The sequence below is a fragment of the Coffea arabica genome, chromosome 5e (assembly GCF_036785885.1).
Source record: "Coffea arabica cultivar ET-39 chromosome 5e, Coffea Arabica ET-39 HiFi, whole genome shotgun sequence".
Taxonomy (NCBI): domain Eukaryota; kingdom Viridiplantae; phylum Streptophyta; class Magnoliopsida; order Gentianales; family Rubiaceae; genus Coffea; species Coffea arabica.
The window spans coordinates 43,268,692-43,406,348 of record NC_092318.1 but is presented as its reverse complement, the minus strand read 5'-3'; the positions used below and the strand labels follow the sequence as shown (position 1 = coordinate 43,406,348).

The window sequence follows — 137,657 nt, the reverse complement described above, 5'->3', positions numbered from 1 at the left end:
CGCCGCACTCCAGCTCTGCTTACACCGCCGCACTCCAGCTCCAGCCTCGTCCGCTGCCCAAGTCGCACGCGACCCCTTCTCCCTCGCGCGCGACCCTTCAGACCTCCACCTGCGTCAGCTCCGTCCGCAGCCGGCTCGCCGCCTGCTCGCGGCCAAGGCTCGCCGTGCCCCTCTCCCGCCGCCGCTTGAAGCTGCTCCCTCGCGTGCCGCCAGCTTGCAGCCCCCGCGGCCATCAGCAGCCCCTGCTTTTCACACTCCAGCCCTCGCGCGCCGCCAGGCCGTGCGCCGCCTCTTTCCTCAGCCCACGTTCACGCGCATCTCCTCCATTGCCGCTGCTGTCCAGCTCCACCACAGCCCGCTGCGACATCTCCTCCTCCTTGCAGACAGCCGCGCGTCACCACCTGTCCAAATTGACAGGTGGAGGTATTGTACACCCTTCTCCTGTTAGCATTAATTACTGAAATTTGTGGTTGGATAGATGGAGGTGTTGATTTGGGTACTTTCTTGGGTAATTTTAGACAGAGAATTTTAGATGGAGGTGTTAATATCAACTGCTGTTGCTGGAATTGCTAGCTCTTTGGGTTAATTACTGATTTTAGTAACCTGTTTTGGGTTCTTGACTGTCCATTTAGAGACAGTGACTCCGGTTATAGATCCACGTGTGTCTGATTCATATATTTGGTGTCCAATTGTGGGTGACTTGCTTATTTGCTATTTGGGGGTGCCCGTGACGCTTATATTTGCTTATTGGGGGCCCCCATGACGCTTATCATTGCTACTCAGTGGAATATTCATTTTCTAGTTCTATGCCACTTTTGAGTTCACCATTACTACCGGTTATTCTGTGTCTACCCCCGATGTCATTCACTTTCGATTGATGGGTCAGGAGTTCCACCAGTCGATTACTGATTTTAATTTAGCTTTTGGCTTTATTGATCCGGCCTATGCCGCCTCTCGGGAGTATGCCGAGAGTGCGTGCGACTACATAGAGCATTTCTTCTCTCGTTATCGAAGTATGTGGGAGGCGTTGTCCGTCGACCCTGCCCCTTATGATCCTCGCCAGACCAAGAGCTCTTACATCAAGGACCCGACTTCTCGCTACATCCAGCGCTTCCTAGCATATAGTTTCTCGGGTAGGCGAGATAGCTCCGGTATATTGTCTAAGCCAGAGTTCTTTTTCATATGGTGCATGCATAATAATATTAAAGTTAACTTGGGGTGCTGGCTCGCTTCTCAATTTAAGTCTGTTTTGACAAAGAAGAAGCGCCCCTTGATTCTTGGGTCGTATATTACCCATTTGGCTGTTAACTTGCAGTTGCTTGATCTCTCTAACCATGATTTACATGTTGCTTGTCAAATGGAGGCCTTGGACATCCCGTGCTTGGAGCGAATGGGTTGGTACGGGAGGGTGACAACGGGTGGGAGATTGTTCCCCCGGGACCGATTAGACCTCCTCCTCGTTCATCCTTTGCCAGTGCCTCCAAGGCAGGCGGTGACCCCGGTCCTTCTTCTTCCGCTCCCCCCCTTTCCGCCCCTACGGCCGAGGAATGACACCATCTCCGCAACACAGTCGAGCGGCTTGAGACGCGGCAGAAACACATGGACGTTAACATTCATAATATGGCGCAGAATCTAGCGATATTTATGCAGCAAGCCGGGTTCCCTCCTCAGTTTCCGCCTAACCCTCCCATGTTCTGACGACTCTGGGGAAGTACCATCGCCCTTCTCTTTACTTTTGTTGCTGGTATATCACATTGAGGGCAATGTGTCATTTAGGTGTGGGGGGTCTCAGTTTGGGTGCTAGATATTTCCAGTTCTCGTTTCTTTATTATTTTTCCTCTTGTTTTTTGTTTAGGTGTTGTCCCTTTATCCCTTTTGGGTGTTTTTCCCTTGCTTCTATCTTGGTGAACATTTTTGGCAGCTCGTTTTTTTTATTGTTAGTTGTGGTTTATACTATGAGTTGAGTTTCGGTGGCAAGTAAGAGCATGCTGTCTTGGTGAATATTTTGAGTTTAAGACTTGGTGCAATTTATGGCTGACTTGTTTAGGTGAAGTGAATATTTTGCTGGCATTGTTGTGTAGATTGGTCTCCTGTTTACCTTAGTTCTCCATATTTAGAACATGACGCAGGCTATGATCTGTAATTACTTGGTATTTTGGTGCTTATTGGTGAATAACATATGGCTATACTCCGCTAGTGTCGCCACCTAGTAACCGGGAGCCTTCACCACAAGTGTCGGCTCTCGCGTCAAAAAGTGGCGATATCTATAAGTAAGTGGTCCTGGCGCTGTGAAAAGTTGAGTAACTGGACTCTTTCATCTAAAAATGTCAGAGTTCGCGTCAAAAGACTTGAATAGTTTGGGACTAAGCATTATTCGTGCAATCTAAGAAAAAAAAGAGGAAAAAGAAGAAAACGGAAAAAAAAAATCAGATGTGGAAAATATGTGAGTTTATGATCATATTGGCCTGCCGATCCTTGGTTCGTAATGTTGAGATTTTGGTTGCCAGTTGACTTAATTACTGACTGTTGCTAGTTAATATTTGGATTTCCTAAGCGAATTAGCCATGAATTGGACAGGTCTATGAACTTAGGAGCTAACCGGGAGAGATATGTCTTGACACTTAGCCACTAAATCTTGATTTTGGTATAAGCACAACTGGCAATGATAATGTGAAAGCTAGCCATTGTTGAGTTGAATTGTCCCCATGCTTGAGGGCAAGCATGATTCAGGTGTGAGGGGAATTGATAGGGTATAATTTGTTAGTAATTTTATTATTAATTTTCCCTTCTACCCCTGACAAATATTGTGTTAATTGCTGATATTTACTCATATTTGGTATTTGGAATCAATTTCAGGAGTGAAACAGAAAATTACCAAATGGAGGGACTTTCTAGAGCATATTACTAAGAGTCAATTCGACAGGGCCCAGCCTTGGTAATTCATCTTCTCAACTTCGGTGGGGGCCCATGGAATAAGGAGCACTAGTTATTTGGCCAAAAGAAGGAAACGTACAAAGCCTATTACTAAGAAGAAATTCAGCAGACTTGTGCCAATTAGTGGGACCGCAGACTAGGGAGCTTGAGTCAACTTCCTTTTGTTTCTCTATAAGTAGAGAACGGACAGAAGCAGTCGGCTGGCCAGTTTTACCTTTTAGTTTAGTTTTTAGCCTAGTCTTTAGTTTTCTTGCTTTCTTTTCCTTGGAGTGGCCTCTGACACACGTCAGGTGTTCGACAATATTCCCTAACTGGAAAAACATCATTTATTCCTTATTTTCTAGTAAAAAAAAAACAATGCCTTCGCAATTTATTAACTCGTGTGGTGATTTAATTATGTGGCGTGACTAAGTCTTCCATCTAGTTAAGGGTCAACTCGACGGCGCAGTCCCGAAAATCTGTGAGATCTAATTAATTTTCATGCGTTTATTAATTTATTAATATTTGCATGTTGCCTGCTTGTATTTTCATGGGATTATTTTATTAATTGGATGTCAAGGGCCCGATATTCAATGTGATTTATTAATCTCGTGCCAATTTAGTCAATTAAATCCGTAATTGTTTGATTGATTAATATTAGTGGCAACTGGTGTGTTTACACATTAGGGGAACGTGCAATCTAATTTAAATAACCCTCGTAGCGTGTTACTGATTAGGGCTAGGTTTTTCTAGCTATTAATGTAATTGAAAAATTAATTCCTACGATCGTACCTTGGAGTACTTTTCTGGTTAGGGGTGATTAATGGTCGTACCTTGATCATCTATAAATTAAGAAAAAATTGGTCATTAGAGTTCATCGATGGCTATAACTAGCCTATTAATAAATTAAGTGAACCTCTCTTGCATCAATGATCGGATAAATGGACTGTGCCGAATAGTTGCATCCTTGGTTAGAATTTATTTATTCTTGATTTAATTCCTGCTATATTCGTGCTAATTAATTATTCAGTTTTAGTTGAATTGTTTAATTGCTTTTAGCTTCATTCTGGTGAAATCCCCCCTTACCAATTGGAATTTAAAAGAGACAAATATCCCCAGTCCCTGAAGAGACGACCCTACTTGCCACTGTCTACTATTTAGTAATTTTTGTCAACTAATTAATTCTAGTATATCGGATTAAGCAAACTCTTCGGGAACAGGGTGAATCAAGTAACCCATTGCACACCTAGAGTTCCTGCTCCAGTACCTAGGATTAATTATTGACTGCTTTTAGTGGTAGTTAGGTTCTATTTTTATTATTGCACAGGCTGACGACCTGTCACTAAGCAAAATAGGAAATTTCTTGGTCACTACTTCGAATAACTAAAACCAATTAGGAAACTAATTACTTCCACACAAGACAAGAAACCTGCCTAAAAGAAATTAAGCCAATTTCCTAATAAATCTCCACCTTGACGAAAATTTCTTTTAGCAAACATTTACCTTTAACTACCAAATAATATGGTATTGAACTACACACACGAATCAATACAGTCCTGACATCAAATTGATTCAATCGGCAAATGAACATGTGTAGTTATCCCGATTTCAACCTCCAGTTGACTCATAAGAAGGTACCTCAATTCACCGTCTCCCTTTGTAGGATTTCTTCTCACTACCACTTGCAACACGGGATCCCCTTTTGTGAGTTCTAACTCTAATTATTAAGACAACCAAATGGTAAAATCACCATATTTCTTCCCATCTTCAAAACTATTTCGCCACGTGTGATTTTCAAGACTCCACTTAAAACGAAAAACTCATAACTGTCAGAGTCTTCTGGTGCATAGAAATTAGATCTCTTTGTTTCTTTGGTACACGTGCCACACCACCCAAAGAACATAACCGAAATCTAAAAGCCACCGGATGAAGCATCAACCGCTGGAGGTGTGAGAAAGTCTCTACCGATTACATCCAAAATCAACATTGGGCTCCACTTTTTCCTTGACTCTTGAATCACCTGTTTAGATTCACCGTCAAATATCTCCATGCTTTTTAACTTCCATCCTTCACCGTCAATGCTTCTTGCCAAGCGATTGAAACAAGGATATCATTCATTAAATTATTCAATTTGTAACAGCTACCAATTCATTTGATCTCAATAGTTAATTAGGATCCAACCTTAAATTTGATCCAGCCATTTGGTTTGTTGGGATCCAAGTACTTGTGAGCAGCCCAACCTCGCAACCAATCTCTGATACCACTTGTTAGGATCCAAATGCGGAATAAACAACTATTGAAATATCAATTACACAACAATTTAATGACAAACAAGCCACAAACATGAAAGATAAACGACACACTATATTTAATGTGGTTCGACTCCACCATTGAACCTACGTCCATGGAGAGAAATCCGTTCTTTATTATGAGAGGAAACCCCCTATACAAGAATACAATTTGAATCCAAATCCAACCCTTGTATACTATCTCTCATCTTTAAAAATCCCTCTCTCACAACCCATGTATAAGGCTACATGTTGCCTCTTGTGTGTCCCTTATGTGTCTCTTTGTAGTATGCCAACCCACCTATTTATAGAAAATATTATTTGATCAAAAAACCAAATAACAACAGGGAACCAATTCTAATTCCTAGATTTATATAGAATAGGAAATAACTTCTAATTCTAAACAAAATAGAAAATTTCTTGGCTACTACTTCAAATAACTAAAACCAATTAGGAAACTAGTTACTTCCATACAAGATAAGAAACTTGTCTAAAAGAAATTAAATCAATTTTCTAACAGTGTCAGTGATCAATTGTCACAAGATGTTAAAATTGGTGGTTTATAAATTTAGGATTGTGGCTAGTTAAAAAGTTTCATTGCTTACGTTGAAGTTACAAATCTTGAACTTCAGTACAAAGCAACATAGTTGAAGATTGAAATCTGAATTTCAATCTAAGGGTCCATTTGACAAAATTGAAGTTTGAAATCTGAATTTCTAATTATAAAAATTAAGGGCTAGTAGCTTTATGCTCAAATGATCAAATAAGTTTTCTAAAATTTTTTTTAAGCCTCATTCATGCTAGCTCACCAGATTGAGAAATCCAATTCTGTGTAATTTGAATAGAGTTAAAGTGCAATTGGACAAATGCAGCAACATATCTTGTCTTGGGATACCAAAGGATAGGAGGCGAAAAGAACTTCAGAATAGGCAGCTAAACAAATTTTGTTCCACTCATTTCAATTGAAATCTTTCAATTTCCATTTTATGCAGTTAAACTTTTTCGAACAGTTGTATTTTGGCATATTGTTGTTAATTAAGCATTTTATCCCGTTTCTTGATATTTAACTAATAAGTTACTTGCTTTTCCGTTTTTCAATTTCTGTGGTTGGATGAGGGGATAATTTAATTTATAGAAGAGTTCACTCACTGCATTAAACTGATATATTCTTTTCTTGCTATGATCCCTAGCCTATGGTAAACCAAAACGAAAGAAATTCGACTTAGCCCTTGAGTCGAGTTTGGGCTGCATCACCGTCCCGAATTATTGAATTTGGTTTCTTATGTTGGTTAGGTAACAAAGACATCTAGAAAAGACTGCAAAAATCGCAAACAAAGGTGTTGCTTGGAAGGTTGAAGAGATTGTGACTTCATAATTCAAAATAATTCAAATTGCCATAAACAATATAATTAAGCAGCAAGAATATTGTTCTTCTACATGGTGATGTTGGGACTTCTTATAGAGATTTTCTTCAAACTTAATATATTTGTTTACATACTGGAATCATCTAATAAGCCTTGTATCTCTGTCAATTTGTATGGCAAGCAAATGAATGTTTTAAAGTTTAATACCCGGTAGGAAAAATAACTTAAAATGCATATTCATTGTAAAAGAAAAGAACAAAAGGTTAGATGTCCCGGCAAATTTACTACTTGAAATCTTTCAAAGCTAAATTTCTGACGATTGTTACAACAAGAGCAATCTAATTGACAGGGTGTCGAAGCCTGCACAATAATAAAATTAAACCTAATTGCCAGTTAAAATGACCAAAACCCAATTCCAAGTACTGGAGCAGGGACTCTAGGTGTGCAATGGGTTACTTGATTCACCCTGTTCCCGAAGAGTTTGCTTGATCCGATATACCCGAATGGGATGGTAATTTTTTTTGACAATTAATTACGAATTTGTAGACAGGGCAAGTAGGGTCGTATCCACAGGGATTGGATATATTTGTTTCTTAAGAAATCCAAAGTAACACGGGGGGTGATTTTGTAGGAACGATGACAATCCAATGAATTCAAATAAAAAAATAAAAATAAATAACTAACTAGAAATTAGACAATAATTCACTGAACTCAGAGTAACAATAATTAAAAACCCGAATCAATTAAAGCAAGAAAACACTTAAAAATAAAATAAAGTAGGCAACTAAAAATCAAATGGCAATTCACTAAAATTAAGGTAATATTAATTAAAAGTCTAGCCAAGAAATAATTTCAGCAATGGTTCACCTAATTGATCATCGAAGCAAAGGCAATCCCAATTGTTTATCAATAAATAGGTTATAACTACCAAACAAGCGATGGCAGTCAACCCCTCCTTACTGTGTCGATGATTAAGGTACGCCCGTTAATCACTGCTCTAATTAAGGAACAATCCTAGGTACGCCCGTAAGATTTAATTCCCCAATTGCCTTACATATTAGAGGAGCCCTATTCTAACCAAATAACGCACTACCAGGGTTATTTTAGATTAGCCCGCGTATCCCCCTAACACGAATCTAATCGTGCCAGTTGTCACTATTTCAGGACAATTAAACAATTATGGATTTAATGCCCTAATTGACAGTAGATTACCAAATCAATTAATTATCCGGATCCAAGACAATCAATTAATTAAATAACCATAAGTATAGCAAACAAGGAATAAGCGAATACCAATAAATAAAAGGGAAAGATTAAGTTAAAACGATCTTACAATTTTTAGGTAACCAAAAGCATCCATCGTCTCTTGACTAGAATGAGAAAATTAGTTCATATTTGATGAACTAAGCCCGCGGAAAATTTCAGCAAAAGTCACGGCCATTGCCTGCATTTCAGGAGCCGCAATTCGTCGAACAATAAAAAAGGTGAATGAAAGTTACAGGTAACAATTGAGTCTCTTAATTGTTTCTAGCATCCACAGGGCAAAGCCGTTTAACAGGTACAAGAGGAAAAGTCAAAGAAGCTAGTCTCTAATTCTCCTGCCATGCGTGATGACAAGCGAAAGGAATTCTCTTGGAAAAAGTTAATGGAATGCTAAGCTAGTACTCATTGTTTCTCCCAACCGTGGAGATTGCCTATAAAGGCTAAAGAGAAAAGTCAAAAGTGAGTCCAAGCTATGGGATGAAAAACTCAAAGAAAAAGTGTCCCCTTCCAATCCTCTGTAGTTCCCTTTTGTATCCGATGATCTCCCCCCTTTTCGCATTGTGCGGCGGATCCAGCGAAAAGAGCACTTCAGCCAAAATGACCGAAAAGGGGCTTGTGTGCCTTGTTTTTCAAAAATGCCCTTCCAAACCTTCTATTTTAATTTCTCCCCCGATGACTGCAAAATGGTATTGGTTGTGGTATTTTTGATCTATTCCCTGAAATGAATATAAATTACGAAAAGTGAGTAGAATCTACTAATTAATCCACATCAGGTCAAGTAATAAGGAAAATTAATAATAAAATAAATAGATAAATTGCAACTTATCACTAATTTTCTATTAGACATAACTTTGTCACACGGGCCAATGGATGATTCCTTAAACAGAAAACTTGCTTATTTCGTTGTTTGGCATCAATATCCATAACCCTTTCTTCATACTTCCCTGGAAGTTTCCCTAAGTCGGTTCTTAGTTGCTGTTAAATGTTAATTAATGATAATGACGTAAACCTAAACCATATTATAGCATACAATTTCTCCACTTGAAATTATAAATGTGATTCCCCAACACCAACCCTATGTTTAAGTTCAAAGTTCATAAAGGAAATATTTAAATAGCTGTAAATGTCCATCAACATGTTCATAAGTAAATCTTTATAAAGACAGTACATAAAATTTTGAGAATATAATATCACAGCATTGTTTTCTTGGTAGGGAATGGTGGGATTTAGAAGTAAGAAGGGGAATTTGAATGCAAAACTTCTAAATTCTAAAATTTCAATATTAGCTACTAGATCAAAATATTTTCAACTATTATTAAAACATTTATTATGAAGTTAAATATTAAAAAACTAACTACCTAAATAGTAATAAAGAACATTAAAAACTAAGGCTAATATTTTTCATGAGAGAATAGTTACGTGAAAAGGGACAATCACATTTTTCTAGAATTGTAGAGGGGAGGGGGCCAAAGAGTGCTTCTAAATGAAAATTAGTAAAATTTTTCAGAGGTCACGAAAGATTTTGGCAGAACTTGGCGTGTGGCTCCGCCCTGGTATAGTTCCTTGTGAGGGCAAATCGAATAAATTAAATGACAAAAACGCAATAATTTCGGGCTTAATCATACATTATGAATCTCCACGCAATAGCCTGTTCACTCAAAAACAAATCGAATTAATTTGATGACAAAGTTGCAATAATTGCAGGCTTAATTATACAAAATTTGTCCTCATCTCAATAATAGAGGATTAGGTTAGAAATTAGGGAAGATCCTTCGTGTCAACAACTATGTTATTATTTTAATTTGAACAAGTGTAAAATTTATAGTATTTTCTTCACCATGCACTTTGAATCGGTCCCTGATTACGTAATTTGTGGTCTAAACTCAGAAGATTGATTAAATACAACTGTTCTGTGCCATGGCCTTAATTTCCATTGCATCCAAGTGTAGTTGGCAGAGAAGGCGTGGATAAGATGCCCTTTCTCCAGTCACGCCTTTTCTGAGCTCCTGTAGCTAAAACTTGACAGCAATTTGTCAGCAAGTCATGAATGATAATGTAACCATATGGCTCCTTCTAAGAAGCTACACTATTAACAGGCCTAAACTTATAAATCTGTTTATAAAACTCCTACTTGCACGTATTTTGACTGTTATTTTCCTCCTACGTCCACATCTCTGTGACTTTGGGGCCTCGATACACTACTCATCTTCAACCTTTCCCATTGATTTTGATAGCATTCTGTCATTCATTCATCTCTCTACTTGAAAACTTACTGAAGACTAGGCCATACTGCAGAAGCCGTAATTCAAAAGGAAAAAAGAAATCATTACGTTTGCAGCTTTGGAAGCTTATCATCTTTCTCAACTGCATCCAATCAAAGCATACAACTGCGGCCTCAGGATTTTTTATAGTTTCCCAACATTTCAAGGTAACCAGAACTAGTTAACTCCTTTTCTTTTTTTTTTTATTGTCTAAATTTTTCTGTCGTTGAAGATTTGTGCTGCTTTTGCTTCATGATTCTTTAATCCAGAAACGCAATACTACTCTAGTGTTGTTGCCCCTAACCTTTCTTCTCTCCCTCGACCACATTAATCCCATGTCTGTTGTTGCATAATTATGCATAAACACTGCATCAGCACACGAATTTTGTCTGGCACAATTATTTGAGCAATTTGGTAGAACAAGACTCTACGTCTGGCTGGAACTGATCCGCGACAGAGAGGGCACTTTTGGATCCGCACCTTTCTAGCTCGATCTATGAGCGGATCTTCCGGGCAGACCAACGAAGTTTTTACCCGTTTTTTTAATTATTTCTTAATTGAATGTTTTTGGAGATTCCTATTAGTGAAGTAATTTGCTTATAAACAGGCTAAAGTCTGGACTATTTTAATCAATTAACTCATTTGACAATTATATGAAATAAGAAATTTTGTGTTGTTTGGGTTTTATATCTTATTCTCGAGTTGGGTCCTAAGTTTGAATTCTTGTTGAATCTTAACTTTGGGAATTTGATCATGTATTGCTCTTGGTTTCTTTTCCATGAGATTAGTTCATGTAAATTTTTGTTGAATCCACTTCTGCTGCCGCATCAGCTCAAAAAACGAAAAAACAATTATGCTTCTTTATTATCGTGTCCAACAAGCTCAAGATGTTTTGTTTCCGTCTCTTGTCCAATTAAAGACTTTATACTAAGAATTGACTTCCTCTAAGATTAATCCAGAAACAAAGTTCCTTTAATTCTTTATTTTTTTTTTTTGATAAAACAAAAGTTCCTTTAATTCTAGAATTCCACAATTGTTCAATTAGCCACAAATTTTAAAATAATTTCAGCTATCCTATATCAAGGAAAGACGGGGCATATATTCAGAATAGACAGCCAGCCAAATACATATATTCATTCTGTCTAACTGACTAATGCAATAGGTTTTCGTACACAGAGAGGGCCATTTTTTTTTCTCTACAAAAAATTGGTGTGATGATTTTGTTTGCTACAAATGGGACTCTTATCTTTACAAGAATGAAGGGAGAGAACTTGAGCATGAGATCTCATGATTACTTGATTAATGTGTCTACCAGTTGAACTGGGTCTTTGGGGATGGCAGATGATATGTTAAAGTATAGGTAAAATTTCTGAAATTCCATTCACTGTGGTAATATATTAAAGTGGCAAGTAAATTTTCTGAAATTCCATTCACTGTGGGTTTGTCTCTGTGATCATTTCAATACTTTAAACTGGGTTCTTTCTTTTAAGTCTTAAGAAAAACGTTTTTTTTTTTATCAATTTATAGAAAAGATAATGTTTAAAATAGCTTCATAAGTTCCACAGTTTACTAGGGTGCTATATTTTATGGGTTTGGTTAACGCATGCCCAATGGGGATTCATCGAGAGAGTTTATTTTCTACAAAAGTGATTAATTTGCAAAAATAAATTTATGAAATTCCATTCACTGTTTGTTTTTTTCTATGATCATTTCAATACTTTAAAAGTTCAATTTCTTTCTTTTAAGATTTAAGAAAACCCTTTTTATCAATTTGTAGAAAAGATAATGTTTAAAATAGCTTGATAAGTTCCACACCTACTGTGGTGCTATATTTTATGGGTTTGGTCAATGCATGCTCTAAGAGGACTCGTTAAGAGTGTTTTTTTTTTTTTTTTCCCCAAAATTGGTTAATTTAGAAAAGTGTATAAATACAAGAAGCAAAATAAATGTGAATCTCTGTATTTAGAGTTGGGTGGTCCGTGGGGTAGGGGGAGAATGTAAGTAAAAGGTTTCGGGTTCGATCCCTTTCACTTACATTAAAAAAAAAATAATGTATATATTCACATTGTAAGCTAAGTGTAATCTTAGTGTATTAATGAGAGCATCCATTTAAAAAGATTTGCATATTAATTTTATTAACATTATTATTATCATTTTGTCTAACATAACAATCAACTCTATTCCAATGCTGCGTGGGGACTTGGGGGGGGGGGGGGGGGGGGGGGCGGGGGAGCCCAAGATTTTTTGACCAAAGAAAGCACCATACTTCCCCTTACTATACCAATGTGCAATGGCTTTTTATTATGACCTTTATTATTATGTGCTCTAGGGGCATTGGATAAGTACAAAAAAAAAAAAAAAGTTTATGCATTTGAGCACACTATCCCCTTATTTGCCTATTCGGTACATAGAGATCGGTTAGAAAGGAAAGACCTTTCCAATTTATTCACTCCATTCCAATATTTGATACGGTTCATTTAAGTGGAAAAGTTCTTTCCCCCAGAATGCTAATTTCAACTCTGTTTTTTTGGAATCTCATTCCTCAAAAAAAAAAAAAAGTTTTGGTAAAGCTTCTCCACTATCATCCTAGAATGCTTAAATAGTAAGATATCAAATGTATCCTTATAAATCTTTATCCTAGAATGCATTATGATATCTTATGAACTCAATTAATATTTGAATGTAATTTTTTATAATAATTAATTTTACTTGTATTTAGAATAAGTTTTTTTCTTTTATACTAGAAAACTAATGTTTTAAGATACATTCTTCCTTGACTTTCAAACAATTGTGCAAGAATTTTTTTTCCAATCTCACATCAAAATTGAAAATAGATTAAAAATAAATTATAATTGCTTAACTTCATGTAATTTTTATTTTATGTTGATAATTATATTGCTAGTGAATGCAAACTTAAAAATCTAATATTAGAATGAATCGAGTATTACAATTGAAGAATTTTTTATATCAATTCTCATTTATTTTTAAAGTAAAAATAACAAAATTTCATGTAAATAGACAAACACTATTATAGATAAATAAAATAAAAGCAATAACACATATTATATCCTACCAACTAATTTAGGGCAATTAAATCAAATTTGTATTTAGTATATTCCGTTTTGACATCTAAATCCCGAAAAATACTTATTCAGTAGAGGTGGCAATTTGTCCCAAGTCCCAATGGGTTACCCATGCCCATGGGGACTTTGGGCGAGATGGGTACTTGAATTTGATATTGGGTTTAAAATGGGACAAATCCCAATTGTACCCATTAATTGATGGGAAATTTTGGAAAATACTTGGGTACCCATTGGACTCAAATAGCAAGGGCTGCGATTGGATTAGCTGTTTTTGGGGGGTGTTGTTGAAATATTTTATTGTAGCAGTGTATATGAAAAATTTTTACTATAAAATTTTTTGAAATATTTGATATCCTAATATGGATGGGATGTTTTTTGAGTTATTGTATATTACCGTAACATTGTATTTGAAAAACTTATTTTTTGAAAAAATAGCCAATCCAAACAGAGTCTTAGATTCAAAAATTATCTTTAACAATTTTTATAGTCATACCAGCGAATATAATCTAATAGTCTTCCTAGTCATTATCCACAAGAATTTCCAGCATTTCAGTCAGTTTAGACCTGTCATCCTTGGACAATGATGAGGATAAATATTCAACACTCTAAGTACCTTGACCATCTTGATATATGTTGGAATATGGCTGTATATCTATCTTTTCATTTATTTGTTAATCCAATTTTTGGTGGGAATCTTGAGTATAAAGCACTTGCATGTTTATTTAATAAAACTAAAAGAAATTTAATAAATAAAAAATATTAAAATTATATAAAAAATAAAAAATGAATTAAAGGGAAAAATATGTAGAAAATATATTTGGGTATTGGGCGGGATCAATCTAAACCTATCACAAAGTGATCCTGCCCAAGTTAGTCCCAAAATACATATGGGTAAGGTTATATGACTCCGATTGCATCTCAAATCCAAGTAAATCCCGCTCATCCCGCCCATTTTGTCACCTCTATTATTCACGAATAAATCGATTCCCCCTACTCAAGAAAGGTAGCTGAAGCGAGTTTAAAGGCCAAAGAGTCATTTTTGAACAATACTTGTCTACATTCAAAACTTGTCTACCAAGCTCCAGAACAATAATTTTTTCCCTAATATTTGGGTAGAAATGTATTCTGGGCGGAAAGGCTTTTAACCCGCAAAATTATTTTACTTCAAGGTGTGTACGGGCATATTTACAAAAGAAAAAAAATTCACATTTTTTACCATAATTGCAATGCACAATGCCATTGAATCAGAGAAGAACAATTTCAAACTTTTTCACTCTTTCCAAGCTCTTGTGAGCTCTAGATGATAGCTCACGACAACTTAAGGAGATATCTAAATTTCATCTTTATGTTACATATATAACAATCAAAAAAAGTAGACCTTCAAGCACCTAAATTGGCGCCAAATATGTAGTCTCAGTTTTGTTAATTGTGATGCTATAAGTTTTCTTTTTTGTGTTTAGAATGTAAAAAAAGGGTCTAAGTTATTTTTTGTCAAAACACATAATTATGCCTAGATTGGCGCTAAATTTGTGATGTCCCATGTTTTGCTAATAATAATGCTTAAATTGTATATTTTTTTGGATTCTAAAAATGAAGGCCAAATATCATAGTTGCAAAATTGTTTGTTATCAATTCTTCCAAGAAGATTAATGTTTGGAATAGCTTGATAAGTTCCACAGCTTACCATGGTGTTATATTCTATTAATTCATATATACAGATCCCTAAAAAGAGCAAAATATTGAGTTTAAAAACTTTTTTGAGGGCAAAATGAAATGGAGATATATTAATAAGAAAAGTTGATTTGTCAAATTAGCTAGAATTTGTTTGACATACTGGTGAGACAGTGGCAAGAGGCTTGATATTTCTCCAGACCTTGTAGTAACTATTTTACTTTTGCTTACAGTTGCATAAACATTGGATTGAACGAAGAAGATTTTTCTTTTCCTACTTACCTATTGTGTTTTGAACTTTATTAAGCAACGTGCAGATGAAGTTTGATATATTCTTGAATTCAATGATGTCTTTAATTGGACTATTTTGTCGTTTGGACTGTTGCTGTTTGTCGAATGAGACGCAATGAGTGGTGAGTAATTCGACATACATTTATTTATCAAAATAAAAAAAAGATATCATTTGCGTCAAATAAGAAAAAGAAAAATCGTTTTAGTGAGAAGAGATACTTGTATCCAAAAAATGTACTGTTTGCAGGAATATTTCTGCTTAGTAACATCATGTATACTTCATGAACATTTCATTCAGCGCAAGAAAGCCATGACATGATAGAACTTGTATTTGATAAATAGTTGAATATGACAAAAAAAAATCTAACATTATGTAGAATCTAACATTAAACGGCTACTTGTTTAGTTTACTAATCGGGTTCAATTCAAATTAAGTTTGGAAATGACCTGTTTTAAAATTTGCCTGAGGAACATCACGATTCTTATGCTGCCTTTGTTGAACAACGTTATTGGTTGATAACTATACTTTTTAGATATTCTCTTGTCACTTCATAGGTAAGGGATTTCACTCGAAATTGGCAATGGAGGCACTTGGGAATTTGGCATTAGATAGGGGAAGGAGGTATGTCAATTTGGATGATAATCTAAGGTCGCTCGAAAGGAAGTTGCAAAGATTAGGCGGCAGAAAATCTGACTTCGAGTTGCAGGTGACAAATGCAGAAAGGTCAGGTACCAAGAAAAGGAAAAGGGAGGTTGAGATTTGGTTTGAGGAGGTAGCAACAGTAGAAAATGAATTTGGAGCATTGAAAAAGAGCATACAAGAGGGTGGATTCCTAGAAAATGCAATTAGCAGTGGGGATAGAGTGGCGAAAATGGATGCAATTGTAGAAGAACTTATTGAGCAAAGTAAGCATTTTGATGGGCTTTTGCTTGAGGCTTCTGAGAGCAGAGGTGAGCCACGAGTGACAACGAAATTATTTGGAGAAATATTTGACAGAGGTTTGAAAGAAATCTGGGCGTGGTTGGTCATCGATAGCATCTCAAACATTGGGATTTATGGGATGGGTGGTGTGGGTAAGACTACGTTGGCGAAACACATCCATAATCACCTCCTTGAGAGAACTCAATTCAAGGTTTATTGGATTACCGTCTCTCAAGAATTCAGCATCAAAAGGCTGCAAGATGACATTGCTAAACGCCTAAGGCTTGATCTCTCATACGAGGATGATGAGGATAGCAGGGCAGCCATTTTGTCCAGGGCATTGGTGAAGCAATCTGTCCTCATACTCGATGATGTTTGGCAAGAATTTTCTTTTGAAAAGATTGGAATTCCTCTTGGCGCAAACAAATGCAAAGTGATCTTGACCACTCGGTCACTAGAATTATGCAACAGGATTAGCTGTCAAAGGGTGTTTGAAGCTAAAACTTTGGCTATAGATGAAGCTTGGGATTTGTTCCAACATACACTTGATACTAAGACAGTGCTTCATGGAAATGCGGAAGATATTGCTAAGTCCATCGTGAAAAGGTGTGCTGGCTTGCCGCTTGGTATTATCACAGTGGCCGGGAGCATGAAAGGTGTGACAGACATCTGTGAGTGGAGAAATGCATTGGAACAATTGAAAGCATGTTCGGTAGGGTATGATGCGATGGAAGAAAAGGTGTTTCCCATCTTGGAATGGAGTTTCAAACGCCTGAATGAATATGAAAGTCATTGCTTCTTGTATTGCTCTCTTTATCCGGAAGATAGTAAATTAAAAATAAAGGCACTAATAGACCTCTTCATTTGGGCAGAGCTGATGCAAGAACGGAACTCATGGTCACAAGAATTTGATCAAGGTCACGCGATATTAAACAAACTGATTAAAGTATGCTTGCTAGAAGAAACTAGAGATTATGAAGGGGATGACTGTGTGAAGATGCATGATTTGGTCAGAGATATGGCATTAAGAATCACAGACGGAAAATCCAACCTACAGATGAACGGGGATGTACCACGGTTCTTGGTGAAAAGCATAGGAAAGGGAAATTCTAAAGTAACACTGGAACCAAAAAAATGGACAGAAGATCTCCATGCAGCCTCCTTTCATTCATTTTCATATGGACAAACAGAAATAAAAGTTCCACCAGCCTGGCCACCAAATTGTCCTAAGCTCTCAACCTTGCTTCTTTCTCAGGTTTTCATAAGAGAAATCCCAGATTCATTCTTTCATCACATGTGTGGACTTAAAGTTTTGAATCTATCTTGGTGCCAAGGTATAACAGAGTTGCCTAATTCTGTTTCAAACTTGGTGCATCTCACTGCCTTGATTTTGAGGGGTTGTCAAGGCCTCCGATCTGTGCCACCGCTGGGAAAGCTCAAGCAGTTAAGGATAGTGGACCTATCCTCCACTCAGATTCAGGATTTACCTCAAGGGTTGGAGTCATTGGTTGATCTCGAAAGGCTCAACTTGGAGGATTGTATACGCCTCCGATCTGTGCCACCACTAGGAAAGCTCAAGCAATTGAGGGATTTGGACCTATCCAGAACTAAGATTGAGGATTTACCTCAAGGTTGGGAGTCACTGGTCAATCTCGAAAGGCTTAACTTGAGCAAGTGTTGGGCTTTTAGACGAAAGATAATACCAAAAGGGACATTTTCCCAATTTCACTGTCTTCAACTGCTAGTATTAACACCCAATGGTAGGGTACAAGTTAATGATCCAGAAGTGTTGAACCAATTAGAAAGTTTTGAAGGATGTTTGTCTTTTATGGACTTCTATAAAATTACTCGGTGGCCAAAATACTATCATGTTTATATCAATGATATCTTAACCAAGAATCCGAGTTTTATTATGTATTATGGGGGCCAGAAAGTACTGTATTTTCATCAGTGTAAGCTTGGTAAAGGCTCGAACTATTTGCCAGATGATATGAAAAGTCTGATAATCGAGGATTGTGAGGGCATGGGCATTAGGTGCTTGTCAGATGTTTTTAAGAATTTTATAAATTTAAGTCACTTATCCAGATTGTATATTAAGGATTCGGTTGGAATAGAGTTCCTCAGGCAATTGTCCTCTGCTTTTCCACATCATCAGTTGGAGGTCTCGTCTTTTAGTTCCCTCCGTGATCTCAAAGAGCTACGCCTCCACAGGTTGCCAAATCTGGTTGGTCTTTTTTACGGAGAATCAGAACCATATGTGCTTCTGCCTAGCACATTTTCTTCCCTTAGCCAATTGAGGATTTATGGATGTCACAACATGAAGCAAATATTCACAGTGCAGTTGCTGCAGAGCCTTCAAAATCTCAAAGAGTTAATACTTGAAGATTGTGAAGGATTGAAGGAGATAGCAGCAGATGGCAATCGAGCAGGACAAGGAAGAGGAGAAGGCTTCCAATTGACTTCAAGTGGAGCCACCGCCACTGTCATCGTCCTTCCAAAATTAAAGTTGCTGCATCTTTATAGGCTGCCACAACTGAAGAACATTTGCAAGGCAGCCATGATCTGCGATTCAATCAAGGAGATTATAATATTTCATTGTCCAAAGGTAAAGAGGCTGCCTTTGTTTCTTGCTACCATCAACGGACTACCATCTCTTCCCAGCACTCTTAGTAAAATCAGGGGAGACAGAGAATGGTGGGAATCGTTAGAGTGGGACTATCCTAGTGCCAAAAATGCCCTTGACCCATTTTTTACCACACTGTGGTGGGATGATAGAAGACCACCTGTTTGATCAAAATCCTGATAGGTTTTCATGTACGTGTTTTCTCCCTTTCTTTGAGCTTTTTCCCCAAAATGGATTTAAGTACTTTATTTTCTCTCTTTCTTTCTTTTTAGGATTATTATTACTTTACTCCCTTTAACTATATCACTACTATCAGTTTATCCCCTAATATTATCTTTTAGTCATTTCACCCCCATAAGTAATTCAACTCAATATGTTAAGAAATTTTAGACAAAAATACCCTTTTATTTTATAGCATTACTATATTGTTATTATTACTTTATTTCTTTAAATTATAGTGATATAATCAGTTTAATTCCTAACATTATTTTCTAGGCATTTTACTTCATCGTTAATCTAATTAGTATGGTCAAAAAGTTTTAAATATATTGACCCTTTTATATATATAATTAAAAATAAAAAAGTTGGAATGATTATTCTTTTTTTCACTTTAAGTGATCCAACAGTATAAAAATAAAAGGATTTTCTCAAATTTCTTTTTTCACACTTATTAATACGAGAAAAAGAAAAAGAGATAGGAAAGAAGGAAACAAAAAGTTAGATTTTGCAAAGAAAATAATAAAGAAAAGTTTAACATTATTGTATTAATTTAAGGTTGTTGGGATTAGGATTGAAATCTAATAGTAAACAGTAAAGTAGAATAGTTTTAAAATAATAAAAGTATTCAATTCTTTCTCATTTGCATTTAAAAAAAAAATAATTGAGCTCTCTCTCTCTCTATCTCTCTCTCCCCTCTCCTTCCCCCTCCCCCTTCCAATCTTTCTATTTGTTTTAATATTAATAAGATTGCTAAGAAGAAAGAGATTCATACTTTGACTTTTCTTCTTCATACTAAAGATGAAAAGAGCCATTTTAAATTTTTTATTATTTTTATTATACAAAGAGGAGGGCACTTTCTTTAAAGTCTTTTAACTTGCTAAGTTGGTTTAATTGTGAGATAAATTACCTAAAAAATAATTCTATGGGGAAAATTGATAGTGACGCTATAATTTATTGGGTTAAGTGATAATAACTTTGAGGGCTAAACTTGTCTTTTTATTTTAATTAACAAACTCCGTTAAGTTTGACCATTTGTCTTAGGGGTAAAGTAACTGATAAATAACGTTAAAAGGAAAATTAATAGTAGTACCAAACGTCAAGAGGGTAAATTATTTATTTTTGAGTTTAATGTCATCATCAATTGTTCCGTGAATGCCCTGATCTCTAAATTCTTTTCTTTTTTCATTTATTTTATACTGTTGAATGTTCTCTGTCTTTACCCTTTTTCTGGAGCGACTCAAGTTTTCCTCCACCAACTGCCTGCCGAACTACTAATTTCATCCTTTTATTATAGTCATTGATATGATCTACTGCACACAGATTTTTAATACTTTTTCATTTTTCTTATTTCTATAAATTTAAATATTTTATTTTCTATCTCTTTCTTTCTTCTTGTTCATTTCTGAATTCAGTGTCTGTATTAATTTATTCTATGAATGAGCTAATCTCTATGTTCTTTTTCTTTTTTCATTTCCTGCTCTTGAAGGTTGTCTTGCTTTTCCCCGTATCTAAAGAGGCTTTCGACATCAAGCTACAGGGTATATATGTTTGCAAATGTTTAAATTCCAAATTTCATACTGAAAGCCACAATAAGTTGGAAGGACGTAGAATTGCAAAGTAATTTAGATGATTGTACTCGCATTAGTGTCATGGATGAATTTGCTTTGTGTTTCTGGGTATACTGATCAAGTGTTGTTTGTCAATATTTCTCACGTTAAGCCAGCTATTCTAGGTAGCCACAAAATTGCTGTTGCAAGAGAGGTCATGTTGCAAGTGTTAAGTGAAGCCTTGTATACCAGTGCCAAATTTCCTTCCAATTCCTGCTTCTTCCTTAGCTGCATTACAGTTGCCGCTTCTCGTCATGTTTAGCTTTCTATTCCTACCTTGATGTTTTTCGTGTACTTGACTGTAACTGGAGCAGTGCTAAAGTTTTTTTTTTTTTTTTTTCATGACTATTCCTTGAATATCAACAAAACTGTTTTGGGGTATTATGCCAAAATTTTTAGTCACATTGTGCTCCAAGAATGCGATTTCTCTCTATCAATTTAAACCTTTCTGTGCATGTTCTTTTTCCTGATTTCCACTTCAAGCAATTATATCTCGAGTTCCCCTGATAATTCTTTAGCTAAATCCTTTTGATTAGGGTTAGAATTGTAAATGCATGTTTAAGAAGTATCAGAATAACATACGAATCCCTTCTAGAGTTAAGCATAACATTTAGAATAAATGAACAAAAATGCTGTTACATCACTTTTCTGCATGACTTGAGCCTCTTATGTCTGACTTCTTTGGGAGCAATTATCTATGAACAGATCAAACTTGTTTGGAATGATTTTTTTTTTTTTGCAGAAAAAATGTAATAAAAAAAAAAAGAAATGGACTTTTGTCTTGCAAGAGCCATGCACTTGTATATGTCATCTGATATGGTATCGTCTTTTATTGTGTATGTTTGAGATGGCCAGAAAAGTCAGAGTATGTTTGTGAAAAAGTCTAATATCTTATAGATCAAAACATAAAGAGAAAGATAAATGTTATCTGTAACATCGGACCATCAATTCAAACTTTTACCTTTCGAGTCAACTGGTGAAGGAAATTAGTTCTCAGCTTTATGGGAGGAAGAAAATCCCATAAGTAATGTTCGGAAAAGTGACCTAAATTCATATATTTGAAGAGATATAAAGGAATGCGGACCTTGAGATGAGAAATCCTTCAGCTTTGCTGCTGGAAATAAGGTAACGTGTACAGAGGTTGTACACGGTGCTGGATATGTTAGCATTCTGCATCTTCATACCAAGCAAGTTAGTAATAAAGCTTTGCTCTTGCGAGACATATAACTCTCCGTGGCATTGGAGCAAGATGTTTCATTATTCACTTGATCACCACATTCTTCAGGAATTTCAGTAATATCCAGAAATACCAGTGGGCAGGCTAATAATAGAGTTGGATGACAATAAGATGAAGACACTCTTACTTTAGGTGAATTATCATAGTTTATCATGCAAATCATATAGATGCAAGGTGCATTTCTTATTGTTTTTCCTAGTTGCCTTTGTTTAAGCGACAGCTAGAAAGTCCTCTGAGTATTCTATTTGCAAAACACGGATTAAGCTTACTGGCAAGCCATCGAAGCACGATATTGGAAGTCCTTTATAATGCCTGATTCATCAGGCAAGATAAGATTGTTACTCAATGTTTTCATACTAAAATTGCTGAAAGATAGTTTTTTAACTGCAGCTGATATGGAGTTCTGGCAAATTCTGTTGCAGCGCTCTGTAGTGGTATCGACATCATCGCATGTATCTAGAAGTTTTGATGAAGCCAGAATGCTATCAACCTTATGAACATGTACAATAAGGCAGAGATTGCTTGGACCTGTTGAGCATATCAATCATGCTATGATTCTTATTGGTACCTTAACTTTCCAGGATCTTTTCAACATCTGAAATGCAATGACTAGCATGTGTTTCATTTAATGCAAGCATTCCAGTATAGTTGCTTGACTGTCCCAGGAGAACTATACGGCTGGCCTCATATTGAGGACAATAAACCACATTTGCAAGATATGGAGCTAGGGAAGACCAGCAATCAGTGCTATCACACTCAATGTAATTTCAGCCGAGGAAAAGTTCAACATACAATGCCTTGAAAAATCAAACACACAATCAATCAGCAATTAATAACATCCTCTTACCTAGGTGAACATGGAGACTAAAGCAACTTGAAGACTAGAAAGATTTTTTTGGATGAATGAATGTCATTGAAACTCAGCTATTCTTCTGCTATTCCATCAAATTTTCGTCAATCACAAGACTTGATACAATCAGTTCAGATGCCACTCTGTTACAGAAATCTAATGTTTTATGTAACAGTGCGCAAGCCCTATGATATTGCTAAGAAATGGTAAAACCTCACCTTCATGAAAGACCACTTATTCTTAGTTTGAATTTTATTTCAGGTTTCTAACGTGCCACAGATATGTTGAACTGAAATTCCATAAGTGGTGGGCTATCTTGGTCAAAAAGAGGGCCTTGTTAACTGAGAACTGGAGTCGCCGGCCATTTTTCTTACTAACTACTTTTATTGTGTAGTAAGAGTTAAAATACATGACCAATACATTCAAGAACTAAAATCCTTGTATTGAAGTAGAGAACTATAAACCATGTAAAGAAAAAGTGAACATTTTTGTGCCTGAAAACATATTTATATACATATACAGCTCCAGGGGCGGGCTATGCCTCACCAGTGAATTTGGAAATTTGTGCAATTTTCCCTGAATAAGTTGACATTTTGAGTTATTCACATAGTGCTTCTGTTATAATATTTCGTTCCTCTAGTTCCAATGAAAAGCACAAAGTTGCTTACCTCCCAGAATCATATTTGAGGCAAAATAATTACCCGCTCTAATTGTTTAGAGCAATATAGAATGTATTTTAATAATGAGAAAACGCCTCACAATTTCTGCATCACAGACATGTTGAGATAAATGGTAAAAGTCAAAAATAAAATAAAATGAGTCGGTAAATGTCAAATTTTAAAAAGAATAAATTGTTTATGTATTATTATTATATATATGAGCTGATGTAGATGCATGACACTTAATCTAGTTTCAAATTTGAAATTCAATTTTTGTATACATGACCTACAACTACATTTGCTAGTGTAAAAAATTCTCTATAGTACATCAAAACTTAACTTAAAAAAAAAATAATTCAAACAATCATTATCTCTACACCAACCCCACAAAATCTATATATTCTAGTCCCCCAAGTCCATAAGTTTCTCAAGAAATAGAGAACTTTGTCAAGTCCATAACTGTGTCATACTAAAATTTGTCAAGAAATAGAGAACTTATCGGGCAAGAAGAATGATAGTTATTTTATACGCGATTGTATGTGATAGAAACAAAGCAAAAGATAGTCTATCTCTTGTTTTTTTTTAATATATATTCCCACATTATGTATACTTTATCATATGGACTCTAGTATTTTTTTCAATCACTTTTTGTATTGAACCGTTCTAGCAATGAGATTTCCCGTCCTCCGCAATTAAACACAACTCACAAAAAGTGGCAAATGGCAATTATAAGCATGTGTGATCACTTTACTGCGAAGTATGGTCACACGATATTCACGTGCTGATTAACTCGGATTTGTCGATTGCACTAGTAGGCATTAGAGGAAATTGAACTGTATGACACAGCAGGAAATGCAAACAACCTTTAAATTAAACAAAAACCTTTCCTTTTTCCTTTTTTTTTTCTCTTTTTAATGTTTAACATTTATCTTCATGTTTAGGATGCATAAAATTAGATGGTTGCTTGTAATTTCGACCCAGCCCTCAAAAGGAAAGAAGGTTTGCTTGTGTTTTAGTTATTCCACATACTTTTTTTTTTTTTTTTTTTATTCTTAAAGATTTGATGACTTGATCAAAAAACAAAAGTCAACAACAATTTCTCTACCGATAGACATAAAAATTACCGAAACCCAACTTATCAAGTAAAATGACGTGTCAAAATGGCACAAATTGGAATCATACTTAATTAAGTGAAATATTCAAGCTTGGTAGATTTTAGGGAAATCCCAAGTACTGAAGGCGTGGTCTTAGCCTCTGGGTTCTTATGTTCTAAGGATACGCCTTTGGTGGGACAGCATTACTAAGCCTCTCACTTAATGGCTTTTCTTTCAGTCCGGAGCTCAGAAAATTGAGGTAATTTGGAATGATTGTTGTGTTACATGTAAAATTACATGATAAAAGAGTAAGAAAAAGATGCCAATTTACAGACTATAAATCTTTAATCCTACTTTTTATGTAAATGTTTATTTTACTCTATTTTTCCACGTAACATATGAATATATGACATGCTTTATTCACAAATTAAGCATGATGTGTCGCATGTAAAATTATACAACAAAATAATTAGATGATATTGATAGGATATAATTTGTTAGTATTTTCATTATTAATTTCCCCTTCTATCCCTGACAAATATTGTGTTTACTGCTGATATTTACTCATATTTGGTATTTGGAATCATTTTCAGGAGTGAAGCAGGAAACTACCAAAAAAGAGGGACTTTGTGAAAAATATGGAGACTTCCAAGGGCTTTAATTCTTGGGCCCTTGAATTGGTGGGGGACCACAAGCTAGTGGAAGGCATCTAGTCATTTGGGCTCTTAAAAGAAAGCTACGGAAGGAGGCTTGGGGCAAGAAGTACTTTGAAGGCTTTGTCCACATGTGTGGGGACCACGTAGAGAGCCTTTAGTCATCTTTCTTTTGTTGCTTTAAGAGGGACAACGTAGGGTAGCAAGGACATCTCTAGTTTTAGTCTTTTAGTTTAGTTTTAGTTCTTCTTTCCTCCTGACTGGCCTCTGAGACACGCCAGGTGTTCGACAATATTTCCCAACGGGAAAAACACCTTTTATTCCTTGCTTCTTAATAGAAAACGCAATGCCTTTGCAATCTATTAATTCGTGTGGTGATTTAATTATGCGGCGTGGTTAAGTCTTCCATCTAGTCAAGGGTCAACTCGACGGCGCAGTCCCGAGAACCTGTGAGATCTAATTAGTTTTCACGCGTTCCTTAATTTATTAATATTTGCACGTTGCCTGCTTGTATTTTCATGGGATTATTTTATTAATTAGATGTCAAGGGCCCGATGTTCAATGTGATTTATTAATCTCGTGCCAATTTAGTCAATTAAATCCGTAATTGTTTGATTGATTAATATTAGTGGCAACTGGTGTGTTTACACATTAGGGGAACGTGCAATCTAATTTAAATAACCCTCGTAGCGTGTTATTGGTTAGGGCTAGGTTTTTCTAATATTAATGCAATTGGGAAATTAATTCCTACGGTCGTACCTAGGAGTATTTTCTGGTTAGGGGTGATCAATGGTCGTACCTTGGTTATCAATAATTTAAGGAAAAATTGGTCGTCAGACTATAACTAGTCTATTAATAAATTAAGTGAACCTCACTTGCATCAATGATCAGATAGATGGACTGTGCCTGAGTAGTTGCATCCTTGGCTAGAATTTATTTATTCCTGATTAAATTCCTGCTATATTTGTGCTAGTGATTTATTCATTTTTAATTAAATTGTCTAATTATTTTTAGTTTCATTCCGGTGAAATTTCCCCCCTTTGTCAATTGGACTTTAAAAAGAGACAGATATCTCCAGTCCCTGAGGAGACGACCCTACTTGCCACTGTCTACTATTTAGTAATTTTTGTCAATTAATTAATTCTGGTATATCGGATTAAGCAAACTCTTCGGGAACAGGGTGAATCAAGTAACCCATTGCACACTTAGAGTCCCTGCTCCAGTACCTAGGATTAATTATTGACTGCTCTTAGTGGTAGCTAGATTCTATATTATTATTATTATTATTGCACAGGTTGACGCCCTGTCAATTTTTGGCGCCGTTGCCGGGGACTGGCGTTATTATTTGTTTCTTCATTAAGTTCATTTTTGCTATAATTTTCTGGTATTTTTCTAGTGTATGCCTAGGTCTTCTCGTACAGGTGAATTGATTTTTGAAGCTGAAGTAGAGAAAATCGCGCGTAGAACTAGAAAGGAAACCAGACAGCTCAGAGAGGAGCACTCCAGTGCTGCATCTCAGAGATCTGAGCCCGAAGTTGAACCATCAGATTCGTTTGGTGACACTTCAAGTGATTCGTACCAAGAGAACGTCACCATGGCAAACACACAAACATTAAGGGAGTTGGCTGCTCCAAACTTGACCCAACAACCTCTTTGCATAACTTTTCCTCGCCTGAGTGAGAATGCAGCTTTTGAATTAAAACCTGGTTTAATACATTTGTTGCTTGTTTTTCATGGTCTGCCAGGAGAGGAACCCCACAAACACATGCAGGAATTTGATGTGGTGTGTTCGAGTATGAAACCTTCGGGAGTAACTGATGAACAAATTAAATTAAGAGCCTTCCCTTTCTCTCTCAAGGATTCGGCAAAGGACTGGTTATACTGTCTACCTGCAGGCATTATCACCACGTGGCCAGAGATGCAGAAAAAATTTTTTGAAAAATATTTCCCTGCATCCAGAGCTGCTAGTTTGCGAAAGGAAATATGTGGCATCAAGCAATTTCACGGGGAATCCTTGTATGAATATTGGGAGAGGTTCACCAGGCTACGTACCCGATGCCCGCATCACCAAATAAGTGATCAACTGCTGATTCAGTACTTCTACGAGGGACTACTAATGAACGATAGAAATATCATTGATGCAGCAAGTGGTGGTGCACTGGTGAATAAGACTACCCAGGAGGCATGGGACTTAATTGAGCGAATGGCAGAGAATTGCCAGCAGTTTGGTACGAGAGCAGATGTTCCTACGAGAAAGGTCAACGAGGTAAGTTCATCTTCCATTGAACAGCAGTTATCTGAATTAACCTCATTTGTTCGACAGATAGCTGTAGGAAATGCACAGCAGGCCAAAGTGTGTGGGATTTGTACGAATATTGGTCATACCACTGACTCGTGCCCACAGTTACATGAAGAGGGAATTGAGCAAGCAAACATGGCTGGTAACATGCCCATGCCACGTAGACAGTATGACCCCTATTCCAACTCATACAATCCGGGTTGGAGGGATCATCCAAATCTAAGCTATGGGAGAAATAAGCAACAAAATTTCATCCCCAATAGACAGCAGGGCTTCCAGCAACAATATCAAACAAGGAATCAACCCTCCTCTGCCTCAGGTATGTTCCTAGAAGACATGGTTAAAACCATAGCCTCTAATACTATGAAATTTCAACAGGACACTGAGGCCAGCAATCAAGAGATGAAAGCACGTATGCAAAACTTGGAAAATCAGATGAGTCAATTAGCCTCAATTGTCAACCGACTAGACTCCCAAGGAAAGGGAAAACTTCCATCCCAACCTGAGGTGAATCCCAAGAATGTAAGTGCAATGACCCTCAGGAGTGGGAAAGAGGTTGAAGGACCAGCGCCAGTGGCTCCAAAGGACAAGAATGAGGACTGCATTGAGAAGGAGCTTGAGGAAGAAGGAACGCCCGGCACAAATAAAGAGGTAATACGTAACCCAGCGGTTCCAATTAAGCCTAACCCACCACCTTTTCCTAGCAGGTTAGAAAGGCCGAAAAAGCAAGACAAGGAAAAGGAAATTTTGGAGATGTTTAGGAAGGTGGAGATAAATATCCCCTTACTTGACGCAATTAAGCAAGTACCCCGGTATGCCAAATTTTTGAAGAACCTATGCATCAATAGGAAGAAACTGAGGGGAGATGAAAGGATAATTGTGGGAGAGAACGTATCTGCAGTGCTTAAAAGAAAACTTCCACCCAAGTGCGGAGACCCAGGTATGTTTACTATTCCTTGTAAAATAGGGGACACTAGCATTAGGAATGCCATGTTAGATTTAGGAGCCTCCATAAATGTGATGCCCAAGGCTATTTATGCTTCTCTGAATTTGGGCCCCTTAAAGGAAACTGGCATTATAATTCAATTGGCTGATAGGACTAATGCTTATCCTGATGGGGTGATAGAAGATGTGTTAGTACAAGTGAACAATTTAGTGTTCCCTGCTGATTTTTATATTCTTGATATGGGTGATGAACGTTCTCCAAATCCATCACCAATTTTGTTGGGGAGGCCCTTCTTGAGCACGGCTCGTACAAGAATTGATGTTATGAGGGCACCCTAACGATGGAATTTGATGGAGAAATAGTTCATTTCAATATATTTGAGGCCATGAAATATCCGTGTCATTCTAATGCTGTTTTTGCTGTGAGTGTAATTGACCCTTTGGTGCAAGAAGTATTTGAGATTAATGGCAGGGATGAATTGGAGGTAGCAATCACCAAACATTTGGATCTGGAAGCAGCCTGCGAAATGGAGTTAGACATCAATTTGCAAAGAATGGTCGGAGCCTTGCATTCACTGGGCCAAAGTCCTCTAAGGTATGATGTTGCTCCTATATTTGTGCCTGAACCACACCTAAAGCTATTACCTTCTATCGTGCAGGCACCTGAAGTGGAGTTGAAACCCCTGCCCGAGCATTTAAAGTATGCCTTTCTAGGTGAAAAAGAGACGTTACCAGTGATAATCTCATCCAAATTATCACCCACGGAGGAGGACAAGCTGCTGCGGGTTTTAAGGGAGCATAAGGAAGCTATAGGGTGGACAATTGCAGATATCAAGGGTATAAGCCCGTCTGTGTGCATGCATCGAATTCGCCTGGAAGAGGATGCTAGGCCGATAAGACAACCACAAAGGAGATTGAACCCCATCATGATGGAAGTGGTCAAGAAAGAGGTAATCAAGCTTCTGGACGTAGGAATTATTTTCTCTATCTCAGATAGCCCATGGGTGAGTCCGGTCCAAGTAGTGCCAAAGAAAGCAGGGGTAACTGCGGAAGAAAATCATGAAGGGGACCTTGTTCCAATCCGAAAGCCTACGGGTTGGCGCCAGTGTATCGATTACCGTAAATTGAACGCGGTGACCAAGAAGGATCATTTTCCCCTTCCATTCATCGATCAAATGGTTGAAAGGTTAGCTTGTCGTGCCTATTATTGCTTTTTAGATGGTTTCTCTGGTTATTTTCAGATAGCAATTGCGCCAGAGGATCAAGAGAAAACAACTTTCACTTGCCCCTTTGGCACTTTTGCCTATCGAAGGATGCCCTTTGGATTGTGCAATGCCCCTGCAACATTCCAGAGGTGCATGATTAGCATTTTTTCTGAGTATGTGGAGAGAATAATTGAGGTATTCATGGATGACTTCAGTGTCTATGGTGATAGTTTTGAAGATTGCTTAGATAACCTGACATTGATTTTAAAAAGATGCATTGAGACTAACCTAGTTCTCAATTGGGAAAAATGTCATTTCATGGTTGAGCACGGGATAGTTCTAGGACATGTAGTGTCATCTAGAGGAATTGAAGTTGATAAAGCTAAAATAGATGTGATATCTGCTTTACGTTACCCCGTAACTGTACGGGAAGTTCGTTCTTTTCTAGGACATGCAGGTTTCTATCGCAGATTTATCAAGGATTTCTCAAAGATCGGGGCACCACTTTTCAGGCTTTTGCAAAAGGATGTCAGTTTTGAATTCAATGAGGAGTGCAAAGAAGCGTTTGAGAAGTTAAAAAATTTGCTCACTTCTCCACCTGTCATCCAACCCCCTGACTGGAATCTTCCGTTTGAAATTATGTGTGATGCCAGCGACCACTCCGTGGGTGCAGTTTTGGGGCAAAGGGTGGAAAAAGCGGCGCACGCAATATATTATGCCTCTAGAGCTTTAAATGGCGCCAAACTCAATTACTCTACTACGGAAAAAGAACTCTTAGCTGTTATTTTTGCTTTAGAAAAGTTTAGACCTTATTTGTTAGGTGCTAAAGTAATTGTGTATTCTGACCATGCAGCTTTGAGGTACCTGCTGACCAAAAAGGATGCTAAACCCCACTTGATAAGATGGATATTGCTCCTGCAGGAATTTGACTTGGAAATTAGAGATAAAAAAGGAGCGGAGAATCTAGTAGCTGACCACCTAAGCCGACTACTGGTAGCGGAGGAAGAATTGCCATTAAGGGAGTCTTTTCCTGAAGAGCATTTACTTTCTATTAATTCATCCCCTCCTTGGTTTGCAGATATTGTGAATTATTTGGTTACTGACAAATTGCCCGCAGGTTGGCTCAAGGCAAAAAGGGACAAACTAAAAAGCGATGCGAAGTACTATGTCTGGGATGATCCCTATCTGTGAAAACAAGGTACTGGCCAAATAATGAGGCGATGTGTAAGTGAAAGTGAATTCCAATCTATATTGACTTTCTGTCACTCTTTTGCATGTGGGGGTCATTTTGATCCTAAACGGACTGCTAGAAAAGTGTTGGAAAGTGGATTTTATTGGCCTACCTTATTTAAGGATGCTTACTTGTTTTGTAAGACATGTGATAAATGTCAGAGGGTAGGCAATTTATCCCGAAGGGATCAACTGCCACAGGTGCCTATGCTTTTCATTGAAATTTTTGATACTTGGGGTATAGATTTCATGGGTCCCTTTCCAAACTCTTGTGGATTTTTATACATTTTACTAGCAGTGGATTATGTCTCGAAGTGGGTGGAAGCAAAAGCCACCCGCACTAATGATTCTAAGGTGGTTGCAGATTTCATAAAGTCTAACATTTTTGTGCGATTTGGAATGCCACGGGCAGTTGTGAGTGATAGGGGGACGCATTTTTGCAACAAGACAATTGCTGCTCTGTTCAGGAGATATGGTGTACTTCATAAGGTTTCCACTTCTTACCATCCACAGACCAATGGCCAGGCTGAAGTCTCGAATAGGGAAATAAAGTCTATTTTGGAAAAGATGGTCCGCCCTGATAGGAAGGACTGGAGTTCTAAGTTGGAAGATGCTTTGTGGGCATACAGGACTGCCTACAAGACGCCTATAGGGATGTCTCCCTATAGGTTGGTATTTGGTAAGCCTTGCCATCTTCCAGTGGAGTTCGAGCATAGAGCATTTTGGGCGGTAAAACAATGCAATATGGATATTGAGGAGAGCGGAATTCAAAGGAAGTTACAGTTACAGGAGTTGGAGGAGATTCGCAATGAAGCCTACGAGAATGCGGTAATTTATAAGGAGAAAAATAAGATTTTTCATGACCAACAGATCTCAAGGAAGACATTCGAGTGTGGGCAAAAAGTTCTACTGTACCACTCCAAATTGAAGTTATTTCCAGGTAAGTTACGTTCTCGGTGGATTGGTCCTTTTGTTGTGACTAATGTCTTTCATTATGGTGCAGTAGAGATCCAAAGTTTGAAAACTGAGAAGAAATTTGTAGTGAATGGTCATCGTCTCAAGCCGTATTATGAAGGGGTTCCAATTGAACGGGTGGAGATGGTGCACTTGGAACACTCGATTTGCTTAGTTTAAGCAAAGTTTTGGACGACGTCTAGCCAAAGACGTTAAAGAAAAGCGCTCATTGGGAGGCAACCCAATTGTTTCTTTTAATTGTTTGTTTGATTTCGTGTGACAGTTTAAATATACTTCCCTTGAATTCGACTGATTTTGGGTTTCAGTTTTCGTTTTTGCTGATATGTAGGTGGCATTTCCTCCTGACGCGCCCGCGTGATGAAGTGCAGGAAGGGGTCAAGATTCAAAAACACAATTCGAAGTCACGTTTACCTGCACAGTCGCGTTTCCATTTCTGCAAGTTTTGTGCAGGAAACGCGACTCAGAAAACGCGAGTTGGAGGCGCGTTTTCAATCGCGTTTCCATTTCTGCAAGTTTTGTTCCTGCGAGATTTGTGAAGGAAACGCGACTCAGAAAACGCGGATTGAAGGCGCGTTTTCAATCGCGTTTTCTGTGTCCCAATAAAGGCTTCAGAGACGCAGGCTTTGGGGCTCGGATAGTCAATGTTGACACCAATATCGCCGGCATGGCACAGAATATAGCGGCATTTATGCAGCAAGCCGAATTCCCTCCGCCGTTTCTGCCTAACCCTCCCTTGTCTTGACGACTTCAGGGAAGTACCGTTGCCCCTTTCTTTTTTTTTTTCTGCTATTATCTTTTCGCATTGAGGGCAATGCGTCATTTTAGGTGTGGGGGGGGGTCAGTTTGGGTGCTAGTTCTCGTTTCTTTATTATTTTTCCTCTTGTTTTCTGTTTAGGTGTTGCTCCTTTACCCCTTTTGAGTGTTTTTCCCTTGCTCCTATCTTGGTGAATATTTTTGGCAGCTCACTTTTTCTTGTTAGTTGTGGTTTGTACTATGAGTTGAGTTACAGTGGCAAGTAAAAGCATGCTTTCTTGGTGAATACTTTAAGTTTAACGACATGGTGCAATTTATGGCTAACTTGTTTAGGCGATATAAATATTTTGCTGGCACTGTTGTGTAGTTTGGTCTCCTGTTTGCCTTAGTTTTCCATATTTAGGACATGACACAGGCTATGATCTGTAATTATTTGGTATCTTGGTGTTTTATGGTGAATAACGTATGGCTATACTCCGCTAGTGTCGCCACCAAGTAACCGGGAGTCTTCACCACAAGTGTCGGCTCTCGCGTCAAAAAGTGGCGATATCTATGAGTAGATAGTCCTGGAGCTATGAAAGGTCGAGTAACTGGGCTCTTTCATCTAAAAATGTCAGAGTTCACGTCAAAAGACTTGAATAGCTCGGGACTAAGCATTATTCGTGCAAATAAAAGAAAAAAAAAGAGAAAAAAAAGAAAAGAAAAAAGAAATAAAAAGTGAGTTTATGATCATGTTAGCCCGCCGATCTTTGGTTCGTATTGTTGAGATTTTGGTTGCCAGTTGACTTAATTACGAACTGTTGCTAGTTAATATTTGGATTTCTTAAGCGAATTAGCCATGAATTGGACAGGTCTATAAACTTAGAAGCTAACCGAATGAGATATGATTTGACACTTAGCCGCTAAATCTTGATTTTTGGTATAAGCACAGCCGGCAATGAAAGTGTGAAAGCTAGCCTGTGTTGAGTTGAATTGTCCCCATGCTTGAGGGCAAGCATGACTTAGGTGTGGGGGGAATTGATAGGATATAATTTGTTAGTATTTTTATTATTAATTTCCCCTTCTATCCCTGACAAATATTGTGTTAACTGCTGATATTTACTCATATTTGGTATTTGGAATCATTTTCAGGAGTGAAGCAGGAAACTACCAAAAAGGAGGGACTTTGTGAAAATATGGAGACTTCCAAGGGCTTTAATTCTTGGGCCCTTGAATTGGTGGGGGACCACAAGCTAGTGGAAGGCATCTAGTCATTTGGGCTCTTAAAAGAAAGCTACGGAAGGAGGCTTGGGGCAAGAAGTACTTTGAAGGCTTTGTCCACATGTGTGGGGACCACGTAGAGAGCCTTTAGTCATCTTTCTTTTGTTGCTTTAAGAGGGACAACGTAGGGTAGCAAGGACATCTCTAGTTTTAGTCTTTTAGTTTAGTTTTAGTTCTTCTTTTCTCCTGACTGGCATCTGAGACACGCCAGGTGTTCGACAATATTCCCCAACGGGAAAAACACCTTTTATTCCTTGCTTCTTAATAGAAAACGCAATGCCTTTGCAATCTATTAATTCGTGTGGTGATTTAATTATGCGGCGTAGTTAAGTCTTCCATCTAGTCAAGGGTCAACTCGACGGCGCAGTCCCGAAAACCTGTGAGATCTAATTAGTTTTCACGCATTCCTTAATTTATTAATATTTGCACGTTGCCTGCTTGTATTTTCATGGGATTATTTTATTAATTGGATGTCAAGGGCCCGATGTTCAATGTGATTTATTAATCTCGTGCCAATTTAGTCAATTAAATCCGTAATTGTTTGATTGATTAATATTAGTGGCAACTGGTGTGTTTACACATTAGGGGAACGTGCAATCTAATTTAAATAACCCTCGTAGCGTGTTATTGGTTAGGGCTAGGTTTTTCTAATATTAATGCAATTGGGAAATTAATTCCTACGGTCGTACCTAGGAGTATTTTCTGGTTAGGGGTGATCAATGGTCGTACCTTGGTTATCAATAATTTAAGGAAAAATTGGTCGTCAGACTATAACTAGCCTATTAATAAATTAAGTGAACCTCACTTGCATCAATGATCAGATAGATGGACTGTGCCTGAGTAGTTGCATCCTTGGCTAGAATTTATTTATTCCTGATTAAATTCCTGCTATATTTGTGCTAGTGATTTATTCATTTTTAATTAAATTGTCTAATTATTTTTAGTTTCATTCCGGTGAAATTCCCCCCCTTTGTCAATTGGACTTTAAAAAGAAACAGATATCTCCAGTCCCTGAGGAGACGACCCTACTTGCCACTGTCTACTATTTAGTAATTTTTGTCAATTAATTAATTCTGGTATATCGGATTAAGCAAACTCTTCGGGAACAGGGTGAATCAAGTAACCCATTGCACACCTAGAGTCCCTGCTCCAGTACCTAGGATTAATTATTGACTGCTCTTAGTGGTAGTTAGGTTCTATATTATTATTATTATTATTGCACAGGTTGACGCCCTGTCAGATATTGTGATAGAAAGTGAGATGTAAGTCTAGAATCCAACTACTCTCTAAGTCCTAAAGAGAAAAACTAAGAATGCAAATAAGTAAAACATCATCATATTTTTTGTCTTATATTGCCAAACAAGACAAAGGGGTCATGAACTAAAAACTTGAATTACATGTTCCCAAATACTAATTGGATGACAAATTTTGTGACAATGTGAGCCTCTATTGCACAATTAATATTTCAAAATTACACATAAAACTTTTCTTTTCTTTGTTTTTTTCATCTTAGTTAACAGTATGTTGGATCATCACCCTCTTTATGGAGTAATGATGTGGCAATATTTTATATGGATAAATACTAACTTCTCTTTAATGTAACTTTTAATGCTCGAATTTTACTTTAAATACTTCGTACAAAACTCAGTATGATAGAATGTCAATCTCAATCAACTAATTGATGATAGCCAACGAAACACATCGAGAAGAATATTATTTTTCATAAATTTTTCAGAAGTCCTCCGAGACGGCCACTAGTGGCCAAAAAATTGCCAAAATTACTTACTATGTTTTTCTGCATCATGTGCTCCAAGTTTAAATTACAAAACTTTAGTTTCTCTGTCTCTGTAAACTAATCTAAATTAGACGAATTGTTGCATTGAACTATAAATTAAATTGCACACACTTCTTCTGCTGTCTGTGGAATTACACTGACCTCCTTAAATTTTCATGCCATAATATAAATGCATTCCTTAATAGGATCGAACTATGGATCACATCAGGAATACTCTATTCTCGTTATGCAACATTGATAGGCATAAATTGCTATCATTAATTTTCATTTATTAGTAAAAAAAATGTCAGAACTTGCACAATTATTTAATAAAATTGTCATTGGAGTCCACTAGAATTCACTCAAGAAGGTGGAGCAGATTGAGAGGATTGAAGGGATAGACATCAAGAAAGAAAATCAATTAGAGTTGAATTTTTCCTTTACAAAGAATTTTCATGTGTGTACAAGGAAACTTAATCAAACTGTAAAATTTTCCTAAATTCAACTTTTCCAAAATCAAAACTTACATAATTCAGATTTGTGAAAAAAAATGATGTGGTATTGGACTTCCACATAGGAGTTGGTACACCAGTAATGAAAATAAGGGTGAGATATATTGTTTCTCCCATACTTTCTTTGCCTTCCTAATTCCATGCTTTGCAAGAAAGAACCAAAATTTGAATAGATTAAAAAAAAAAGACAAATGAAGAATAAAAAGAACCAGAAATTGATTAGATTAAAAAAAAGGAGGAAGAAGAAAGAACCAAAAATTTAATAGATAAAACAAAGAAGAAAAAGAAGAAGAAGAAGGAGAAAGAGACACATTATTGTACATATCCATGACATAGCCTCCTTACCAAATCTGTTGTCGTCTTCCCTAATATTAAAAGAAAGGAAAATTTGGCCCGGCATTAGAGCGGAAAAACTCTGCAAGCATGGGGTTGAAGAAAGATTCTTCAAGTCAACAAATGCTAAACTTTGTTTTATGGCTTAAAAATCTACAGTTCCCACGGCTTCTCCTATCCTAATCCAACTGCATGTTATATCCTAAGCCTTCCCAGTAATGTCTTCTTTTTTTATTACAATGTACACATCTATGTCAACAATTGAACACCAATCAATATCTTCTCTCTTTAGTGTTAATTGCGTTCTCAATCATTCATCTCTCTACATGACAATTTATTATCTCATTAGTTTTGGGGGCCTTCCTTATCATCTTTCTCAACTTCCAATCCATGCAAACAAATTTGGGCTAAGATTTTTGGTTTTCTAGCATTTCAAAATATTTAGTTAAATGAGGAACGCTGACTCAAGTATTAATATAACTCATCTCTAGGCGTTTCTTGCAACTCCCCTAGAAGTTTCCCCATGGCCTTCAGTGGCAACTTTGGTCTTAGCTGCTTATCAATCATAAGCATGTAGAAACTTTAATTAGAAAAAAAAAACTCTTCTCCTCAATTCCCAAAAGAATTTGAAGAATCAACTTTGTTAATCTCCTCAATTCTCATATGCTTCTGGGCAAACAAATATAACAAGATGACAAAGTTGCAATAATTGATGGCTTAAATTATATATTATCAATCTCCATGCTATAGCCCATTCACCATAAAAGGAGTGACTAAATACAACTATTCTGTGTCAACTGTTAAGGCCTTCATTCCCATTGCCTCCCCGTAGTTGTAGAGTAGGCGTGGATAAAAAAATGCATGCCTCTAGGCTTCCTGTAGGTAAAATAAAACTTTGCCAGAGCTTTTCAGCAAGTCATGAAAGATGGTGCCATAAATGACAAATCCAACCATTTGCCTCCTTCTAAGAAGCTACATGATGAAATGGACAACATAAATAAATATGTTAATAAATTTCCACCAACTTCTCCACTTGCAATGATAAATTAATGTAATTTCTCAAATCTTTCACGTAACCCTTTGTTATTTTCCTTGTATGTGAACAATTGGTTAGTTATTCATGAAGACTTTTAATAACTTAAAAAAATTACCAATTACCATTGTCCAATATGAAGAAAGGGGACCCATGTCCATGATAAACGCTTGCCAAGTACTCCTTCATTTTTATACATGGTAATTTTTTTTTAAATTTTATGATTATACATGTCATATGACAGGTTGTCAACCTGTGCAATAATAAAAATCTGTTCAATTAAAGTTAATTTTGGTAAATAGTGGTAAGTAGGATCGAATTCACAGGGATTGGGTGTAACTGTTTCTTTTCAAATTCACAGTAACAAAGGGGGTTTTTTGTGCAGAAGGTGACAATCAAAGAAATTCAAATAAAATCTAAGAAATTACTAAAAAATTAAATAACAAATTACTAAAATCAAATGGGTGATAATTAAGGATCTAGCGAAGAAATAACTTCAGCGATGGTGCATCTAATCGATCATCGAAACAAAGGCAATTCCAATTATTTATCAATAAATAGGTTATAATTACCAAACAAACGATGACAGTCAACCCCTCCTTACTGTGTCGGTAATTAAGGTACGCCTGTTAATCACTACTCTAATTGAAAAATAATCTTAGGTACGCCCATAAGATTTAATTCTTCAATTGCCTTTCATATTAGAAGAGTCCTATTCTAACCAAATAACGTACTATCAGGGTTATTTCAGATTAGCCCGCGTATCTCCCTGACACAAACCTAATCATGCCAGTTGTCACTAAATCAAGACAATTAAACAATTACGGATTTAATACCCTAATTGACAATAGATTATCAACTTAACTAATTATCTGGATCCAAGACAATCAATTAATTAAATAATTATAAGTACTGCAATCGAAAAATATGCGAATACCAATAAATAAAAGAAAAAGATAAAATTAAATCAATCTCATAATTTTAGACGAATCAAAACCTCCGTTGTTCCTTGATTAGAAAAGAAAATTTAGCTCATCCCCAATCCGAAAGACCCACACGAAATTGTAAAGAAAGCAGCGGCCATGGTCTCCGATTTAGAGGATCCAATTCGTTCGAATCATGAAATGAAAAGCTAAACTACAAAAGTGATTGCTTGGTTCTAATGGTCCCTGACATCCGCAGGAGCAACTACTCAAAGACGGCAATGGAAAAGTCAAAGTGAAAAGCTAAAGGTAGTGCTTGTTCTCTGCAGTCTAATATCTATCTAGGTCCTACTCTAATGCGTATCTCCTGTGCGGCGGCTCCAGGGATAGAAGTCTCTCCCGCATCTTCGGTTCAGCCGTTGCCAAAAGAAAGGGCCAAAGTTTTCTTCTTTTCCAAAATTGTCCCTCGGATAAGCACTGCTACTTGCATTTCTTTTCTGTCAAATTTGGCACTTATTATCATATTTTTATTTTATTCCCTGAAATAATTACAAATTATGAAAAGTGAGTAAAATCTAATAATTAATCCACATCGGGTCAGGTAATAGGGAAAATTAATAATAAAATAAATGATAAAATTGCAACCTATCATTATATGGACTTGGACCATTTACAAATTTCCTAAAACTTACCACCTATTTATGAATTTTCACTCTTCTCATTCCCTTTTTCCAAAATTTCCCATAAAATTAAATGGAAATAATTGGCTTAATTAATTTAGACAATCTAAATCCTGCGTTATAATAGTATAGCAAAGACAACAGTCCATATAAAAAATTAGTCATACCAACACTAGCAAAACTTGTCCAAATCCTCTGCTCTAAAAGCATAGCAAAAAAAAATCTAGAAAAACAATCAATTATACCAACATTGTACCAAAAATATTAATCTTTTAACTTTTTGCATATGAACTGAGAAGGAAGACCTTGACTTAGATATTGTAATGCTCAACTTTTTAAATCATTCATGATCTCCTATTAGTTCGACTTTTATCATTGATTCCTCAATACTCAACAATCATACTCGTAGAAAATCAAAAGAAAAACAGAAAAAAAAAGTACATACCTTTGGAAGTCTCAAGATTTTCAGCCTCCTCAAGCTTGCTTGTAAAAATTTCAGGTACAATGAGATCATATCCATCACAATTTTGTAATTTTCAGAGTTGTTTCTTATTTCACCAAGTACATAATTTCTTTACTTGGCACAGAAATCTGAGTACAATTGTTGGAGTCTTAATTCGATATTTTTGGAGTTGCTTCTTAGTAGTGAAAACTGACGAAAGTATTATACACTATACTGTGTATTGGCAGGGTCTCAGCGTCTTCAAGATAACTTGGCCTAAAAATATTGGCAAGGTAAAAGGATATCATACTCCATCTTAATTTTGTACTATTGAAGTTTTTTCTCACTGCGTTCATGTTATTTATAGCTTTTCGAGGCACAAAAATCATAGATTTCTTCCTTTTCTTTCAACATGGATTGCTCTCTTCATTCTTCTCGCATCCTTGGCATTTTTGGGCAAGAAAATTGTTGCAAACTTTTATCAACTTTTGAAGATAAAATGTGAACAGAGGGTGTGTATAGGCTGGATCTGAGCCATAATTAGCATATATGTGTGTAGATATGTATACGTGTGTGCGTCTATATATATAGACAGACACACATATATATGTATGTATATGTATGTATGTATGTATTTATTTATTTATATATATTAGTTCAGCCATATTCTTATACATAATCTTGGCTCTGCTCTGCTGTTAGTTCAACTTTTACCGTCCTTTCCACAACACTCAACAATCATTATACATAATCTTGGCAGAGTCTCGAGGTTTTCAGCTTCCTCAAGTTTTCGAGTCAGTTTCGGGTATAATGAGATCATATGCATCTGAATTTTGTAACTTTTGCAGCTGTCTCTTATTTCACCATGTTATAATAGCTTTGCTTGGCACAAACATCTTGATTCAATTATAATTCATTCATCAAAACTCAACGATCCAGATCTTGGTGTTAGTCTTACAACAGAAGAAATGTTTGCATAAAATTGTTAAAATTTTTATAATAGTCTTCTTGATGCACAACAGTTTATGTGCTCTTCTTCCGTATCAAATGGGAAGGTATTAATATCCTTCCTTTCAAGTTTTGAGACACTTTTTATCTTATTCTTCTTCCTCTTTCTTCTTTTTAAAAATAATATATTTGACACATTATTATCCTGACACTTTATTAGGGTACAATTCCAGTTATCTATTTCATTTAAATTTTTTTAATTTGATACACTCAAAATTTAAAAATAGGCAGAAATGAAAAAAATTTGCCTCAGTAATCTATCTGAGAGACTAAAGAAGTGGGATTTCATGCATATTCTGTAATTTTTTTGAGATTCATTTTATTGATGAGATTTGAAATTTACATGGTTCTTCGTATCAGGGTTCTCCAGATATTGTAGTAAATATTTTATTTTTTGCCAATGGGAAGAATCATAGATGAGCTTACATTGCATAAATATTGATTGACTGAGGAAGATTTTTCTTTTCCTACTTACCTATTGTGCTATGACTTTATTAAGCAACGTGCAGACCAAGTTTGATATATTCTTGAATTCTGTGAGGCCTTTAATTGGACAATTTTGTCGAACGAGACGCAATGAGTGTTGAATTCTTATGCTGTCTTTGTTGAACAACGTATTTGGTTGATAACTATACTTTTTAGAGATTCTCGTCACTTGATAGGTAAGGGAGCTCACTGGAAAATTTACAATGGAGGCACTTGGGAATTTGGCACTCGACACCGGAAGGAAGTATGTCAATCTGGGTGATAATCTAAGGTCGCTCGAAACGAAGTTGCAAAGATTAAGCAACAGGAAAATTGACTTCCAGTCGAAAGTAAAAGTTGCAGAAAGATCAGCTACTAAGAAAAGGAAAAGGGAGGTTCAGAATTGGTTTGAGGAGGTAGCAAAAATAGAGAATGAATTCGTTCCATTGAAAAAGAGCATAAAAGAGGGTGGATTTCTAGAAAATGCGTTTAGCAGTGGGAAAAGAGTGGAGAAAATGGACGAGATTGTAGAGCAACTGATGGTGCAAAGTGATAGTGATCATTTTGGTGAGCTTTGTCTTGAGATTTCTGAGAGCAGAGGTGAGCCACGAGAGGCAACAGAATTATTTGGAGAAATGTTTCGTAAAGGTCTGGAAACAATCCCGGCATGGTTGGACACCAATGAGATCTTAAGGATTGGGATATGGGGGATGGGAGGTGTGGGTAAGACTACATTGGCGGAACACATCCATAATCATCTCCTCGAGAATACTCAATTCAAGGTTTATTGGTTTTCTGTCTCCCAAGATTTTACCATCAAAAGGCTGCAAGGTGACGTTGCTAAACGCCTAAGGCTTGATCTGTCAAACGTGGATGATGAAGGAGTAAGGGCACGCAGGTTACGTGACACATTCGAGAAAATGGAGGAAATGGTAGTGCTCATGTTGGATGATGTTTGGGAAGAATTTCGTTTAAACAGCTTAGGGATTGATGCAAGAAATTGCAGACTGATTTTGACTACACGCTCAGAAGAAGTGTGCAACCAGATGCAATGCCATCGCACTTTTGAGTTGAAAACTTTGGACACAGAGGAAGCTTGGGGTTTGTTCAAGCGTACACTCGGCAGCGAGACCTCGCTTGATGGAGATTTGGAAGGCATTGCCAAGTCCATCACGGAAAGGTGTGATGGTTTGCCTCTTGGTATTGTCACAGTGGCTGGGAGCATGAGAGGTGTGAGAGACATCTGTGAGTGGAGAAATGCATTGGAAGACTTGAAAGCATGTTCAGTAGGGCACGATAAGATGGAAAAAAGGGTGTTTCGCATCCTGGAATGGAGTTTCAATCGCCTGAATAAATGTGAAAGGAATTGCTTCTTGTATTGCTGTCTTTATCCGGAAGATTGGAAAATAAAAAGAAAGGAACTAATAGGCCTGTTTATTGGGGCAGAGCTGATGTCAAAACGGGAATCATGGTCAAAAGCATTTGATCAAGGTCAAACGATATTAAACAAACTGATAAAAGTTTGCTTGCTGGAAGAAACTCACGATTTCATTGATGAATGTGTGAAGATGCATGATTTGGTCAGAGATATGGCTTTAAGGATCACGCATGGAAACTCCAAACCAGAGAGCAGTAGAGATGATGTACCACGATTCTTGGTGAAAAGCTTAGGACAGGAAGATTCAATAGTAGCACCGGAACAAGAAGAGTGGACACAAGATCTCCGTGCAGTTTCCTTCTATTCACAAAATTTCAAAGGAATAGAAATTCCACCAGCCTGGTCACCAAATTGTCCTAAACTCTCAACCTTGCTTCTTTCTCAGGTTTTCATAAGAGAAATCCCAGATTCATTCTTTCATCACATGAGTGGACTTAAAGTTTTGAATCTATCTTGGTGCCGAGGTATAGCAGAGTTGCCTAATGCTGTTTCAAACTTGGTGAATCTCACTGCCTTGATTTTGGGGGGTTGTCAAGGCCTCCGATTTGTGCCACCGCTGGGAAAGCTCAAGCAATTGAGGGAAGTGAACCTATCGTGGACTAGAATTCAGGATTTACTGGTCAACCTCGAAAGGTTGGGAGTCACTGGTCAACCTCGAAAGGTTTAACTTGAACGAGTGTCGGAGTTTAAGACGAAAGATAATAGTACCAAAAGGGACATTTTCCCAATTGCACCGTCTTCAACAGCTATTATTGCCACGCTATGGTGGGGTACAAGTTAATGATCCAGAAGTGTTGAATCAATTAGAAAGTTTTATAGGATGTTTGTCTTTTACGAACTTCTATAAAATTACTCGGTGGCCAAAATATTATAATGTTTATATCAATGACATCTTAACCAAGGATCGGGTTCGTGAACTTGATGATTATGGGAACCAGAAAGAACTGTATTTCCATCAGTGTAAGCTTGGTAGAGGATCGAACTATCTGCCGGATGATATGGAAAGTCTGATAATCGATGAGTGTGAGGGCATGGGCATTAGGTACTTGTCAGATGTTTTTAAGAATTTTATAAATTTAAGCGACTTGTTTAAATTGGTTATTGTGTATATGGTTGGAATAGAGTTCCTCTGGCAATTGTCCTCTGCTTCTCCACGTGATCAGTTGGAAGTCTCGTCTTTTAGTCCACTCTGTGGTCCTAAAATGCTAATCCTCTACAGGTTGCCAAATCTGGTTGGTCTTTTTTACGGAGAATCAGAACCATATTTGCTTCCAGCTGGCACCTTTTCTTCCCTTCAAATCTTGTGCATTTCTGGATGTCACAACATGAAGCAGCTATTCACAGTGCAGTTGCTGCAGAACCTTCAAAATCTTGAAGCATTAGTAGTTGAAGATTGTGAAGGACTGGAGGAGATAGCAGCAGATGGCAATGGAGGAGGAGAAGGCATCCGATTGACTTCAAGTGGAGCCACCGCCACTGTCATCATCCTTCCAAAATTTAGGCTGTTGCTTTTGAAAAGGCTGCCACAACTGAAGAACATTTGCAAGGCAGCCATGATCTGCGATTCAATTGAGGAGATTGCAATATTCGATTGTCCAAAGGTAAAGAGGCTGCCTTTGTTTCCTCCTACCATCAACGGACTACCATCTCTTCCCAACACTCTTTGTAAAATCAGGGGAGATAAAGAATGGTGGGAATCACTAGAGTGGGACAACCCTTGTGCCAAAAATGCCCTTGACCCATTTTTTACCACACAGGCGCGAAGTTCGTTTTTTCGTTGAAGACCACCTGTTTGATCAAAATCCTGCCTGGTTCTCATGTACGTGTTTTCTTCCCTTCCTTAAATGTTACCAACTATCCCCTTCTTTTGAGCATTTTTTTCCCCAAGATGATCTGCTTCTCCACTAGCATAGAATTTGCTATTGTGTAGGAATCGAGATTAACACTTTTTGTATTGAGCTCAAGGTTTTTTTTTTTTTTTTTTTTTTAAACTTTCTTGAGGTGCAGAACTGCTAACACCTTTTGAGTTGTTCCGATGGGAAAATGGATTTAAGTACATTAGTTTCTCTTCTTTCTTCTTATTTATTTTTGAGTTCAACGTCGTTATTTTTTACATTAGTAGAATTGCAAAGTAATTTACATGATCGTACCATGGATGAATTAGCTTTGTGTTTCTGACTATACTGATCAACTGTTATTTGTCAGTATTTCTTAGGTTATAGGTAGCCACAAAATTGCCACTGCAAGAGGAGTGATGTTGCAAAAACAAGTGTTAATTGAAGCCTTGTCCACCAGTACAAAAATTCCTTTCAAGACGTGCTTCTTCTTTCGCTGTATTACAGTTGCTATTTTTCATCATCTTTAGCTTTCTATTCCTACCTAGATGGTGTTTTTTCTGTACATGATTGTAACTGGAGCAATGATACAGTTTTTTGCGACTATTCCTTGATTACCAACAAAACTGTTTTGGGGTATTATGCCAAAATTTTTTGTCATATAGTACCCCAAGAATGTGATTTCGCTCTACCAATTTAAACCTTTCTAGGTGCGTGCTTTTTCCAGATTTCCATTTCAAGCAATTATATATCCCGTTCCACTGATAATTCTTTAGTTGATTCATCAGGCAAGATGGAAATGTTGTTTAACGTTTTCATGTTATAATTGCTGAAAGCTAGTTTTTCAGCTGCAGATGATATGGAATTCTGGCAAATTCTATTGCAGCACTCATTAGTGGTATCAATATTATTACATGTATCTAGAGGTCTTAATGAAGCCAGAACGCTGTCAACCTTATGAACATCTACAGTAGGGCACGAAGCTGCAGCAAGATTGCTTAGGCCTATTGAGCATATCATGTCAAGGTTCTCATTGGCACCTTGACTTTCAAGGATCTTATCAACATCTGAAATGCAGTAACTGGCATTCCAGTATGGTTGCTTGACTGTCCAAGGAGAACTACAAGGCTGGCCTCATATTGAGGACAACAAACCACATTTGCAAGATATGGTGCAAGGGAAGACCAGCAATCAGTTGCTATCACACTCAATATACTTTCAGCTGAAGAAAAATTCAACATAAAACATCCTGAAAAATCAACACACAATCAATCAGCAATTAATAACAACCTCTTATGTAGGTGAACATGAAGATTAAAGCAACTTCAAGATGTAGAATTTTTATTTTTTTTTTGGGATGAATGTTGTCATCAAAACTCAGCCATTCATCTGCCCTTCCATCTTTGTACATCAAATTCTTCATCAATCGGAAGACTTGATACAACCAGTTCAGGTGCAACTCAATCACAGAACTTTAATGTTTTATGTAACAATGTACAAGCCTAAGATATTGCTAATAAGTGGTAAAGCTTCACCTCCATGAAAGACAACTTATTCTTACACAGAATTTTGTTTCTGGTTTCTAACATGGTAGGGATATATTGAACTCAAAATCCTGAACTGGTGGGCTATCTTGGTCAAAATAAGGGCCTTGTTAACTGAGAACACGTGCATGTGGTACTCTATCTACATTTCGCAATAACACACACACATTAGGCATTCTTATTCAAACTTCAGTAGTAGCCATCAACTGGCCATGATATAAGCTTAATGTATCTTGAGAAACTTGATGGCAAAGTAATTGAATTGCAACTTCAACTGCCAAGTGTTGGATTATGATATGTATTGAACTAGCAGTACAATTCTTAACTCTTAAATTGTTGTAAAAACTTGAGCAGTGGTTTAAAATTTCATGCTTTGGAAGATTTCACATCAATCAGGCTTTAGGACTGGGAATTGATTAAGCGAGTCATTCAATGTTGTAGTGCCTGAATTTGGATTCTAACTCTTTTGCTACAAGTCAGGTATATGTTTCTGAAAGAACAAACAATTGATAAAGATCTAAAGTGCACATAACTTTGTAAAATTAATGATTCTACTAATACTGTAAATGTTACAATAATAATTCAATGCATTCTGAAACTTTTCATCTCATCAATCCTCTTTCTAATAGATTCAATTCATAGTTCACTGTTTGATTATAGCTTGCATTCCTTCCAGACAAAACAGGTACTGCAGAATTCCAAATCTCAATGACCCTTTTTCTTAATTTTCAAATCTCAATGACTATTTTAGCAGATGCATCGTCTCAGTAGCATATTAAACTGAGATCACTTCTTTTTAAACTCACATCAAAGTAGTTTAGCGAAATGATACAGTCCATATGATCAAGAGATATTGATTGTGTTAAATTTAGCTACAAGAAATGCAAAATTGCAACTAATAAACAAACAGGAAAGCATTCAACAGGAGCAGTACTCACAGATATTAAGCAAGAGTAGATGAAGAAGAATCATTTCTGGCACAACTTCTCTCGTTACTTCACTTCTGTAAATTGAATGGATTTCGAAATATAACCAGAGAAAATGCTTGCCCCGAGCCTCTATTTGCGTTTATCTCTATATGAACACATGGAGCTCTCGGCTCGACCATTCTACCTATATATGATTATAGCTCCAGGGGCGGCCTTGGCCTCACCAGTGTATTTGGAAATTGTGCGATTTTTTCTGAATGATTGATATTGTGAGTTATTCATATAGTACTTGTGCTTTACATGTCGTTCCTTTTTACATACGTGACATAAATTTAGAGTGCTAGTATCTCTACACTGATGTATAAAAACTTAATTTTTTAGGGTAAATTACTTATTACCCCCTGTAGTTTTACATAATGCTAGATAACTCCACTAAAGTTTTAAGACACCCACATAACCCCTGTGATTTTATGTCAAATGAAAAATGGACTAAATGCACAATTAGTTACGACGTTTATACCAAATGCACTCTAAAAGTCTGTGTGATAAAATCATAATGTTCATGCAATCCTCTTATGATTTGTATAAATATTCACTTTGCCCCCTGTGATTTTTGTATATAACCAAGTAATTTCCCCTATATTTTTATACAATATGGTTAAACTATCGATTGATTTAACATTTAAATAAATATACTATTGGTATTTCAACTAACGACATTATATAGACTATTTTCCGTCAAGTTTCTACTTTACATAAACTTATAAGGGGGTAAAGTGGACATTTTGAAATATTAGATAGATCATATGGTAATAAAAGAAACCACACAGGGTTATATGTAATTTATCCTTTTTTTTAAAAAAAAAAAAAGTATAAGTAGAAGAATGATTATCTCTGCCCAACCACCCCAAAATCTATGTATTCTAGTGTCCCAAGTCCTCTAACTTTGTGTTGCATTAAAATTTACCAAAAAATAGAGTACTTTTCAAGTTACAAGAATGATATTTTATCTCACACACTTCACTCTATGTGATAAAAACAAAGCAAAAAATTGTCTACCTCTCTCGTTTTTCTATCTATTCCCACGTTATGTATGCATTCTCTATCATATATGAACTCTCGTATTTTCTCAATCAGTTTCTTGAACCTCAACCCTGCTAGATTTCCAACCCTTTGCAACTACGCACAAGTCTCAAAAGGTGGCAAGTGACAGCTAGATGCCAGGATTTGTCCATTGCTTGAATGTGAGCACTTTACTGCGAATTATGGTCTCATGATACTCACGTGCTGACTAACCAGGTTTGTCCATTGCTTGAGTGGCCTAAGGAGCCACCGCTTCCTCCGGTGGTCAAGTCTTAAAGCAGGAAATGCAAAACAAAATCTTTTCTTTTTTTTTTTTCTTTTATGGGTTGTTTTGTAGATGGGTTTCAACCCCCTACTATGGGTTTCAAATTCAATTATACCCATACATGATATTTGCTTGGAGCCAATGAGAATAAATCAATGGGAATGATAGGTCTCTTCTATGAGTTTTATCAGCTCTAATTAGGGAACCATCTTAGTTAGTCATATTATTCTCCTTAAATGTAAAATAAGAAAACAAAATGCCACCGTTTCTGCTGGTTTCAACAAATGAAAAAGAAAAGAAAGAAAAAAAGAAATAATGAAAAAGAAAAATAATAAATTGTAAAACACTAAAACACATTCCACATTAACAAACACACTGTGAGTTTTCATCAAAATTCATCATCATTGACCACCGTATAATACCAATGGTGATAGTGATTGTAGAACTCCAACCAAACGACTCCTAATATTATCTTCATGTTTAGGATGCGTAAAGTCAGATGGTTGCCTGTAATCTGGACCCAGCCCTCAACAGAAAAGAAGGTTTGCTTATGATTTGATTTAAAAAAAAAAAAAAAAAAGTCAGCAATAACTTGTCTACCAATAGATATAAAAATCACAGAAACTCAACTCATCAAGTAAAATGACGGTGTCAAAATGGCACAAATTGGAATCATACTTAATTAAGTGAAAAATGCAAACTTGAAACTAGATAGATTTCTGGGAAAACCCAAGTACTGAAGGCGTGGTCTTAAGCTCTAGGTTCTTATGTTGTAAGGATACGCCTTTGGTGCGACAGCATTAGTCAGGCCCTCGCTAAATGGCTTGTCTTATAGCTAGATTGGGACTTGGAGGAGGCTTGCCTATCTTTCAATTGGGAGCTCAGAAAGTTGAGGAAATTTGGAATGATTGTGAGCTAATTGTAAATTACACAACAAAACAGTGAGATAAAGATGCCAATTTACTGACTCTAAATCCTTTATCCTACTTTCTATGCCAAATTCTGTTTTAATCTCTATTTTTTTTCATGACATGTGAATATAATACATGGTTTTTTCACAAAATACAAAAGTGTTGCATGTAAAATAACACGACAAAATAATTAGATGAACATTGTGTCTTAAAGTGAGATGGTGAATCTAAAGCCCATACTACTCTCTAAATCCTAAGGGGAAAAATTATGAATACAAATAGGTACAACGTCGTCATATTTTTTTGTCTAATATTACCAAACAAGACAAAGAGGTCATGCATTTTTTCTTTTCCTTTAATTAATTATTGTGTTTGACTAATGGGTGCAACCTTTAAAAGGTGCCTCAAGTGTCAATTTTGGCAAAAATGTAATTAATTTGATAAAGTGCCTGCAAATTACTTCTAATAAATTAGGAAATTTTATGTAAGAATCATAACATTTCGTGATTCATTGGGAAATCCCCTTTGATTCTCTACCAACCAGTAATATAGGACCATTAACATGGTTAAAATAAATTGTTTCAAGTTTAGATTTAACATAGTATTCTTTCTACCACTATGTTAACATAGAGATAGTTTAAAATAAATATTTATTCATAGATAATATTTCTATCGATATGAAACGCTTATTGTAAAAAAGAAAAATATGAGCATTTGGCTCTTTTATCCTCTTTTGTCCAATGCTCAATATATGACCTATATGTTATGTATAAATAATAAAATTTTGGATTTGAAGAAAAGAAAAAAAGCAACAAGTTTGCTGATAATTACATTTTTTATCAGAAAGAATCTTGTCAATATCTTAGTCTGGCATTAGTTTAAATATTTAAGAATATGAACCAAGAAGAGAAGATAGGCTAGTCATTACATTTATAAAAAAAAAATACGCGACTTTATTTTTAATTCTAAGTAATTGGGTGTGAGAGCAAAATAAATCAAGAGATTTATAGGTATGATAAATGTGAGTACGTGCATTCACATGTTAAATTAGGTGCAATATACATCTGACAAGTGCCCTTAGACATCCACTAGAAAAATCTATTATTATTTACATCTCTACATTTCTCTCCTAAACTCTAGAGGAAAGTGGCTTTCAACTTTTAAATTTCATCAAACAGCAGAATCCAACCATTGAACTTTGGTTTAATGGTTAGAGAGAGCCTTTTAGAGCTTTCCTGCACACTAGGTTGAGAGTTTAACCTCGCCTAGTGCATTATCAAAAAATTCAGAGAGTACAATAGTGTATGTATCTAGATTGGAGTTGCACTCCCAACGGCCATACAAGTCCTATCATAGCAAACGAGTAGAGTGTAGTAACTAGTAAGTTCCTGGCCTTGATGCACTAAACTCAGGAGTGATAATCGGCAAGGACTTGGTAAAGGAAATTTCATGAGAACCCATCAGCTCGTGGTCTACTTTTTGGGCTTGTGGGTTTTCTGATCAACTGATAAATTTGAGAATCTCTATGTCTGTGAAATAATTAAACAACAACTTATGCCCTTGGCCCATGTAGAGTTTAGTGATAGAAAGATTAATTATCCATAATGGAGATGCCATTGTCAGTTGGCCCATTCCCACTTCTACAGCTGGGAGGTTCACTTGAATAACTAAGAATAAAAAGATAACTTAAAAGTATTTTTGTTAATTTACTTAAACTATATTTAGACAAACGTTGTGAAAGATTATTAGTATAGCTGGCAATTATGCCCAAAACCCAATAACCCACCCAATCCACCCACTAATTTGAAAGATTGGATTGGGTAATTTGGGTGTTGGGTCAATTTTGGATTGGATAATAAAAACCCAAATATATTTTGGGCGGTTTGACCATTTGTGTTGGGCACCCATTACCCAATTTAAATTTAAAAAACAAATAAAGAAATTAAATTCAAGTAATACAACTCTCGTTTCCTTCCGGCAACTTCAACTAGCCCAAAACTTCTTGTCTTGTTTGGCAGCAAATAATATCAAAACAGCTCCTGGTATAATCCCCTTGTCACATATCAATACCAGTCAAGAACCATAGATTCACTAAAAACAGTTTCTGATGTAATAATCCCTTTGTCACATAACAATACTAGTTTTTTGGAAAAAATAATACTGGTTAAGAACAACGGATTCCATTATATGTTATGATTTAATATGTACCTATATCAATATTGCTATATTGAATGAAATATCAATACCAAATTCTAAAGTTAGAATCCAAAGCTGAGTACTCGAAAAATAGAGAATGGTTATAAAGTGGATCATAGATTAACTTTTCCTCTATAATTATAAAGCAGGACATCTTCTCCTTTATTTTATCATTTTTTTTAAAATTTTTATCACTTAAAATTTTTAGAAAAATGTAGGACCGAAGGCATTAGAATGTGCTTTATTGGTGACTGGTGGATGATTGAGTTGTCATTGGACCTGTTTTAATGTTGTGTTAATTTTTCCAAAAATTTTCAAACGAATTGGATAGTGATATTTGAACTAATTTGTTGAGAATTATATCTCTCTCATCAAAATTTCAGTTTAATTAAGGCGTGATTGGATCTTTTATGATATTAGAAATATGTTTGGTAAGGCAAATGCTAAATCAAGTAACAAGGCTTTGAAAATTGTATATTGCTATACCATTTTTTCATGCTATATCCAACTTGGACCAAAATTATTTTAGTGTGTGAAAATGTGTTTACGTGTGCAAAAAAAATTTTTTGTACATAAAAATGTATTTGAGAGAATTTATGTATCAAAATCTATTAATTAATATATTGGATCATATTTGGGTTATGGGTTTGAGATGACCCAATATGACCCAACACAGAATTAACCCAATTTAAAGTTGGAAGGGTTGGGTATAACCCATTTAAATAAACGTCTAATATCAACCTCCCCAAAACTCGCCCAACCCGCTCAATTGCCAGGTATAATTTATTAGATTAGAAATGGTTGGCCTTGTTTTGGGCCTTCAAGTGTCTCTACCTTACGATATAAAAAAAATTACTTGCACCAACTAAGCATAATCATTTCCTTTAGCGAAAACTCCATGGTTCTATGAAAATCCGTATCCTCAAATGAACTGTAATTTGAATTTCCAAGTACCAAATTTAAGATAACAAATTCCACAAAAAGGTATAAGATTTCAGAATCTTCATCTTCAATTACAAATCTTATCCACATCCTTCCTATCTCTCCTCTATTTTGCTACTAGCATTCTATTTTATGTCTTCAAAGAAATAATAAAAATTTATATGATAAATAAAAGGTAAAAAGTTCAAGAGAGTGTTAATATAGTATCAATTTATACTAAAATGTATTATTGTAATAAAAACAAAGAAAAAAAATTGGATAGAGTATGTTACTTTACATGTGCTACATCTTTTGTTTTATTATTACTGTTAAAAAGAAAAACTAGAGGCTACATGTTAAGAGCATAAAAAAAAAACAATGAACAAAAAACTTATCATGAGAATATAAGATAAGGACTAATCTTTTCTATACTGAAAGTATAAATACACTGTCTGTTTTGTATGAATGACAATAGTGTAAATTTTAAATTTAAAATCCAACTTTTACACATATGTCATGGATTCAACGGTAATATGTATACACTATCAGTGTATATAAAATTTGCTTATAAGATAAATCTTATTGTTTTATTGTTATGTATAATTTCAAGTCTATATATGTCCATATACAGTAAAGATCTGAAACTTGTGATACTAAAATATTGTTATTATGGAAATATTATTAACTAAATTAATAAGTAAAATAGAAATATGAAACTAATATCATTGCGTAAATCTAATATCATAAAATGATAATAAAATATAAATTTAATATTTCTGTGAAGTAAATTTAATATTGTTAAGTAAATTTAGCTCTCACTAACCCTTTTGAATCACAACTCCTACCCCAGCACTTTTTTGCTTCCTTCTACCCTGGGCTCATGCACTAACATGCAGTAGATCCATTCGCAGCTATCTTTTCCTATCCCTGTAGCCTCCCAATGCATATCAACTTTCCTTTAGATGTCATGTATCCTCTTCTTGCATTGCCCTTCCTTCTATGTCATCATTCATGATTTATCTCATTACTTGTCTATTATCTTATAGATGTCACGTTATCCTCCCTCCCTTTACTTCCTCCATGTCATCGTTCACTATTCATTTTACTGCTTGCTTATCATTTCGAAACCAACTACAAAAAGATACTAAAAAATTTTCGAAGCATCCAAAAAATACCACACATAAAGATTTTAAAAGAACTTGTCTATCGTAAAAGTTTTCTAAGAACATCCTACAAGTTGCCCATCAAAATGAAACGAAACTTTGTGCAATATTTTTGAATTGTCATTTTTATACTAATTTTTCTATTATCAATGTCTTTAATTAGAATTTCAAGCTTTAAGTAGTTAATCCTTCCTACAACCCGCACCCCACTACGTTCTTCCCTTCTCGCACTCTCTGCCTTGCAACAATCCCATTCCCCACTATTTTTCTTATTTCTACATCCATCGAATGCAAATCGTTCTTCCTCTAGATGCTACGTCTATAGAGCCAAAGTTTGTGCATTATTATCTTCAAATTATCCTGTCTAAACTAATGATCGTAGTATCAATTAAATAAAAACTTTAAGTAGTTACACAATTTTCTTTTCCATTTCTTAAGTCATAACTATACACAATTTTAGTTTTGATTGCTTAACATAAGACTAGATAAAAATATTATGTTTCCTTTCTTTGCTTGAACACAATGTAACTATTCTAATAGTATAAGGCCTAGTTATATATAATTTAGGTCCAATTTTAGATCTAGGTCTGGGTTTAGATTTAGACCCATTTTCATTTTCTGTGCATGATGGCTCTAAAATTTGAAGCATCCAATAAGTATATTTTATTTTTTATCATGGGTATTATTTTGTAAATTTTAGTTAGGAAAACAATACAAAGAGGTTGAAATTTTTGTTGTTTTGTTTTTGTATTTGTTATTAATTTGTTAAATTTTTTGAATTGTTTGATTTGGAACATTGTTATTTCTATGAAAAATAAGAAATTATATTCTTACTTTATGTTGGTCAAATATTTTTTTTCAATATTTTATATTGATTGTTGTGGATATAATTATTTTAGTTTCAATGTGTATAGTTATTTTTAGGGCAAATTACACTTTATCCCCTATGGTTTAATGTTTTTGTACATAACCTCCTATGATTTTAAAAACTATACATAATCTCCTTATGGTATGGATTGAAGTGTCAAAATAACGAAATTTGCAATCCATAACACTTGAAAGTCCCTTGTGAGATCCGGAATAAGGCACTCTTAGCTTTATTATCATACAAACCGTAAGGACACAAGGTGCCTTTCTTATTGTTCTTCCTATTTACCTTTTAGTTGCAGCTGGAAAGTCCCTTCTGAGAAATGGAAGCATCAGACAGGATGGAACTGCTACTCAATTGTTTTCATACTATGTCAAAGCATGCTTAATATATTGGGTTAATCACATTTTATCCCCTTAAAGAATACCTCATTTCTCAATTTACCCCCTAACCTTTAATTTTGCTCAGTTAACCCCCTTTAGGACAAAATTGCCCTTGCATTATTTTGACTTTTCATTTACCTTGTTTTCCTTTCTTTTATTTCTTTTTCTCTTTCTTTTTTATTTAATTCTTCCTCTTTCCCACAAAAATTTTCACCTTAACGGTTGAAATTAAAAAAGAGGAATTGCGGAGATCTATCTTCTCCTTAAATGATTAAAAATAATTCAAATTACTTTCCTAAAATACAATTTTTTTAGCCTTTCAATTCTTTTAATTTTGGATTTTCCTCTTTCCCTTCTAGTTTCTCATGATGTTAACTACTTTTATTTTATAATTATTATTATTTGTTGGTTTTATCTTATCATTTTATTTTCTCTTTGTTTGTTAACTTGCTCCTTTTTCAACATTATCAATTTATGATAAGTTTTAACCTCTTTTCCTATCTTTCCAAAATGAAAATTTAAATTTATACATGAAAAAAATGTTAGGGGTTTAAAATTTTTAGATTAAGTTTTTATGTTAACTTTTATAGTACTTAGTTCAAATTTTTATATTCTTATTATTCAATTATTAAATAGCATGTAATTTTGCGACTTCAAGTACGGATAGGAAAAAAATTGATAATTGGCTTATTAAACATTATAAGTAAATATTTAAAACTAATGATGTGTGCAAATGGCGGAATAAATTGATAATTTAGTTTACAAAAATAAATTTAAATGAGTTTACAAAAGTTAAAATAAATGGGTTATAAATGGATAATTGGGTTACCCAATTCATTTTTTGACTTACCCATTTATACTCATCTAATTAAATGGATATAAATAGGTTGACTCACTTATACCCATTACCCATTTTACCCAACCCAAACCCGTCCAAGTCACCCATTTTGACACCTCTACTAACAGCTAACATGAATTTGACCCGTGCCCCTAAATTATAAGATGGAAGACGAACAATTGGATTGACAAAACCCCTTTTCTTTCCTTTTTTTTTTCTGTTATATGTTTTATGTTATTATCATTTTCAGGAAGCATTATTGGACCAAAGGCCTTAAAAGAAAATAAGGTTTGCTTGTGTGTTAGTTCTTATCATCTTTTTTTTTTTTAATTGAATCTCCTAAAAATTTGACCACTTGAACAAAAAAACAAAAGTCAACAATAATTTGTCAAGTTATTGAGTAAAAGAAGGCTTTGAAAATGGCACATGTTGGACTTGTATTTGATTGAATGAAAGATTCGAACTTGAAACTTAAGTTATGGGAAAGATGAAAAAGGCTAGCAAATTTTAGTCCTTTATGAGGGAAAAATCCAAAAGAATAAAGGCGTTGTTTGAAGTTCTAGATTTTAGTATGGTAAGATTACATCATTGACGGGACATTCTTACTAAAAATGCCTTTTGGTAAATGGCTATTCCTATAGCTCACTTGGGACTTGGGAGCAGAAAAGGATAGAAAAGATAAGATTTGTAAAATAAAATGATTTAGGATGATTGGGAGCCCCAAAAAAATTCCTTCTACAAAGTTTGAAATTTGGAAGAACCATTATATAGCGCTCTAATGTAATGTTTGATAAGCTTCTGGGCCTTGCTGCAAGAAACTTGATTGAGAGAGTGAAGGAAATACTTTGTTCCCCGACACCCCAACTACCTTTGGCTGGTAAATCTATCAATTGTGTTCTATTGAAGCTCATATTTGTTTCCCTCAAAAAAAAAAAAAAAAAGAAACTCATACTTGACTTTCAAGCCCTGCTAGCCACATTTACTTGTACGTCTTAGGTTCACTTGAAATATGATCATCAAAAAAAATGAAAAAAGGTTTAAAAAAAACTTTTGTTGTTTCATTGCATCAATATAGAGATAAAATACTATCTAATTAGAATTGATTTCTATAATATAACACGTATTCTTATAGCTCTAACCTACAATATTGAAAAATCAATTATCAGTTATGTCCATAAGAACTTTTTGGTTGGCCTAATGATTTGTTTAATTAAAACTCAATGCTCGTATAAACATTATTTCTAGAGTTAAGGGGCACTTGAACTTTTAAGCACCAGAAGTAAGAAACTAACAGCACAAAAAGCTATGATTTCAAAATACTAATTTGTCAGTATACACTAGAGGGTGGCAAATCAACCCACTTAACTAAATTTACCCATATCCGCCCATGAATAGATGGGTATGGATATCTTAAATTTTTATATATGGGTATAAATGGGTTACCCAATAATACCCATTTTATTAAATGGGTATTATTGGGTAACCCATCAAAGCCAATTCTTCCCCCCAAGTCTCTTCTTTTCCCCCACCTTTTTTTTTTCAAAATTTTCATTTTGTCATGATGTTAACTACTTTTGTTTCATTATTATTATTATTTGTTGGTTTCATCTTATTATTTTATTTTCTCTTAGTTTGTTAACTTACTCATTTTTTAGCATTACCAATTTATGATAAATTTTAGCCTATTTTCTTATCTTTATAAAATGAAATTTTAAATTTATATATGAAAAAATGTTAGGGGTTCAAAATTTTTGGATTAAGTTTTTATATTAATTTTTATAGTACTTAGTTCAAATTTTTATATTCTTATTATTCAATTATTAAATAATAGATAATTTTGTGACATAGAGTATAAATAAAAAAAATTGGTAATTAAGTTTATTGAACATTATAAGTAAATATTTAAAACTAATGATGGGTACAAAGAGTGGTATAAATTGATAACTTAGTTTCCAAAAATGAATTTAAATGAGTTTACAAAAAGTTAAAATAAATGGGTTATAAATGGATAATTGGGTTACCCAATTCATTTTTTGACTTATCCATTTATACCCATCTAATTAAATGGATATAAATGAGTTGACTCACTTATACCCATTACCCATTTTACCCAACCCAAATCCGTCCAAGTCACCCATTTTGACACCTCTAGTATACACTATATCTAATTAGTGTCCTTATTAACCATGCTCCCATACGTTGTCTAACAACCATTCCATCTTAAAAACAGCTAATCAACCCAACAAGTTGTTAATTGTGCAAGTCTTGATGACAATGGATCGGATTAGTTAAAATTGGAATTTGTAAGTTGTCTAGAATTTCTTTTAAAAAATAAAACAGAGGAAGCAAATCATAATATGGAAAACAAAAGGAATTCAGCATCTAGAGAAAATAGAACATCAATTTTTAGCATTTTTCTCTAGTGTTCTCTCGCTTACAAATGAACTTGTTAATTTTTCCAAGATATTATGCGAATAGAAATTAGCAATACCACAACTTTATTCATGATGGCGACGTCTAAAAGTCAGTTTGACGCTTGAAAACATTCAAGCCAGTTCCCCATATAAATATGCACGAAACATAGAACTTTTTAAAAAAAAATTTCGTAGCACATTTCAGGCCAAAGAAAGAAGGTTCTTGCTAGTGAAATCTTTACATTGAGGAGTTCCATTCGATGAAATTGACAGGTTGTCGAAGCCTGTGCAATAATAAATACCTGCTCAAACTAAAAGTAATTTCTGTAGATAGTGGTGAGTATGGTCGAATCCACAGGAACTGGGAGTAATTGTTTCTTTTCAAATTCACAGTAACAAAGGGGGTGTTTTTGTGCAGAAGGTGACAATCAAAGAGATTCAAATAAAATCTAGGAAGCTACTAAAAATTAAATAACAAATTACTAAAATAAAATGGGTGATAATTAAGGATCTAGCCAAGAAATAACTTCAGCAATGGTTCACCTGATTGATCATCGAAACAAAGGCAATTCCAATTATTTACTAATAAATAGGTTATAACTGCCAAACAAGCGATGACAGTCAACCCCTCCTTACTGTGTCGATGATTAAGGTACGCCCGTTAATCACTGCTCTAATTGAGAAATAATCTTAGGTACGCCCATAAGATTTAATTCTCCAATTGCCTTACCTATTAGAGGAGCCCTATTCTAACCAAATAACGCACTACCAGGGTTATTTTAGATTAGCCCGCGTATTTCCCTGATACAAACCCAATCATGCCAGTTATCACTATTTTGAGACAATTAAACAATTACGGATTTAACGTCCCAATTGACAATAGATTATCAAATTAATCAATTATCCGGATCCAAGAAAATCAATTAATTAAACAATCATAAGCACTGCAACCAAGAAATATGCGAATACCAATAAATAAAGGAAAAGATAAAATTAAATCGATCTCATAATTTTTAGATGAGTCAAAGCATCCGTTCCTCTTTGACTAGAAAAAGGGGTTTAGCTCATTATTGATGAGGAAACCCATGCAAAATAGAAACAACAACTGCGGCCATTGCCTTCGTTGGGAGAACCCAATTCGTTCGAATAAATGAAAGGAAGAGCAAACCACAGCAATTGATTCAATTGGTTCTAATTGTCCAGGCATGTGAGAAGAAAACTACACCAGGATGGGAAATGGAAAAGTCAAAGCGGAACAACTACAAAGATTCATTCAATTCTCCATTTGCTCCCAACATCCACGAGAGAAGAAAGAAAACTACTAAGAGGTCCCACTAAAAATAAAGAAGAAAAGTCAAAAGCTAAAAACTCCAAAGTATTGTCTCCTCACTCGCCACTGGGCCTTTGGTCCAGCGGTCATCCCAAGCTTAAGCTTGGGGTGCGGGAGGTCAAGGGTTCGCCTCCCACAAAATTTGTCATAATATGTGACGGTCTTCATTGACCAATTTCGATGAAATCTTTACTTACATCGAGTCCCCTCCCCCTCTCCCCTAGAATAGGCTAGCTTAGGTTATAGGAATTCTATCAGAAATAGGACTTTCCAAATTACCAAAAAGGACTTGTGTCCAAAAATACCCTGGATGCCTGCTACTTGAACTCTTTCCTGATAACTGTCAAATACCCTGGAAACGGTTCTGCTCGCTCCATTCTCACAAAGCAGAGAAAAATTTATTCCATTTTTCTGTTAGTTTTTGACTAATTAAGAAGTTCTAATTTTGATTATGCCGCTGGACTAGTCTAATTTGATGCTATAATTTTATTTATCATCAGTTCTTCATAGTCTTGTGATTCTCAGAGGCTACGATTCACTAGAATACCAAATTACCTCTCAAGACATTGCCCTTTAAAGATTTCAAGGTACATAAATTTACAGAAACTTTTAATGCCGACATTTTCTTTTTCAATTGATTTCACACTTGAAAATATTGTGATTCCTTCAAAATTACTTTCGTGCATCTGAGCATTCTTTGGTCTGTGTTTAGTAGATGACACATATGCTTCAAAATTACTACGAAGGCTATAGCTGAAATAATACGTTTGCTTGCCAAGTTTAAAGAGAAGGTGGAAGACATGGCAACAAAAAATGGCTGCAGAGTCATCGATGAATACGGGGACAAGTTACTTTAAATTAGGATCTGATATACAATTGCTGGCTAGGAATCTGAAGGCATTGAGCAGCAGAGCATCTGACATAAAGGAGACAGTCCAGTCGAGAGAGTTGAACTATCAGGACGAAAGAAGAGGAAAACAGAGGTTGGATCGAGGAAGTAGAAAAATTAGAGAATGAATCCATTGCGTTGCAGGGAAGAGCACAACAGGAAAGGTTTTGGAAACGTTTGTTGGTTGGAGGCCATGTGAGAAAGATGCAAGATCATGTGGCAGCACTGACTGACCAAAGTTGAAATTTTTTGGTGAGATATTTGGCCTAATAGATACCCAAGCATTTCTCAAAAATTCCCATCAATTAATAGATATAAATGAGATTAGTCCCATTTCAACAATAATATCAAAATTATAATACTCATCCCACCTAAAATCCCTTTAGGCATGGATAGCTCATTGGGACTTGGGACAAATCGTTACCTCTAATTGGAGGCCATGTGAGAAAGGTGCAAGATCAGGTGGCAGCACTGACCGACCAAATTCGAAATTATTAATGTTTCCCGAAACCTGCACCATGTGGTTTCCTAAATTCCTTTTATTTTATTATTATTAATGATAATTACAGGTAGCCCAACTGGTAACTCAACAATATTGCGACCATTAAGCCTCGTATAGTAAAACGAGGACTAATATCTAATTAGATGAGACTCAAATGTCTTGTCATCTTTCTAAATTTCCAATACAAGCATACTCATATTTTTGGCTATGTAGCATTTCAAAATCTTTACTCAAAATGACCACTAACTCTGGGATTTTGAATGAGTTGTTTTTCATTTCTTCTGTGGGATATCTAAACATTTGAAATGTTGAAAATATTAATGTGGTGTCAGTGATTAATTGTCACAAGATGTTAAAATTGGTGGTTTATAAATTTAGGATTGTGGAGTTACAAATCTTGAACTTTGGTACAAAGCAACATAGTTGAAGATTATGTCACAGTGATCGCATGCACAACTAAGGGCTCATTTGACAAAATTGAAATTTGAAATCTAAATTTCGAATTATAAAAATTAAGTGCTAATAGCTTTATGCTCAAATGATCAAATAAGTTTTCTAAAAAAATTTTTAAGTCTCATCCATACTAGCACACCAGATTGAGAAATCCAATTCTGTGTAATTTGAATAGAGTTAAAGTGCAATTGGACAAATGCAGCAACACATCTTGTCTTGGGATACCAAACGATAGGAGGCGAAAAGAACTTCAGAATAGGCCGCTAATCAAATATTGTTCCACCCATTTCAAGTGAAATCTTTCAATTTCCATTTTATGCAGTTGTATTTTTCATTTCAATTTTTCATTTCAATTTCCATTTTAAGAACTTCAGAATAGGCCGCTAAGAATTTCCATTTTTCATTTCAAGTTAAACTTTTTCGAACAGTTGTATTTTGGCATATTGTTGTTAATTAAGCATTTTATCCCGTTTCTTGATATTTGACTAATAAGTTACTTGCTTTTCCGTTTTTCAATTTCCGTGGTTGGATGAGGGGATAATTTAATTTATAGAGGAGTTCACTCACTGCATTAAACTGGTATATTCTTTATTTGCTATCATCCCTAGCCTATGGTAAACCAAAACGAAAGAAATTCGACTTAGCCTTTGAGTCAAGTTTGAGCTGCATCACCGTCCCCAATTATTGAATTTGGTTTCTTATGTTGGTTAGATAACAAAGACATCTAGAAAAGACTGTAAAAATCGCAAAAAAAGGTGTTGCTTGGAAGGTTGAAGAGATTGTGACATCAGAATTCAAATTGCCATAAACAACTTAAGCAGCCCATAAACAACTTAAGAAGCAAGAATATTGTTCTTCTACACGTTGATGCTGGGAATTCTTAAAGAGATTATCTTCAAAGTTAATATATTTGTTTACATACTGGAATCATCTATTAAGCCTTGCAGCTCTTTCATTTTGTATGACAAGCAAATGGATGTTATAAAGTTTAATACCTGGTAGGAAAAATAACGGAAATACACATTCATTGTAAACAAAGAACAAAGGGTTTGATGTCCCAGCATATTTACTACTTGAAATCTTTCAAAGCTAAATTTCTGACAATTGTTGCAACAAGAGCAATCTAATAGAACTTTGTCAACACGGGCACCCTATTCCCACAACTTATATTGGATTGTCTATATCTATATGTATTGCAGGAAGGTTTTAGTGGAAGCCTCTTGGATGGCTTTCAAATCTCGCATACCTTTTTTTTGGATTATTTATTTGTTTTAAATTCAATTAAAAAGTTTGAAATAGTGATTTACAACTAATCCTATGACAATTCAGATTTAAAATTTAAAAATTTCTTTCCCACTTCAAATGAGTGCTTAATAAATCGTTTATAGTTTGTTTTCAGACTTTAACCTCTTCTTCCTTCCATAAGTAAAGAAAATAAATTTGAATAATTTGATCGGTCTCATTACAACCTTATCACTTTAGTCCTTTTTATTCCTTGATTAATAAAAGTTGATTTGTCAAATCTGAGGAATAATGTGATTAGTCACTTTTTTTAATTATTTATATAGTAACATTTTTAGCACTTTCCTTCCAGGGATATACATAGATTTGTCAAACATTTAGATAACATATCCAATTACAACCATTCTTTAACCATTTTACCTATTGCAACTAAATTAATTTGTTTTTAGCCTTAAACTTATCCTATTAAACAATTATTCCAACCAATGAAATAAACATTCTGACATACAATGTCATCTAGATAATTTTTGAGATGCACAAAACTACATCTGGATAATTTTGCATATAGTGCATCCATCAGAAAGTGCACATAAAACAAAATTTTTATATGAATTTTAAATTAATAAAAGCGGCATTTAGATGGTTGTTTTTTGGAGTGTTTAACAAAAATTTTAAAACAAATATTTGTTTAAGCAATTATCTTGGATGATCATCACAAAAAATAGTAGTATTTCACCAAAGTTATACCAAATTACTTTTCCTTGATGACTCTAATTTTAACTCTTTATTTGAAAAAAAAAACTTGGAAAGTGAGGTAATGAATTCTAAATAATAAAAGGAATAGAAAGATTGGAGTATAGGGCTAGGAAAGGTAAAAGTAAGGTAATGAATCCTAAATAGTAAAAGGAGTATAAAGATAGGAGTATAGGGTTAGGAAGGATAAAGTCAAGGGTGCCCTAGTTGTGGGTTGGGGTGAAACTATCAAAATGGGTGATTTATGTGGGTTAAATGAATATAATTTTACATGGTTTTGGTTATCTTACCCATTTACAATCCACTACAAAATTTTTTATTTTTCTCCCATATTCTTTGAGTAACAAAATAAGATATCATTGTAATCAACAAAAATAAGAACACATTGCATTAATAAATAAATTTTTACCTAAATAATAAAAAAATTAAATAGAAGAACCAATAGTGGTGGTCATAAGGAGTTTCAATTTTGTCACTCTACAAAATCTCAAAATAATTTAGGTGTGAATGCAAGAAATCAATTAACACCTAATGAGTTAATTAAAAATTTGATGAAAAGAGTGGAGGAAGTAGGATAAAATTTAACAAAAATTAAAGAATAGGAAAAGAAAGTTAAATATGCCTTTGCAAAAAGTAGAGTATAATTAATGAATTTGCAATGATTTAAATTTACTTACTAATGAATTTGAATTTACGTCTAATTTAATTAGGTCTAAATAGGTAGTTGTAATTTATCCATTTAATAGCCACTAGTTAATAAGTTTAATTGGGTTACCCATTTGAAGTTAATAAAATTGCATACTCATACTCATTTGTTGAAGAACAAGTTCACAAATTGGTCATTATTTACAACTATATATGGGTGAAAAGAGTAATAGGATAGGAGGTAAATAGGTTGTGAAATTGGATAAAAAATTGAACAATTTGATAGAAGCAGGGCAGGGTAAAAAGAAAGGTAAAGTTTGTGGGAGAGAAAAGAATTGGAGGGATATGGGAAGATTGTGTTAGAAAAGTGAAGAAGAGGGTAATGAAAAATAGGGGAATATTAACGGGAAATGACACAAAAAAAGAGAATATGAATGGGAGGGATAACAATTTGCGCTTGGTATGCTTTTAGTATTTCTTTAGATATTTTTGTGACCTTTATTCATACGGAAATGTTATATACACTCCCTTTGTTGTTATTTGTACTCCCACTATCATTTTTATTATATAGTTTTCATTTATTAGACTATATGATATAATAAATGATGGGAGTGCAAATAACAAAATATGAAGTGCAAATAACATTTTCCTATTCATATTTTTTAATATTCATCAAGGTTCTAGATAAGGTTTATAAATACAATATAATTAGATACTAAAATAGCACTTTTTTATTTTTTTAACTTTTTTCATGTAACTAATATAGATAATTCAATTACTATTATTATTATATTAAACGCAAGTCCGTGCGTAGCATGGGTTGCAATAGTAGTGTCCTTGTATTCATTGGGGGCTAAAAAACTTTCTTGATACTTCCCTGGAAGTTTCCATACGTCGGTTCTTAGTTGCTGTTAAATAATTAATGATAACGACGTACACCTAAAACATATTATAACATAGAATTTCTCCACCTGAAATTATAAATGTGATTCCCCAACACCAACCCTATGTGGTCCTTAGTGTTGATTGTGTTATCATTCATCCCATCTCTGTCCAGGAAATTATAAATAAATACTAGTCCACAGTTAAGAGTGGGAGGGGTGTAGGAAGAGGTGGTAGGATGGAAAAAAATGTTTTCTCAATTTCGAATACAGGCATAAGAATTAGATCTAATATTTTTGGTGGTTTTCTAGCATTTTAAAATCTTTAATCAAATGAGGAGCACTGACTCTAATATTCAATCTAAACTCTTCCGTAAATTCTACATGCCAGTCAACTTCATAGGCCACTCTTGCAACTTCGCTGGAAGTTTCCCGTGACTTGCAATGTCAAAGGTCTAATCTCCAGTTTGATTCATTTACTGATGGATGATGTAAGGATAAAATTATTTATTTATAAATAAATTGATTATAGTTGTTAATAAATTCTAGTAATCTGACTCTCCTTACTGACTTGATAACCACAACAAGTTATGTGATTATTTCCTTTGCCAAGTTATGCGATTATTTCCTTTGCCAATTAAGTAATTCTAAATAAATTCTTAGAATTTATCCTATTAACAGCATTAATCATTAGAAAGCTTACCAATTCTAAGTAACAAATACACAAGTTCGTTCGATTTATTTAGATAGATTATATACTCTCGTGACAATACTTTAAAAGTTTCTACTACAATCAAATTATATCATTCGCCACAAAAACTAAAGTTACCAAACAATCATGGATTTGGTATTTTAGATGGCAGTAGATTATTTTGTCAATTCAAATAAGAGTACTTTATTTAATTCAAACAAAACAATCATCTCGGTAACAAATATATAAATATTTATAAATAAATGAAACAAATAAAATTAAGTTAGATCTCACAATTTTTCTTGATTATCCTCCTACTAAAAAGTGAGTTCAGCCACTCCTTATGGCAGATTCGAGGCCAAAATTATGATTAGAGTTTGTTGTTGAAGAGAAAAAGAAGTAAAGGAATAAGGGAAAATTTATTTTGTCTGACGAAAGAAACACAAAGGCCAAAGTATCGCCCCCTTTTAATGTCCAACTCAGAAACCTATGTCCTACTCCTAATATAATAATCGTTCATTTTTAATGTCCAACTCAGAAACCTGTGACTTACTCCCAATTTAATAGTACTCACGACTTCCCAACACTAAAAGGATTAGGGTTCTTTTTAGAATATAATACTAATAAATATTAGTACTAATAAAAATGAAACTGAATATTAGTACTAAACTTCAATAATCAGTGTCCAAGTCCATAAAGGAAATAACGATTCCACTCCAAATGATTGACAAAATTTTCAAGCTCGGCCCACTTTACATCCAAATGATCGGCAAAAATTTCAAGCTGGCCCACAATATTTGGTCATGCAAATGCCCCGTCCCGGGCCTAGACACGTGGCAGCCCAGGTATGGCCGAGCAGGGCCTCGACCTCAGGCCCCTGGCAACTGACCTGGGCCGTATCGTCACTAGGGCTCCAGAAGGGCCAGGGGACTATCCCGCAGAGGTCGGAGGAGATCCCCCTCGGCGCGGGGTAAGGGCTATCCCGGGCAAGTCCCGAAACGTACGGAGGTCGGACTCTCGAACAGGTATAAATGGTAATGCCCACCACCTACACAAGGTACGCTCACTATTGGCACATTACTCTCGGCTGCTTAATTCCCGTAAACCTCATCCACCGGAGAACTAACTTGACCGTCGGAGTGCCCTCGGGGACGACCTTGGGACCCCCTGTTAGATCACCCTGTTGTCTGTCTTGCAGGCTTGGGACCAGCTTTACCTATCAGCACACCGAGCTCATCAGTTCAGCTTGATCCGGGGAAGCTCAGCGCTTCTTCAGGTCATAACACTGAAAACCAAATTATGAGTAAAATCCAGCTCTTAACACAATAATATTTGGCCAAAATCAAAGGGGAATATCCACAAATAAGACACACAATTAGCTCTCTAACATCTAATCGTGTATACTGTTTGAAATGATAATCAGGAGTTGTTAATGCCAAGAGGTGGGTCAACCTTTTCTTTTCTTTTCTTTTCTTTTAATAATAGCTTTTCATTAATTAGCATCTAAGAGAGAACTCTCATATACTTACATCAGCTATATTAACTATACACTGAAGAAACTTGTACCAGTGAAATACCAAAAAACTAGCTAAAACAAGATAGAATAATTTTTTTTTTTCCATTGGATGTTAAGCTGCAAAGCATCCGTTCCATCACAAGGGTCCAATGCTTCGTAAAAAAAAAAAAAAGGTACCTTGGTCCAAGAGGCAGTAGTGATCATCTGTACAGCATCAACCACAAGTTGAACTATAGCTACTGAAGTTAGCGTGTAATATTTTGAGTTCCAAAACCTCGATCATTTCACTTCCAAAATTTAAAAAGCCTGTCGCCCTGCCGGCAACTTCCTGGACTTTTCTTCTCGACAATTCGTCAACGTCATTGGCCAAGTCTTTGCCCTTTCGGCCGTTGTAGCTTTTTTTAAATGCAATTCTCTAGGATTGCAACGCACTCTTTGGATTTAAAAATGTATACAGTTCTGTTTGTATTTTTATACTCTGCACGATCGCCAACTAAACTCTGGCATTTAACAATTGCAATTCTAGTAGCCTCTCTGTCTTTGGTGGTCTGCTGTTAAGTTCAACTTCTACCATCCTTTCCTTCAGCAATCAACAGTCATAATACATGCTTTTGGCAGAGTCTCCAGGTTTTCAGCTTCCTCAAGCTTTCTTGTCAATTCAGGTATAATGAGCTCATATCCATCTGAATTTAGTAGCTTTTGGAGTTTTCGTATCTTTGCTTGGCACCAGCATCTTGATCCAGTTATAGTTCATTCACTAAAACTTAACCATCATAGTCCTTGTAGCAGCGAAAGGAAGATCGAAATATAATACAAACTTCTTGTCTTTTGACAGAGTTTAGCGGTTCTCAACTTCTTCAAATCTTCAAGATAACTTGTCTTGATTTCAAGATACAAAATGATATGACACTTGATCTTGAATTTGTAAATTTTTGTATTTGTTTCTGATTTCATCACGTTACGTTTAGCTTTGTGGGGCCCATATAATCTTGGTCACCTGTTCTTCTTTCAACACATGGTGAGCTCTGTTCAAGCTTTTTACATAATTGACATTTCTTGGCCAGAATTGCCATCAGAGGGCAGCATGGGATGATCCAAACCCAGATCTAACTAATACTAACAAAACTAGACCCGAGCACGGGATGGATCTATAGGAGTGAATTGATATTCAAATCGGTCAGCCCTGTCGGGTGTGGAAACATTTACGGATCTTGGCCTTAATCTTATAAGTCAAAAGCTTTTACCTAAAATCTTATTTTTCAAAAAAAGGGAATACTGTTGAGATATTTTCATCCGGGTAGGATGTTTTGAAACATGTCCTCCTTGCTTCAAAAAAAAAAAAAAAGTATATCTCCTCCTCCTCCTCCTTCTTTTTTGAAAAAAAAATATTTAGTGTGTTTGAGCCATTTTTATCTTGACATATTTTCGGGTACAGCTCCTATTGCCTATTCTGTTTAGATCATTAATTTGATATACTCAAAATAAAAAATAATGAAATAGGAAATTACAAAAAGGTATCTAACTCAAGGACTAATGAAGTAGGTTATCAAGCACAGTTCTTCTTTTCTTTTCTTTTCTTTTTTTTGACAAACAAAGAACATGCATTTTCTTAATGAATTTTTATTTTTTAACAGATAAATCATGCACTTAAAAAAAAATAGTTAGCTGCATCAAGTGGGTTAAATTTACACCACAAAATCACTGCTACAATGATCGAAATATAATACAAATTTTTATCTTTTGGCAAAGTCTTGCAATTCTCAACTTCTTGAAGATAACTTGTTCTCATTTTAAGTTACAATGATATCACACCTGACCTTGATTTTGTAAATTTTTGTAGTTGTATATTAAGATTTCTGAGGCCCAAAAACCTTGATCACTTTTTTTTTTTGCTCTTTCAATACATGGAGTGCTCTCTTCAAGCTTTTTATATGATTGACATTTTTTTGGCAAGAAATTCAAATATTATTAAAAATAATATAATTTGAAACATGGAGGTCTCCCTTCAAGCTTTCACTAGTTGACAGGTTGTCGAGGCCTGTGCAATAATAAAACCTGCTCAAACTAAAAATAATTTCTGTAGATAGTGGTGAGTAGGGTCGAATCCACAGGGACTGGGAGTAATTGTTCCTTTTCAAATTCACAGTGACAAAGGGGGTGTTTTTATCTCAGGGGTGACAATTTAAGCAATCCAACTAAAAGTAAAATAATAAAAATAAAATAGCCAACTAGAAATTAAATGACAAATTACTAAAACCAAATGAGTGATGATTAAAGATCTAGCCAAGGAATAACTTCAGCAATGGTTCACCTAATTGATCATCGATAAGCAAAGGCAATTCCAATTATTTACTAATAAATAGGTTATAACTGCCAAACAAGCGATGACAGTCAACCCCTCCTTACTGTGTCGATGATTAAGGTACGCCCGTTAATCACTGCTCTAATTGAGAAATAATCCTAGGTACGCCCATAGAATTTAATTCCCCAATTGCATGACGTATTAGAGGAGCCCTATTCTAATCAAATAACGCACTACCAGGGTTATTTTAGATTAGCCCGCGTATTCCCCTGACACAAGTCTAATTATGCCAGTTGCCACTATTTTAGAGCAATTAAACAATTACGGATTTAATGCCCTAATTGACAATAGAGTATCCAATCAACTAATTATCTGGATCCAAGACAATCAATTAATTAAATAACCATAAACATAGCAACCAAGAAATATGCGGATACCAATAAATAAAAGAAAAAGATTAAATTAAATCGATCTCACAGTTTTAGGCGACCCAAAGCATCCGTTGTCCCTTGACTAGAGTGAGGAGATTAGTTCATAATTAATGAACAAAATCCACACCAAATTAAAGCAAAAGCTACGGCCATTGTGCCCAAGAGTCAGGAAAACTCAATTCGTTCTATTCAAGGCGAAAGCAAATTACAAGAAGCAATAGGTTGTTTCAATGCGTCTGACATACGAAGAAGGGAGAAACTATTCAAGGACCATGCGGAAAAGTCAAAGGAGAAACTCCAATTCCTCCTGCCATCCGTGGAGAATAACTACCCAAAAGCTAAGAAGAAAAAGTTAAAGACAAGCTAAGCTAAAAGACGAAAAACTAAGGAAGCCACATAGCCCCTCTGGCCTCTGCGCGGCGGCTCCCTCCAGGGGAGGAAGAAGAAGACCTCCCTGCGGCGCTCCAGCCCCCCAGTAAAAATAGAAGTCTCTGCCCTGCTCTCTTCTTTTGAAATTACCAAAATGGGCAAAAGTCTTCCTTTGCCAATAATGCCCATGGGATAAGCTTTGTTATTTGAACTCTTTTCTTGTTAAATTGGCATTTGTTATCATATTTTCGTTCTACTCCATGAAATAAATACAAAATATCAAAAGTGAGTAGAATCTAGCAATTAATTCATATTGGGTCAGGTAATAGGGAAAATTAATTGTAAAATAGATGATAAAATTGCAACCTATCAATTTCCCCCACACCTAAATCATGCTTGTCCTCAAGCATAAGAATAGTAAACAGATACCAAAATTTGACAATGGCTATTGCCCTATCCACCAAATTGCCAAGATACCAAGAAAAATAATAATCAAGCATCAATGGTCAAGTCCAAGAAACATCACTCTGGTTAGCTTCTAAACCATAATCTCTTCCAATTTCAGGTTAACTAATCTAAGAAAAAGGAATAACACATAACATTTATCAGCAAATGGTCCAACTATTAACCAAAATCTCAACATTAAATCCATAATTCGGCAAGCTGACTTTTATTACACACTAACACAACCTTCACCTCTTTTTTTTTCATGTTTTTCTATATATATATATATATATATTTTTTTTATTCTTTTTTTTTTTTCAATAGTAACAAAAGACTTAGTCGCTAGCCATTTGAGCCTTTTGACGCGAACTCCAACATTGGCCATATGAAGGAGCCCGGTTACTCAGCTTCTATCGCCACGTGACCACGTACTCATAGCAATTACTACCTTTTGACGCGAGAATCAACACTTTTAGGTGCAGATCCCCGGTTACTCAGTAGTAACTAATAGCGGAGTACAGTCAAGTTTATTCATAGCTAAAAATCACAAAAACTCAATATAACACAAGAACCAAAAGAAAACTTGCATCAGCTAGCCTCATTTTCAAACATGGAGAACTAAAGTTAATAACCGGACCAATTCACATGAAAATGCCAATAATCATTCCCTATGCCTAGGAAAGTTAACCAAAAATTATAAGAGTAAAACAATCATCGATATTCACCAAAGAGATATTTTTAGATTCAACCACATGAACTTGATACCCTTTTATTATTAAAATTGGCAATAGTAGAAATAGAGGCAATAATCCAACATCAAACCTTGGCATGCACTTACGAGCCAATCACTAAAAAGAAAAAAAAAAATGAATGAAAGACACTAGCACCATAACTGCTCCCCCCACACCTAAATCCTCCATTGTTCTCAATGGAGGTAATAAAGTAATGAAAGTGAAGAGGACAACGAAACTTCCCTCTTTGAGTGGCCAAGAGGTAGGCGGGGGCGGTGGAGGAAACCAATGTGGTAGAAGTACGCGGCCAAGGTCTGAGACATCTCAAATCAATTCAACCAGCAAATGCAAAACTCTGTCCACCCAAAATCTCAAAAAAAATGGCTCCAGTTGGCCAGTTAATGCCTTAACTTAAAATCAGCAATTTCAACAATGACAACTTAGATATTTGACAATACCAACTCAGCCAACCAAATAGATGTACCAAATTCAATTGAAAATATTTCCACCAGTACCACTGGTGTATACACAGGAAAGGAGGGAACCACATGGCCAACCCAATGAATAAAAAGCACAACTGAGGCACCCCAAAGGCTAGAAAAGTACCCTAACAACACCGCAAATTGAATAAATATGCACTGGGTCACCCATTCAGTCAAAATAAGATCAAGGGGCATGATACAGAAACTAACAAAGCAGAACTCAAGTGATACCAACAGGGACCCCAACAGAGCAAAGAATTCAACCAATTGGAGCAAGTGAAATTCAACAAATGTCACCAATTGGACATTTAATTACCCAATTCAACCGACCAAAATTAGCAATTGAGCCAAGCAACTGGCAATTCTAGCAACCACCGTTTAGAATTTGAGAAACAATTTAAGCACTAAAACCCAAGAATCAAGTAGGCAGTCAAGCATAAAGGATTAAGAAATTTTAGTCAACACCACAACCAGTACCACTGGTGTACACACAGGGAGGATTTAACTCAAACAACAGCAACTCAATAAATATCAGGAAATATCCCCACGTATGGCAGCAATTAAACCCAATTCCGTCCACAATTTTACCCTAGAATTTTCCCAAAACAACACCTTCTTCTAATCATCAGAAACCTAAACACAAATTCCAGAAATTTATGCTAATCGGGGAAGAAATTACAATACCTCAACCTGTCAATTTTGACAGGTGATGACGTGCGGCAATGGAGGAGAACGGGAGATGCGCGTGGCTGCTTGTGGCTGCTTGTGGCTTTGGTGGAACGTGAGCTGAGGTGGCCGAGAGGGTGGTGAACTGGAGGAGGTTGCGTGGTGGTGCGCTGCTGGGCAGGAGGAGAAGTGGTGGTTGTGGTCGTGGAGCCTGGGCAGAGTGGAGGAGAGCTAGGGGAGATTGGTGGCGCGTCTTGGCTGCGAGGGTGACCGCTGGTGTGGGCGATGGCAGCGTGGACGGCGAGTGAGGGAGAGGCGGCGGCGGACTGGTCGCGCGGACGGCGAAGGGGGATGGCGGCACCGTGGGTAGCAGCAGCGAGGGGAAGCTGCTGCGTGCGCTTCGGCCGAGCGGTGCTCGATGGCGTGCGCAGAGTAAAAGAAAAGGGAAACAGGGGAGAAGGAAGAAAGAAAAAGAAAAGAAAGAAAGAAGAAGAAGAAAGAAAGAAAAAGAAAGGAAAGAAAAAAGGAAAAAGAAAAGCTTTTTTTGTTTTTTGTTTTTTTTTTTGCTTTTTTGTTTTTTTTTTTTTCTTGTTACTTACTTGAAAATTTTTTTTAATTTTTTTTAAATTTTTTTTTTTAATAATATTTGACACTAAAGATACGTTGATAAAAAAGAGTTTCTGTGCGGTTTTTTTTTTTTTTTTTGAATCCTTACCTTTCCCGCGAACGTGACGCGGGCACGTCAAGAGAGTAAGAGAGCTCCCAGAAGTTTCTGATCGTGAGCTTCCTGCACATCACCACGCGGGCGCGTCATGAGGGCAAGAGAGCTCCCAGAAGTTTCTGATCGTGAGCTTCATGCACGTCACCACGCGGGCGCGTCATGACTGAAGGTCACCTACAAATCAGCAAAAACGAAAATTAACACCCAAAATCAGTCAAATTCAAGGAAAACATATTTAAACTATCACACGAAATCAAAACAATCAATTTAAAGAAACAATTGGGTTGCCTCCCAATGAGCGCCTTTCTTTAATGTCTTTGGCTAGACATTATCATGTTTTGTTCATGGAGGATAAAATCGTGTAGCTCGTCTTAATGTTTCATCCTCTATATGATCCTGGTAACCCTCATAGATGGAGTAATCTTTGAGCACACGAGCTACGGTCTTCCATGGATTAGTTGATGGTGCCAAATAATCAAGCAGTGATCTCAATTTTTCCTCCACCCCTCCATCAAGAGCACTCAACGGTTCAAGATATTTGACCATAGCTACTCTTAACTTATTTCTGCCATGAGACTCAAAAACTTCCGGTATAACAAAATCAATCTCATTAACAGAAATCATGGAATAAGAGTTAAGAAAATGCGGGTTATGGAATGGAGGTGGTGTCACCACATTTGATGATTCTTCACTGGATTCTTTCACTTCAATGGGTTGCGGTTGGGGTTCCATTTCTTCCTTTTCGGCTTCTTTTTCAACTGCATCTGTAGATTTCTCATTTTGACATTCTCGCATCTCCTCATCCTTGTCCTTAAGGATCACAGGCTCAGGCCCTTGAACCTCTTTCCCACTCCTTAGGATCATTGCGCTCCCGTTCTTCGGATTCAACTCCGGTTGAGATGGCAGCTTCCCTTGGTTCTGGGACTCCAAACGGTTCATTCTGGTGGCCAATTGACCTATCTGATTCCTTATGTCCTGCATTTCGGAGTCCGTCTTTTGCTGATTTTGCATAATAGCTGCCTCCGTCCTTTGCTGATTTTGCGCCATGGTTGTCATCATTTGTTTCAGCATCTCCTCCGTAGATGAACCAGATTGAGGGGGCGGAGGTGGTCGGGGTTGGTATTGCTGCTGGTACCCTGACAGGGACGATGGTTGTTGAGACTCTTGCTGTTGAAAATCCATTGGCCCGGTCGCATAATCAAAACTGGAATTATCCCACCATCCTTGATCATACCCGTTTGAATAAGGGTCATACTGCATTTGATATTGGGGTGGAAAATCTCCGAAAGTATCAATTGGAGCACTTAGATTGTCTTGAAATGCGGGGCATGTGTCAGTTGAATAACCTGAGTCAAAATAAGTTCCACAATTTGCAACAGCCCATTGATCATTAGGAAAAACATGAGTCTCATAACCCCATTCAGGAACAAAGTCCGGTCTATCATCAAAATATGGAATGCTAGCAGCCATGAACTATATAAAAAAATGAAAACAAGATGAACTTAAAAAGAAACAAATAACTAGCGCCAGTCCCCGGCAGCGGCGCCAAAAATTGACAGGTTGTCGAGGCCTGTGCAATAATAAAACCTGCTCAAACTAAAAATAATTTCTGTAGATAGTGGTGAGTAGGGTCGAATCCACAGGGACTGGGAGTAATTGTTCCTTTTCAAATTCACAGTGACAAAGGGGGTGTTTTTATCTCAGGGGTGACAATTTAAGCAATCCAACTAAAAGTAAAATAATAAAAATAAAATAGCCAACTAGAAATTAAATGACAAATTACTAAAACCAAATGAGTGATGATTAAAGATCTAACCAAGGAATAACTTCAGCAATGGTTCACCTAATTGATCATCGATAAGCAAAGGCAATTCCAATTATTTACTAATAAATAGGTTATAACTGCCAAACAAGCGATGACAGTCAACCCCTCCTTACTGTGTCGATGATTAAGGTACGCCCGTTAATCACTGCTCTAATTGAGAAATAATCCTAGGTACGCCCATAGAATTTAATTCCCCAATTGCATGACGTATTAGAGGAGCCCTATTCTAATCAAATAACGCACTACCAGGGTTATTTTAGATTAGCCCGCGTATTCCCCTGACACAAGTCTAATTATGCCAGTTGCCACTATTTTAGAGCAATTAAACAATTACGGATTTAATGCCCTAATTGACAATAGAGTATCCAATCAACTAATTATCTGGATCCAAGACAATCAATTAATTAAATAACCATAAACATAGCAACCAAGAAATATGCGGATACCAATAAATAAAAGAAAAAGATTAAATTAAATCGATCTCACAGTTTTAGGCGACCCAAAGCATCCGTTGTCCCTTGACTAGAGTGAGGAGATTAGTTCATAATTAATGAACAAAATCCACACCAAATTAAAGCAAAAGCTACGGCCATTGTGCCCAAGAGTCAGGAAAACTCAATTCGTTCTATTCAAGGCGAAAGCAAATTACAAGAAGCAATAGGTTGTTTCAATGCGTCTGACATACGAAGAAGGGAGAAACTATTCAAGGACCATGCGGAAAAGTCAAAGGAGAAACTCCAATTCCTCCTGCCATCCGTGGAGAATAACTACCCAAAAGCTAAGAAGAAAAAGTTAAAGACAAGCTAAGCTAAAAGACGAAAAACTAAGGAAGCCACATAGCCCCTCTGGCCTCTGCGCGGCGGCTCCCTCCAGGGGAGGAAGAAGAAGACCTCCCTGCGGCGCTCCAGCCCCCAGTAAAAATAGAAGTCTCTGCCCTGCTCTCTTCTTTTGAAATTACCAAAATGGGCAAAAGTCTTCCTTTGCCAATAATGCCCATGGGATAAGCTTTGTTATTTGAACTCTTTTCTTGTTAAATTGACATTTGTTATCATATTTTCGTTCTACTCTCTGAAATAAATACAAAATATCAAAAGTGAGTAGAATCTAGCAATTAATTCATATTGGGTCAGGTAATAGGGAAAATTAATTGTAAAATAGATGATAAAATTGCAACCTATCACTAGTGTTTCCTCTTTCTCCTTTTTAAAAATAATAATTTGAAACATTTTGTTATCCTGACACTTTATTAGGGTACAACTCCTGTTATCTATTTCATTTAAATTTTTTAATTTGATACACTCAAAATTTGAAAATTGATAGAAAAGAAAAAAAAAAGTACCTCAGTAATCTATCTGAAAGACTAAAGAAGTGGGTTTTCATGCATATTCTGTAATTTTTTTGAGATACATTTTATTGATGAGATTTGAAATTTACATGGTTCTTCATATCACATTGATATTTCTCCAGATATTGTAGTAAATATTTTATTTTTTGCCAATGGGAATAATCATAGATGAGCTTAAAGTTGCATAAATATTGATTGACTGAGGAAGATTTTTCTTTTCCTACTTACCTATTGTGCTATGACTTTATTAAGCAACGTGCAGACCAAGTTTGATATATTCTTGAATTCTATGAGGCCTTTAATTGGACAATTTTGTCAAATGAGACGCAATGAGTGTTGAATTCTTATGCTCCCTTTGTTGAACAACGTATTTGGTTTATAACTATACTTTTTAGAGATTTTGTTGTCAATTGATAGGTAATGGAGGCACTTGGGAATTTGGCATTCGACAAAGCAAGGAAGTATTACCATTTGGTTGATAATCTAAGGTCGCTCGAAACGAAGTTGCAAAGACTACGCAACAGGAAAACTGACTTCGAGTCGCAAGTGAAAGTTGCAGAAAGATCAGGTACTAAGAAAAGGAAAATGGAGGTTGAGAATTGGTTTGAGGAGGTAGCAACAGTTGAGAATGAATTCGTAGCATTGAAAACGAGTATAGAACAGGGTTGTCTTCTGAAAAATGCAATTAGCAGTGGGGATAGAGTGGCGGAAATGGACGCAACTGTAGAAGACCTTATTGAGCAAAGTAAGCATTTTGATGGGCTTTTGCTTGAGGTTTTTGAGACCAGAGGTGAGCCGCGAGAGATAACAGAATTATTTGGAGAAATGTTTCGCAAAGGTCTGGAAACAATCACAGCATGGTTGGACACCAGTGAGATCTTAAGGATTGGGATCTGGGGGATGGGTGGCGTGGGCAAGACAACATTGGCGGAACACATCCATAATCACCTCCTTGAGAATACTCAATTCAAGGTTTATTGGATTTCTGTCTCCCAAGATTTTACCGTCAAAAGGCTGCAAGGTGACGTTGCTAAACGCTTAGGGCTTGATCTGTCAGACGTGGATGATGAAAAAGTAAGGGCACGTAGGTTGCGTGACGCATTCAAGAAAATGGAGGAAATGGTAGTGCTCATGTTGGATGATGTTTGGGAAGACTTTTGTTTAGACAGCTTAGGGATTGATGCAAGAAATTGCAGACTGATTTTGACTACACGCTCATTAGAAGTGTGCAACCGGATGCAATGCCAAAGCAAATTTGAGTTGAAAACTTTGGACACAGAGGAAGCTTGGGGTTTGTTCGAGCGTACACTTGGCAGCGAGACCGTGCTTGATGGAGATTTGACAGATATTGCCAAGTCCGTTGCGAAAAGGTGTGATGGATTGCCTCTTGGTATTGTCACAGTGGCTGGGAGCATGAAAGGTGTGAACGAGATGTGCGAGTGGAGAAATGCATTGGAAGACTTGAAAGCATGTTCAGTAGGTCACGACAAGATGGAAAAGAAGGTGTTTCGCATCCTGGAATGGAGTTTCAATCGCCTGAATAAATGTGAAAGGAATTGCTTCTTGTATTGCTGTCTTTATCCGGAAGATAGTGATATAAAAAGAGAGGAACTAATTGACCTGTTTATTGGGGCGGAGCTGATGTCAAAACGGGAATCATGGTCAAAAGCAGTTGATCAAGGTCAAACGATATTAAACAAACTGATAAAAGTTTGCTTACTAGAAAAAACTACAGATTTCATGGGGGTTGACTGTGTGAAGATGCATGATTTGGTCAGAGATATGGCATTAAGGATCACGCATGGAAACTCCAAACCAGAGAGCAGCAGAGATGATGTACCACGATTCTTGGTGAAAAGCATGGGAAAGGGAAATTCTAAAGTAACACAAAATTGGACAGAAGATCTCCATGCAGTTTCCTTCTATCCACAATATTTCGAAGGAGTAGAAATTCCACCAGACTGGTCACCAAATTGTCCTAAGCTCTCAACCTTGCTTCTTTCTCATGTTATCATAAAAGAAATCCCAGATTCATTCTTTCGGCACATGTGTGGACTTAAAGTTTTGAATCTATCTTGGTGCGCAGGTATAACAAAGTTGCCTAATTGTGTTTCAGACATGGTGAATCTCACTGCCCTGATTTTGCGGGATTGTGGGGGTAGAGACGGCCTCCAATCTGTGCCACCACTGGGAAAGCTCAAGCAATTGAGGGATTTGGACCTATCATGTACTAAGATTGAGGATTTACCTGAGGGTTGGGAGTCACTGGTCAATCTCGAAAGGCTTAACTTAGAGCAGTGTCTGACTTTAAGACAGAAGATAATACCAAAAGGGACATTTTCCCAATTGCACCGTCTTCAGTTGCTATTATTGCCACCCTATGGTAGCGTACAAGTTAATGATCCAGAAGTGTTGAACCAATTAGAAGTTTTTATAGGATGTTTGTCTTTTACGGACTTCTATAATATTATTCAGTGGCCAAAAGACTATCACGTTTATATCAATGACACCTTAACTAAGGGTCCGTGTTATGATATTGATGCTTATGGGTGCCAGGAGAAACATCTGTATTTCCATCAGTGTAAGCTTGGGAGAGGATCGAACAATCTGCCAGATGATATGGAAAGTCTGATAATCCAGGATTGTGAGGGCATGGGTATTAGGTGCTTGTCAGATGTTTTCAGGAATTTTATAAATTTAAGCCACTTATCTGAATTGGAAATTATGGATTTGGTTGGAATAGAGTTCTTCTGGCAATTGTCCTCAGCTTCTCCACGTGATCAGTTGGAAGTCTCGTCTTTTAGTCCACTCTGTGGTCTCGAAGAGCTACGCCTCACGAGGTTGCCAAATCTGGTTGGTCTTTTTTACGGAGAATTAGAACCATATTTGCTTCCAGCTGGCACCTTTTCTTGCCTTAGAGAATTGTGGATTTCTGAATGTGACAACATGAAGCAGCTATTCACAGTGCAGTTGCTGCAGAACTTTCAAAATCTTGAAACATTACAAGTTGAAGATTGTGAAAGACTGGAGGAGATAGCAGCCGATGGCAATGGAGGAGGAGAAGGCATTCAATTGACTTCAAGTGGAGGAGGCACTACCATGATCAGCCTTCCAAATTTAAGGTGCTTGAGTTTGGATATACTTCCACAACTGAATAACATTTGCAAGGCCGCCATGATCTGCGATTCAATTGAGAAGATTGCAATATTTGGTTGTCCAAAGGTAAAGAGGCTGCCTTTGTTTCTTCCTACCATCAACGGACTACCATCTCTTCCCAGCACTCTTCGTAAGATCAGGGGAGATAAAGAATGGTGGGATTCATTAGAGTGGGGCAATTCTTGTACCAAAAATGCCCTTGACCCATTTTTTACTACACAGCTGTGCGATCCATTTTTTTGTTGAAGACCACCTATTTGATCAAAATCTTGACTGGTTGTCATGTACGTGTTTTCTCCTTTTCCTCAAATCGTGACTGGTTCTCATGTACGTGTTTTCTCCCTTTCCTCAAATGTTACCAACTATCCCATTCTTTTGAGGTTTTTTTCCCTAAAATGATATGCTTCTCCACTAGCTTAGATGTGAATATACGACATGCTTTATTCACAAATTAAGTTCAAAGTGTCGCATGTAAAATTATGTGACAAAATAATTAGATGAACATCGTGATAGAAAGTAAAAAGATGGTAAGTCTAGAGCCCAAACTATTCTCTAAATCCTAAAGAGAAAAACTATGAATGGAAATAAGTAAAACGTCATCATATTTTTGTCTTCTATTACTCAGCCAGACAAAGAAGTCATGCACTAAAAATTGGTTTTTCCTTTTCCTCTAATTAATTATTGGGTTTGACTAATAGGTACCTCAAGTGTTAATTTTGGAAAAAGTATAATTGATTTGGTAAAGTGACCCATTGACAGGTGCAATAAATATCGGTATGCCCGTTCATGCCCGATATAAATTCATAGTTATTTACGACTCAACACTTTTCTCTCCAGAGGAAAATCTTAAACCCTTTATCCGAAATGAACGTAGTAAGTTCATGGACTTGTGGGCATAACACCTCCAGCTATTTGTCAACATTGTGGGCTTGTGGGCTTTTGGTGAATTCATAAATTTCAGAATCTTTTATGGAATTATGAAATAATTAATCAAATGGTTTTGCCCCAAGGCCCAAATAGAGTTTAGTGGCTGAAAGATCACTTCCCACTTATCCAGTTTGGAGGATCACTTCAGTTGTAAAGAGTGAAAAGATAATTTAAAAGTTGATTTTATTAATATACTAAAACAATATAAAAACAAGATTATTAGATTAGATTAGTAGATTAGTTTAAGGAAAAATTCCGCAAAAAAGGTGTAGGATTTCAGAATATTCAACTTCAATCACAAATTTTATCTATGTCCTATATCACATTTATTTTGCTCTTTTAACAAATTGTTTTTGAATCATATTATTGCAGTCAATCCCATGAAAGTTATTGGCATGTTATAGATGACTGGATATCCCAAAGCTGACAAGAATTAAATCGTGTCTAGTTTCCAAATTAAATTGTGAATTTTTCTTAATCAAAATAAGCTTTCATTTCCATTATGCCCTGAAAAATGCAAGTGCCAAAATGGCAGGTCAGGGAATACGGAATGGCACTCAATTGGTTTCCGGGCCAAAAACTTGCATTATATATTCCCAAATACTAATTGGATGACAAATTTTGTGACAACGTGAGCCTCTATTGCGCAATTAATATTTCAAAATTACACGCTAAATTTTTCTTTTTCTTTTTCTTTTTTGGCGTCTTAGTTAACAGTATGTTGGATCATGATGTGGAGTAATGATGTAGCAATATTTTAATGAATAAACACTAACTTTTCTTTAATGTACCTTTTAATGCTCCAATTTCACCTTAAATACTTCCTACAAAAATCAGCATGATAGAATGCCAATCTCAATCAATCAATTAAGAATAGCCAACGAAACACATCGAGAAGAATATTATTTTTCATAAATTTTTCAAAAGTCCTCAGAGATGGCCACTAGTTGCCAAAAAATTGCCAAAATTACTGATAGGATATTATTTGTTAGCAATTTTATTATCAATTTTCTCTTTTGTCCTTGTCAAATATTGTATTAATTGTCGATATCTACTTATATTTGGTATCTGAAATTAATTTCAGAGATTGGAGTAAAAAATTACAAAAAGGAGAGACTTTTTGAAGCAAATTATTTCACAAGTGGGAGTCTCCTGTAAAGCTCTCTCAACGTGGCCCACAAGAGACCAAACAAACGGATTGAGCTGATTAAGAGAGGGCTATGAGAGCCCTAGGAGCCGAGGAAACAAAAAGGAAATTGAGCCGCATCTTTTGTATTCCTTTTTTTGGCTTTCAATTCCGGTGGAGACCACAGGATAAGAAGCTTTAGTCATTTTTGGCTTTAAAAATGAGACAATCGTACAAAGAGCTCTTATCAAGGGTTTTAGGATAGTTTTTAGTTTTCTTTTTTTTTCTTTTTCTTTTTTTGTCAGGCGCACGCCAACTGTTCGATAATATTTTTCAATGGGAAAAACATCTTTTATTTCTCGTCTTTTAGTGAAAAACTTGATGCCTTTGCAATCAATTAATTTGCGTGGAGATTTAATTATGTGGCGTGGCTAAACCCTTCATAGTCAAGGATCAACTCGACAGCGCAGTCCCGAAAATATGTGAGATCTAATTAGTTTTCACGCGTTTCTCAATTTATTAATATTTGCACGATGTCTGCTTGAATTTTCATATGATTATTTTATTAATTGGATGTCAAAGGCCCGATGTTCAATGTGATTTATTAATCTCTTCCCAAATTAGTCAATTAAATCCGTAATTGTTTGATTGATTGATATTAGTGGCAACTGGTGTGCTCACACATTAGGGGATAGAAAGTGAGATGGTAAGTCTCGAATCCAAACTGCTCTTTGAATCCTAAAGAGAAAAACTATGAATGGAAATAAGTAAAATGTCGTCATATTTTTTGTCTTATATTACTAAGCAAGACAAAGAGGTCATGCACTGAAAATTGGTTTTTCCTTTTCCTCTAATTAATTATTGGGTTTGACTAATAGGTACCTCAAGTGTTAATTTTGGAAAAAGTATAATTGATTTGGTAAGAGCCCCATTGACAGGTACAATAAATATCGGTATGCCCGTTCATGTGTTAAATTATACATGATATAAATCCATATTTATTTTCTCTCATTAGCCCGGAAACTAGGCTTAACCTCCAGAGGAAAATCTTAAACCCTTTATCCGAAATGAATGTAGTAAGTTCCTGGACTTAACTACAATAAACTCAGGCATAACACCACCAGCTATTTGTCAACATTATGGGCTTGTGGGCTTTTGGTGAATTCCTAAATTTCAGAATCTTTTATGGAATTATAAAATAATTAATCAAATGGTTTTGCCCCAAGGCCCAAATAGAGTTTAGTGGCTGAAAGATCAATTATACTCGCAAATTTGCCCCGTCCCCCATTTCCCACTTTTCCAGTTTGGAGGATCTCTTGAGTTGTTAAGCATGAAAAGATAATTTAAAAGTTGATTTTATTAATTTACTAAAACAATACAAAAACAAGATTAGTAGATTAGAAATGATTGGTCTTAGTTTAAGGAAACAATTCCACAAAAGAGGTGTAGGATTTCAGAATATTCATCTTCAATTACAAATTTTATCTATGTCCTATATCACATTTATTTTGCTATTTTAACAAATTTTTTTTTTTGGAATCATATTATTGCAGTTAATCCCATGAAAGTTATTGGCATGTTATAGATGACTGGACATCCCAAAGCTGACAATTTGTTGCAGAGAAGGGCACAACTTTTCTTTAATGTAACTTTTAATGCTCCAATTTCACCTTAAATGCTTCCTACAAAAATCAGTATGATAGAATGTCAATTTCAATCAACGAATTAAGAATAGCCAACGAAACACATCCAGAAGAATATTATTTTTCAAAAATTTTTCAAAAGTCCTCCGAGATGGCCACTAGTTGCCAAAAAATTGCCAAAATTACTTGCTATGTTTTTCTGCATCATGTGCTCCAAGTGTAAATTACAAAACTTTAGTTTCTCCGTCTCTCTAAACTAATCTAAGTTAGACGAATTGTTGCATTCAACTGCAAAATTAAACTGCTATTATTAATTTTCATTTATTTGTAAACAAATATGTCAGAACTTGCACAATTCTTGAACAAAATTGTCAATAGAGTCCACCGGAATTCATACAAGAAGGTGGAGCAGATCGAGAGGATTGAAGGGAGGGCCATGAAGAAAGAAAATTAATTAAAGTTGAAATTTTCCTATACAATGACTTTTCATATGTGTATGAGGAAATTCAATCAAACTATAAAATTTCCTAAATTCAACTTTTCCAAAATCATAATATACATCATTCAAATTTGTGAAAAAAAAAAGATTTTTCTAACAAGTGTTAACCAATGGGTACTGGTTAACATACATAAAATTTACCTAACTTATCATGTGTATATACACACACACACACACATACTAACAATTATTATCATCCCTTGTATTTATATACTTTTTCTATTTAATCTTACATACTCTCTCTTGTATTTATTTACTTTCCCTAATTGATTTTATATTTTCAAAAATATAACACCTGAATTATATTTTAACCAGTGTTTATATTTCTCTTATTTGGACCACATGGCAGGTTTTCAGAACATAACCATATCAAAAGTGATTATCACCTAAAGTTACTCTTTTACTTGACCATAGCTCTAAGGGAAACACCGGTTCAGTTTTGATATTGATTATGCTCTTGGAATTTGATGCAGCAATCTTTAATCTGGAATCTAGACATCTAATCCATTTGTTAATTAATCAGCCGGCTGGACAATCTTAATCATTTAATAGTCCATCACTTTGTCATCAACGTCTGAGTCTCTCTCTTTACTCGCAGGGACGGCCTGTTTGGACGATGTCACAACTTTTTGTAATTCTTGTGGTCCTCGTGATTTCCAGCATTTTCAATTTAATAGTATACCAAAATTTGCCTCAATTCTTGCCTTATTTAAGTCACAGATAAGTTTATAGAAAATTTTGAAAACTGACTTTTGATTTTTTGTTTCCTTTTCTCTTGATTTAATATCTATAAATTTTCTTTACTGATCATATACTTCAAAAAGTCAGGGTTGATGATGCCATATATAGAAAAGGCTAGGCTGGAAAGGACACAATAGAAATGTATGTTTAAAAAATTTCACCGACTTTTCCCCTTGCAATTATACATGTATATCGTAATCTCCCTGTCATTTTTCTTGCACGTCCACGTCTCTGGACGTTGGAACCTAAGCCAAATTCTCAATTTTTATCCGCTCTCACTAATTTGGCTGCTTCCTTATTCATTCATCTCTCTACTTGCAATGTTAATCAATACCAGTCCACAAAGTTGAAGCAGAGAAAAGGGGAAAGTTTCAAGGAATCTCCACAAAGTTTGGAAGCTCATCATTAGTCTGAGCAACTTCTTTGGTAAAAGCTTTTTGGTTTTCCAGCATTTCAAGGTAACCGGGACTAATTATCAGCTTTTTTTTTTTTCTCCTTTATTGGGGTTCATGGTCTATAGTTTTCTGTCCTTGAAGTGTTTTCCCATTTTAGCTGCATAATTCTCAATTCATATGCGAATTGATTTCAAGTCCGAATGGCCTGTCCATGTCCCAAGGGATTTTGTGCAGGATAGACTCTTAACAGATTGGGAATTGGGCATTGAATGGGATTATCTCAAACATATCCAACAACTTCTGGGAATATTTGAGTAATAATTGGGTACCCAATGGGACAATTTTTTATTTTTTTTTTGACTTTTGTTCTGTAACTCTCAACAGTTCAATCCTGATGTTCATATGGACTTAGACCTTTTTTTTACATAACAATGCACATGCACGTCTTCTTCAGATTCCGATTACGTGCAAAGACAAAAGAGGGAGATTGGATTTGGGATGAGGAAAATTCAAAGCATGATGTGTTCAAGCGTTCGGTGAATTTATTCATAGGCCGCACTTTGTGGATTTAGAGTTTCTTGAAAATTTCAGTGATTCAAAATTCCAAGTTTTTCTTCAAAATTTTGACAAACATTGTATGAACAAATCTAGTTTTGCCAGTTGAAGAAATCTTGATGAGCTTGCATTGCATAATTATTGGATTTTTTTAAATATACCTTTTTTTTTTTGCAAGGGGTCATGAACTGTACTAAGCAAGGGCTATGTGCATACTAACCCTTTTTTGTATTAAAAAAAAAGGCTTCATTAAAAGTAAGCTACTTAATTACAAAACGTTGGGTAGTCAGATATTCTCTTCAATTTTAATTTTCAGATCTGCTTCAAGTTGCTCCATGCATCTTAGTTTAAAACATTCATGTATTCTCTATTCCAACAAAGATGATGCAACTATTCGGAAAAGCTCTGGTAGAAAAGAAGGTTTGCTTGTGTATTAGTTTCTATCATCTTTTATTTTCTTAATTTTATCCGCCTAAAATTTTGACTACTTGAACAAAAAACAAAAGTCAACAATAACTTGTCAAATTATTGAGTAAAGTGAGGTTCTAAAAATAGCACAAGCTGTAGTTATATTTAATTTGATGAAAGATTCAAACTTGAAACTTGTTTTATGGAAAAGATGGAAAAGGCTAGCAACTTTTATGAGGGGAAAATCAAATAATAAAGGCGTTTGTTTAAAGTTCTAAATTTTAACATGGTAAGATTACGTCTTTGATGGGACATTTTTTTCTAAAAATGCCTCCTAGTAAATGGCTTTTATAGCTCACTTGGGACTTGGGGCAACAAAAGGATATAAAAGAAAAGATTTGTAAAAGAAGATGATTTATGATCATCGTGAGGACGCTCCGAAACAAAAAAGAAAAAAAATCCCTCTACAAAGTTTGAAATTAGAGAGAAACTTTATATGACGCTCTAATATACTTGACATCCTGAGAAGGATTGAATTATTTTGTATCAAAAAAATGCAAGACTCCAACAATTTTTTTTTTTTGAAATATAGTTGGAGTTTAATAGACGCCCACTCTTTTTAATAGTAGCCTATTGTGTATTAATAAACGACAATAGAGGATAAGATAGAAAAAGGTTAGGTTTGACAAGCTTCTGGGCCTTGCGGCAAGAAACTAACTGCGAAAGTGAAAAATGGTAAGTAAGGACCTCATCGACTCTTGGTCTTAGATTGTGGACTTGTTGGCTATTGCTGAATTTGAAGAATCTTTTATAGATCGTTGTATCATGAAAGAAATACTTTGCTCCACGAGTTCAGCTGGTAAATCTATCGTGTTTTGTTGAACTCGTATTTGACTTTCAAGTCTTTCTTTTTTACTTGTACGTCTTAGGTTCACTTGAAATATGATCATCAAGGAATAATGAAAAAAAAAAAGTTTAAAAATTACTTTTGTTGTTTCATTGAATCAATATAGAAAAAGAGCACTACCTAATTAATTGGAAATGATTTCTATGATATTACAAGCATTCTCAACCATATTTCCAGTAGCAACAGATTTCAAGCCAAAGCAGAAGGATCTTATTGTTAATTAATCTGGACTTCTAATTAATCTTATTGTTAATTAATTGATTTATCGGCTGGCGAATCTTAGCAATTTTATACCAGGTTTCTAACCAGTTACCAAGTTTCTTCCCATGACTTCATTGGACAATGATTTCATTGCATTACAGAGAAGGGAACAACCGGAGGGATTTTTGAACCGTTTCTTGATTGGAGGCCATGCTAGAAAGATGAAAAATCAGGCGGACAAATTAACTGAACAAAGCCGGCATTTTATCGGGCTTTTGAAGGAAAATCCAGGAGAATGAAAGCCCCGAAAATCAAGAGAAGTTGGAGAACCATAATTGATGATAAAATTAATAGTACTGTTATTTGGATAAACATCCAAGTACGGTTTGATCTCCTTCATGGTATGTGCAGATTTTTTTTTTGTGTTTTTTTGGTTTACTTTTGTCTTTCAATGACTTTGTGAGAGTTTTATCAAGAGGAAAGAGTTAAGGTGAAACCTAAGACATAAGATTAAACGAAATAGCTAACTTCATTATGAAAATCTTATGTCTTTGATTGGAAATAATTAATATCACTGAGTGTTAGTTGTTTTCTTCTTTTTCTGATGGTGATATGTTCTTGTAAATTAAAAAAATAATTATTATTTCACGAAAATTTTTTACGGGCTTGTAAGATAAATATGCATCTCTATTTGTATAATGTTTTAAGACGTGAAAGCTGTATTTATCGAAATACGCCTTGTTTGAGTTGTCACTTTTTAAAAAAAAATTTCATTTTTTGTGAACACATTTTTCACTTATTTTTTTATTTTACATACATCAAATCCTTAAAATACATTTGTTTACAAAATTTTCAGAAATTAGCAATCCAAATTTTATATTTTCCCAAGAGCTTGGTGTATGTGAGGTGAGGAAACTTTGGCCTTGTTTGGCAGACAAATTTTTTGCCAAGTTTATCTGTTGCAAGTTTTTTAAAAATTTTAGCTACAGTAACCTCAAAAAACTTCTCAAAGTTTTTAAATTATATACTTCAAAATATTACAAAAACAAACTTTAAAATTTTTTAAAAAACTTCTACAGTAAGCTACAATAAAAGTTTTAGACAAATACCAAAAAAATTCAATTGCCAAACGGGCCATAATCTTTAGCCACCGAGCCCATTGAGAGCTGGGAAGGCATCTAAGAACATAAGCTAGGATTGAGAGCTGGGAAGGCATCTCTGTAACTGGTTTTCGCTAAAAAGAGCCAGGTGATGGGTATGAGAAATTGTAAGATGCAACTTAGATGGCTCAAAGCTAGGATTGGCCCTAAAAGTATGGAGATCTCACAATTTGGACTGAAATTTCAATTGAATGTTTGGAAATTAGATATTTTATATTTAATTTTATTGTAAAATAATGTTTTCTTATCCATGGTAGGGAGTGGCAGGTCTGGATGTGGGTAGACTTTATTTCCGTTCAATAGACTGGAGTGCGGTCGATAGAGCTGATTCTGAATGTGAGGCAGAGAAATTTGGCACTTGAAAGATGAAAATCTATATATTGATGTAATTATGGTCCATTTCATTATTCTTGGGTTTTGGCAAATTTTCAAAAGGATTTGACAAGTGAAACTATGTGGTATGTGAATATACAATTGGTACCAGATTGTAGTTCAAAAGGTATATGTGTGTTTTATCTATGCACTATATTTGAATTTAGATATTGGAGGCTGTAGAGAGGGTAATGTCTATGTCACATAACCATTATGTTGTAAATTAATTCCAATTATACATTTTGAAAGAGGGGATGTATTATTTAAGTTTATCAAAATGTAGGTGAATTATAGGGGAGAAGATACTACGTACCAAAATGAAAACAACGAATTAAGATTTAAGACCGCAAAAGTCTCAATCATGAGCAAATAAATTCTAGACTATATCCTAACATTTCGGATAACTAATTCAGTAATTTAATTATCTTGCATATGTTACGAAGTTTTTTGTTGTGCTAACTTATTAATGCAAAGTTTTTTTCTCGTTCCCTTTGGAACTTTTCCCTTGTTTCCCTTTCCTTCTTAGTCTTTGTCAATGTGTCGAAGGTTCGAAATTAGTTTTCCACGGATGAAAGGCTAGCTTTTCTTGCTAAGGATGGCAACGGGGCGGGGTTGAGTCTCCGCCCCTGTCCCGCTGCCTACTAATTCTCTCCGGCTCTCGCTCTGTGCCCCGCCCCGCCCCGCTTCCCTTGTTGGAGCACCTGTGGGACTAATATAATTTATATAATTTTATTATAATTAAATTTTAGCAAATAATCAAGTACTAAAATATCAACACATCACCAAGTTATTATTCACTGTAATTTTACAATTGAAACTCATAAAAACAATCAAACAAAAGTTATTTGAATACAATCTAACATGATGAAATAAATACAATTAAAGTAGTCAAGTTTTCACTTTTGGCACAAATATAATCACTAATTCATTATTGTGCTTGTGTTTTTTTTTTTTGAGAAAAAAGTGTTATTGTATTAAGTGTAATTAGAAATTTAGTATAACTAATTAATAATTTCTATTAGTAGACATATATAATTATTAGTATAATTGATAAAATTAATTATATTACATATATTAATATACATTATATAATACATATAACTAATAATATCGTTATCATAAGTTTGTAACTAATTAAATTAAATATTATATATATAATTATATACATATATATTTTTTTATTTACATATATACTTTTTAGCAGGTGGCGGGATAGGGGATGGAGCGGGGCCTACCCCATTTCTAAACTAGGGGAAAAAATTCCCTTCCCCGACCCCACCCCGCCCCAATCCACACCCCCATTGCCATCCTTATTTCTAGCTCCGTAGCTATAGGGAAAATGTTCTAGGTAAAATGTACATAGCTTGAGTACGTACTTGGAGAGGCTGCCTGGTTATTTACATACCAGTCTCATACTACGGTTGTTTAAGAGGATTCTTGTAATCTAAACTTGCTTCAGATTGCTATTTTATTCAAGAAAATGACAGTTTTCCTGAACAACAACAGAGACATTTCTCTACCCAAATTGAGTGTCTTGCCGTTTAGATTTCAACGGTATGTGCTTCAGTTGGTATAAAAGTGTTTGGAATATTGAAGATAACCGTTTTTTATATTCAGACTTGTAAATATATGAGGTTCTTCATCCGCTTGGGGCCTTGACCGTTCTTTGATGCTTATATATCAGTCTGAGTCCTGTCACGCCCTAGGCACGTATGCCCAAGACGCGACCTGAGTTTCAGCAGCCAAGTCCAATTATTTGATTTTCATTCTCACTAATTCAAAATGGATATTTTAAATTAGATTTGAATGCTCACACTCTATTTGTGTATTGTATTAGTTTATAGCACTAACTTATTCGACGTGAGATGGGGTATTACATTTATCCCTTTTTTTTAGGTTTTGCGTCCTTTGACCCAATCTCATCTCATGCAGAGACTACGGAAGATTCGTTCCGATATCATAATGTCACACCAAAGTCAGAATCTCAATATCCAAGTCCAATTATTTAGACTCCGTCCTTGTTTGCTCAAAACAAATATTTTAAGTTGGATTTGAATGCTCAAATTCTACCAATGTAATAAGCTTATTCTACACACACACACACACATGCCAAAAAATTATAAAGAGCGTATATATCTTACCTTACCTATGTAAAAGTGGGGATGAACATATAAAACAGTAATGAACAGTTGCAGTGGTTCAGTTATGTTGTTGCTTCTGTGAATTGCAGGGGTGTTGGGGTCTTTTGGTGTTGCCTGGGTTGGGCTTCTTTAGAGATCAGTGATGCCCATGTGGAGCGGTGGGCTTGTGTATACAAAATCTTTTTTCTAATTTTCTTTTTCAATCTAAAGTTTCTCATTTCTCACAGTATGAAGATGGCTGCATTTTTTTAATGTCAAATCGTTACATAATCATCTGCTTTCATACCTTTTTTTCTTCCCACCTAAATCTTTTGCTTCATATTTGCAACTTGTCCAGAATATATAAGGCAAAAAGATTCGCCCTTACACCTTTAGGATGTCGATGTCCAGAATATAAACAACGTGAGAGTTTTTCCAAACCACAAGTAACGAAATGCTCAAAGGTCTTGTATGTCCCAAAAAAAAATTGATTGGAATGGCTAAAAATGCTCAAAGGTCTTGTATGTCCAAAAAAATTTGTTTGATTGGGACGGCTAAAAGTGCTCGATGACTTGATTCTATTGCCTCCGTTTGTGATTTAGCTTTGCGTTTGGGGTTGGTTTTCCTTGGTTCAAAAGTTGGTTTTAGTGCCTAGCCAGCGTCAAATATCTCAATTTTTATGATTTTTTTTCAAATTTTATAAATTTAATATTTTCTATTCTATAGAAACTCTTTTAGACAAGTAAAATAGGATGCATGCTATGTATGCAAAAGAGAAATTTGTATTTTGAAAAAAAAATTATGTGTCATGTATCCAAACCTACTAATGTAAAAAAAAAAAAAATCCACTAAACATAAACTTATTTAGGAATACGTGTGACTCGGGTATCATAACCCTCTTTATAGATAATTTTACTATTATCTTTTAGATTTCAATTTTAACCCATCATAGAAATATAAATTACCTTTAAATAAGGAACCACGTCCTATTAGAGACATTAAAGTTCAAAGTATAATTGATCAATTTAATTGAATTTAATCTTACTTAACAGTCTAAGTCCAACGTTGGCTTAACGATGCAATAATTAATGCTATATTAAGAAGGAAAAATGACCAATTTCGTCCCCAAATTTTTTGTTAGTGCTGATTTAGTCCATAACTTTTATTTCTGACTAATTTGATACTTGAACTTATTTCGCAGTTCCAATTAAGGACCTCTGTGGTTGCACTACTACCTAAAACTAATCTGGCTCCTAATTGACTAATTAAACAGGGATATTATCACGAGACTGTAATAAAACAAGTAAATCGTATAAAAAATCACCAAATAAAACTTTTAAAGCGTGTAAAAAATCACAATGTAAAACTTTTTAAAGTTTAATAGTGTGATTTTTTTACACAATTTACTTGATTTATTATAGCCCCATGAGTGATGTTCCTAAAATACCATTATTTAGTTGGTTAATTAAGAGCAAGATTAGTTTTAGGTGGTGAAGCCGCCATTGAAGTCCTTAATTGGAACTGCAAAATAAGTTCACATATCAAATTGGTTAGGAATAAAAATTAGGGACTAAATCAGCACTAGTGAAAAGTTTGGGGATGAAATTGGCTATTTTCCCTATTAAGAATGTTAGATAACCTGATTTCAAAGGTCTTGTTTCTCCCTACAGTGAGGAAAAAACACACCACAAACATGACACAGCAGCAAAATAACGCATCTAGGTACCCGACGCATGGCGTCCGGGTAGGCAAAACTAGTCTATCATTATGCTGAAAGTGAATGTGGACTAGTTATGACATAATTTCCGGCAACTTGGTGGTCTTTTGTTCTGTGAGCTACGCGCGAACTTCGTGGAAAATGGTCCAGCCATCTGTGACCCTTGGATTGCTTCCAATTCAAAATTTGACAGCTGATCATCATTTGGGAACGTTAGGTGCTAGAGTTGAAACGGTGGGTGGTGGTCAAACGAAGAAGTTATAGTGGGGGGACCTTGTTGCCGACTGATTTTGATGCATGCATGCATTCCTTCAGATTGGGTTAATGAATGCAGCACGTACGTTCTTGGTAATGAGTATAGCTTTTTATTGATTTCTTGTCTTCCTTAGTGTACTGGTCGGACCCGTGTCCTAGGAGGGTATCTTCTTCAAAGGTAAGTTTTTTTTTTTTGCCCCCTACTCATTTCTTGTCTTCCTTAATATACTGGTTAGAACCGTACGTTGCGCCGTGGGTATACCATGTGTTTGTAACATTGTCCATGTGATTATTACATTATCTTGAGAGGAGATGCTTGGTTTGCTGCTGCTGCTGTGTTAAGCCGGAGTTAGTGAATTTGGATGCCCCATTCAGTTCACTAAACGGTGAAGGGACAATGCTTAGTTGGCCTTTACCCATTAGTTGTTTTCAATGTGATGTCACGTACTGATGAGAAAGATATGAACAAATGTATACGATAGCTTCGTATATGGCTTTCTATATGGGAAGGCACTTGGGATCCTCGGTGACATGTTTTCTATGTCAATCCAATGCCACCAATAGTGTTGCGCCAAGTGTCTTGTTATTATTTACATTTTAATTTTCTAATAATTCAACTTGGTTTGGTTTAACACAAGTATAAATAATAACAAGACACTTGGCGCAACACTATTGGTGGCATTGAATTAGCATAGAAAACATGTCACCGAAAATCCCAAGTGATGGGAAGGGAAGAATCTAAAGAGGTCTAAGAATAATTTGAAAGGACTGAATCATCATCGAATCACACAGATATATTATGCACTCGTCTGAATTTTTTAACCAAGGTGGTACTAAATGAGTGTACAGCTATTACTTTTACTGTTTTACATCGCAATAACACTACGACTGCAGAATTTCTGTACTACTTCAATCAAAATGTGCCACATACTTACTGCATGCATGCTGGCTCATTGCTCGTGAAAACCTATGCTGAAGTCTTGAATAAAAAACGGTATACTTATACTTTCAGAAACCTCCACTGAGGTGTCTAACATTTTCACTTGGTGTCCTTAAATTTTGAAAAATCTCGCTTAATTTCCTTGCTTTAAACTTTTTGTAACATTTGATACTCATTTCAGAAGATAATATTAAAAAACTCATTTTGGGAAAGAGAATCCAATTTCATTCCAAATTTATACTTTTCATGTAATTTCTTAATTATCATAACACATCAAATTTATGTCTTAATTTTTGTATATTGATCGATGTAGTTCTTTAACAAAAGTTGACTGTAAGATTGAAAAACTCTTTAATGTTTTTGTGTCATTGGTTCAAACAAGAAATGATAATTACTTAAATTTATAAATGATTTACAATATTCTTAAAAATAACTAGTAATAATTTACAACTACGAGAATACCTTTATGCACCAGCTTAAAAAAACACAAACAAGTTTATATATAATTTTATAATGCTGTATTCTTTTATTTTTCAAACCATTGACTCGGAAAAAATTAGAAAAATAAAAAATATGTAAAAGATTTACAAAACTTCTTAAATTAACTTAAAACACTTCACAGTAAAAAAATATTATCATTATAACTTGCAAAAATTCAAATAAACTTTAAAATATTAACTTTTGGTATTCAAAAAATACAATATATTTTATCCAATCAAAATAAACATTCATTCATTTTTTTTGTTTTTATTTGTTAATAATATGCTTACTGTTTTGGTAATAAAAAGAAAGACAGCAAAAAAGCAAATTTGAAATGAGAGTATATTTACTCTCCCAAAATGTCTTCTTTAATATTACATTTTAAAAAGAATTGTAAATGATATAAAAAGTTTAAAGTAAAGGAGATAAGTGAGATTTTTTAAAGTTTGAAAGTGACAAATGAAACTGTTAGAAACCTCAGTGGAGGTTTCTGAAATTATCCCTAAAAAAACTCCTGGTACACATGGAAAAGGACCCCTCTATTAATTTGTCTTTTTTTTTTTTTTGGTCAAAACGGTATTATTCAGTTGACAACAAAGGCGACACCTACCCTATTTGAGTGCGGTCGAAAGTAAAAGTAGACAACATATTCCATGGTAAAATCCCAACCTTTATGTAAACCGGACAGCTTGCCAACCACTTTCCCACGAAGTTCGCGTGCACCCAGCGGACTACCCCTAACAAAACAAAAGACCCCCCAAGTTGCTGGGAATTACGCTATAATCGATCCATTATGCACAATGATTGTTGTGTATAACTTCTTGTTTATTTTGTAATATATTGGATATTAATAGCAAGTTAGTAAGCAACTTGATTACAACAAATTAAAAAAAAGTATTTTTATATGGAGAAAGGAAGTCTGCTTCGCTTTTTTTTTTTTTTTTCTTAAAAGGAAATTTTGATTGTTACTTCTTATGAAAAATATAAATGCTCTGCTAATCCTGCTACTATATATTTGGAGCAACGGCCAATATGCTATAAGATCTGACATTAAATTAATCACAAATGTACAAAATTAATAGGAATTTTAGAACAATACGGAAAGGCTCCCACTACTAAAATTTACAAGGAGTTTGCCCCAAATAACTCTTTAAATCGGCAACGAATATAAAGATCCTGATCATGTGTAGGCCTCATATACATATGATTGGAGGTTAGAATTTATTTATTTTTTGATAAAACATAAGCCAATATTATTAATAATCTAGCTGGAAATCATCCAGCACGATTTGTTTGACAAAGTAATATGGTAGAAAATACATGGAACATGTCACTGATATATTTGATCTTAAAAATCTTAAGATTTGACAGAGTTACAAAATATAAAAGATTACACTGTGAATCACAAAACATCAAATCTAATCAATTGAACTAATCGCTCTATAGATATTTGTGTATGTCCATTCCCTCAGATCTACTATCCAACTGGTTCAGCCTCAAAACTGATGTTGAGATCTGACCAGAAGATCCAAAAAATTTTAGATCTAACATGTAGATCTGAAAAAAATTTTAGATATGAGAAAATAAATAACAAAAATTTTAATCTGCTTTTCTATAGGATGTCCCTTCATAATGGATATTCCAACAAATATATGGAAGATAATTTTTACTTCAAAGTTAAATATTTTTAATGATAAGAATATACTTATTCGCTAAGGAATCCATTCATTTTTCCCACCTTAGACAAAATTACACGCAAACGACTCGTACCCTTGCATTAAGAGTAAAATTCAAAGAGTGTAGTACATTCTTCTCTAGTATAGGTTCGTCTAGTAGTTGTGTAAATATTATCGATTAATAAGAAGGAAAAACAATAAAAAGGGGGAGATATGAAACAGATGCAGCGGTGATAGACAGGCATGAATATTACCCCAAAAATGGGAGGCCAATGCGGATAACTGCTTAGGCCCTACCAAGAGCATCATCTGAAACATTTATGCCCTACCACAGCAGCTTCTAAGTATTTACTTGAAGAACTGAACCACTAGGTCCTCTTGCAAAGGACACTGCTTCTTCTTTGACTAATTAATTTTACCTAGATTGAAAATTTCCACCATTTACTCTACCTTAGTTATGTGATTTGACTTCTGCTGCGAAATATCAGAAACTAATCGAGATGGCAAAAATTAAAGCAGGCATCAACAAGCTGATGAGCAGTCCTGCAATGAATGAAAAGGCAGAAAATGAGCCCGCGATTGTGCTAAGTAACTTGCACTCAAAGAATAACCCTGATTGATCTCAACGAATGGAGCATTTTTTGGGTAAAGAAAAGCCAAAGATTGGTATTGATTGAACAGAGCTAGGTAAGTATAAATTTCAGACAACATGACCCTCAGGAACTATTTGATTCTTGTTCCACTAACTTCTGTTGAAACTTGAGAAAATAGCTACATGAAAATGAGATTCTCATTGTGGATATTTTTAGTTTTTCACACGACGGAAGTTATAGAAGTTAGGAATCACATTACGAAATCAAAGCAGGCAGCACAATCTATTGCTTGGCAAGCGGTAAAGGACTCTATGCTTTCGCAATAGAGACGTGTTATTCAGATAATAACAGTTGGGTAATATTTCTTGTGAATTGTGACCATAGTCCTCAACCATTAAAAGGAAATGGTAAAGAACTCTCTACCATATTTCAGTAACACCTGATTTGATTGGAAGCAAGGTTTGAATCATTAACCTTTCACATTATCAAGACTTGGCAGTGACCACTCGATCGAAGGCCTAATGACAATATTATGCATATATATAAATAAAGTCAAATAAAAAAATAAAAATAGAAGTGGCCCCCCACGGCCACGGAGCACTAGCAGGTGTAGATGGGTAGAGACAGACCGAGGATAGGGGAAGGCTCCCCACTTCAAGCCTCCCTTCAACTTCATGGATTTTTCCTCTCGACAATGTCGTCGCGCGTCAACGTGAACGGCAAAGTCTTTTCCCTTTCGGTGGTGACCCGCTATTAATAATGGAGTGTTGTCGCTTTTAGTTGTCCGTGCAATGATGAAAAGTGAAAAGCAAATCATTTGGAATTAAGCTAAAACCTTATCACTTGTTAAAAGGGATAATTTCAGAAATCTCCCCTGAGGTTTCTAATAATTTCACTTGGCTCCCCTAAAGTTTCAAAAATACACCTACCTCCCTTGTCCATTTAAAATGACAATACTAACCTTAATATTTTTAATAAAACTCTCTTTTTGCCATATTTATGCAAAGGATTGATTTTATAATTTTTTTTACCATTTTCCTTCTTATTTGTTTCTCTTATATTTCATTAGACTATATATATAGTTTACTTCCCCTTTTTCGTGTGTCCGAAATTCTTCCCTTTAGTCATCAAAGTCTTTGCCGCACCATTTCCTGGAAATGTCCCCTACTTCCTTAAGGAGCTTTCATTAAGTCTTCAAAATGGCAGTATGGTATGAACTGGGAAGGAAGACCTTGACTTAGATATTGTAATGCTCAACTCCTTAGCAAAATTGTTCACATCCTGTGCCATAAAAGAATAGCAAAAAAAAAAAATCCATAAAAACAACATATTGTGATTTGTTTGGATATGAGTTTATTTGGATGATTTATTTGAGATAATTACTGTAGCACTTTTTTTTTAGATGTGAGATATGTGAGATAAAACGGTGACAACATTGTGGCAACATTATTAATCTTTTGACTTTTTGCATATGAAATGGGGAGGAAGACCATTTAAATCAGTCATGGTCTCCTATTAGTTCAACTTTTATCATTGATTCCTCAATACTCAACAATCATACTCGTAGAAAATCAAAAGAAAAACAGAAAAAAAGTACACACCTTTGGCAGTCTCAAGACTTTCAGCCTTCTCAAGCTTGCTTGTAAAAATTTCAGGTACAGTGAGATCATACCATCACAATTTCGTAATTGTGAGAGTTGTTTCTTATTTCATCAAGTACATAATTGCTTTACTTGGAACAAAAATCTTAGTTCAATTGTTGGAGTCTTAATTCAATATTTTTGGAGCTGCTTCTTAGTAGTGAAAACTAACGGAAACATAATACACACTTTTGTGTATTGGCAGGGTCTGAGCGTCTTCAAGATAACTTGGCCCGAAAATTTTGGTTGTCCAAGATTGTAAGGTAAAAGGATATCATAATCCATCTTAATATTGAAGTTTTTTCTCACTGCCTTCATGTTAATTATATATGGCTTTTCGAGGCATAAAAATCACAGATTACTTCCTTTTGTTTCAACATGGATTGATTTCTTCATGCTTTTCACATCGTTGGCATTTTTGGGCAAGAAAATTGAATTTTATCATAGTTGCAAATTCTTATTAACTTTTGGAGAAGATAAAATGTGAACAGAGGCTGTATGTGGGCTGGATCTAGGCCGTAATGATATATATATATATATATATATATATATATATATATATATATATATATATATATATATATATATATGTATATGTGTGTGTGTATTTATTTATTTATATTTATATATTAGCCCAAACATATTCTTATGTGTATAAATTAGCTTAGTCTCTCATATATGTTTGTGAATGTATTAATTCAATCTTCCCAATCATCATTTTTTTTTGGATGCTTACTATTAGATCTTGTTGAATCTAAGTCAAAATCCAAGTTTTGGTGTCAATTTTATGGTATAAGCAAAAGGGTAAATACACATATACACACACACATTGGTATTTAAGTTTAAATTATCTCTATCCTGACATTTAGTAATCAATGGTACAGTGTTCAATAGATTTTTCTTTTTTTTGAATTTAAAAGTAGATGCAACTCTCAAGAGAGTTGCAATATACTTTTTTGGATTTAAAATTATGTGCAATTCTTTGGATATATCTGTAAGTGCAATCGTTTGGATTCCTAACTTGTAGCCAGCGTTGCATCTCATGCTTTGAGGTAGGCAAAGACAAATTGGTTGATAATCGAGGTATTTGATCAAATACAATTCCACTAGCTTTTCTTTGGACACTTCCGGAACTTCCTTCACGAGGGCCATTATTATTATAGGTGCAAAAGTTTTGTTATTAATTCTTTAGAGAAGATAAATGTTTGGACTACTAGCTTGATAAATTCCAGAGCTTACCACGAAAACCTACCTTGATGTTTGGACTACTAGCTTGATAAAGGACAGAATGAGACGATCCAAACCTGGACCTAACTAATACTACCAAAACTAGATCCGGGGACAGGATGGATCTATAGGAGTAAATTGATCCTGTTGAGTGTGGAAACATATTCGGATCTTGGCCTTAATCTTATAATTTATAAGCTTTTACATAAAATCTTGAATTTTTATAAAAATTTTCTTACACCAGATGCATATCAATTTTTTTGTTATAAAAAAAAAGTTGCATATCAGTTTCATTTACTAAAATGCATAATTGAATCAGCATAATTGGACTACTTCTTTCTACCAAATTAAATGTTTTAGAGCACGTTATGAGTTTTATGTGCGTATGAAATGAGGAGAGTAGTCTACTGTAGTACTGTAGCATCCTTCCTTTCAATTTTTTTTCAAAAAAGGAAAAACTGTTGACATATTTCTATCTAGGTAGGATGTTTTGAGACATTTTCTTCTTGTTCTTTTTTTTGGAGAAAAAAAAGTGTTTGAGCCATTTTTATCTTGACATTTTTTAGAGTACAGCTCTTATTACCTATTTCGTTTAGATCTTTAATTTAATGTACTCAAAATTAAAATTAATGAAATAAAAAATTACACAAGGTATCCAACCCAAAGGCTAATGAAGTAGGTTTTCGTGCATAGCTCTTCTTTTCTTTTTTGTTTTGGGACAAACAAAGAACATGCATTTTCCTGATGAAAATTTTTTAACAGATGAATCATGCACTTAAAAAAAAAGTTAGCCGCATCAAGTGGGATAAATTTACACCACAAAATCAATGGTGCAATGATCGAAATATAATACAAACTTTTATATTTTGGCAGAGTTTTGTAGTTCTCAACTTCTTGAAGATAACTTTTTCTCATTTCAAGTTACAATGATATCACATTCAACCTTGATTTTGTAAATTTTTGTAGTTGTATATTTAGATTTCTAAGGCCAAAAAATCTTGATCACTTTTTTTTGCCCCTTCAATACATAGAGTGCTCTCTTCAAGCTTTTTATAGGGAAAATTGTTCAAAACATCCCTCACATTTTGTAAAATAACGTTTTTCGTCCCTTACTTTTAAAAGTGTAATTTTACGTCCCTTACAAATTCATATTGATCAAATTTGGTCCCTATCTAGGTTTCCTACTAATTTTTAGTCGGAATCCATTACGTGCCTTGCATGTAATTATTTTTTAGGGGCAAAATTGTCAAATCAAATTTTATATAATCTGACTCATAGTCTCTTACATTTCGTAAAATGAATTTTTTCGTCCCTCATATTTCACAGAATAAATTTTTTCATCCCTCCCATTTTATAAAATAATTTTTTAATCCCTTATTGACTATGTATATGAATAGTTTTTTTTAATCCACGTATATATCTATTTGATTTCACCTGAATAATACGAATAGCGTATAACATATCTCTATTTGATTTCACCTCAACAAGTTAATTGTAGTTGTCCACATGCTATTCAATAGATATATACATGGGTTTAAAACTAACAATTTTATTTTAAACCCATGAATATATTTATTTGATTTCACCATGTGAATTTGTTCAATATTTGTGGCCTTTTCTCTTTTAGTAATAATTCGTTTATTGAGTTGTATAATAAGGCCATCTAATTAATGGGTCCTAATTTGAATTCTATAGTCATACTAATGAATTGCAGTTTAAATTTGAAATTTCTACTCGCCATCTTTAAGACCAGCAATTGAATTACTTATCTTGTGATTGTCTTAAAATTTGAAAGTGCCGATTACTTACTTCTTTTTGTCATACTTTTTCTTTGATTATTTTTTTTATCAATTTAATTCGATATAAAACACTTGACAATGTCCAAATTATTTGATTTCGTCTAAATAGCATAATTGTAGTTGTACACATGCTATTTGTGTTGTTCAAGTGAAATTAAATAGATATATATATATATATATATGGATTTAAAGAAAAGTATTCATACACATGATCAATGAGGGATGAAAAAAGTTATTTTGTAAAATGTGAGGGACAAAAAAATTCATTTTATGAAATGTGAAAGACAAAAAAATTTATATTGAGAAATATGAGGGATTATGGATTGAATTGTATAAAATTAATTTAACAATTTTACCCTTAAAAAATGATCACGTGCAAGGCACGTGATAGATTCCAATAAAAAATTAGTTGGAAACTCAAGTAGGGACCAAATTTGACCAATATGAATTTGTAAGGAATATGAAATTACACTTTTAAATGTGAGGGACGTTTTGAACGATTTTTCCCTTTTTATATAATGGACATTTTTTGGCAAGAAATTCGGATATTATTATAGGTGCAAAAGTTTTGTTATCAATTCATTAGAGAAGATAAATGTTTGGACTACTAGCTTGCTAAATTCCAGAGCTTACCATGATGTTATACTTTATAATCAACTATCATGAAGATCCCCTTCTCCCTGATTAATTCAGATATACAGTTCTCTAAAAAGAACAAGAAAATTTTTGAGTTTAAAAATGTCTTCAAGGGCCAAATGAAATAGAGTAATATTAATAGGAAAAATAGAATAGTCAATTAGCAAAAATTCGTTTGACATATTAATGAGATAATGGTCAAAAGCTTGAAGATCGAAAGTGCTTTTCTGTAATAATATTTGATGTACCTAAATTAATTATACGTTTGCAAATTTGTGGAGTAATATGAAATTGGCTAGTAATAGGACCTTGTGGGTTTCCTGGATCTAAACAAAGGGCTGTAGTGGGGCCGATTCTTGGGCAGAATGAGTTGATCCAAATCGGGATCTCAAAACCACCAAAATCCGGATTCATTTATTAACATTCTTAATTAAGCCCACCAAATTGGACGACTCCGTGTTTATGTGCTCTTCTTCCCTATCAAATGGGAAGGTATTAGAGGAGTCCATGTTTATTAACAGCCTCCCTTTCAAGTTTTGAGACATTTTTTTCTTACTCTTCATCCTCTTTCTCCTTTCTTAAAATAATGTATTTGAGACATAATGCATTAGGGTGCAACTCCTGTTACCTATTTCATTTAAATTTTTTGGTTTGATACACTCAAAATTTAAAAATCGACAGAAAAGAAAAAAAAACTAATGAAGCGGGTTTACATGGTTCTTCATGTCACATTGATATTTCTCCACATATTGTAGTAAATATTTTATTTTTTTTGCCAATGGGAAGAATCACAGATGAGCTTACAGTTTGATATATTCTTGAATTCTGTGAGGCCTTTAATCGGACTATTTTGTCGTTTGGTATTTGTCGAATGAGTGGTGAGTAATTCGACATACACACCAATTGACCTAAAATTTATTTATCAAAAAAATTTTAAAAAGTAATTAAGATACCATTTGCCACAAATAAGAAAAAGAAAAATTATATTAGTGAGAAGAAACATCGTGTTGTACCCAAAAAATATAAAATTACTACTGTATACTTCATGAACATTTCATTCAGCGCAAGAAAGTTGTATTTGATAAATAGTTGAATATGAGAAAAAGTCTTTTTCATCTTTAACATATTGAAAAATAAATGCAAAAAGAAACGTTGATTAAAAGTTGAGGATACCATTATGTAGAATCCAACATTAATCGGCTAATTGTTTAGTTTCCTCACCGAGTTCAAATTTGTCAAACTAAGTTTGGAAATGCCCTGTTTCAAAATTTTCCAAATGGATTATTATGCTGCCTTTATTGAACAACGTTATTGGTAGATAACTGGAATTTTTAGAGATTCTCTCGTCACTTTGATAGGTAATGGAGCTCACTGGAAAATTAATAGAGAAACTTGCGGATTGGGCACTCGACAAAGGAACGAAGTTGTACTATTTGGTTGATAATCTAAGGTCGCTCGAAGCGAAGTTGCAAAGATTAAGCAAAAGGAAAATTGACTTCGAGTCGAAAGTGAAAGATGCAGAAAGATCAGGTACTAAGAAAAGGAAAAGGGAGGTTGAGAATTGGTTTGATGAGGTAGCAAACATAGAGAATGAATTCGGTGCATTGGAAACGAGCATACAAGAGGGTGGATTTCTAGAAAATGCAATTAGCAGTGGGAAAAGAGTGGAGAAAATGGACGAGATTGTAGAGCAACTGATGGTGCAAAGTGATAGTGATCATTTTGGTGAGCTTTGCCTTGAGGCTTCTGAGAGCAGAGGTGAGCCGCGAGAAATAACAGAATTATTTGGAGAAATGTTTCGCAAAGGTGTGGAAACAATCACAGCATGGTTGGACACCAGTGAGATCTTAAGGATTGGGATCTGGGGGATGGGTGGCGTGGGTAAGACAACATTGGCGGACCACATCCATGATCACCTCCTTAAGAATACTCAATCCAAGGTTTATTGGATTTCTGTCTCCCAAGATTTTACCGTCAAAAGGCTGCAAGGTGACGTTGCTAAACGCTTAGGGCTTGATCTGTCAGACGTGGATGATGAAAAAGTAAGGGCACGTAGGTTGCGTGACGCATTCAAGAAAATGGAGGAAATGGTAGTGCTCATGTTGGATGATGTTTGGGAATACTTTTGTTTAGACAGCTTAGGGATTGATGCAAGAAATTGCAGACTGATTTTGACTACACGCTCATTAGAAGTGTGCAACCAGATGCGATGCCAAAGCAAATTTGAGTTGAAAACTTTGGACACAGAGGAAGCTTGGGGTTTGTTCGAGCGTACACTTGGCAGCGAGACCTTGCTTGATGGAGATTTGAAAGATACTGCCAAGTCCGTTGCGAAAAGGTATGATGGATTGCCTCTTGGTATTGTCACAGTGGCTGGGAGCATGAAAGGTGTGAACGAGATGTGCGAGTGGAGAAATGCATTGGAAGACTTGAAAGCATGTTCAGTAGGTCACGACAAGATGGAAAAGAAGGTGTTTCGCATCCTGGAATGGAGTTTCAATCGCCTGAATAAATGTGAAAGGAATTGCTTCTTGTATTGCTGTCTTTATCCGGAAGATAGTGATATAAAAAGAGAGGAACTAATTGACCTGTTTATTGGGGTGGAGCTGATGTCAAAACGGGAATCATGGTCAAAAGCAGTTGATCAAGGTCAAACGATATTAAACAAACTGATAAAAGTTTGCTTACTAGAAAAAACTACAGATTTCATAGGGGTTGACTGTGTGAAGATGCATGATTTGGTCAGAGATATGGCAATAAGGATCACGCATGGAAACTCCAAACCAGAGAGGAGCAGAGATGATGTACCACGATTCTTGGTGAAAAGCTTAAGACAGGAAGATTCAAAAGTAACAACAATGGAACAAGAAGAGTGGACCCAAGATCTCCATGCAGTCTCCTTCTATTCAGATATATTTCCACGTATAAAAATAGAAATTCCACCAGACTGGTCACCAAATTGTCCTAAGCTCTCAACCTTGCTTCTTTCTGATGTTTCCATAGAAGAAATCCCAGATTCATTCTTTCGGCACATGTGTGGACTTAAAGTTTTGAATCTATCTCGGTGCGAAGGTATAACAAAGCTGCCTAATTCTGTTTCAGACTTGGTGAATCTCACTGCCTTGATTTTGAGGGGTTGTATATGCCTCCGATCCGTGCCACCACTGGGAAAGCTTAAGCAATTGAGGGATTTGGACCTATCCAGAACTAAGATTGAGGATTTACCTAAAGGCTGGGAGTCACTGGTCAATCTCGAAAGGTTTAACTTGGACGAGTGTGAGTTTTTAAGTCAAAAGAAAATACCAAAAGGGACATTTTCCCAATTTCACCGTCTTCAACGGCTATTATTGCCACCCTATGGTAGCGTACAAGTTAATGATCCAGAAGTGTTGAACCAATTAGAAATTTTTGAAGGATGTTTGTCTTTGACGGACTTCTATAAAATTACTTGGTGGCCAAAATATTATCGTGTTTATATCAATGACATCTTAACTAAGGATCGGAAGGGGCGCATTTATTGTAGGAACCCGAAACAACTGTATTTCCATCAGTGTAAACTTGGTAGAGGATCAAACTATCTGCCAGATGACATGGAAGTTCTGACAATCAAGGATTGTGAGGGCATGGGCATTAGGTGCTTGTCAGATGTTTTTAAGAATTTTATAAATTTAAACCACTTATCTCAATTGACTATTGTGGATTTGGTTGGAATAGAGCTCCTGCAATTGTCCTCTGCTGCTCCACATGATCAGTTGGAAGTCTCGTCTTTCAGTCCACTCCGTGGTCCTAAAATGCTAATCCTCATAAGGTTGCCAAATCTGGTTGGTCTTTTTTACGGAGAATCAGAACCATATTTGCTTCCAGCTGGCACCTTTTCTTCCCTCAAAGCATTGAGCATTTCTAAATGTCACAACATGAAGCAGCTATTCACGGTGCAGTTGCTGCAGAGCCTTCAAAATCTTGAAACATTAACAGTTGAAGATTGTGGGGGACTGGAGGAGATAGCAGCAGATGGCGATGGAGTAGGACAAGGAGGAGGAGAAGGCATCCAATTGACTTCAAGTGAAGGAGCCACCGCCACTGTCATCCTTCCGAAATTAAGGCGGTTGCGTCTGGATAACCTGCCACAACTGAAGAACATTTGCAAGGCAGCCATGATCTACAAATCAATTGAGGTTATCGTAATATTTAATTGTCCAAATTTAAAGAGGCTGCCTTCGTTTCTTTCCACCATCGACGGACCACCATATTTGCCTCCAGCTGGCACCTTTTCTTCCCTCAAAAAATTGAGCATTTCTGGATATCATGACATGAAGCAGCTATTCACGGTGCAGCTGCTGCAGAGCCTTCAAAATCTTGAAGAATTACACGTTTACAATTGTGAAGGACTGGAGGAGATAGCAGCAGATGGCAATGGAGCAGGACAAGGAGGAGGAGAAGGCACCCAATTGACTTCAAGTGAAGGAGGCACCGCTACTGTCACCCTTCCGAAATTACGGTGGTTGAATCTGGAAAACCTGCCACAACTGAAGAGCATTTGCAAGGCAGCCATGATCTGCGATTCAATCTCTGAGATTAACATATTCGGTTGTCCAAATTTAAAGAGGCTACCTTTGTTTCTTTCCACCATCGACGGACCACCATCTCTTCCTAGCACTCTTCGTAAAATCAGGGGAGATAAAGAATGGTGGGAATCATTAGAGTGGGACAATCTGTGTGCCAAAAAAGCCCTCGGCCCATTTTTTACCATAGATCGGTGGGATTGGTGAAGACCACTTGTTTGATCAAAATCCTAACTGGTTCTCATGTACGTGTTTTCTCCCCTTTCTTTGAGGTTTTTTTTCCCCCCAAAATGATCTACTTCTCCACTAGCATAGAATTTGCTATTGTGTAGGAATCAATATTAATACTTTCCGTATTGAGCTCAAGGTTTTTTTTTTAACTATCTTGAGGTGCGGAACTGCTAACACCTTTTGAGTTGTTCTGATGGGAAAATAGATTTAAGTACATTAGTTTCTCTTTCTTTCTTATTTATTTTTGAGTTCAACGTCGTTATAAATTTCTTTATGTCATTTTCTTTTTTCATTTTAAGCTATTGCATGTTCTCTGTCTTTCTCCTATTTCTAGTGAGGCTCAAGTTTTCTTCTGCTGACAACCTTCCCTATAATGCTGAACTACGAACTGCGCCATTTCTTATATTCATCCATACAATCTGCTGCATACAGCTTTATAATATTTTTTAATTTTTTCTTAGTTCTATAAATTTAAATATTTTATGGTCTATCTCTTTCCTCCTCCTTGTTTGTTTCTGAATTTAGTGTCTTTATTAATTTATTCCATAAATGAGCTGATCTCTATGTTTTTTTTTTTCATTTTTTCATTTCTTGCTGTTGAAAGTTGTCTTGTTTTCCCCTTCTCTGAAGATGCTTTCTACGTATGTTACAGGGTGTATATGTTTGCAAATGTTTAAATTCCAAATTTCATATTGAGAGCCACAATAAGTTGGAAGGAAGGAAGTAGAATTACAATAATGTAATTTCCATGATCGTACTTGCGTTAGTATCATGGATTTTTGTTTCTAACTATACTAATCAAGTGTTGTTTGTCAGGTGGCCACAAAACTGCTGCTGCAAGAGAGGTGATGTTGCAAAAACAAGTGTTGATTGAAGCCTTGTCCACCAGCGCCAAATTTCATTTCAGGACATACTTCTTCCTTAGCTGTATTACAGTTTTGCTGTTTTTCATCATGTGTAGATTTCTATTCCTACCTAGATGATGTTTTTTCTATACTTGATTGTAACTGGAGCAGTGATACAGTTTTTTGTGACTATTCCTTGATACATTTCCATTATGCTCTGAAAAAATGCAAGTGCCAAAATGGCAGGTCAGGGAATACGGGATGGTACTCAAATTTGATGTAGTCAACCGTTCTGTTGAGTTATTGAAAAAAAGGGTACGAAAACTGCTTTTGTCAGGTATCTGCCAAATACATTCTCCTTGTCCTCTCCTTGTCCAATTAACAATGATGTAGGAATTTGTTATAGTAAACAATTTCTGGAAAGGTTCATGTGAGAAAGATGCATTAACATGTGAGCCTCTATTGCTCAATTAACATTTCAAAATTACACGCTAAATTTTTCTCTTTTTTTTTCCGGCGTCTTAGTTAACAGTATGTAGGATCATGATGTGGAGTAATGATGTAGCAAAATTTTAATGAATAAGCACTAACTTTTCTTTAATGTAACTTTTAATGCTCCAATTTCACCTTAAATACTTCCTACAATAATCAGTATGATAGAATGTCAATCTCAATCAACTAATTAAGAATAGCCAACGAAACGCATAGAGAAGAATATTATTTTTCAAAAATTTTTCAAAAGTCCTCCGAGATGGCCACTAGTTGCCAAAATTACTTACTATGTTTTTCTGCATCATGTGCTTAAATTACAAAACTTTAGTTTCTCCGTCCCTCTAAACTAATCTAAGTTAGAAGAATTGTTGCATTGAACTGTAAATTAAACTGCTATCATTAATTTGTAAAAAAATTATGTCAGAACTTGCACAATTCTTGAACAAAATTGTCAATGGAGCGCACCGGAATTCTTGAACAATTCTTGCAGATCGAGAGGATTGAAGGGAGGGCCATGAAGAAAGAAAATTAATTAAAGTTGAAATTTTCCTACACAATGACTTTTCATATGTGTATGAGGAAATTCAATCAAACTATAAAATTTCCTAAACTCAACTTTTCCAAAATCATAATATACATCATTCGAATTTGTGAAAAAAAAAAAAAGGATTTTCCTAACTAGTGTTAACCAATGGATACTGGTTAACATACATAAAATTTACCTAACTTATCATCTCTTGTATCTACATATTTTTCCTATTTAATCTTACCTACTCTCGCTTGTATTTATTTATTTTCCCTAATTGATTTTATATTTTCAATAATATAACACCTAAATTATATTTTAACTAGTGTTTTAGATATACCCAAAAAAAATATGATGAGGTATTTCTCTTATTCGGACATCCACATGGCAGGTTTTCAGAACATAACCATATCAAAAGTGATTATCACCCAAAGTTACTCTTTTACTTGACCATAGCTCTAAGGTAAACACCAGTTCAGTTTTGATTTCGATTATGCTCTTGGACTAGTCTGATTCTTGCCTTATTTAAGTCACAGATAAGTTTATAGAAAATTTTGAAAGCTGACTTTTGATTTTTTGTTTTCTTTTCTCTTGATTTAATATCTATAAATTTTCTTTGCTGATCTTATACTTCAGCAAGTCATGGCTGATGATGCCATATAGAGAAAGGCTAGGCCAGAAAGGACACAAAGGAAATGTATGTTTAAAAAATTTCACCGACTTTTCCCCTTGAAATTGTACATGTATATCGTAATCTCCCTGTCATTTTTCTTGCACGTCCACGTCTGTGGACGTTGGAACCTAAGCCAAATTCTCAATTTTTATCCGCTCTCACTAATTTGACTGCTTCCTCATTCATTCATGTCTCTACTTGCAATGTTAATCAATACCAGTCCACAAAGTTGAAGCAGAAAAAAGGGGAAAGTTTCAAGGAATTTCCTGGTTTGGAAGCTCATCATTAGTCTCAACAACTTCTTTGGTAAAAGCTTTTTGGTTTTCCAGCATTTCAAGGTAACCGGCACTAGTTATCAGCTTTTTTTTTTCTCCTTTTTTGGTTTCTGTCCTTGAAGTGTTTTCCCAATTTAGCTGCATAATTCTCCAGATAAAAGTTCAATTCATATGCGAAACAATGAAACAACAAAAGTCAAAGAACTTCAAGAGAAACCAATAACTAATTTTGGAGAAAATGAAAGGAATGATAAACCAATGCTTGGGGCAACAAGCAAGAGAAACCAAAGGTGAACATTGTCACATAAACTCAAGGGCTCAAAAAAAAGATGTTGAGTCTTAATTCTGTGTATCAATCTGAACTTATAATGCACCAAGTTTCTTTAAAAATAACATTTATTTGATGGTTAAACCTTTCATTCTTGCCAAGAAATATTTAAGTGAGGTTAGTATAATCGCAAGTACAAGTTCCATGTTGTAGAATTGGACTTTTTCTGTAATAAAAACGAAAAATGGCTCATAGAATTTTACATTTTAATTTACACATTTGATAGGTTGTATGAAAGGTGAACTATAGGATTCCAAATTCTGTCTTAGGGATATGATTTTTTTATTCAAATTGTAGTTTAGTTTGGTGGTAATTTTCCCCCTTCAATTGTGAAATACAATAAGTTTTGTAATATTTTCCACCCATTTGATGGTTTCAACTAAAGATGGCAAATGACTTCAAGTCCAATGGCCTGTCCATGTTCCAAGGGATTTTGTGCAGGATAGACTCTAACAGATTGGGGATTAATTGGGCCTTAAATGGGATTATCTCAAACAACTAATGGGAATATTTGAGCAATAAATGGGTACCCATTGGGACAAAGTTTCTTTCGGTTTTTTGTTTTTTTCGACTTTTTCGGCTCAAATGGACTTAGACCCTTTTTTACGGGCTTCAAATCCTCTGTCCCCAAAATAGTCTATGTCCCCTTTGCCCCTTATTTGTATAGCTGCCATGTGTCCCTAGTTTTTTGTTAACCCAAACTCAAATAAAACGATAATAATCGATTTACAAGTTTTGTTAATCCAAACTCAAATAATCCGATAACTCAAAACTTTTTTTTTATTTTCTTTTTAACAAAAAAGAGTCTTGTTGATCATAAACATAAAAATCAACTACAACTCTTCTTTATTTTTTATCCCAAGTCATCTTTTTCTTAAACCCTACCCCATATGTGTGTTTATATCAACTTATTTAGCTCTTTCTAATTTTTTTACATCTCATAATTATGTAAGTGCGATGATTTAAAATTAATTACTTAATAGTTTTGAGTTATCTGTAAAATCAGCCTTTGAGTAAACCTGTCAATCAACTATTATCGGTTTGTTTGAGTTTGGGTTAACAAAACTTGTAAACCGATTATTATCGATTTATGTGATTTTGGGTTAACAAAAGGCTAGGGACACGTGGCAGCTGTACAAATAAAGGACAGAGGGGACATAGAATCGACTATTATCGGTTTGTTTGAGTTTGGGTTAACAAAACTTATAAACCGATTATTATCGATTTATTTGAGTTTAGGTTAACAAAAGACTAGGGACACGTGGCAGCTATACAAAGAAGGGGCATAGGGGACAGAGACTATTTGGGAACAGAGAATTTGAAGCCCATTGAGCTAAGCACAGTGGTTAACATTGTCTTCATGTTTGGGTTGCGCAAAATCAGATGATTGCTTGTAATTGGACCCACCCTCAAAAGAAAAGAAGGTTTGCTTGTGTTTTAGTTCTCGACGTCCTTTATTCTTTTTCTTTTTTTACTCTTAAAGATTTGATGACTTGATATAGAAAAAAAAGTCAACAATAATTTGTCTACCAATAAATATAAAAATTACAGAAACTCAACTTTTCAAGTGAAATGAGGGTGCTAGAATGGCACAGATTGGAATTATACTTAATTAAAGATGCATTTGATAAAATTGAAATCTAAATTCTGAATTCTGAATCCGTTAAGTTACTAAATTGTTAAGTAGTAAATTTGATACATTTGAGTTTATATCACATTAAGTGATAAATGAACAGCTTATCATTTATATTTTGAACCAAATTTGGCCTAAAAAATTCAGTGTTATTTAATTAATTCAGATGTTCTATTTTTTATTATTAAACAGGTCTGAACATGTTAAAATTTGAATCCATTAAATTTAAGCGTTGAATTAGGTTATCAAATAAGGTCTAAGTGAAAGATTGAAAAAGTTAGCAACTTTTATGAGGGGAAAACCCAAGTACTGAAGGCGTGGTCTTAAGTTCTGGGTTCTTACGTTGCATGGATACGCCTTTTGTGGGGCAGCAATACTAAGCCTGCCGTTAAATGGCTTTTCTTATAGCTCGCTTACGACTTTGGAGGAGGCATATGCCTTTCTTTCAACTGGGCACTTATAAAATTGAGGTAACTTAAAATGATTGAGAGCTAATAATAATTTTCTCTCCGAAGTTTGAGAGAAGAACCATAAGTCAAATATAAGTGGCACACAAAGATTTAATAATGCCAATTCCTTAAACTTTACCCTCTATTCCACATTCTATGCCAATTTATGTTCCACCCTCTATTTTTTTTTTCCAACGACCTGTGAACATGATACAATGGTTAATTCACAAAACACAAAGTGTTGCATGTTAAATTACACGACAAAACAGTGAGATAAAGATGCCAATTTATAGACGCTAGACCAGTGGCGAAGTTAGGAATTACAATTAGGGGGGCGAGTCTCTGTTATTTGGACCAAGTCCAAATAACTTTCAAACATTATTGTTTGGGTCCTTGAGAGGGGGCAAAGTGAAATTTTTTATCAATATTTTGGGGAGGGGGGGCAAAACAATATAATAAAAATTTTCTTACTTAGAAATTTTTTTTATAACAATTGGAGGGGGGGCAAAGTGAAAATTTTTATCAATATTTTGGGGGGGGCAAAACAATATAATAAAAAATTTTTTACGTAGAATTTTTTTTTTAACAATTGGAGTGGGGGCGGTTGCCCCCCCTGGCCCCCCCTTCCCTCCACCCCTGCGCTAGACTCTTTATCCTACTTTCTGTGCTAATTTCTGTTTCATTCTCTATTCTTTTTCCCCGTGACATGTGAATATACTACACGGTTCATTCACAAAGTGTTGTACGTAAAATTACATGATAAAATAATTAGATAAACATTGTAATAGAAAGTGAGATGGTGAATCTAGCGCCCAAACTACTCTCTAAGTAGTAAAGGGAAAAATTATGGATACAAATAAATAAAACGTCATCATATATTTTGTCTTATATTACCAAACAAGACAAAGAGGTCATGCACTAAAAATTGGTTCCTTTTTCTTTTTCCCTCTAATTAATTTTTGGGTATAATTAACGGGTGCCCCATTAAGAGGTGCCTCAAGTGTTAATTTTGGCAAAAATGTAATTAATTTGGTAAAGTGTCCCATTAATAGGTACAATAAATGTGAATTTGTATTCACATATTAAATTAGATATAACGTTAGTCTAACAAGAGTATCATGGGATACCCGTTAAAAAAACCCGTAACTATTTATGAATAAATCTTATATATTATGACAATGTATATTATGACAGTGTATACACTATCACCGTTAATTTTTGAATTCAAATTTTGCATAATTCTCATTTATCCAAAACCAACACTATACAGACTATCTGTGTATAAAAGATTAATCTATTATTTATAAGTTAAATCTTATATACACTGACAGTGTATGAAATTATAACGGTTGGATGTACGATACATATGCAAATTTTGAATTTCAAATTTACATTCGAATTATGTATCATACATCTAATGATGAAAGTGTATATACTATCAGTATATAAAATATAAATCCTTATTTATATCTGTACATTTCTCTGCTCGACTCTCAAACTAGCCTTAACCTTAGCTTTCAACTTTCGAGTTCCGTCAAACAGCAGGAACCCTTTTGCTTAAAGGAGCGTACTAAGTTCGCTGGCCTAGCTGCAAAAAACTTGGGAGTCACAATCCACAAGTATGATAAAACTTGGGCTTGTAAGGTTTTGACCACTTGCTAGATTTCAGAACCTTTTATGAATGTGTGAAATAATAAAACAAATAGGTCGGCCCCAAGGGCCCAAAGAGAGTTTTGTGGTAGGAGGACTATCTACCCACCATGAGATGCCATTTTGCGTTGAGTGCCAAATCTTCCCCCACTCGCATTTCCCACTTATACAGCTTTGGAGGTTCTCTTGAATAATTAAGGATGAAAGTTTTTTTTTTCAGAGGAAAGATTAAGGAAGAAAAGTTAACTTAAAAATTGTTTTTGTTAATTTATTTAAACTATGTCTATATTGCATATAAAGGGAGAGTGAGGGTTTGATACAAACTTTTTGGTTTCACTTAGAGGTGGCAATATGGATAAATGGTTCATAATTGGTTTTGACTTAATGGATGATGGATGAAATTTATCCAATCCATTTAGATCCATTTAATGGATGGATCTAAATGGATGGATCTAAATGGATTATATAAAAATCAATTATCCATTTATAATCCATTTATATATTTTGGTTACTTTTTTTTTTTTGTATTACCAAGTAACTATACCCATTCCTGATCCTACCAAGTAAGAATTTCATGAGAATACTAAAGTATTTCCATGTAACTGTCATCTTATATGATCCCAGACAAAGAGAACAATCAAATGAACAATATTGCTGGTTGAACGAAGTAATGTACAAGACTTGTGCAACAAGAGCCATTGTCCTTGAAGATTTCCATGCAAGCTCTAGCTTGAACAGCATCCAATCTCTTCCAAGAAGATCCCTCATCTTTGATATTGATTGTCTCTCCTTTAGGAGGAACAGACTACTTATGTTCTTCTTAAGCTGTCTTGAAAAACTACTCACTTTCAACTTCCAATATAACATTAATGTCTTCCAATTAATATGTATTTCTTATTATTTTATTTTTCAACTTATTTAATAAATCATATTTTTTATTAGCAACTATCTATTATGGTTATGGATTATACTAAATAATTATTTGTTTATACATTTTATTTCGGTGAATTTTCTACATATTTACTATTATAACATAAAACTAAATCTCGTGAAAATGATTTAAAAAATTATCAAAAAAATTTGGCACAAATTTCTTTTATTAGTTATACACACATTCTTGTGTGTGTCTTGAACACTAGTGTAGATAAACATTGTGAAAGATTATTAGATTAGAAATGATTGGTCATATTTTCAGTCTTCTTGTGTCTCTACCTTACAATATAAAAAAATTAATTGCACCAACAATTTAATAATTAAAGTTTGTGTTTGCCTAATCATTTCCTTTAGTGAAAACTCCATGGTTCTATGAAAATCCACATCCTCAAATGAATTGGAATTTAAATTTCTAGGCACCGAATTTAAGAAAACAATTCCAAACAAGGGTATAGGATTTTAGAATCTTCATCTTCAATCACTAATTTTATCGATGCCCTATCTCACTTTTATTTTGCTATTATAGTATGTCAAGAAATGCATCAATTGTTTATTATGAAATTGATTGTCTGATAATTAATTCTAAGTAATGACAACCAGAAAAACATTTAAAACCAACTTTTTCATTTTTCCTTCCCCCCTCCCCTTCTCCCCAAAAAAATCCCCCAAAACCGTGTACTTTTTGTTTAACTTTTTTATTGTTCCTCTTTTTACTATCTCCAATTTAAATTAGAGAACAAGATTGTAATGAGTGATTTAAGAAGGAAAACAAAACAATCTTAACATATATGGCATGGATCATTATAGATCCTAGATAGTTCCTTATATAATGAGAACTATTTAAGCAGTACTTCTCAGTTCCCAAATTATTGTTGCTGCACCATGTCGAATAAATTATAAAGTAGCAAGAGTACGAAATACTTGAAGTCGAAAAAATGTCTCGAAAATTAGAGGATTAAAGGTATAATCCAACCCTAACTTGTTTTATGTGTCTAACACTAAGATAATTTGTTATATACTAGGAAATAAGGATACATAATACTTAGTCCACTAAGTTGTTGAAATCCCGCTGGAGGCCTGCCTTGAATAGGATATTATGACTAATAGCAACTTCAATTAGAAATCTGAAAACTTTAATCCCCAAAATCAAGCTCAGTCTAAGAATTACAACCACCGCCATACCAATAAATGACTAAAAGTCCAAAAGTTAAGATTTCATGGAATTATGACCAAGTTAATTAAATCTTCATTTTGACAAAATTCAAAACGAAAAGATGAAACAAAAGCAAAATTACGAGCATAGAAGATTTACACCGCACCAAATTATGGTTTTATATCTGTATAGTTTTGATACTACATTAATTCTTGTTTTAGCATGCATAATGTTGATACATATAATCTCCCTTAATATCTACAATGATTGCAGATTACGTCTTTCTTTTGACATAGATGTTGGCTGCAACGACGGAGTCTAACACCATGTCCAAAACCCTAAATTACACATAAAAAAAAAAAAAAAAAAGACAACAACAAAGATTTTATCAGTACAACAAATTATATCACTTTAAGACTTTGCTGATTAATGATTATATCAAGTTTTACTTTCACAAGCTAAGAAGTAGAAAAGTATAGGCTACAATTAATTAGTCATCTTCACATGCAAGAGACTTCCAAGGTTTCTTAAGAAACTATGAAAAATGACGTTAGTACCAAACCCCATGTGAAGATGCAGAAGGAGAAAATCAGTTTTACGCGGCAAATGCCAACATATTCTAACAACCCTCAAATTATGGAACTTCATACGTTGTATGATTTCAAAGTTGTTGCCTGAGTTTTATAATCCCTCACATGCAAGAAATGGCCCTGCCACCGCCTGTGCCCGTTGGGCGGCGGCCAATTGTATACGTGTTGTTTTGTTCTTGGAATTGAATTGATTTCTTCAAGGTCTTCTAGATGGGAAACTAATACAAATTAAGCACCGCCTTGATTTTTTTTGGGGAGAGAAAATCATTGTTTTATTCGAAATTTCCTAGGACAGTTGTTTTGATTAAAGATCTTGGATGCCCTAAGCTCGAGCTATCCAATATTTGTCACTGATTTTTTTCATTTTTTTTTTATTTCTCCTAGCAAACACTTGCGCTTTTTGTTGTAACTACAACAAAATTAAGATATGGAAGTTAATAGGTGAGGACAAGGCGTGCCGTGAAATTTTTTTTGTCCGTTTGACATTTATAGGTACTACATAATACAAGATTTTTAACTAACTAGAGTCTCTTTCTTTCTTCTTTTTTTTTTTCGATTCAAAGTGGATTCTAACCTTCGTAAAAGGGAGAGCTTGAGATTAAACCTCATGGTTATTAAGCTAATGTCCATGTCTACTGTCTTCAAGACAATGGCCTTGTCCTCATTTGCTTTAAATTTGCAAAAAAATCTAATTATGGAGAGTAATTATAAAAAATATTAAGAATAAATAAAATATACTCTTTGACTGATTGTGAATTTTAACTTTTTGATCATTAAAAATATCTATAATCTGAATACAGAAACAAATGAGAAAGTAACGAAAACTAATTATCTAAAATCAAAATTTATAATCAGATAAAATAATCTGCCGATAACAAGCCCAATGAACCATCGTCTTTCTTCACGTATTATTTTATGGCCTGTACTTTTTAGAAGAAATGAAGGTCTTCTAACAAACTTACTTAAAAAGGGAAGGATGTAGATGTTCAAAACCAAAGGGCTCATTTGAAATCCAATTTCCAAATTAATATGTTGAGAAAATTTAATTTGGGCGTTTGGATTTTACTATTATTAGTATTATTGTTATTTTGAAAAGGTATATGAATCTTCAAAATTTTGGCGTTTCCAATAGGGTTCCTTAAAAATTGAATAAGTTGATCCACGTCTCTACACCAAAAAAAATTTCAAAATTTAAGGACCAAACAAACTATTTTTTTTCTCTTGACTAACTTTATGAAGAACTAAACCTATTTTGGACAATTAACTCCAGAACCTACACGAATTCAAATTCTTCCTTTCAGCACATTATATCCAATTGCTTATATACGGTGATCGAATGTAGCTCGTGTTGATCAAGCTGCTCAAATGCCAAAAACAAAAAAAAAAACAAAAAAAAAAAACTACTACGAAAAAAAAAAGGGATGAATACTCTTGAAAGTGAGAATCCTTTGGTGGAGTAGAGTGGCCAACTCCATCAACCAAAACTTTGGAGAAAAAATCGATTGCATCATAAAGCAACATTCCTACCGAAGCCTGGCTGCTTGTGAGATTCTCAACTTAATCTTTGTTTGTTTTTGTAGTGTTTAAGCTGAACTAAATTCGTACTGGCTTATAACCGAAATCTAGTTCATATTCCTCTACCAAATATGCAGTTAAGATGCCATTGATCAACTGCCAGATGCATGGACATAATTTTTATTTTCGGGTACCTTTTGCTCTTTTTACATTAGGGACTAAGGTTTTCAAGTAGGCAAAATTGATATCTGGTTTCATTCAAGTTTCTTACCAATATCGAACCATTTAGTCCTTATACTATTGAAATTAAGTTACTTTTTGAAGATAACAAAAGTTGCTAAATATGCAAGTCATAGATGACAATAAAATCTTATGTTTTTTTCTTACAAAAAATTAAGATACAAGACAATACATTAGAAGTTAAAGAAAAGAAGAAAATAGATTAGAATGAACAAAAAATAATGAAGTACTCAATGTGTCATAATTGAGAGTTGAAATATGAAAACTGTAAACTGGGATCTTTCCTGTATATAAATAAACCTAATCACATTTCTCTCTTCATACATTTGGTTGACCAGCCAGTAATCATAAAGATGATAACAAAAGCAACTAATTGACCATGAGTTAAATATTCATTTCCATCTTTGCACAACTGTTTTGCTATACAAAACCATATTATATAGTTTGATGGTTGTGGTCTTCCATTGCATCAGCAAATACATGCATAATCTCTCTTTTTCTCCTGCTCAATACTCGGCTAAATAACCGGAAAACTCATGTGCTTCTTCTTTCTTGATCTCTTTATATATCATCCAAGAGTTCTTGCCTCCCTCCCTCTCCTTCAGTTTCTTTCAAAAATCGAATAACAGTTCTGCTTTGTCCAACTCTATTACAACATGGGAAATTGCATCACTAGCAAAGCAATTCTAGCTGAAGAAGATCAGAAAACTGAGCAACCAAGAGAAGCAAAGAAAGTGGACAAGACTTCAGCAGGCGGATCAGCCAATGTCCAGTCAGTGAAAACAGTTGAAAATAGGACGAAAAAGACTGTAAGATTCAGGCTTGGCGAAGAAGATGCTAACAATGCAGGAGGAGATAGTAAAGAAACAAAAAGTGGGGTGGTGAGGATTAGGCTTGTTTTGACACAGAATGAGTTGAGTCAGATTTTGAATGGGGAATTGAAGCATTCGTGTGCTGAACAGTTGCTGAATATGGTCAAATCAAGAAGTACAAGAGTTTCTCCAGATGGATCAATTGATGCTGACAGGAATGAGAATTGGCTGCCAGCCTTGGAAAGCATTCCTGAAGATCAGTAATGCATACTGCTCATCATCAACATTGGCAGAAACACTATATTTCTCTCATCTGATTCTGTCATTATTGTACAAAAGTTAGCATATACCACTTCAACAGAGTAGCTAGTCTGATAATCACTTCCTAGTACATGTTTTAAGTTGTTAGTACTATGAAGGCTAGTTGCTCTTCCTCTTCCTTCTTTTGAATGTTCTGGATGAGAATTTTGGAGCTTACTTTTATATAAAAGTATGAATTTTAACTATCAGTAGTTTTGTTCAAACAGAAATTAATATTTTGTTCTATTTGATCTTTTATTCTAAGGAGTATTGTTCTTTAATTTGATATTAAGAATGGGAACTGTTTAGCTAGTTTATGATGGACCAACCATGTTGAGAGTTAATTCTTTGAATTTTCATTTTCAGAGAAGCACTCACCATACTAATTGTTCGGTATCTAAAAGACAATTGCTAATTTTAGTCTATCTATAAAGGGCTTATAAATTTTTGCAAGTCGAAAAGTCTTTTATCATTTAGTCCAGGACTTATTGATGTCAACTGAAAAAAGACAAGATCTACCATTCAAAGCTGCAGAAATCTAGACTTGAATTTCTTCAACACCTTAAATTGATCTCATCAAGGGGAAATTAATTCTTCTAACCATTTGATTCACCAAAAACGTTCAGGAGACCTGATTATTAAGGATAGAAATGTTGAGGCGAAAAAGCCAGTTAGGACCTCCAAAGCTACAAAAGGCACTACAAACAAAACAGAGAGCTAAAATCCAAAAGAGATATACTGATGATTACATGTAGGTCCCATAGACAAGCTAAGTGGGGAATGAATTAGGTTAAACTAAAACTCAATAATTAATAGCAAATTTAACCAATTTTTAACCAGCGAAGTCAACTTAAGTGATCACATTTGAAGATAGCAGAAATCAAGTAAAGATGAAGAAAGTAAAAAAAAAAAAAAAAAAAAAAAAAAAAAAAAAACACAACTAGGGAGATCAATAAGTAACTGAAAAAGAAAGCGATTCAAACAGATTTTATAGTGGTTCAATTTTTTCTTATAAGTCTTCTCCTACTCTTCAAAATCTTGGTCAGGGTTTTACATTTCATACAAGTTAACCTCACATTGATACAATATATTTATCGCACTCTCTTTGATGAATACTAACTTTTACAACCTCACAAATATTACAAATCTAAATATTTGTCACTCAAATCACTCTAGCTAACATATAAAAAATGCAAGCAAAGAGTTATTCATTAAGTGCAACCTTCAAACCTTTTATAGGAGCTTCAAAAACAGTCCAAAATGCCCTCCAATGATCTTGCATTTAATCCAAAAAAATAAAAATTAACCATTTGGGGTTGGGTTAATCATAAGTGAAACTAGTCATCCGAAAAATCCTCTGAAAACTCTGGTGATGAACTGAGTTTTGAAGGTGTTAAACGGCCGAGAGTTAAGCAAGTATCCAAACCAGCGGCCAAAAAGCAAAATTATGCTTGTGTTTTAGGATCTTTCGGACGGTCGATACTTGAATTGGTGGCCGAAAGGTTGGTGAAAACAATTCAAAGATTTCTTGGCTTGCTGGTTACCTTTTTTGGATGGCCGAAGATAATGCAGCTATCCAAATGGTTGGCTGAAAAAACCTTTTCCGGGCGGCAGACACTGAGATTTTCAGTTCAATTTTTCTGATTTTGTAACAACTCTACGCCATCTTCACATAAGTAGCGTCCTATGCATTTTAAGTCACTCTTTGTCAATTGGATCAACTTGAAATGCTTAATAAACCTGCAAAACCTTTTATTAACATAATTAGAACATAAACATTGATTTGTTGTTATCAAAGTGGGAAGATTTACATTATAAAATATAGATAATGGCAAATTGACTGAGGGATTTGAGGTGAGCTTTAAACTGTTTAATATCTTTTTCCCCGGTTCTATCTAGGACCTAATTAGCCCTTTTTGAATTTTTAAGGGTTAATTTTAGACACCTCCCTTGAGATTTCTAATAATTACACCTAGCATCCTTGTAATTTTAAAAATTATACTAACCTCCCTTGTATTTACTGTTTGGAGTAAGAAAATCTTTTTAAAAAAAACACAAATTCCGTATAAAAATCATGAATTACATTTCTTGTTAAAAAGAAAAAAAGTCCCTTACATTCTTCTCTCTACTACCAAAGCCACCAACCAACATTACCATCTTCTTATATTCACGGCTACCACTAAATCTACCTTTATTACAACTACTATAAACTGTCAACCACAAGCTGAAAAAAATATTTTTTTTTAATCCCATTGAAAGTGTTATACTTTTATTTTGAAATGTCCCTAAATATTTGTTATTTTACTAAAGTTAAAAGTTACTTTGATATATTTTTTCAATATTATCCCCACCTTTATTTATATTTCATACTAAATTCAAATTTTAATTTTGAATTTTTGGGATAATTTTGAAAACAAATCCACTAACATCATTATCAATCCACTATTTTTAAAAAGTTGAAATCCTAAAGAGCAAAGATAGGAGGCTATCAGCTTTTTTCATATATATATATATAAGGCTCTCACATCTCTGAGTATATCATGGCATTCACTTTTATATTAACTACTTTCAGTAAAATTCAAAGTGTCCACTAATATAAGTTTTTCCAATTGGCAACTATTTTGGGATGTTATGAAAACTATTCCAATATTTTTTTTCTAATTTTTTTCCTTTTTTTCTCTTTCAAATTATAAGTTTCTTCCATGCAAAATAGCAAGAAAGTGGTGGTCATTTTCAACAATTCAGTATGTTAGGGGAAAAGCAAGATGAAATTATTAAAAACCTCAGGGAGATTTCTAAAATTACCCAATTTTTTAAATCCCATTCACGCATATCATGTGCATTCATATGTAAACCCTCCATACCATGTTTTAGGCCCGGTATTGCTTTCCAGTTATATTTTTAATAATCCAATAGATTCTTATTTAGTATTTATGCACACTTTAAATCACTGAGCCGTGTGGTGATTTTTTATTCTGAATTTACTGCTTGCTTATTTTTTCAAGAGCCAATAACCTTTTTACCACTCTAAAATGAGTTTCATAAATTTCCGTTAGCCTGCTTTTAATATGTGTGTGTGTGTGTGTGTGTGTGTGTGTGTGTGTATTAAAAAGAAGGTCTTGGGCCACCAAATCAACATGGATTATCAATTTTGGAGCACTTCTAGTATACCATGGGTTATCAAACCAGAAAGTGATTATGGATTTTAACAAGCGAAATGAACCAGGGCTTAACAAACGAACTTAGAATGAATGATACTTTATTAAGGGTCCGTTTGTTTCGGGTGAAAATGTTTTCCAGGAAAATATTTTCCTAATTTCCCGTGTTTGGTTACACAAAAGTTACTGAAAACATTTTCCTATGTAAAATATTTTCACTCATCTTATGGAAAACAACTTCCGTTCCAAACTTACTGAAGTTGTTTTCCGAAATGCATGCATCCCGCCTGTAGTATGTTCCAAACTTACTGAAAACATCTTATAGTATGTTTTTTTTTTTTTTAGTGTAAAAAGGAGCATTCGATTATGTATAATAGGGACATTCTTTTCTAGAGAAACTTTCAGCAGTGAGAGTGCAAGATATATGTCACAATAAGCATTGCATGTGATTGATATTTGACACTAAATGACCAGCAATTTGTTTATTGCTTAAGGAGATATTTTTTATTCATATATACATTTCTCCAAGATTTTTTAAAGTTAAACAATGAGATAAATTTTCTTATTTTGCATGGGAAGAAGTATGTAGTTATAATGTGTAGAAAGTAAAGATAGAGATAAAAGTGAAAATATTTCAAAAGTTAAACAAACACCAGAAAAATGAAGTAAGAAAATATTTTCAATAAGCTAACCAAACACCTGAAAATGATGAAAGGGAAATGATTTTCATGGAAAATTACTTCCACGGAAAATATTTTCCCAAGGAAAACATTTTACTTCCAACCAAACAGACCCTAAGTGCATAGGATGAACACAAACTTGTGCAAATCCCATTTCACCTGAACTCAACTTTAAGGTGAAAATAAGGTAATGTTCTGATTTCTTCTTGACTTAATTCCTAAAAAATGCAGCACAATGGTACAAAAATGCCAGCGAACTATAAGATCCATGTGAATGTTTACTACAACTGTCCATGCAAACTTGCGCTTGTGCAAACCAAATATGAAAATGGGGGGGCAACTACACGAACAGAGAAGAATCCAGGAAGAAAACATTAGGATGTCAAATTAGGAAAATATTATTCCCAGCCATATCCATATGGATACAATCTCCTCAGCCAAATGTTTTTACACTTACATAAGACATTTGTGGGTGCACCCCACTCGAGTGGCCTCAATACTATAAAGAAACAGATCCCACCGAGACATGGCAGCTAAAAGCTTAAATGCCGGGGGGCAAAAAATTATTACATAAAACTCATTTCATGGTTTGTTATGAAAGTTTTGCTGCCATTGATAGAGCCAAAAGTATTCCCTTCCCAATTAAGGGAACATAGACTTGTAACTTTATTCTCTTCTCTCATTGCTTAGTCAATTGACGTACAACATATGGAAGTATGCCTCCATGGTTGAAATAAGCCAACTCCACCTACATAGCAACAAAAGGGTTAAAAAAAATGTAGCTATATAAGTACGATAATCTAGACACCAAGAACTTGGATGAGGTGAAAAAACAAGGTGATTTTGCTGAACAGAAACTAAATTGTCTATTTATAATATGCTAGTGCTTCAGTAAAACAGACCCCAACATGGATCTTTTGAAGCAAATCTTTTGGCTAATCATAACTTTAGAAAAACTTTCAATCTTTTTAACTTCGTTCTGAGTAATTAGTTTTCTTCCCAGCATACACAGCTGAAGGAGAACAAAAACGAGCCGCCGTTAAAACATTCATCAAGCAATTTTGCCTGAACGCCCGGCAGTTGTAAAGTAACCAGTTCTATTTAGAAGAGAAAAATTCCACTTTAAACCCATTCCAATAGTTGTTGAAGCAATTTTACTAGACAAATGATTTGTAAGGTAAAGAACTAAAAGGTGCATGTTAGCCAGAGCAAATGGTTGATGCTTTGGAACTAGCAAAGTTTCCTCAAGTTAACAACTTTGAAATGAAGAGATTCTAAGCGCATGAAGAAAAAATTAGTCCAGAATACATCTGACATGCCAAAACAAACATAAACATTGACCGATATTTCTGGTAGGCATAGCTATTTTAGACAAACTAGTGGGTTTTACATATGCAAGCCATCTTATATCCTGGTTTTTGGTTATTCAATCTTAGTTTCATTATCTCTCAATAACTAAAAGAATTGCCAAATGAAGTATGCATATCCGAGAATTGAAGGTCACAAAACATGTCTCATAAATAAACCAGGTGTGCTTGAATTGCCAGAGATAAGTTACCTCAGTGTCAAAGCGGGCTGTGCAAGTGAATGACTTTCCAGTGTCAGTCGTGACAGTGACATCTTGGCCAGGACGGATCTCGTCAATTTTGCTGGGAAGGTCAATGGTATAACGTTCATGACCTGTCAATCCAAGTGTATCTGCATCTTCACCAGCTTTGAAGCATAGAGGAATAATACCCATTCCAACCAAATTACTGCGGTGAATCCTTTCAAAGCTCTTTGCAATTACAGCTTTCACTCCCTATGGCAGTAAAATGCAGCATAAGCACGCCCAGCAGATTGGAGAACAACCATTGAAGAAAAGGAGGAACAGTAGAGCAATAGAAAATGTTACCTGTAACATCGGACCTTTGGCAGCCCAATCCCGTGAGCTTCCACTTCCATACTCTGCCCCAGCCAAAATAATTGTGTCGTGACCATCAGCCTTGTACCTCTGAAATTGGCAACAAAATATCAGAAATGAACAAAGCCTTGCAGAATTTATTGAAACTCAAGTAATTCAAGTCAATTGGACTAAACAGTGAGATTCTATCAATTTGTATCTCCACACACAAGTGAGGTGTAAAACCATGAAAAGAGTTAAAGGAATCACCATTGCAGCATCAAATACATATAACTTCTCTCCAGTGGGAATGTGTATTGTTTTTGGGCCATCTTTACTGCAAAGCTTGTTTACAAGGCGGATATTAGCAAAAGTCCCCCTGGCCATAATCTCATCGTTACCACGACGGCTTCCATAAGAGTTGAAGTCCTTGCGTTCTACACCACGCTCAAGCAGAAACTTGGCAGCTGGACTATCCTTGTGAATGCTTCCAGCTGGTGAAATGTGATCTGTGGTAATGCTGTCGCCAAAGTTCAACAAACAATATGCATCCTTCACTCCATGGGATCCAGGAGGATCCATGGTTATATTCTTGAAGTATGGAGGCTCGTGAATGTAGGTAGATTTTGTGTCCCAAGAGTACATTTTGGAAGTTGGGACTGATAATTGATTCCACATGGGGTTACCCTCTGTGATAGCCTCATAGGTACTCTTGAACATTTCAGGTAAAACGCTAGATTGAACAGCCTGAAAAATTCATCCAAATTAACTTGCATTCATGTTTAAAAGCTCTGGTTACCAATAAGAACTCTAACCATAGTCTACCTCGGCAATTTCTTCAGTGGAAGGCCAAATATCCCTGAAATATACATCCTTACCATCCTTCCCCACTCCAATTGGCTCTTTATCAAAATCAATGTCAACCTGCAAAACAAATTTCGATGAATCCCATAAACCACCACAGGCCATATGGCTGAAAAACAGTACAAAATTATGAGAGAAGATATATGTAAAGAACAGCGTATTTAGCCTCTCATAAACAATAAGGCCCGTCATTCTTCTAAATCGGAGAGCGGCGAAAAGATCTTGGTAGAAATTAGATCTTCTTGGTTAGCTTCCCAATTTCACAGTGAGAAGCACATAAATGATATATTATTTTGTAATATCATGTTCTTCCATCAGATGTCTTCTTTACTTGGCAAATGTTCCCATGTTCAGCAGTTTAAGCAATTTAAAATGCAAAATAAGAAGACTCTCACAGTGCTTAATTGTGCTTTTGCTTGTTTGAGCAGTTAATATTTAGAAACAAAGACCAAACTGTCATACCACAGAATATTCCCAACCATCTCAAGGAGGGAACACTCATACCACAAACATTCCCAACCATCTCAAAGACTCAAAACTCTCCATGAACACATGTTCATGTCTAGTACGATTTATATGAAACACATTTTCTGCTACTACATTCCACCATTTAGCCTCTTGATTGACAGCTGATGCAATTTTTCTTTTATCATTTTAAGTACATATATACATCTAGAACGGGATTGTTCCTGCTTCAAGTAGAATTTACCACTTCTTATAACACTGAAAATTCTATTGTCAATATATTTTCAGCAATCCATACCAAAGGAAGATAGTTACTTACAGTTCCAGCGAGGGCATAGGCAACAACTAGAGGAGGTGAAGCAAGGTAGTTTGCCCTTGTCAAAGCATGAACACGCCCCTCAAAATTTCGGTTGCCAGAAAGGACAGCAGCAGCAACAATGTCTGCAGGATGAAAATATTGAATTGAAAGTAGTTACAGATAATACTTCATCATCAAGTAGTTTACATAGAACTGCAACGAAGATATCTTAACTAGGCTGAGACTAATAAAATAAATGGATCATGTACCATTTTCTGATATTGCAGAAGCAACTGTATCATCCAACTCTCCAGAGTTTCCAATGCATGTTGTGCAACCATATCCAACAATGTGGAAGCCTTGCTGATTTAAATATTTTTGCAGCCCACTACACCAAACGAACAAATCCTTACATTCTACTGTATATTAGTAAAAAATTTTCATTTATTAAGAAATTCTGAAAGATACCTCTGAAGTAAGTATTTTGTGACAACTCCAGAGCCTGGAGCAAGACTTGTTTTTACCCATGGTTTGACCTGGCATATTCTTGTCAAATGCTTAACAAGAACAAATAATTGAAGACACTAAATTTGTACAAGGCAATAGATAAGAACAAACCTGCAGACCCAACTCACTAGCCTTTTTGGCAACAAGACCAGCACCAAGCATAACGCTGGGGTTTGATGTATTAGTGCAGCTTGTGATGGCAGCAATCACAACACTGCCATGTGTCAGCTCAGCTGGCTCTCCATGGAATGAAAATTTTGCTGCTTTTCCTTGCTCCTCCTTGGGTATAGCAAAGCCCTGCATTGAGAGCAGATTGGCAGGATATAGTAACAATGTCAAGGTTTTATCGCGCACTTAACACCCACTTTATCGTGAAGTCAACATGATTTAATAGCTGTAACCATACGAATAAAATGAAATGATCTTGGAACAATCAGAAAACAAATTAATCAGGAAACAATAACATACTCAACAAACCTCACCTTAAACCCCACTTTGTTATCAAGGCAAGCATGCCAATCAGCCTTCATATCTTTCAGAGGTACCCGGTCATGAGGTCTACCAAAAATATACAACTCATAACTAAGTGCTAGGGAAAAGAAAGAAACTAGATGTTTAGGTTTTGGATTTTAAAAAAAGAAAAGACGAATAGCAAACCTTTTTGGCCCTGAAATACATGGTTCAACATCCGCAAGGTCTAAGCTTAAGTATGATGAGTATGCTCTTTCTTGTTGAGGCTGAAATGAAGTATAACGAATTCATTAGGCAAAAATTCAAGACCAAAAGGAAATAGCATATCCAAAGTAAACCAAAGCCCTACCTCTTTATAGTCAACAAACATATTATTGGCACGAAGATATCCTTCTATCATTGCCACCTACACATCAAAGTTAGAAGTTTCAACAACGGTTTATAGGTATGAACCAACTACTTACACTGATATTTTGATTCTACAAACAATAACTTACAGTTTCATCGCTTCTCCCAGTTAATTTAAGATATTGCAAAGTGACACGATCTACAGGGAAGAACCCCATTGTTGCGCCATATTCAGGAGACATGTTAGCAATGGTGGCCCTATCAGCCAATGATATTTCACCAACACCAGCACCTAAACACAAGAACTAATCAACATCTTCATCTTTACCCAAATATATCACACGAATCAAAATATCATTCTCTAGACTCAGCGTAGTTACCATAAAATTCCACAAATTTGCCCACAACACCATGTTTCCTGAGCATTTGTGTGACAGTTAAAACCAAGTCAGTAGCTGTGACACCATTGCGCAATTTTCCAGACAACTTGAACCCAACAACTCCAGGTAACACCATGCTTAAAGGCTGTCAATGAGGAAAGATAATTAAAACAAAAATGTAGGACCTCAAAACACCAAATTTTCACAAGCTTGTTTGCAGCATCAGTCAAAAGCATGCAAATAATTTTGTCCAATAATTGAATTTGTGCCATCAAGAGTTTTGCACATTTAGAGAAGGAACATTAACAATAAAAGAGCACAGCGACGCTAATGAAACATCATTTTTACTTTTTCAATCTGTTACTATAATGAAAAACACCGGGTCCGTTTGGATTAGCTGTTTTTGGGGTTGTTTTTCAAAAACAGCACTGTAGCATTTCGTTTTTCAAATACAAGTCCGTTTGGATTAGTTATTTTTGGCGTTGTTTTTCAAAAACTATATGAAAAACTTTTACTGTAGATGTTTTATGGATTATTTTTAGATGTATTTTTAAAACATATTTTCAAGTGTTTTTATAATTTATAATTTTTATATTTTTATAACAATAAATATTTATGCATTTATAATACATTTATAAATATTTATAAATAAATATATTTATATATTTATATAAAAATATATAAATTATAAATGTATAAATTATAAATGAATATCATATAAATGTATAAATGTATAAATTATAATTTCCAATTTTTATATTATTATATTTATATACATTTATGCATTTATAATACATTTATAAATATTTATAAATAAATAAATTTATATATTTATAAATAAATATAAATGTATTATATTATATATAATAAATAATATAAATACATTTATAAATATATAAATTATAAATGAATATCATATAAATGTATAAATTATAATTTATAATTTATATATTTTTATATTTATATACATTTATGCATTTATAAATATTTATAGATAAATATATTTATATATTTATATAAATATATGTAAATGTATTATAAATGTATTATATTATATATAATACATAATATAAATATTTTTATAAATGTGTAAATGAATATTTTATAAATGTATAAATGTATAAATTATAAATTTTATATTTATTTATAAATATATTTATATATATTTGTAAATACCTTTATAAATATTTATAAATGAATATTTATATATATTTATAAATAAATATTTATATATATATTTATAAATGAATATTTATATATATTTATAAATAAATATTTATATACATTTATAAATAAATATTTATATACATTTATAAATAAATATTTACATATATTTATAAATGAATATTTACATATATTTATAAATGAATATTTACATATATTTATAAATAAATATTTACATATATTTATTAATCAATATTTACATATATTTATAAATGAATATTTACATATATTTATAAATAAATATTTATATATATTTATAAATCAATATTTACATATATTTATAAATAAATATTTACATATATTTATAAATCAATATTTATATATATTTATAAATGAATATTTACATATATTTATAAATAAATATTTATATATATTTATAAATAAATATTTATATATATTTATAAATAAATATATAAATGTATATTATTATAAATATATAAATTATAAGTGAATATTATTTAAATGTATAAATTATAAATTATAAATTATAATTTTTATATTTATATATTTATATACATTTATGTATTTATAATACATTTATATATATTTATAAATAAATGCATTTATGTATTTATAAATGCATTTATATTATATATAATACATAATATAAATGTATTTATAAATGTATAAATGTATGTTATTATAAATGTGTATAAATTATAAATGTATAAATTAATATATTATAAATATATATATTAATATTATGTATAGGTGTATTAATATAATAAATATAAATGTATAAAGGTATTAATATCATGTATAAATGTATAATTAATATTATGTATATTAATATAAATGTATAAATGCATAATATTATATATAATACATAATATAAATGTATATTATAAATATACATAAACATATATATTATGTGTATATTAAATATATAATTTTTAATATTTAAAATTCATAAATTTGTATAATACATATTTATATTATATATAATTTATATAATACATAATATTTGTATAAATATATTATAGAAATATAAAAAAATATTTTATATAAAATAAAATATAAATTAATATAATATATATATCCTATACATAATTGAAATATACAAATTGAAATAAACATATTAAATATGTATTTGGAGTTGTTTTTGATATATTGTTTGGATATAGTGTTTTTGGAGTTGTTTTTGAAATACACATTACTGTAGCATTTGGAATGTGAAAAACAGTTTTTCAAAAACAGACTCAAAAACAATGAATCCAAACAAACCCACCAATATTGAGAAAACTTCAAAAAAAAGGTAATTCAGAAAGAAACAGCAAGCAAATACCATGTACTAGAATTCAACTTTATTAAGGTATTAAGTAGATTGTCTACTAACCACCAGTTATAAGTGAAAAATAGTAACCAAACCACATCCTAGCAGACAATATCAATTAAAAAAGCAAATTGAGAGGCAGGCAATACTTAAGCAGCCTTATCAGAATCCTTAGTTGGCTTTTATGAGTGTTATTTGAATAAACTCAGATCTACAAGTTAATTTAAACTACCATTTCTCTAGAAAGAGAACCCAATTCAGACAGCAATTTCATTCATACAAAGATCACAATTTGCATAAAGCTTCATCAGCAGAAGACGAATAATAGAGGGGTAAAACACAGACAATTTTTTTCAAATCAAATATTTCCTGTGGCGTTTATTTTAGCGAATTAGATGAAAATCATTGCAAAAATTTCAGAAAACAGACAACAAGAAGTTTCCCAGTATTCCATCTTTTTAGCACCTGTCCAAGCATTGCAGCCTCTGCCTCAATACCTCCAACTCCCCAACCAGCAACTCCAAGCCCATCAATCATCGTGGTGTGGGAATCTGTTCCAACTACACTATCCGGATAAAGTGTGCCATCAGTGTTGAAAACAACACGCCCAAGATATTCCAGATTAACCTAATCCAATAGCCAAGAAAGTCAGTTGTCATTGTTTGCAAGCTTGCTTCAAAAAAGGAAGGAAAGGGGAGCAAAGGCAAAACTTTCCAAATAAACTTAAGAATGATACATCTGTGATTAAAATGAAAAAGGAGTTTCAAATGGCACACAATTCTTTTTATCCATGAAACCAAGATCCTTACAACTCTTATGCGTAGGAGTAACTTTAATTTAATCTCCCATACCTGATGGACAATACCAGATCCAGGTGGCACAACAAGCATGTTTCGGAAAGCTTTTGATCCCCACTTAAGGAAAGCAAATCTCTCCTTGTTTCTCTGGAATTCCTTTTCCATATTTTCCTGGACAGCATTCTCTGACCTAGTAACATCAACTTGAACTGAATGATCTATCACTAGATCTACAGGAACCTACACCAGAACAAGGATCTTCCTGTAAGGGACTTAGGAACAGATGATAACCAGACAATGGATAAAGTATTGGACAACTTTCCAGCATATTGTTTAAAATGTGAAAATGTGCAGGGTAGTTTAAATCTTAAAGAACCTTTCATTGTGACCAAAAGAGATAGATAAACAGTAGAGAGGAGGTCCAAGCACAAACCTAATCCTAAACACAGTAAAACCAATAGCATAAATTCAAGCATACATCACAGCTATTAAGTAGATGGATAGATCCTAGAATTTTCTAAATTCTCACAGATAACTCCTTCCCCATAGTGTTATTCAGATGCAATTACTGCATCCGTATTCCTTAGAAGTCCTAAGACGCATAGGCCATAGACAAAATGACAACTTCGACATAAATACCGCCAAACTTTAGAAACTAAGTTCTATAGAGATGTCATCAGAGTTCATAAAGTGTAACACAACATCAGCTTACTTTAATATATGACTGAAAATTTCACTAACCAGCATAAAGCGACAAAAAAAAAAGTTAATAGTCTACACAGTTACATTAAAAAAATACATGAAAGGAGAGAAAAATATGATGACTAAGCACATATAATACCAATGGATTGATCTTGTTGGGATCACTGCCAAGCTTGTCCATGGCATCGCGCATGCAAGCTAGGTCAACCACCGCTGGGACGCCAGTGAAATCCTGGAAAGCAAACAAATAATTTCAAATAAAATTCTAAGAGGAAATTGTAGCACATTTGGGGAGAATTTATGACGTTCACCTGCAAAAGTACACGAGCAGGCTTAAAGGGAATCTCAACTTGCTTTGGAGATGTATTTTCCCAATCAATGATCTTCTCAACATCTTCTTTTTTGACTTGAAATCCATCACAGTTACGGATTGCTGATTCAAGAAGAATTCTGATGGAGTATGGCAGCTTATCTGATTTGCAAACACAAGAAGCCAAATTTACGGTAAGAAAATAAATCGAATAGTTCAACTAACACCCTGACTTACCTAACAACTCTAAATGCAGATATATATTTGTATGCTCAAATGTGAAAGAGCCATTGTTAGGCAAAGCTCCCAATTCTACAGCTTTAGAGGCACATTATGCATATTGTGTATGAAAAACAGGAAATACTCCAATAACTACAAGATGACAAGTTGGTATATTATAGAAAACAGGCTCTTTGACCAATAATTCTCTAACATCTAACAATCATATTTAAAGAAAATTTACTTTAATGAAAATTCCAATAGAAGTATACTAGATTCATGATTTTACCAAATACTTGTGATAAAAATTCAAGCAAAGAAAAATATGTTACCTAAGAGGAAACCAGGAATTTAAAAGTGAAATCCGTCATGTATTCAAAATTCATTAGAAGCTTTTCTAAAATTAAAATCAAAGTGAAATTACTTAACCATTCCCGTACCATGAAAATATGAAGAGATAGCATAAAAGTGTCCCCAGTTTATAAGAAACAAGTACAGATTGGGAAAAAGCCAGAATAAAAAAACTTTGCATGAGAAGTCCCAATGAGTGATTGAAGTTCCAATAGTTGAGCACTTGATTATCAAGTCAGTCAGGACCCACTGCTCTTTTTGGAGAGTGCTTTCCTGACCTCTGTAAATATAGCCTATGACCTGTTTTTTGGGGTTCATCTTTAGCCTTCACATTATTTGTGACAATAATATCTAAATACCATTTGACAATAACAAAACTTAACCAAGAAAACCCCATAAAAGCAATCTTAAATTAGTAATAAATAAAATGAAAAATCAAAGCAAAACACTGGAGCAAACTTTCTTAATTATGCATTTCTTGGAGTTGGGTTTAGCAATTTTTACCAATTCTTGGATCATTTAGAGCAGGTAGGCTATAGAACTTTCCAAATTCACCACCTCCTGGCTTGGGAAGGCTGGTCAAAGTTCCCTTGAAAGGATTCTCAGAAGCTGCATCCAAAAGTAATCATTCTGTCATATTTTCTCCTCGAAGGCGTGACCGTGGAAAATGAGATTTCAATTTCCAATAATTGTGCAATATAAATAAGAAAAAAATCCTTAATTTTCAGAAAAATATTTTCCAGTATAAAGAAATTTTATAGCAGAGAATATAAATACTCAAAATTAAATTTATAAAGCCAAGAAAAAATATCTCCAGTCAACATCGAGCATCTCTCTTCAAACAATCGAAACCAAAAAAGTCAACTTATATCATTTCTCCATCACATAAACTACCTTGTGATATTCCAACAACATGAACCCAGAAAGGTAAAATGACAAATTCACCCACTGGCAGTCATCTTCCTATACAAATTATTGATCTTTGACATCGCCCGTTTGGATTACTGTTTTTAGGAGTCTTTGTGTATTTATTGAAATAAAGTGCAAATTTTTATGCCGGAAAAAAGTAATCCAAACAAGGCCTTACAATATTATTAATAAGAAAGGTAAGCAACAGGTGAAATGACAAAGTTACCCACAGAAGCCGTCTTCCCATATTGATATCACAATTTCACCCCTTAAATTTGTATTCCAAACACGAATAAAGAAGAGATGAAATGACGAAATTACCCGTCATTGTTTATCTACATATTAAAGCTTTACGAAGAATTTTATACGTAGAGGCAAGAGAAGAATTGACGAAGACGTGAAATGACAGTATTACCCATGGTAGCGATCTTTCTGTAAAAGCCGTTGCAGGCGGGAGAAGTAGTCCTGATCTGAGAACACAGGCTCGACGGCGACTTCCAATCAACACCGTGGCTCCACCGCGGCACGGAGGACCTGACAGACCTCAAAGCCGACGAATAGCTCAAGAACCTCGGATTATTAACACTATTCCCGTTAAAACTCTTAGCACTATTGACTCGCGTCGCAGCTCCTTCTACAATAGAACCCGCTGCCGTCGTCCGTGGAAGCCGGGAAGAAGACGTAAAATTTCTGGACGAATTTGTCGATGATGCTGCTTTTTTTAGCAGCTGGGAGGATGTTATGGTTTTATACATGATCTGACGAAGGACGAGATATGGGTTTTATTGCATGAAAACAATATAATGGCGAGGATGGGATTTCTGATGGGTTTTTTGTGGTTGGGATTGGCGTGTGGTGGGCGTGTGACGTTTTCTTGGCCTAGGGTTGTGTGGCCGGAGGTTTTTTGTTCTAGAAGGAATGACGAAAATGGGAAGGGAAAATGGGTATGGGAAGAAAGAGGAGAAGACAGAGAAAAAGAACGCTCTGCAGCTTCCTTCGGCGCGTCACATGCGGGCCGGATTGGATTGGACTCGGTTGTTTCCGGGCTTTTGCTTTTATATACTACTTCGTTTTGAATGGTTCTTTTTTCTTTTCTTTTCTTTTCTTTTGTTTATTATGTTCTAAAATAAAGGGGAGGAGGGAATGTAATGCGTTTTGCGATGTCAAGTGTTTTTATGTTTATGTTCTAAAACAATTATAATGGAATCAAGTGTTTTTATAGGCCAATGAGCGAGAGTGGGTAACAATAGTCAAGTGGGCTACAGTTGATCTGGAAGAATTTGGTTTGGTTTTGGCCTTTGGGGATATTTGTTTTATGGTTTGTTTTTTAGCCTTGTTTGGACAGTCATTATCCATCGGAAAATTGTGTCATTTTCAGTGATCATATTTTTTTATTATTTTTTTTTCTCGGATACATCAAATCGTTACATTAATTTTTTTATAAAAAATCCTAAAAAATACAATCCAAACACAAGCTTCCTGAAAAAAATGTAGCTAATTCGAAAAAGTGTGGGAGTGTAATAATTATGAATGTGTGTGTTAATCTAGCAAATGAATATAATTTAATCGTGTTACTGAGTATTTAATAAGCATTCGTTAAAAAATTTTATTATTTTAAAGTTAATATTCAAGTATAAACGATGCATTAATATATTAATGAAATCTTTTTCAAAAAAAAAAAAGAAAAAGTTTTTATGAGTATTATAACTGAAAACAATAATGAGAACCGCAGCCGTGAATTATGATTGAATTATTAATGTTGAGTAATAAAACATTATTTATACACCTTAAGTCTTTAAGGAAGAGGGGATCGAAGTTTCCAAGAAGCAGTCGGTACACAGACCGAGGATGTCATTTTGATCTGATAGAAATAGGAAGAACTTCTAAAGCCCATATAGAGACTTTTATGGCCTCTAGGATTGTTTCTTCAGTATTTTTATTTTTTTTTAACAAATAAAGTCAATTAAAATGAATAAAATCAGGGTTAGATTACTAAGTAGGTATTACTTGTGTCAAACTATTGCCACTTAAAAGCCTAATTAAGGGGTCTTCCTTGTTAAAACTGTATACCAATAGGATCATGTGTTGTTGATGAATCAAGAAGTATTTTCTATTTTTCTTCTTGATGTTGACATAAATATAATGAGCCGTTATTTATTAAGAAAAATAGAAGGAAAGTCAAATTTGTGGTCATTGCTTTGAGAAAGTATAAAATTTGTACAAGGAACAAGGACCAATCTTGCACAATTACCTCAAAACGCTGCCACATTTAAAGGGCAAAAGGATTAATAAAATAAAAATAGAAGTTTAGTGCTAGTATAAATAAATACAAGGCATTAATGTATGGGATCTTGACTAAAGTCTGATATAAATACAGTGAAAATAACTCTTTGTGATCTTTAAAGGTCCAATTTAAGTCAATCTTTCAAAGATAACCTTAATTAATAAGTATATGTTATCAGTAAATAAATCAATTATTGTGGTTGGATAGAAGAACTTTCCTTTTAAAACTATGTGGTCCCTCCATGCAACTAAGGAACTTTCTTGGAAGCCTTGGGGACGTAAATGTTTATATTTGACACTTCTTTTTTCAGTCATTGGCTAACAAATTGCTCTAGCTTTCTCATCCCGCTTGGCTCTAGCGGCCTTTTCCGTCCCATACTTCTAAAATGATGACAAATCAGATTCACTTAAAAGGATAACGAAAGGGCAACAAGAACATTTTTTATGCTTATTTGGTTAATTTTGAACAATAGATAGGAATGATAATAAGGGTGAGCGTTTGTCACGGAAGAGTAGGCTGGAAATTGGGGTCGAGAGGGAAGCTCGAGACGGGGAATTTTTCTTTCCCCACATAAAATGTGGTGGGGACGCATACCCCTACCTCGCCGGTCTATTTCTTAATATAGTATAATATATATATATATATATATGAGTAAATCTTTTCTATACTGACAGTGTATACATTATTATCGTTAGATTTATGATATGTGTGTAAACGTTGAATTTTAAATTCAAATTTTGCATAGTTGTCAATCATCCAATGCTGATAATGTATACACTGTCAGTGTAGGAAAGATTAATCCTATATATATATATATGTATAATATGAAATAAATGCTATATTACTGTTACTATATAAATATATTGTATGAAATAAATAACATGGTTATGTTTTTATGATAAAATGATGTAATTTTTTAATAAAACTTCAAAAAATGATTAATAAAATTATTATTAGATCTATATAAAATGAAAAGTTTAAATCAAATAAAAATAATAATAATGATAGTAGGATAGAGTGGGTGCATCCAAGGGGATAGTGGGGTAGAGCATGGGTTGGGGCGAGCAAGGAAATGGCATGGGCGACAGGAACTTTTGTAGAACGTCCCTTGCCCCAAAATCGGTCTGTTGCCATTCCTAGCTATAGATTATGTATAGGGAAGAAAATTTCACATTTTCATATTTGGATGGAGAAAGATGGAATCAACGTTCTTTTTTGTTTTTAAAGAAAAGACAATAATTTCTAAACTTGCAATTTACATATTAGTATATCCGATCGAATTAATGGCTTTTTGCTTAGACAAATATATCTTCCAAATATGTCACTAGAACGTGTGTCTTCACTTAAGTTGGAGCCAATAAGTTCATTGTTTTAGGTTCTAACATACAAAAATGTTTGGATAGATAATTATTTGAAATAATTACTATAGCATTTTTTGTGATATGATATATATTAGATAAAAAGATAGTTGAGAATATTAAAAGGTAGATTGAAAAATATATTTATGATCTAAGCGAAATATTATGTGAAAAATTTAACTATCCAAAGAGTTCTTATGTTTTATGAGGAGAAGTGTATCTTCAAAATCAAAATGTTACAAATTTCACCCTTTATAATTTTGAGATCCTAACGGACGACAAATTTGCTAGAAAATTTTATGTTATTTCCTTTTAGTTTCTATTTCCTAAAATTTTAACCCTATAACTTTTATTTGTAATAGAAGGCAAAAGGACCAATTTTGAGATTCATTTGCAGATATTTCCAGATAATCCCATAGTGGAAAAATGCTATAGGTCAGCTGCCACAGAGGAAGCTTTCGAGGCCATTTGTGCACTTCCGCAGGTCCACTTGCTACGCCACCACTTGTATTTGCGGTAATCACGTGCTCCGATTGGAAAGCCCAAAACGACGTGGTAGTGAATATGATGATGTCAGAAGAACGTGGTCGCCACAAGTTAAAAAGGTCACTGGACCATCCAGTCCTTTAGGCAAAAACTAATTGAATAGATGGTTTTCGCTAGGACGACAATTGGGGTAGGTGCCTACGGGAAACTAATGCGATGAGAGTTGAGGTGGGGGGGGGGGGGGGGGGGGGGGGGGGTGGGTAGGGAATTTTCCCTCCATTTTAAAAAAAATTAACAAATATATAAATATATATGTATATAATTATATATAATATTTAATTTAATTAATTACAAACTTATGATAATAATATTATTAGTTATATGTATTATACATGTATATTAGTATATGTAATTGATATTATTAATTATACTAATAATTATACATGTCTACTAATAGAAATTATTAATTA

General features: G+C 34.6%; 6 protein-coding genes and 2 long non-coding RNA genes across 16 annotated transcripts; 7 read left to right on the top strand and 1 right to left on the bottom strand.

Annotated features, from left to right (window-relative positions):
• Positions 1-10,004: 10,004 nt before the first annotated feature.
• LOC113687440 (probable disease resistance protein At4g27220) lies at positions 10,005-22,448 on the top strand. Of its 9 annotated transcripts, none has more exons than XR_011814294.1 (4): positions 10,005-10,256; positions 15,690-18,870; positions 20,385-20,436; positions 22,165-22,228. XR_011814294.1 is itself a non-coding variant. In XM_072048722.1 (4 exons), exons 2-4 carry the CDS (start codon positions 15,716-15,718, stop codon positions 22,200-22,202), a joined length of 3,036 nt encoding a protein of 1,011 aa, XP_071904823.1. In that variant the 5' UTR covers positions 10,005-10,256; positions 15,690-15,715; the 3' UTR covers positions 22,203-22,448. The 9 variants fall into 9 exon arrangements, 6 of the variants coding, with proteins under 6 accessions (XP_071904823.1, XP_071904822.1, XP_071904818.1 ...); XR_011814292.1 differs by having other exon boundaries at positions 22,133-22,217; XR_011814293.1 differs by lacking the exon at positions 22,165-22,228 and adding an exon at positions 20,622-20,725.
• Positions 22,449-26,397: 3,949 nt separating this feature from the next.
• On the top strand, positions 26,398-28,581 carry LOC113687439 (uncharacterized). The gene has a single exon (XM_027205048.1). It carries the CDS (start codon positions 26,398-26,400, stop codon positions 28,579-28,581), a length of 2,184 nt encoding a protein of 727 aa, XP_027060849.1.
• Positions 28,582-39,196: 10,615 nt separating this feature from the next.
• LOC113687811 (probable disease resistance protein At4g27220) lies at positions 39,197-44,811 on the top strand. The gene is given in 4 exon segments (XM_072048716.1): positions 39,197-39,419; positions 39,611-42,939; positions 42,941-44,092; positions 44,479-44,811. Coding segments are annotated over 2 exon segments (2,994 nt in total). The 5' UTR covers positions 39,197-39,419; positions 39,611-41,059; the 3' UTR covers positions 44,055-44,092; positions 44,479-44,811.
• A 22,010-nt stretch (positions 44,812-66,821) lies between these two features.
• LOC140006586 (uncharacterized) lies at positions 66,822-67,600 on the top strand. The gene is made up of 2 exons (XR_011814291.1): positions 66,822-67,187; positions 67,361-67,600. It is a non-coding gene; the product is annotated as an uncharacterized lncRNA (long non-coding RNA).
• An 8,661-nt stretch (positions 67,601-76,261) lies between these two features.
• Positions 76,262-79,243, top strand: LOC140007044 (probable disease resistance protein At4g27220). Its single transcript, XM_072049736.1, has one exon. The coding sequence runs from the start codon at positions 76,262-76,264 to the stop codon at positions 79,241-79,243; it is 2,982 nt and encodes a 993-aa protein (XP_071905837.1).
• Positions 79,244-84,192: 4,949 nt separating this feature from the next.
• Positions 84,193-88,290, top strand: LOC140006585 (uncharacterized). Its single transcript, XR_011814290.1, has 3 exons — positions 84,193-84,391; positions 86,561-86,800; positions 87,817-88,290. It is a non-coding gene; the product is annotated as an uncharacterized lncRNA (long non-coding RNA).
• An 8,942-nt stretch (positions 88,291-97,232) lies between these two features.
• LOC140006584 (probable disease resistance protein At1g61300) lies at positions 97,233-107,001 on the top strand. Its single transcript, XM_072048714.1, has 4 exons — positions 97,233-97,367; positions 97,558-97,615; positions 102,373-105,821; positions 106,624-107,001. The coding sequence occupies exon 3, from the start codon at positions 102,376-102,378 to the stop codon at positions 105,781-105,783; it is 3,408 nt and encodes a 1,135-aa protein (XP_071904815.1). The 5' UTR covers positions 97,233-97,367; positions 97,558-97,615; positions 102,373-102,375; the 3' UTR covers positions 105,784-105,821; positions 106,624-107,001.
• Positions 107,002-122,439: 15,438 nt separating this feature from the next.
• LOC140006583 (aconitate hydratase, cytoplasmic) lies at positions 122,440-134,086 on the bottom strand. The gene is made up of 20 exons (XM_072048713.1): positions 133,475-134,086; positions 132,655-132,759; positions 131,582-131,742; positions 131,410-131,502; positions 130,623-130,808; positions 130,237-130,398; positions 127,275-127,419; positions 127,044-127,186; positions 126,896-126,952; positions 126,733-126,812; positions 126,558-126,633; positions 126,187-126,372; positions 126,037-126,104; positions 125,838-125,956; positions 125,590-125,711; positions 124,767-124,865; positions 124,212-124,688; positions 123,954-124,052; positions 123,618-123,860; positions 122,440-122,807 (listed from the first exon to the last, which is right to left on the bottom strand). The coding sequence occupies exons 1-20, from the start codon at positions 133,812-133,814 to the stop codon at positions 122,739-122,741; spliced, it is 3,030 nt and encodes a 1,009-aa protein (XP_071904814.1). The 5' UTR covers positions 133,815-134,086; the 3' UTR covers positions 122,440-122,738.
• Positions 134,087-137,657: the final 3,571 nt, after the last annotated feature.

Coding starts and splice junctions, on each gene's coding strand:
- LOC113687439 (XM_027205048.1), top strand. CDS start 26,398: ATGCCTAGGTCTTCTCGTACAGGTGAATTGATTTTTGAAGCTGAAGTA.
- LOC140007044 (XM_072049736.1), top strand. CDS start 76,262: ATGGAGGCACTTGGGAATTTGGCATTCGACAAAGCAAGGAAGTATTAC.
- LOC140006583 (XM_072048713.1), bottom strand. CDS start 133,814: ATGTATAAAACCATAACATCCTCCCAGCTGCTAAAAAAAGCAGCATCA. Junction 131,503..131,581: donor CTGCTCGTGTACTTTTGCAG/GTGAACGTCATA, acceptor TTTGCTTTCCAG/GATTTCACTGGCGTCCCAGC. Junction 130,399..130,622: donor GATCTGGTATTGTCCATCAG/GTATGGGAGATT, acceptor CTATTGGATTAG/GTTAATCTGGAATATCTTGG.
- LOC140006584 (XM_072048714.1), top strand. CDS start 102,376: ATGGAGCTCACTGGAAAATTAATAGAGAAACTTGCGGATTGGGCACTC.
- LOC113687440 (XM_072048717.1), top strand. CDS start 15,716: ATGGAGGCACTTGGGAATTTGGCATTAGATAGGGGAAGGAGGTATGTC. Junction 18,662..20,384: donor TAATATTTCATTGTCCAAAG/GTAAAGAGGCTG, acceptor CTGCTCTTGAAG/GTTGTCTTGCTTTTCCCCGT. Junction 20,437..20,621: donor TTTCGACATCAAGCTACAGG/GTATATATGTTT, acceptor ACGTTAAGCCAG/CTATTCTAGGTAGCCACAAA.